The sequence below is a fragment of the Pseudorca crassidens genome, chromosome 5 (assembly GCF_039906515.1).
Source record: "Pseudorca crassidens isolate mPseCra1 chromosome 5, mPseCra1.hap1, whole genome shotgun sequence".
Lineage (NCBI taxonomy): Eukaryota > Metazoa > Chordata > Mammalia > Artiodactyla > Delphinidae > Pseudorca > Pseudorca crassidens.
The window spans coordinates 131,853,678-131,997,856 of record NC_090300.1 but is presented as its reverse complement, the minus strand read 5'-3'; positions in this window follow the sequence as shown (position 1 = coordinate 131,997,856).

The window sequence follows — 144,179 nt, the reverse complement described above, 5'->3', positions numbered from 1 at the left end:
TGCACATGGTTAATAATTCCCCACAAAACAGCCCCCACTTAAATGAAAATAATGAAATAGCTAACCTAATAATTAACTAACCTCCTCATTTTTTTTTTTTTTTTGGCATGGTGACTTCTCATGACATTTTTTCACTGACTTCATCACCTGGTTCACAGCGTCATTCTCTCCCTTCCCCTGTCATCACTCATCCTGTGGCTTCACATGTCTTAAAACTATTGAACTCCAGTGACCTCCATCTCCACTCCAACGCAACATTTATTGGCATGTACACACCCTAGTTGTGTCATCCCTTTAATTGTTTCTCTTCCAGTTTTCAGATTCTGACCACTGCTTTAATCTGAATACCACATGCTCCCCTAATGCACACAGAACCTAATTTATATCTTTATTGTGATCCTCATGCCTTTGATCTCTCCATGCTGTAGTAGTTCATCATGCCCCTCTGATTTCACTTTTCTTTCAACCCAGTTTGCAACTTCTTGTTAAAACAAGTTGAGAAGGTTCTTGCAATGTTATCTGTAATGCTTCCTGCAGGCTCCACATTTATTTTTCCCTGATTCTAGCCCTGGGAAATCCTCATTATCTGTTTTCTTCACTCCTGTGTGTACAAAAGTGTCTGGCTAAGGGGAAAATAAAGTCTTTCAACTTACTGATTTCATTAGAAATGCAAGTGATTCAAACTGCTTTTGACTCTGTATTTCACTCCCTATAGCAACAGATCCAAACCTCTTCAACTTCTTGAAGTCCCCAACCCTCCCTGGAATCATAAATTTTAACAGATGAACAGATGATCTCACTGACAATTCACTGAAATTATCAAGACCACCTGGCATATGACCGCTCAACTTCCTTGCTCTCCTAAGGGTGTCTTTATACTTTTGCATGTCTTTCCTTCCTTCACTCTAACTTCCTCAGAGGAAGACTCTCCCTTTTATAAATGTTGAGGTTAAAATAACTACACATTTCTATTTAACACTTTCCTGCCTAGAGCAATGTGTTGTTTTATCTGTTATATGTTCTGCCAGTCTCCCTGCTAGATTTATATTCTACCTATTAACATGCTCAAATTTTCATATCCTTCTTTTAACTAGCTTTCTCTTAAGCCTTACATCTTTTTCACTTTCACATATAAGCTTGGTGAAATAAACCAGTACTCTCTGCTTCAACTTTAACCAAATCCTCTCTTTGTAAGCCCTTGCAATTTGATTCTCCTTTACCATATTTCTCACTACCATCTCACCCACTGAAAGTAATGAATTGAAAGTCACCTCCCATCAAGTTTAATAACATTTTCTCAGTTATAGTCCTTTCTGCCCTCTCTATAGCATTTTATGTTACTGATTTCCTGTTTTTTCTTAAAACTTTATTTTTTTTCTGAATTACATTATACTGTTTGATTCTGGCCTTTCTATCCCTCTACTCATGAGCCCAATTAATTAAAAAACGTACCACATAGCAGATTTTTTTTTTCCTATCTCTGCTACTTCTTATTTAGGGCTACATTTCCAGCCACCTTATCTCTATGACTGTCTATTAGTGACCTACTACCCAGGTGGTATGATGATGACAACCACATTTATATTTTTAGCCTGTATTTCTCTCTATAATTTCAGAGACATAAAGGAATAAATCCACTACAATAATTGTATGTGAAAATTCTACAGGTACCTCAACATATCCAATTTTTTTTTCTAATAGACTTTCTCCTTGAATCTACCTTTCCTCTTATATTTTCTATCTTGATTGTGAACATCACCATCAATCTAGTACCCTAAGTCATCTTAGATGTGACTTAGATTTGACACATAATCATTGCTATTCTAGTTCCTCACTGTCTTTCAAATCCATTATTCTATTTACTCTCCACTTCTCTTTTCACTGCTTTAGTTCAGGTTTTTTTTATCAGTTCTTGGAAGGTATATCACAATAACCTCTTAACAGACTTCTGACCTTCCATCCTTTGATCCATCTTTAACATTGCTACCACTGTTATCTTCCTGAAATCTACCTCATTCCCAGATAGATTCTACAGCACTGAATGTGGCACACATGATCTTTCCTGGCCTGACACCTACCATTCAAACAGATGCTTATCTAACATTAATTGACTTTCTAAATACTATAGGTTTCAATTCACACTCTTCTCTTTGACTAAAAGTATTCCCTCCTTCATATTTGTTGAAATAGTAAATGTTCTTCATTTAGTACCCATCTCAAATTGCAGCACGTAAAAGACTAATCATTTTCTGATTTCCACTACTGGGAATAATACCAACTTTCTATAAATACTCATGAGGCCTATTTTGGCACTCAGTTATAGTATTTATTATTGCATGTGCTCTTACTTTTTGTCTTCAATTAGACTGTAATCACCCTGAGAATGACGGTACATCTTTCCATCTTGAATACTGCCAACAGCATGACCTTTCATGCTTGCTTGGTAAACTAAATTGTCTTTTAGTGACATTTTATGCCCTGCATGTAAAAGCCTTAATGTAAAAAATATCCAGAAATAAAAAGTATGATTACCATTCCACTAAAAGAAAGACAGAAAGAAGGAAAAAAAGAAGGAAGGAAGTAGAAATAAAGGAAAGTCCAGATTAAGAGTTTTGCTTGTGAAATTTTCTTCTTTGAATCATTCATTGAGAAACTCCAAATATCAGGTATCATACTGATAAATTTTACACCACTAAAATAAGGAAGTTGTAGAATACAGAGTAACTTTAGGTAAGATATAAACAGAGGCCCAAAGTTGACTATTTTTTTAGCTTCTCCTACATAATTTCAAATCAGGCTGCTGTGAATCCCAGAAGACATAAAAGAAGCAGCTCTTTTAAAGTGTGATTGTTTTTCTCCAATGCAACATCATGGGAGTTGAGTCAGTTTTTCAGGTGGCACATGGTAGAAATGGTACTGCTTCTACTTTTCACATTGAAACATAACCCTCTCTGACATTTAGGACAATTTCCATGCTTTTTCTTCTAGTGCTATTAAGAGAATAGCCATAGCTTGTTATTTTCCTGCTTAGATCACTTTCTGTTAGTCTTCTCCATAGGAGGCCTTAAAAATCACACATCTGATGCTGCCCTTATATAGTGGACATGGCAGTTGTCTACTTCTACACACTTCCCCCTATAATATGGTGGACACATATTCTGGTGAGCAGAAGACTGCTTGAATATTCTGAGAATTTTCTACTTTTATCACATTAAGGGATGTGTGTATGTGCATGCATGTTCACATGGTTGAATGCATGTCAGTAGGTAGACAGTAATGGGTGAAGTCTAGCCATTTCTGTGCTCACTAAGGTAGAAATATAGAGCTTTCCTACATGCTGAAGAATGCTTACCCTCCTTCTGAACTATTCACCTCGGTGGGAGCTCAGAAGAAATCAGACAGACTAAGTTATGAATGCTTAATGGACCTTGACCTAGCCCAACCTCCGAAGTGACATCTCACCACTTTTGTTACATCCTAATCATTATAAACGAGTCTCTGGGTCCAGTTCACACTCAAGGGGCATAAACACCAGGAGGCAGGGACCACTGAGAGCCCATCTCAGAAGTTGCCTATCACACACATCATCCACTTCCTCACCAGCTCTGTTTCCACAGATTCTATGAACACCTTTGCATCTTTCCTTTGCAGGCTCCCTAAGAAGTCCAATTCAGTGTCATATTTCCCCCAAGAAAGGAACGGTACTAAGTGACCTGACAGAGCGAACACATTCTGAATCCCATTCTAGTGAGCCCTTTAAAGCTGTGTGTGGACTATTAAGCACTTATTAATTAATAGAACTTTGACAACAAATTCTCTAGAAAGGCCTATCTTCTGCCTGCCCAGACAGAGGCTCAAGGATATAGACACATGCATCCGTCTGCTCAATATTGCAATGAGAAACTATAAGTACATTTGTATTTTGATTGTGTCATCAGTGATGAATTATTCTAGAGTTCTAATGAAATAACTCTTTAAGTCCCAACCTCCTCATTGAGGATATTATTCTCAAATTTATAGGCTGTTATGAAAATATCTTGTGTGTTATGAACTGAAAGTGTGTCCATCCCCAGAATTCATATGTTGAAACCCTACCACCAATGTGATAATATTTGGAGATGAGGTATTTGGGTTGGATGTAATTAGAGTTGGACATAATTAGAGTTGGACGTTGGGCTTCATGGTGTAATGTCCTTATAAAGACAGACCCTAGAGAGCTTGTTCACTCTTTCTCCCTGTGCATGCACACAAAGAAGAGGTCATGGGAGCTTGATAGTGAAATGGAAGCCACCTACAGGTCAAAAGAAGAGGCCTCAGAATGCACTTTGCCTTGCTGGCACCTTTATCTTGGACTTCCCAGCCTCCAGAATGGTGAGAAATAAAATTCTGTTGTTTAAGCCACCCAGATTATGGTATTTTGTTATGGTGGCCCAAGATGACTAATACACAACACGTAAACAGAAATAAAAAACAATGACAGACTTAGTAGGGAAATCTATACCACACCTGTCATCTTGATCTAAACAATCAAGGTAACTGTCAAAAGATTAAAGTTAATTTTTCATAAATATTCCACTAGGTACATGTTCAGTTTCACTTATTCAACTTCATTCACATAGCCATTGATATTATTTCAAATGTATGCATTTTTATTTAAAATGGCTTTTTTTATTCAAATTATGAGCTATTGAAAATATGTTTATAGTACATATGTTTGACATCTTCTATATATATCTTAATATAATAAATCCCCCTAAACTAAAAAAGATACAAAAGAGAATTGATTAAAAAGAGTAATTATGAATGTTTACATTTTTCACCTAGGGGTGTGTATGTGTGTGTATGTGTGTGTGTGTGTGTGTGTGTAATTTTAATCATGAAAGCATGTAATTAAAAGCTATGGCATGTAAATATGATAGCCATTCATTACTTCAAAATATTAGAAGTGTAATTATCCTACCCAAACTAACCCAGCACTCACTGCCCGTGACACCTTCCTGAATAAAAACACAAGGGTGAGCTGCACACAGTAACTTGAGTTTAGTGAGAACTGCAGGAAGAAGGATGAAGACAGGAAAGCCCTAAAAGCCCAACACCTCCAGAAGTTAAAATAAACTCCAGAGGGCAGCAATTCCAGTCTGGTTTGTTCACCACTATTTGCCCAGTGCCTAGAATAGTGCCTGGTATGCAGTCGGGGCTCAGTAAATATTTAAGTTGAATTGAAAGGATCCCTCAGCACTTATACTCAATAATTAGTCTGGGAGTTAAACCTGAAAGGGAAGCATAACAGTAAACTAACATTTAAGCACACATTATGTTTTAAATACTGATATGCAGAACCAAACTAGATAGAAGTCTAGTCTTAGAAATATGTTTTAACCATAAAACTGTCCAAACATTAGTCTATATAGTTATTTATATTTTAACTATCAATATATCTTGGTGAAACCATTGTTTTTAATGTGGCTCATACCAGGATTCATAAAGTGTACTCTTTATAACAGAATGCTTCAGTGAGTGAACATGTTAAGAAAAAAAGAAAGAGAGAGAGAAGGAGGGAGGGAGGGAGGAAGGGAGAGAGAGAGGGAGGAAAGAAGGAAGGAAAGAAAGAAAAAAGAAGGAAAGGAAGAATTTTGAATGACTAGAGTTTAATTAACAATCTTTAAGGACTCTTAGATCTACAGATGACACACAAACCTAATCTGTTTATGACTTCTTTTTAAACTTACCTTAATTAAAAATGAGTTTTCTATCCCTTTCTCATTTCCGCATATCAGGTTCATCTCTGCCTGCTGTGGTTAGTTTTTCCCCTAGAAAAATTTGATTTTCTAACAAATTGAGGTTTAGATGCTTTCCATAACATAATCTCGAATTCACATGGAATAGCCAAAGCTTCTTTAATAAACCAAGAGTCAACTCACAGCTTCAAAGTACCCCTTAGAAGGGGATTTGGAAGGCATTCATTCTGACTGGCCAGTTAGCACAGTTTCTGTAGCATGAGGCTATTTAAACACAAAGAGCCAATGACAGGGCAGGAGAGAGAAATGGTAAGCTTTCATCAGACATGATGGAAAAATGGAATTACATAATTTCAAATTATGTAACCTTTACTCTGCAGAGACAGTAAATGTAAGAAACAAATCCTGGTCAAAGATTGGTGGTATGTGGTCTTCCTCAATTTCCTCCCTTTTAACATTTATTCCCCATCAATACTTAGAATCAAGATAATTATTTTGCTGTGGTGCTGACACTAGATACAATGGGACAATTCAATGAAAATAAAATTGCAAAACATGGCAGCTTATGATTAGACTTCAGGGTCTTGCCACTGGTCTCTCCACACATTTATTATAAGTTCTCAACGTGTGTAACCCTGACCCAGAGGCCCTGCTCCAAGGAGCCCGGCTACTTTTCCTGCCCCACCCACTGCTATGTTTCCTTGCCTCATGGCCATCCAAACACACTTCCTGGCACTTTATCTGTCATTGGACTCATGATTATTTGCTTACGCTTTTTTTGTGTGATCACATCCACTACAGTGGAAACTCCTTGAAAAAATCATATCTGTTTTCCTCACTACTGTAATTAATAGACTCTACAGTGGTGTCTAGTATACAGCAAATGTTCAAAAACTGTATGCATGTAAACAAATAAATTGATTCATGTATCTTTCTGTCAATCAATAATCAAAATAATCAAATAATCAAAATAATTCTCTGGAAACATTTATATTATGTTACATTATGTTCTATTACATTTCAGTAAAGTAATATTTGACATTCTAAAAGTATATTTTAAGAATAGGCAACTAAAATTAATTTTATTCTTAAGTAACCAGTATGTCATATTTTGTTTTAGAGGTTTCACATCTTTTCCAGATAGAAACAGAACTTAGTGAATGGGACCTACACATAGAATTCTCTATTCCCTGGTCTCTTGAATTATCTAAATACCTTTTAACAGGCTTTTTTCTTACTTTTTTTTTTTCATATCACATATCAAAAACTTTTAAAAACATTTTGGCTAGAAGTCAACGAATTAAACTATTGGCTTAGCACTTAAGAACTTAAAATTGTAATACTTTAAAATTGAAATTTTTATTGGCAGAGAAAGCAATTTTTGCTCAAATTGTTTTTATTCAATGTAAAAAATAGTCTTCTCTCTAAATAAAATACTTGCCAATGAGTTCATGTCAATCCTACATACTGTTGATCAGGCAAACGTTTTTAATAATTCAATAAAATACCACTGATAAGTCAACTTTCTAAAAACTGTCTAGTTCACAGAAAGACTTATCCAAAAGTGGAAACATGATATGCATAATTTTGTTGCTATCAAATGTATGAAAGTAGCCGCACTGTATTGTAAAACTCAAAAATTGCCACTTAAAACAGCCCTCTGAATTTTCTTATTTTCAAATATACACTTTAAGTACAGAGATTTTTGCCTGGAAAAATAAAAGTATTTGCAATAAAATTCCTTGAATCTAAACTTGAATTGTTGAAGTAAAATGTACAAAATAGGTTAATTATTTACAGCCAAAAGAGTCTTTCTTTTTCCCCCTGAAGAACTGCTAAAGATCAGAACTGTTCTATTTTCTACATATGCACTTCCCTTAAACACCACCAGCATTGGTCCCTCACCCATTTTCAGCCACCCTCTTTAATATAACTTAAGTCTCTATCTTCTAAAATGGGTATATTTCTAAAACACACAGGTAAAATCCTCACTTTTTATTAAATATAGCTTTTGGAAAAGAATTTAAGAATCAGAGGTTGAGATCATACCATTTCAGGCCTTTTATTAGTTTCCTGAGGCTGCTGTAGCAAATTACCCCAAACTAAGTGGCTTAAAACCACAGAAATTTAAATTTAGCAGTTCTGGAGGACATAAGTCTAAAATCAAGGTGTTGACAGGGACATAAGCCCTCTGGGGGGCTATAGGGAAGCCTGTTTCAAATTCCAGCTGCTGACTTTCCTGGACTCATGACCACATCACTCCAAATTATACTCTTTTCTTCACATCTACTCCTCTGTGTGTGTGTCTTCTCTATATGTCTCTTATAAGGATTCTTGTCAGTGAATTTAGGGTCTAACCAGATAATGCAGGATAATCTCATATCAAAATCCTTAACTTAATTACATCCGCCAAACCCCCTTTTCCAAATGAGGTAACTGTCACAAGTTCCAGGGATTGAGATGTGTATATGTAAGCAGCTTCTGGCAGGAAAGACCTCTTTGTAGGAAAGAGTTCTCTGCAGGAGACCTCTTTTCTCTTGACATTGACCTTAAACCAGGCAACAACCCCAGACTCTACTCATCCCTTGCCCTAGCACACTTTTCAAATCTTTTGATCACACAATACTTGGCCTAACTTATTGGTCCTTTCCATAGATTAAAGAAGTAGAAATGAAGCATAAGTAATTAACAGATGACCAGATCTCTTCCCTAGCTTCCCCTTTAGTAATCTCATGAACAAAGTGTGTGAACAAGAGAGCATCTAAAAAAACCACAAGAAGTTGACAAGCCTACACACAAGCCTGCACACAGTGGGGGATGGCAATGACTCTGACCCCTTATCTTAATCATTAACTGAGATTACTTCCCTGTTTCCCTTTAAAAGCTTTCATAGCCAAGCAGAATCTTGAATTCAGCGTCAGCATTTACTCATAGGGGGCCCTTGGACAAGTCAGTCAAACCCTCAAATCCTCATTTCCTAATCTGAAAATTGGGAGGAACTAAATCAAGAGAAAATGATGCTTACAGCCTTTAAAAGAGGATGTGGATCTTAGGGTGCCCTCCACCTAGGTTTTATGTTCTTTTGGACAGAAAACACTTTATTTAATATGATTTTCTCATTCAGAACTAGATGTCTTCCCCCATTTCTAACATAAGAGGGTGTATTTTAAATATATACATAATGATATTTATAATAAATACTTGCTCATACTCTGAACATTTTCCTCCCCCCAACCCCAACTTCACCCTTCCCCATAAGACTCCTTTTCAAACAAGAACACACAAGAGGGACTTCCCTGGTAGTGCAGTGGTTAGGAATCCTCCTGCCAGTACAGAGGACACGGGTTTGAGCCCTGGTCTGGGAAGATCCCACTTGCCACGGAAAAACTAAGCCAGTGCACCACAACTACTGAGCATGTGCTCTAGAGCCCGTGAGCCATAGCTACTGAGCCCATGTGCCTAGATCCGGTGCTCCGCAACAAGAGAAGCCACTGCAATGAGAAGCCCATGCACCGCAGTGAAGGGAAGTCCCCACTCGCTGCAACTAGAGAAAGCCCATGCGCAGCAACGAAGACCCAGTGCAGCCAAAATATAAATAAAAATAAATAAATAAATTTAAACAAACAAACAAAAAGAATCTATAGCATCAGGAGCAAAAAGGTTGACTTCACCTGTGAGTTTTAAAAAAAAAAGAACACATAAGAAAAGTAATTTTGGACAATGTTCTTTGGAACCAAGGAATGGCTAACAATACTGTCCTTAGGACACAGCAAAGGTGCTCTTCACCCTAGAATAAATGCCCCTTCCAAATCAAGATTAACTAGACCTATGCAAAAACACTTCCATAAAAATCTCCTGCCTCAACACATCACAACGCCCCATGCACTGGGGAAAGCCAAGTCTTTGCAAACAATTCTCTACCATTAACAAGGACTGCCAAGACTTGTTCTCAAAGGTTCTGTTGAGTGTGCATGTTGTCCTGCAGTTATTGTCCATTGGGAAAGAACCCTTAAGAACTAAGACTTTTCATATCCAAGTGCCACCTCCCAGAAAAAGCAAAAAAAAAAAAAAGAACAAAGATTTTATGATGTCTAAATAGAGAACCCACTTAACTAGCTCTCTTTTGTTGATTACTTCAGGAACAAATGTTTAAAATTTTTCAGTTGGTTTGCTGTTAACATATTTTGCAAATGAAAAGAAAGGGGAAAAGTAACTCATGATAATGGCAGAGTGCAGAACTGTGAGGAAGTCTCCCAGAAGAACCAGAAAAGGTCAGCAGCAGAGTTTTATTTCACATAATGTCACATAATGCCCATGACCATGAAAGGGGAACAAACAGCTCACTAATTACCCTCATCAGGGGCATGATGCAAACACCACTAGGCAGACGATAATATAAAGGGGAATATAAGTGCTCAAATCCCAGATGAAAAATAGAGTGAAATGGACCTAAGTATATATGAGCTAATAAATCTAGAGAAAAAATTCAAGCCAAATATGTGTGAAAAATTAGAGTCTGGAAAGTAGGAAAAAAATGATCTTAACATTAAGTGATTTTGTGACCGAAAGGAAAGAGTATTCATGGTTTTAAGTCAGAGCTAAAAGTAGTGCGATAAAATTGTACAAGGAAACTTCGGTCAGACTATCAGAAAAACATTTCCTAGCAGCAAAATTTATTAAGGCCTGAAATAATTTCCCCAGAGAATAGAAGTCCCTTCATCTGATTATTTTTAAATTAGACTAGACAAACCACTGGGAAACAACTGGTTCGACGTTTACTCCATCCTGAGATGGCCGGGAAAAGCAGGCGAGATGATCTAATACTTTGATTCACTACATAGCCCTAAACTGGTATTAAACATGACTAACCACTTGATTTGTTCATATCCCTGTTTGCCTCCCAGAAACTGAAACTGGAAAATGTAAATTTGTAAAACTATTTAACACATGGAATGCGTTAAGTACGTGCTCCTGGAAGAGCACTTTATCAGACACTGAGGCACAGACATCCTCCCCCTGTCATGGCAAAGACAACCAAATAATAAAAGATGTAACAAAGGAAAGCCAGAATTCCCTCCTACAACCACTGTCATAGCTCTTTGAGTCAGGTCCAAACAACTTAACGCAGTTAACAGAGGTGCTACATTGGCTAAAGTTCACATACTTCAAAAGCTCCCACCTCCACTTTTCTTTGACATTTACCATTGACATTCTCGTCTTTTTTTTTTAGCCCCTCAAGTATTCAGTGCCCGCTAATCGCTCATCCTGTTAATTTTGCTTGGAGTACATTTCACTTCTCCATACACTTTTTGCAAAACAAACTTCTACTGTTTACATAGTCAGCACTTCCTATAGAGAGTTTACACCAAATCCTCAAGTATCAATGAGGCACCAGTCTCATGTGTTTCCACAGCACCAATCTCTTATCAAAACACTTCCCATTTTATATTGCGATTATCCATTTACTTGTCTCACTCTGTAGATTGTAGTTTATAAGATCATGTATCACTGTTCTCTTGTCTACTATTTTATCACCTTCTAGCTCAGGATCTGACATATGAGTCCTAAATGCATTTCCTGAATGCATGTAGATAAGCTATCTATTGCCACAATAATGCTATGTAACAAACTATCCTAAAAATTAGTGACTTGTAACAATCATGTACCCACACTGTTGTGCCTGCTGGTCAGCTGGAAGTTGGCTGACTAAACAGCTGGATGTGGTTAAACTTGGAACCAAGCTGCAGATTGGAACTCTGTCCCATGTGTTTCTAATTCTCCTTGGATCAATGGGTCAGCCAGGGTATGTTCTTCTAATTGCAATGGCAGAAATGAAAGAGGAGGCATAAATGTGTAATGCTGCTAAAGCCTAGATTTGGAACAGCTGCAGTCATTTTTACTCATATTCTTATAACCAAAGCAAATCACAGGGCAGAATCCAACATAAGGGGGCAGAAAAATATATGCCACCATTCTTGAGAGGAAGTGTGAGGTCACATGGCAAAGAGAATTATAGTGGGAAGACTGAAGGATTGGAAACAACAGTCAGATCTTCTACAGTATGAATACATAGCTGTCGTACAATGAAAATTCTAATTATAATCTTGGTTGAATAGCAGCTTCTTATTCTTGACTTTAATAAACAAGACAGTTTACCCAATAAAAATATAAATATTGTCTGATATATTTTATGAATATCAATAGATTTATTATCTATATGTAGTAAATGGCTAATAATTGTTACCTACAGTGCAAGATAGTTTTAAGTGCTAATAACGTGATAAAAATCAATTAATAATCATTGCATGGTTTTAGTTCTTTTGTGGCATAAAACTCATGTATCATTTGAATTATACTTTTGCAGAGGCCACGTTATATCTAAGGATTTGTTTTTATATCATCCAGAGGAATAGAAAAAGAAATAAATTTAACTAATCAGTTTACTTTTTTTAGAAAGTTGAACCACTAATTACCAAATTGAATATTTATAATGTATTTGTTAATAGGATGATTCTGGGGCTTTATAAGGTAACATTAAAAAAAATCTGGAGATTATGTTTATGATTGCTCTGTAGAAGAGACTAGATGGGAATATGGTTCAATGGAAAGACCACTGGTCCTCACTGGATTCATTCTAGAATAAAGTTATATCTTGAATTAGAGTTGCCAGAGTAGCATAGAGGTTAAAGGCATGGTTTCTGAAGATACACGCTTAAGATCATCTTCTACTTACTAAGTGTGTAGCCAAGGTCAAATTATTCAACCTCTCTAAGTCTCATAAGATAATATCACAATCAACCTCTTATCATAGTGAGGGTTTAATGATAATGAGAGCAAAGAGGAAGGCTCATGTCCTCCGCATCATTTCTCTTCCTGCACTTAGTAGAGTACTTGGATAACAGTATACCCTTAGCTAATAGTATAAGGATGGATGACTACAGAGTCAGCAATTTTCCAGATTTATGGAGAGCATAGACTTGACTATTTTCCTCAGATTTATGTTAAAGATCCATTGAAGTTTCCAATTAGGTTGATCTCATAATTTATCTTCTAAATAAGGACATTTTTTAGACCAAAAGAGGACATGATTAATAATTATGATGGGACAATAGTCATAAAGCAGACCATTCCAGGCAATCAAACCACTTTGGAAACCCTAGTTCTAGGAAATATAGAGTATTTTCTGTAAGCTGTAGTTATTTCATGCTCAGGTGTCAACTCTCGAATTCAAATTTTGCTTGTTCTGCTCTCTTAAAATATTTTATAATAAACTTGTATCTTTATCATTCACATATTAATTTTATTATTCCAAGGCTTAAATCCTAGAAACTTCTACAGAAACATTATAATTTTCTGTATAACATGATTGTTATGGACTGAATCATGTCCTCTCAACATTCATATGTGAAGTCCTAATTCCCAGTACCTCAGAATGTATCTATATTTGGAAATGGAACCTTTAAAGACGTAACTGATGTACAGCAAAGTCTTATGTGTGGGCCCTAATGCAACATGACTGGTCTCCTTGTAAGAGGAAATTAGGACACAGACACACAGAGGGAAGACCATGTGAAGACAGAGGGAGAAGACAGCCATCTACAAACCAAGGTAAGAGACCTGAGATGAAACCAAACCTGCAGACACCTTGATCTTGGACTTCTAGCCTCCAGAACTATGACAAAATAAATTTTGTTTAAGCCACTCAGTCTATAGTACTTCATTATGGCAGCACTGACAAATTAATATAATGATACATATTCATTTTTTGTCTATATTTCTTTCCCAGACACAAAATGATGGCTACAACAGATCATTCTTCATTACTGCAAACTTTTTCAATAGTTTTAATTTATTGTTTTCTTTTCTATGATATATGCCTTATAATACCCCACTTTATTCTTTCCAAAAACACTCCACACCACCACCTCTGAAATAACTTCCCCAAGATCAACTTTGAACTCTTCAGGCAAAACTTCAAAGATTCTGGTAGACAATCCAATTTTACATACTCAACAGCATTCTTTTTTATGCTTTATGAGACAATATTTATGTCATTTAGCACAACAAGCATATCATGCTTGGACCGCTTGTATTTTCTGGCTCTGCCACTTACTTCTGGTACACCTACTTAGCATTTCATTTTACCCATTTTCTTAGAATATTTTGGTATTCTGTACCATATACTGTAAAAGTATGAAAAAAAGGGGTTTGATTGGGGAAAAAATAGTACTCATATTTTCATTGCCTCAAAAAGATGAAGAAATATGCCCATATAACTTTTGTTACCTATAGTTACCTAGAGTAACTTTCAGAATGTTTAGTAAGAGGAACATTATATGAGAGTCAGAAATTAAGGGCTGAGAATTCTTCTAGAAATGTTTGCTAAATGGTGTTCAGAGGACTATAAGATGTCAGTTTAAAATTTCTTCTGGAAGCCCAAAGTAATTTGGATTGTATGCAAAAGGATATGAAAGTTCTCATAAAATCAGAGCAATATTGAGACAGACATATTTAGCCCATAGTTTTTCTAACCTGGTATAAGCAGGGTTTAATGGCCCGTGATAAAGATGCAAAACATTAGTTGAAAAATAAAGAGATAACTTGTTACTCTTCTTAGATATTATTGTATGTAGAAAACCCATAAAGCTACCATAAATTGTTAGAATTATTGAGTTTATTAAATTTTGTAGATACAAAGTTAATATACCAAAGTTGAATGCATCCCTATACAACAATACTAATGTATTACCAGAATTTTAAAGTTCCATTAATAATAACATGAATACAAAGTGCTTAGAAATGAATCAAATAAAAGGTGTACAATACATTTATGGAGGAAATGAAATAATTAATTAGACTATAATAAAATAAACCTAAATAAATGGAGAGTTAGACTGTTCATGAAAGAAAAATCCACTATTGCAATCAATGGATTCAATGGCATGCCAAAGTGCAAGAGTTAGAAGGGGCTATTCTTAGAAATTAACTTGAAATTTATATTGAAGGAAAAAGGGTCAAGAATAGCCAAGGCTTTTGAAGAAGTGTGAATTGAGAAAGCTTAATACACCAGATAGATAAATGAACAGATATAGAAAAATGGAAAGTAGAGATTCCAGAAATAAACTCATGTATATAGAATATTTTAATTTGTGACAGAGGAAGCAGTTTATATCACAGGGGGAAGGGTAAACTTTTCTACAAATGATGTTTGGACAACTGTCTGTCTATGTGGAAAAAATGTCTATCTATATCTGTCTATAAATATTCATATCTAAATCTATACTTATGTTTGATCCTTCCCCAATGACATACAGTAAAATCAATTCCAAGTTTATGAAAGGCATATATATATATATATATAAAACAAGAAAGAAAGTCTTAAAGGAAATTTTAGCAAAGTCATTTTTTGACCTAAGAACAGAGGCATTTCTAAACAAGGCACAGAAAGCATACCATAAAATAAAAGACTAATTAATTCAACTACATACATTTTATCAAGTTACCATAAAATGTGAAATACAAGTTAAAAGGGAAAGGAGTTATTTGCAAAACATAACAATTGAGAGCACATAAAAAATATATAAAGAATAAAACATATATAGTGTCCCTAAGAGAACAAGAGGAATATTTAAAATGACTGAAAGGAAAGCTAACAAAAGACTTGAACAGATAGTTAACAGAAGAAGAAATGGAATTGGCCCAGAAACATATGAAAAGACAATCAAATTCACTTGTCATGAGGTGAATACAAATTAATATCACAATGAGTAGGATTTCACCTTACCAGACACTAAATATTTTGCCAAAGTAAGTATATATGGCAATGTGGCAAGACCAGGATAATTATAAACTTCTGATGGGAAAGTAAATCAGTATAATCATCTGGAAAACAATTTAGTACTGTTAGTAGTGTTGAGGAAACACATACCTTCTGTGGCAAAGATAGTGGCAGTCACCAAATATTCTTCGACACCACCAAATTTCTTGCTAGTTTTTTCTAGTGAACTGTGGGCAAAAGAAACATAACTCATAGAAAATGCATAACCCATTATCTCTCTCTTCTTTAGGAAGAGGTCTTGGCAAGTCTAGGTCTTTGACTAAGTGGACCTGAGCACTATTACTTTCCTACAGCAGAGTTTACATGAGTGAGATGTAAAACTTACTAGTGTTGACTCTGGTATGTTGGGGTAATAGTTTTACCACAGTATAAATCCATTTGGCCTTGCCTAAAATATCCTAAGCTTACTAATTTCACACCTTAATATACCTTAGAGCTTGAAACTGAAAGTTTCAATTTGGTATATGGTCAAAGATCTATTGGGTCAAAATGAGCATTTTTTTAAATTAAAGAGAATAGAAGTAGAAGATATAGAATGGATTTTTTTAGCATTACATTTTATAATTTTTTGTTTTAGTTTTACAAACAATCATAAATGCAAGCTTATATACACTACAAGATATGTTTATATAGTATTGCTGAATCAAACACAATTTCTAGAGTCAAAAATATGAAAACCAATATCCTGGAGACTCTCTACCCCTGTGCACTGAAAAACATGTATGAAATCTTTATAACATTGTTTGTAAAAGTAAAATCTTGAGGAAGAAATCCACAAATACATCCACAATACAATGGATAAATATCTTGATGCATATGGATGGAATGGAATATAATTTAAGCTGGAAAAATTAATGAAGTATATGCAAAATTACATCAGTGAATCACAGGATCATAACACTAAAATAATATCCCCACAGAATAATACATATAAAGTTCTACCTATATAAAATACAAGTCTTTGAAAACCTAAATAATATGTAGTTTGAGGAATCTAAGATATGTGATCAAAGCAAATACAAAGGGAAAGAAATGACAAACACAGTATTTAGAATTATGTTTACCTCTGAAATTTTCTGAATAAAATGGAAAGAGAATGGGATAAGGCAGGGACCTCCAGAGGGTTTCAAGATTAACGGTAATCAATTATAGTATACTCAATGTGTCCTTTGTAAACACTCAATATGCAATAACTATAATTTTTAAAAGAATACAAATGGTTTGAATCCCAGTTTTAAAACTTATAACCATAGAACTTTAATTATCTTTGCCTTAATCTCTTCAACTGTATAATGGAATTAATATTATCAACATTACATTGAGTTTTATAAAATAACTAGCATACAGTACCTTTTAAGTATATGAAAGAACAGATGTTATATTCATTGTTTGATAGTAAACTAAACCCACATTTTATTAAAGAATTTTCAAGAAGTTTGTGTCTTCCCATCAGTTAAGCATTTTGGGGGTGTTTGCATGGTGTTGTTTCTCTGATGGTGCCTGAGAAGTGGTCAGAAGAAATGAATAAGAAGGAAAGAAGAAATCTCAATCCTAAACATTCCTTGAAGGGCAAAACACACAATATCACAGATTAAATGGAACTACAAATTAGGTCTTCTGGTTTATAAAAGTTTTTAAACTAAAGAGCAAAAATCAAAAGACTATGCAGATAAACTTGCCACATTATACAACACTAAGTTAAAAAAGAAATATTAAACTGCAATAAATACTATTTCTTTTAAATAAAGAATTAATGAATGTGAAGAACACTATCTTCTGATTTGAAACTTACATAAATTTCTATAGTCCACAAGGATTTATTATTTTTTTTTTATTTATTTGGCTGTGCCACGTCTTAGCTGTGGCACACGGGATCTTTGTTGCAGCACCTGGGATCTTCGTTGCAGCATGGGAGATCTTTTTACTTGCGGCATATAAACTCTTAGTTGTGGCCTGTGGGATCTAGTTTCCTGACCAGGGATTGAACCCGGGCCCCCCTGCATTGGGACCGCAGGGTCTTAGCCACAGGACCACCAGGGAAGTCCCCACAAGGATTTTTCTAATAACTTTCAGAACTCAGGATTTTTCTAACAATCTTCAGAACTCAGTTTTATTTCAGTCAGGCAGGATCTCTTTTCTTTGACAACTGAAGTTTATTTTCTGCAACTCTCTTATCAGACTGGCTCATGAAGCAGAGAACAATATTTGAACCACAAACATAACTATATTTATCCATTCTAAAATGCAAGGTTACATTTTCATGGTGGAGGTAGGGGTAGACATCATTATGTCTTAACATTCTTATTTGCTACATGAAATTCAAACCCTAAAGTGAGCACTAGATTTTGGCATATTATTAAAATGTTGTGAAACTACTCAGTAACACATTTAATATTTTATTGCCAACTCTATAAGCAATGCTTCCACACTCAGTATTCATGTACAGATTGATATATAAACAAACAACCTGCTCAGCTATCGCAAATGATTGCTCATTTGTTTTCAAAAAGCGACTGTCTCCACTATTGAAAATCACTTTTTCCAGCACTTTTTTTTCTTTGGGATGAGGAGAGATTCCCCAAAACACAATGTTTTCAAATTTTACATGCCAAATACTATCCTAAATATGATAGATATTTAGATATGGTATCTTTGCCCATGATTCTTGTCCATGTTTAAAGAATACGTAGGGTGCCATCTTTTAATTATTTTATCTTTTAGATCAGTTTAACAGTTTAGAGAAGTTTTAGAACAGTTTAAGATTTACTTTAAGCAGCTTAAGATTTTACAGCAAAATTGAGCAGAAGGTACAGAGATTTCCTATGTACCTCTATCCCCAACACAGGTACTGCCTCATCAGTATCCCCCACCAGAGTGATACATTTGTTACAATTGATGAACCTACATTGATACATTGTAATCACTAGAAGTCCATAGTTTACATTAGGGTTCACTCTTGGTGTTGTGCAGTCTATGGGTTTGGACAAATGTATAATATAATAACATGTATCCATCATTGTGATATCTGTATGATTTATTGCAGTAGGTAGGGATGGAAAAGAAGAACACATAAATACAATTAGTGAAGTAAAATTTCAATATTACTTCATCAATGTATGTTTCTCATTTCCCTAAAAGTCTTTCAGTTTCTGGTCCTGCAATGACCTTTTATATCTTACAAAAAGGCAATGAATTCTCCAATGAGATCCTCTGACTACTAGTATTTCTTGTTTCAATATTCCTTACATAGCTCCTCCTCTCAGCAGGAGTGACATTTCAATTTGTGTTCTGGAAATAAAGGAATTCCAATTTCCTTTCTTTTTTCAAGGTACTGTATTAAAGTAGCCAATTAGTGTAAGGAGAATAATATTACCTCTTTTAAAATAAAAATGGAAAATATAGCAATAAAAAAATAACTCATATTGTTTAGTCTTGAGATTAAAAAGTCCTCCTTCCCCAGTTTTAGATTGAGTGTAAATATATCCAACTTGGCTGAGATAAGAATGGTCTTGGAATACAATTGTCCATACAGTTTCTTTCCTACTAATAATAAATAAACAAAATTAACAAAAAGACTAACTAGGGATGGATGAAGAGAAACCCACTTAAGAGTCGAAAACAGAATGTGATACTCTGACAGAAAATATATGAATTTGTAGGAAAAGGAAACAGTAATGAGAGTTGGAGGTTAAGAAGTCATATGATGAGGAAGCTGGGTGAGAGTCCCAGCCACAGTGTGGTGCATGTTTTGATATGAATTCCTTCCTCCAAATGTCAGTGCCCCTTAAGGTTAAGTCTCTGTTTACTTGCTCTTCTCTGAATCTACCTGGGAAATTCAAATCACTTTCAAGCTTTTTGAGAATAAGGTTTATTAGTTTTATTTTAGAGACTCATTCATCAACATTCTCCAAGGCTAATCAGACCACAATTATGTTTCCTCTACCTTTTTGTTGGATTTTGCAATTTTAATATTCTTCTACTAAGTGCATCTCAACTAATTATTTACTGATTCGTTCTTCTTATCTGGCCTTTCCTCTGAAGATTTTGATTTAGACAAACTAGGAGGGTAAGGCACAGGGAGCTTTTTATTTTTAAAAGCTCTCCATTTAAGACATCTCTTTTATATAATCTGTAATACACACCACCACATATGGATACACATTCTTTGTCCTATTATATTTCTATTGTTCATAAATATTTAGTAGTCTCTCTTTCTGTAGGATAGGACAGAATCAGGGTTTCATCCACAGCACTCTGTCCTTTACCTCCTTTTTCATCTTACATTTTATTACACTGTAGAACATTTTTTATTTCAGTCTTCCTGATCATAAACATTCCTTACACACTCTAGCATCCACACTTTATTCACATTTATCACCAGCCCTGAAATGTCCTTCTCCTACTTCTCCAATTACCTAAATTTTATCCAGGCTTTGGATTTTAGATAAAACCTGTCCTCTCTGATAAATCATTCTCAGACAGTCATAGACCTCACTGATTCATTCCTCCCTTCTCTGAACTATTAATGTTCCTGTATATTCTACTTCTTATTTGTCACTTTCCATACATTGAGATGGACTGTATGTTTTTTATTCCCCAAAACATGTTTTTGATCTACTGAAATGACCTGTAAGAAAATGCTTTTGTATTTCTCCAAATGCCTTGTATAGTACTTTGCACATAATACATTTCTAATAAGAAGATTTCCACCTGTATATCTAGTCCTAAATACGAAACAATTGATGTCCCAGAAAACTATAAATAAGAGAATCACCAAGCTGTCCTGGGTGTCAGAAAATGTCCTTTTTGCCTTTAAGTTGCCAGTGAGTTGATCCTACCAACTTTTACGGGAGTTAGTTTCTGCCTTTACAGAACTGCAATATTCCCCACCAAAAGCTTAGACTGCCCATGCTCCTTAATTTAATTCTCTTGTCCACCTCTCATGGTCATAGACTCCTTGTTCTGGATTCTTTTTTGAATTTCTAGCTCCTTGTTAATTCTTTGATACTGTGCTCTTCTGATTCTCATATGCCAATATGATTTTGACCAGTGGCTTAGAACTGCCATCTTATGAGGGCAAGAGGTAGTGTTTGAGGTGGGGAAAGATTTTATATTAAAAAAAAATTTGGAAATTTCTGGTATAAACAAATTAAAGGAGTGTCCATTAACTCACTGTCTTTAATAGAGGAATTGCATATCTTATAGAAGACAATAAAGATGGTAACATTTCTCAGAATTCTGCACAGTCTCTTGTAAACACTTGCTGATTATCATCTTAGAAAAATCCCAATCCTGGCCACTTCTTACCTTCCCAACAGAGTGACTGATGATAAAGTGAAAATTCATGTCTCGTCTAAACTACATCAAATGTAATTCTATAATCTGCTGATTCCCTCCCTACATATAATTGAACCCTTAAATCACATGGAAGTTTTTTTCCATCTAAACAGCCTATTAAGTGTTATAATTGATTCAATGACTCACCATGGAAAATTAGGTCAACATCACATTTTGAGGATCTGCTATGTGAAAAACACTATGAGATGTGCCAGTAATATAAGAGTAAATTGGAATCAATTCTTGCTCTTGAGATGTTCACAAATTGCTTGGAGTAACAATCTGATAAAAAGATGAAAGCATAATACATGTGATTAATGCTGTGACCAAAGCAGTAACAAAAACATGTTACTGTGGGAACCTAACAGTCAAAATCTGGCCTATTGAGTATCTCATTGATGGTCAGTAGATAGAAAACGTGATATATGATGGATTTCTTTTGGGGTTCCTACTCAAACTATGCTTACCTCTAAAAATTGTCCCCGGCCCTGAGGGCTTCATTCCTTCAGCCACATGTACCATGAGATCAAACCTTGTGATGGTTAATGGGTTAAGCATGTGATCTAACTGAGGAAATCAGCTTTGAACAGAGAGCCTGTAGTACTTTATTTGTGAGTAGTAGGTCCTTTTAGTTCAGTCATGCTAAATCATCTGTAGATGAACCCAAAATCTGGGTCAAGGAGAACATAATTAAATGTTACTGAGCCATAGAGGGAAGCAGCACCAAGAGACTAAATAGTCTCAAAGAGTTAAAGACAAACAGGTTGCTGCTATGGACTAACTGCTCATGCCCTCCCAAAGTTCATGAGTTGAAATCCTAATTCTGACTGTGATGGTATCTGAAGGTGAGCCCTTTGGGAGGTAATTAGGTTATAAAGATGTAGTCCTCATAAATGAGATTAGTGCTCTTATAAAAAGAGACACAAAAAGATAATTGCTTTCTCCACCATGTGAGAATACAGAAAGAAGGGAGTCATCTGCAAAAATCTGCAAACCAGGAAGAGGGCTCTCAGGAAACGAGGAATTTGATGGCACCTTGATCTTGGACTTGCCAGACTTCAGAACTGTGAGAAATAAAAGTTTGTTGTTTAAGTCACCAGTTGATGGCAATGTGTTATTTACCAAACTGACCAATACAGCTGCACTGAATTGTGATGGCTTTTAAGTTCTCAGTACCATTTCTCACGAGCCCTGACAATACATTCACCACTTAGATTCTATGAAATGACCCAGAATGGAACTCCCTTTCCTTGAGTATTTCTATTCTTTGTAATTGAAGAATCATTAACAAAGAAAGGCTATATTGACTAAAATGCTACAGAAAAAAAAGTTGAGATGAATTTGGGTTGCAATGGGGAGAAGAAACAGGAGGGTGGTTCAGGCCAAGAAAGAGTCTAGGCTGACACCAATTTGTTAGCTGTTGGATGGACATGAATTATCATTCTCTTGTCCTTCCCCAATTTCTCCAAGTATCTCCTCCGAAAGGACCTGCCCTATAACAATGTGGTACTGAGATAGAATAATTAAAGAACTCTCATCCCCTATCTGCACTCCCACCCTAAACTAGTAGAGTTCAATATAGTATCATTTGATTCAAAACTATGTATAGGACTAGATGACAATATTGTTCTCTCTTCTGAAGACTGTTTTGGTTTTCCCCTTTGCAAACCCAACCATAGTTATAGGATTGAATACCTCTTTTGTTTTCTCTCTTCTTGGACCTAAACACCTGTCTAGCTCCTTTGGAATATGTGGATTCGAAGTTTTCATTAATTTACCATCTTTTTTTCCAGGGATTGGAACCTATTTAACCAGAATTGTGTGCATTCAACCCTATTTCATGTGATAGAGTATTAAGATACAGTCTCAAACTTCAAAGTAGACCTCAACTCCAACTCCTTATTCTCCTTATAGTTCCAACATTTTTATTCCTCAGTACATCTTAAAACCCAAGCATTTATTATATTAGGCTCTTTTGATAAAAAGTGAGTTTCTTCTTTTAGCTTTGTGATTAAATAGGTATTTAATAATAGAAAATGATGTAAGGTTTTTTGTAACTCAGTTCCCAAATTGATAAAATCTGTGGGTAACTCATATCATCCAAAGATTGCCTTGACAGTAGATTTTTCTATCCTTATCAAAATCAATTATAACAGACTATTCTTTTTCCTTCCTCTCCCAATATTTTTTTTCATTCTACAGAGTATTTCTAATACCATATTTAAAAGCTAACATTAATTGATCACTTACTGAGAATTAACACTGTTCTAAGCACTAAATATTAAATTATTTAGCTTTGTAATAACCCCTTTATCATCATTATCCACATTTTATCCTAGAGGAAGCAGAGGGACAGGGAGATTATATGACTTTCATGGTTGTCACGTAGTTAGGAACTAGACAGTCAGAATTCAGATCTTAACTGTTGGGCAGTAGGGTGTATGTTTATAGCCATTATATCACACTGCCTCTCACATCAGCTGTTATGTTTCTATCTGATCTGTCTTGTTGCAAAGACATAACTTGTTAAATTGAAGACTCCTGAGAGAGCAAAGGAAAGTTATGGAAGATTATAGAGGTAGAAAATAAATGCTTGGTTGTGTTACAATTGTGTGTGTGTGTGTGTGTGTGTGTAGAGTTTCTCTAATTATTAACAAAACAGTAACAAGTATCTGAAGGTATTCATCACCTTTTCATAAGTTCATTATTTTGATGTACTCACAAGTGTAAAAGTGCACTTTAATGCAACTTCTCACTTACATAGAAAATGTATTGTTGTAATTTTATTCTTTAAATTCTAATTTCATTCTTTTACTCACAAAGTATAAATAGAAATGAGATAATAATTCCCCTCCCCACCTTGTAAGCAAAAATATATTTTTGCAAGCAAAATATTCAGACACTCAAGCTCCACACGTTGTATGCATAATGGGCTTGGAAATGGCATCATCTTCTGGTTGATGTAACTGTACATTTCTGCCTGTATTTGTACATTTCTCTATGTTTACTCAAATAAAAATCAGCTGTTGCAGATTTAAGAAGTCTCTAGCTCTGAAAGCTTAGGTTTCTTAAATTGCTTTGAATGGTACCATATACAGATTTACATACATATATGGTATCATATATATACATGATATACATATATATACTAAGTAAATATTATTGGGTTATAATGTCGGTTTAAAACATTTATGTGAAATTGTCAGAAATGAAATTCATATGTAGAAGAGACTTTACAATTTAACTATGGGAAATAAGAGAGTTGCTCTTCAAGGTGTATAAATTTGCTTTTATGCAAGATGAAAAAATTTTAGAGATTTACTCTGCTTATAGTTGTACTTACAGTACAGTACTGTACTGTATACTTAAAAATTCTTTAAGAGAGTAAATCTCATGTTATTTTTTAAACATAATTAAAAATATAATGAACTGTGTTACCATTACATTTTGTAAATTTGGGAACTAAGACCCAGAAAAGTTAAGTGACTTTTCCAATATATTTAATGGATCATGAACGCAAGATAACAACAGCACACAATACATTATTAACCTTGCATGATGTAAAGCCTGGGGCATAGTAAGAAAGCAATACATTATAAGTGCATTATTATTTCCTTGTCCAGTAAATTTCTTTCTGCACTTTTTTCTTAACTAGAAACTAACTCAAGCTTTCAAAATAAGGCCAGAAACTGTCTGCTGCCTGCATAGAAGCAGGCTAAAAGTCATGTCAAGAACAGATGTGCAGAGGGTGATAAGAATGCAGACAATGTGCTTGACTGATGACATCTTTACTGCAGCAAACATCTGGATAAAACCTGGATCAAGGGAAAAAACAACTGAGTCAAATGTCCAGATGTTTGTTACAGATGCCCAAAAGATTATTGTCTACACAGCCAAAACAATTGAAAAATAATTTGTCAAGTTGTAATCAATTTAGATATTCAAAGAAAATGCTAATTAAGAAATGATATTTTGTTGATATTATATCATTTTCTTCTCAAAAAAATACTATATAACCTTACATAGAAATATGGCAATATATGTGTACATGAATCAGCTTCTGTATTTACTGGGAAAAAAATGTGATTTAGAAGAACCAAATGTCCCAGAGTCCCAATTTTGAAATATGTTGTTTCATTCAGTGAGAGAAAAAGGCATGGAGAACCACCATTTCACATAATTTTGATTACTAATAACCAGGAGAAAATTAGTCATTACCCAAGAGATGGGACCTTTGAAAACAAAATAATTTGAGAGTAGAGTCATCTTAAGAAAACTTAAATTTATACTTTATACCAAATACTTACATACACCACTCCATAAAATATCTTGATGAAGGGATTTCTCTAATAAACTAAAGACGTTTTCTTGAATCCCTGTGAAAATCAGTATATATAAAAATCAAAATATTATATTTGATTTTTAAAAACTAAATTTTATTGTTAACATCCAGCAACTGAAAGCAGTCACTCCTTAATCACTAGAGGTAATGATAGTATTTCTTTCCTTCAGTAGAATGATCTGGTCTTTAGGAACAGCAGTGACTTATACTCTTGATGGTAAGTCCAGTGGGAAACTTTGTGCAGCCAGTTAAAGTCTGGCCTTTGGGTGATTTTGGTTAAAACAGCCCTAAATCCAGTAGCAGTCATTTGATAATTCCACCAATTAAATTAGCAGCCTCTGTAAGCTACAGCTTGCCGTTACTGTCCATGTGTCATAGCCTCTGTAAAGAATTAGATGTTTACATTGGAAAGTTACTTGGGATGCTAAAAATAAAAATTAACTTAGTTGAGTCAAGAAGCACTGGTGCTAAAACAACTTATTTAAACCAGGTTTTGCTTACTTGCTTTCTTTCGTTTTGTAAGATAAAATAAATGTAATAACTTTAAGAGTCTTTGAAATATAGGTAGCCTATTCTCTTAGGCCTTTATTATTATCATTATCTTTATTATAGATCAGAAACAATCAACTCTTTATTCTTTCTCAGGAAACAAGGTAAAGGTTTAAATATTATTAAATAAAATTTTACAAGTTAATATGATAAAAGAGAGCTAATGAAAATATGCAACATAACAGCAAACTCATCTTTCTTAAATGCATATATGAACATGTGTAAACATTCAGTTTTAAAGCTAAACAATAACAAGAACAAAAATTAAAATATATTAGGGACAAGGAAGTACAGTCATTTATAAGATAGTTACTTTAATAAGCTGGACAATTGATGTAAGCAGCCAAATTGATAAGACGATGCATTTTCAATTTTATTTAAAGATAAATCACATCTTGTCTTGGAAGTAAAAGTAGTAGGATACCCTAACAACAGCTGTAGACTTAATAGTTTACTTGGTTGTTTTTCTTTTGTCCAATATTTTTCAGGGTTAGTATATTTTAGCATCAACTGTTATTTTAGTAAAATGTAACTAAAAGCCCAAAATTCACTTGTGAGTCTACAGCAAGATGGAGTTCAATTCTTTTGAACCAAACATTTTACTAAGCATTATATATATATATATATAATATATATATATTATATATATATATTATATATATATTTTTTTAATGGTGTTTTCATCAGATTTATTTATTTCTTCAGAGATCTCCCAAATGCCTAAAGTCCATCAGTTTCATCACAAATTATCCAATGAATACTGACTGGGAGAAGCAGGGATTCTGGCAACATATATATTGAAAAAGAAAATAATCATATCGACTGGATTTTTAAAATTTTTTTTTTATCCTCATATAAAACAGTTCTTGAGTGCATTGAAACAAATTAGCTCTCTTAATATTGATCAGTTATTCTGGAAATAACATTGTTTTCTGAAGTCTAAATGTACCTTGAATTTTCCAAGGATGAAGACTTGCCCAGCTTTCCAATCTTTGTTTTGAGATTTACCAATCACATCTGAATAATGGTAATAAGGGTAAGCTGCATTTTGGCCCTGCTTCTAGATCTTTCAAACTTGTTGAAAGTTCACCTTATCTCTGTGAACAAATGTATTTATGTCTTCAGCAACCATTTCTTAAAGAACCACTAGGCTACAGGATAGGAAGAGAGAACATTAAATAAAAAGTAGAAGTGATTTGAGTCTCATTGGCCTAAATAACTTCCTCCATACACCAAAAATCATGTCTGAAAAAATATATAACCACATTGTCTTTTCTTTTTTCTTTTCTTTCTCTTTCTTTCTTTCCCTTTCTTTCTTTCTTTTCTTTTTTCTTTCTTTCTTTCTTTCTTTCTTTCTTTCTTTCTTTCTTTCTTTCTTTCTTTCTTTCTTTCTTTCTTTCTTTCCTGTTTTTTGTCTTTTTTAAGGTTAAGTGTTTGGTTTTTCTAGGACCTTCTCTGTTGAATAGTTGAAGATACTACCAGATATATCACTGCAAGTCAGTATCCAGAATGCATTCCTTTATTTTATTAAATTGTTTTACAAAGACCAATAGAAGAACTTGAGAGAAAAGCTTCAGGAGACAGGTGATTTTTATCAGGAAGAAAGATTTTTTATCAGGAAGAGGAAGTGTCTCCAGAGTCTGTTGTAGTTGTTGTTTAGAATTTTAAAAAGGGGGGGGAGAAAAAAAGGTAAAAGAAAGATGTTCCATGAGCTTTGTTGGATAAGACATAATAGAGCACAGGGGGGTAGTAGGTACGGGGAGTTGGGTTGTGGACAAGGAGAAGGCTGTTGCCTTTCATTGCATCTCCTCTTGCTGGTGGACTAGTGGACTAGTAGCTGAGCCCACAGTCCCCTCTTCCAGAGAGCAAGAAGGTGACTTTGGCAAGGGGCCAGGGCACAACTGGGGTTACTTCACCTGGGCTTTGTAATTGGCTCCCCCATTCTCTTTAGCTTACTCTTGGAGAAATCTTCCTCCAGCTCCTTCCAATCACTGATCACAAGCTGTTTAGCAAAATTCTTGGCAAAACTCATCCCTACAAGCCTCAGTTTCCTCATCTGTATATTGGGTGTTATAACAGCATCTGGTTCATGATGAATAAGCCTGGCCCTCCTCACATGATCCCTAACACCACCGTTCACAGGCTGCTTGTGAATCTGGAGAAAATAGGTCCTAGCACACTGAAAGATTAGCTCACACCCTGAATTTGAAGACTTTTGTTACTTCATAAGGATTGGATGCAGACATATTGTTCTGAGCATTTATGAAGAACATTCTGTCCAATTTATTTACTGATAAATACACACACACACACACACATAACACCCACATCTATTAAATTTTATAAAACTTAGATAAAATAAATGAGAGCTATATAAACTCTATTTTCCAGGAATTCACGATTCCAGTTTGGGGAAAGATATGCAAACAATTTAAAGATAATTGGTAACAGAAACTCAAACAATGGAAACATATACGAAGAATAATTAATTTTGATTTGTGGAAAAAAGAAATATTTTATAGACAAAGTAGCATTTGAATTAGATTTTAGAACAAGGATGTAATCACGGCTGCAAGAAAAAAAGAACAATATTTGAAAACAGAACAAAGTATTTTGTAACTATGAATGATTCAGAGACTGAGTGAAAGACATGTGAGAAGAGTGGGCAGAGATGCAATCCAAGGTTGGGCTTGGATTCTGAAAGGGATAGTCCACTGTGTTGAACCTGGACTTTATTGAATAGAATGAGCAAGACAAAAATTATCATAGACTTTATGATCTGATAAGAGTAGGATATAACATAATGAGCTGCTGAGTCCAAAACAATTATTCTGTGGGAAATGGATACATATCTGGGGAGAAGTGGATGAGGATTGGAAAGAACAGAAGACATTGAAAACATGGAGATGAGTCAAAAGATTTCTATAATAGTCCAGGTGAGGAAAGACAGCCCCCGAACTGGGCAATGAATCAGGAGGAAGACATAAAAAGAAATAGTTCAAAAGAAGATCAATCAGAAGCATGGAATCAAGGGAAAGGCTATTAACACTTTCTTACTGTTTACTTGTTTACTGAACTAACTTAGGTAAACATTTTGTTAAAATATACGCGGTTTTCCTTTCATTCCTAACAATAAGTTGTAAAGTTTTTGCTTGTGATTCTGACAAGCATCAACAATTATAAACCCAGAAAACTACCTAAGGAAATGAGCACTTCTCTTTCTTGGTTTACCGTTATTCAGATATGTGACAATTGTGTTTAACAAACCTAATTTTGGATCAGCTGTGCTTTTGCAAGGAAAACATAAATAATGAGCTTGGAATATAGAATATATTTTCTCATGCATGGAATTATTTCACAACTGATAATCCAGTATAAAGTTCTCAGGGACAACATACAAGAACAAAAATATTTTCATGCCAAATCGACAGAGGACATAGTAATGGAACTAACAGAAGCATCTAATCCTAATAATACAAACACAAAAGTGTGATTTTCAAAGTAACATTCTTTAATCTTCCTTTTATTGGTGGTTCCCTTTTCAAATTCAATTAACCTCCATACTGAACTTAAGCTATATTTACTTGTTCATTCAGTCAGCAAGAACTTATCGAATGCCTACAGTATTTATTGCAGGTATGCCAGGTACTCTGTTCCATCAGAGACACCAACAAGAAGACAGACACATTCTGATGAGTCAGTCAGACAATGTAAACTAATATTTGCAATGACCAGTGAGATGTGCAGTGTATAACGGAGAGCATATAAGAATATTGGTAGGTAAGAGACAGAAGTGTCCAGGGCTGGGCAGAAAGATTATTGTTTTATAGAGGAAGAAATGCATTCATCCTTGAGCTGAGCTTTAAATGATATTTAGGAGTAATTCAAGAAGAAAGCAGAAGGAGAACTACTTTCCTAGGTAGAGAGTGATGAGAAGGTCTGATGAGTTCAGAGTAAGAGCAGGGAGTTCTCTCTAGGTGGAATTAAGGGAATCAGGGAGGGAGAAGTGGAGAGAGATAAGCCTGGAGGTAAGAGCAAGGATTTTATTTTGAAAGTAATGACTTTATGGGAGAATTGTAGGGAAAGAGTAGGAGAAATGAATTATGATGTGATGTGTGTGTCTGTACGTGTGAGATAGATATATATATATATATATATATATATATATATATCACTTCCTATATATAATCCCATACAATCCTCATAATGTGTGATCAGCATGATGTGCTCCTTTTGCAGAGGAGAAACCATAGCTCAGAATGATCAGCAAATTGGCCAATGCCATACAGATCATAATTACCAGCGGTAGGATTTGAACCTAGATATGTATGCTCTGAAGTAAGATGAAAAGACAGGGAAAAGCCAAAGGACAAAAGGGAATGGAGCCAATGTCAGAATTGTCAGAGTACATAGGGTAAGGGGGTGACAGATGAGAATGATAGGCTGAAGTCCCAGCCCTTTCCTTCGCAATTTTTCCCAGTATTCCACCATTTTGGAGTAAAATGGTTTTCTGAGATCATGGGTATTGAGGTCTTCTCTTGGTATTAAACATTTTTAATCAGAATGTTTGAAAACTTCAGGAGACATTTTTATTCATGATATATTGTCAAAGCATAGAACTGTTATGTCAACATTACCACTTACACTACTATTACTGATATTACTATAGCCACTATTACTATTTCCATTACTACTACTAATACCGCAATTATGATTACAAGTAGGATTACAATTATAATTACTATTGCATGGTGTCTAGCTTCATACCAGATACTTAGAGAATACACCTGACTTCATAGTAATTTGTCATCATTGAAGAGATTACATTGTAAAAAACAAACTTTAAAAAATGTGTCTTAAAACAAAAATGCAGGAGTGATGGAAAATTGTATAATCTTTATCTGTAGCCACTCTGAAGTGAACAATGTTTACATTCACATACCTATTTTGGTGAGTTATTTTTAAAACAATCCATTTCTTAAGAGTTAACAAAGAGAGATTAATTTGATATTAGACATCATTGTAGTAACATCAGCCTTTGGATTCTGCTTCTCTAGATATTTGTTTAATTATTTTGAATACTTTCTTTGTATGGTTGTTTTAAAGAAACTAGGTTTTCTAAAGATTAGTTCAATAACATGTATTTTAAATAGTTCAATAATGTCTGTCATTTTAAAGTAAGAATAATACAAAATAAAGTCTGTAAAAGAGAATCCCCTAAAGATTGTTAATATCCAAATAATGCATATGCATTTTTAATTAAGTTTGGGTGATATTATAAATAAGACTTTATTTCACTTGAAATGAATATTTTCTTAGGTTTCTTAAGTTTGCATAAGTTTTTCTTCAAAAGCTTATTTTTTTATTGGTGTATAGTTGATTTACAATGTTGTGTCAAATTCAGATGTATAGCAAAGTGATTCAGTTATACATGTATATACATTCATTCTTTTTTAGCCTCTTTTCTCATATAGGTTATCACAGAATATTGAGTAGAATTCCCTGTGCTATACAGTAGGTCCTTGTTGGTTATCTTTTATATAGTAATGTGTGTATGCTCATCCTAGGCTTCTGATTTACCCCTCCCCCCTCCACTTTTCCCCTTTGGTAACCATAAGTTTGTTTTCAATACCTGTAAGTCCATTTCTGTATTGTAAATAAGTTCATTTGTTTATTTCCTTTTTTTAAAAATTAGATTCCATATATGAGTGATATCATACGATATTTGTATTTCTCTGTCTGACTAACCTCACTTAGTATAATAATCTTCAGGTCTATCCATGTTGCTGCAAATGGCATTGTTTCATTCTTTTTATGGCTGAGTAATTTTCCATTGTATATATGTACCACCTCTTCTTTATCCATTCCTCTGCCAATGGACATTTAGGTTGATTCCATAGATTGGCTGTTACAAATAGTGCTGCAATGAATACCGGGGCACATGTATTCTTTTGGATTATGGTTTTCTCCGGATATATGTCCAGGAGTGGGGTTGTTGGATCATGTGGTAGCTCTATTTTTACCTTTTTAAGGAACCTCCATACTGTTCTCCATAGTGGTTGTACAAATTTACATTCCCACCAACAGTGTAGGAGGGTTCCTTTTTCTCCACACCCTCTCCAGCTTTATCGTTTGTAGATTTTTTGATAATGGCCATTCTGACCAGTGTGAGGTGATACCTCATTGTAGTTTTGATTTGCATTTCTCTGATAATTAGTGATATTTCATGTGCTTTTTGAACATCATGTCTTCTTTGGAAAAATGTCTGTTTAGATCTTCTGCCTACTTTGTGATTGGGTTGTTTGCTTTTTTTGACATAGAGCTGCATGAGCTGTTCATATATTTTGGAGTCAGTCTTGTCAGTCTCATCATTTGCAAATATTTTCTCATCATTTGCAAATATTTTCTCCCACTTGGAGGGTTGTCTTTTTGTTTTGTTTATAGTTTCCTTTGCTGTGCAGAAGCCAAAAGCTTAACTTGTAAAGATGGCATAATTTGCTATATTGAAGCTTATTTAATCATCTTCCTATTTTTGGACATTTAGGTTGTTTACAGATTATTTCTAAATGTTATGAAAATCTTGGTATATAAATATCTGTCCCTATCTGACAATTTCCTCATTCTTGTTTCTTAAAAGTAGAGCAATTAGATGATAGAATATGAACAATTTAATGGATTTTACTAGCCATTACATATTACTATGTTTAGTGTACTAAGGAAAAAAATCTCAATTTGATAAATATAAATTAGCATTGTCTTGTTTAAATTTGCATTGATAAAGGCTAAACTTTTGTTGTTGTTGATCATTAACCCTAGTTCATCTTCTTTGTAAACTGCCCAAAGGCAAATTGCAGAGACACAGTATAGCATATTCATTACAGACCTTGACTGGGGAGCCAGATGTCATAGACCACATCCTTGCTCTACCTGTAACTGGTTCTCTGACTTTTAGCAAATTAGTCTCTTTGCATCTGAGGTTTGTTTTGTTGTTGTTGTTGTTTTTCTTATAATACAAGGAGAAAAAATTAAACCTACTTTGTGAGATTACTGAGATGATCAAAATCTTTGATTAACATAAAATAGAACATGAAAGGGAACTTACTAAATGATCAATAAAGGTTAGTTGTTATTATTAGATATCTTTAAGAGACTTCATCTATTTTTCCTTTAATGAAGTCATTTTTCCAATTTGATTGAAGGAGTTCTTTATGCATTATAAATAATAAACTTCATACCACATATCTGTTGCAAAGATTTTTTTGTGTTTGCCTTTTAAATAATGTTATTTGAGATACCTGACTTTTTAAATTTTAGGTAGCTATATTTAGTTATAAAAAGACTTTATTTTTATTTTTTGTATCTTTTCTAGATCATTAATCATCTGTATAGATGCCTCTAAACTATCTTCAAATCATTTCCTATTTTTCCAAAAGATTGCTCTACAAATATACATACAACTAACAGGTACTGCAATGTGTTGACTTTATGGTGAAGTTATTTCTTTTGTGGGAGAGAGAGAGAATTATTTATTTTTGTGGGACAGAGTTATTTTTCTTAAGATCAAAGATTCAGGGCCTTTTAAATTTAGACATAATTATTAGACTTTTACGAAGGGGAGATTTTTACAAAAACTAAACAAATGGGTTTGATTTGCTTCAGCTAAGACAGTGATATGCCATGTAGTGCTTTACTGACCATATCAGTGACCTCACTGTACACCTAGACCCACTCAGCCTCCTCTGACTTTTACCAGAAGTTTCCTCTAAGGAAACTTAGGTTTCCTCTAAGCCTCTACAGTGGAGACCAAATCTGAGGTGCTTTTCCAGCTCTTGCCACAGGTACAGACTAATGACTTGACTCTTATGCCCCTTACCCTGTGGGCACTTCAACTCTTCCCATCCCCCTTCTGCCTGAAGTGCTGGGGAAGTAATGCCCAGAAGGGGACTCTGACCAACCAAATGTGGGAACCCATAGGCTATATTTTTATTTCCTCTTTTTGCTCATTTGGGCTGCCATAATAGAAATACCATAAACTGAGTGACTGATAATCAACAAAAATTTATTTCTCAAAATTCTGGAGGCTGGCAGTCTAAGATCAGGGTGTCAACATGGCTGGGTTCTGGTGAGAGCCCTCTTCCTGGTTACAGACTGCTGACTTCTCCTGTGTCCTCACATGACAGAGTGCATAAATGGGGGAGCAAACTCTCCTGTGACTCCTATAAAGACACTAATCCCATCATGGAGACTTCACCCTCGTGACCTCTTCTAATCCTAATTACCTCCCAAAGTCCCACCTCTGATGCTATTGCATTGGGGGATACAGTTTTACTGTATAAATTTTGGGAGAATATATTCACTCCATAACATCCTCCATCCCACCACAGACTGTCCTGAGAGACCAAACTTCATATGGTTTCTTGGCATATAGATCAAGAAACCATCCCTAATCCAAGCAGTGACCAGCTGGTAGCATACTCTTGTTTGTTCTCCCTACTTCAATGCCTTTCTTTCCTTTCCTCTCACTTCCGATTCCCTTGGGTTGCAGTCTCTAATAAAATAGTAGCACATAAATTTATGCCTCAGGCTCTGATTTCTTAGAAAATGATAACAGTGAGCTATAAAAAATATTTTAGTGGAACAGGAAATAGCATTCTCAGTGATATCTTATTTCAATTAAATTACATCTTAATGATTTTGCTGTCCAAGTCACTGCCATACTTTGATGACTTCAGTATCTTTTGTCATAATAGAGAACTAAGTAATATAATTAAAATTAGTTGGGAGTGTGACAACCTGAAATCCTCATTATAAAAGACATGAGGAGGCTAAATTATTAAAATAATTTTTTATGAGCTGGGTTGTCAAATACATACGCTTATGGACTGTTATATAACAAATATGTACTGTTACATTTTGGAGCTCAGAAATGTTTCCAGTTTTTTTTTCTGTTTGTCTTTTTTAGCAAAAAACTAAAATATCAGTTTCTGATATTTCTTAGGTGACCTAAACAGCTGAAAATTAATGAGTTTATAAAAACTTGGGAGCTTAAATTATTAAGTAATTTTAAAACAGAATTGCCCTTTGTTTTTAACAAAAGCAAGGTGATTGATTATTTTTACAATGATTATAAAATGTATATTATTCTTAATTTAAGGTTTAAATAAAATAGTCACCTGGAAAAATAGAGAATACATCTTTTATAAAAAGTTGTATAAAGAAGAAAACATTTGGCTGAAAGGTAATTAAATATAATCATATTTTATTTAGAGGCTTTAATAGAATCATAAAAAAGGCTTTCCCCTGAAATTTAGATTTTTTAATTATATTCTATGTGACGAGTATTTGAAAAAGTTTGCTTTCCTTATAGCTAATGATATTTCATAAGTAAAAGATATGAAGAGACTGGATATTTAAAAGAACTGAAGTAAAACCATAATATTTAAATCTAAGAGATTTGGACATTTCTCCATCGATAGGAACAGATTGGTAGAGCTGAAGCTCTTAAGAAACTATTGTACAGGACAAAAGGAACAAAATTCAAAGAACTGCTCATGAACATTACAATACTTTTATTATAATCTGTGGTATTTTTTTCCTGTGGGAGATATTGTAACATAACCTTCTCCATCTCAAACAGTGCTGTGTAGGAGGTGATTTTGGTATGACAACACCCAAAAAAGGGGGGGGTGTACTCTGTGACTATGAGCAAAGTAACAAAGGGACTTTGTAAAGTTATTTGAATTCACTGAATCTCAGGTTTCTTTTTAAGAAAGGGATAAACGATAACTACCCCAGAGAAATTTTTGTGAAGACTTTAAAATATAGTAAAACAACATATTTATTAAGCTCTCATCTTATGAAGGAAGAGTCAATAAATGTGAATCTTCCAGTCTCTTGTAGATGAACCTCTCAAGTATGAAAATGGTCTACACAACATAGCTGGGGTTTCAGTCATCATGTTTAGTAAGCAAATTTGATCAGCATAAAACCGAAATGAAATGACTTGAGCATTATGATATATTTACTGCTTTCTTTCTGTTGAGCAGGCTGTGCTAGACATCTCTTGTGCTCCACCCATATCCATATGGGTCACCTTTTTCTCCAGTCTTTGCTGCAGACACCTGTTTTGCACAAATGTAATCTGGCAGCTGTTCATCTCCCTTCATTACGTGCCGTTCACCTTTGGTCTTTGTGCGATGTAGGCTTATGGGAGAGCTAATGTCCTGCAGGGCAACCTTTGATAAATAGTATCAGATGGATGCCCATGGGTTAATATTCCTTACTCCATGGTACATATAAGAAGGCAGTTCCTTGAGTGGACAATTCTGAGGCATATCCTAAAGAGCACCTCAGAAATATCTGGCAGGATCCAAGCCCAGTTGCACACAGTGGTATCAATTCAATTCAAGAATGTCTCTTGGCTTGGCTTTCACTCCTCCTTTCCTTTCACTTTCCCCAGTCACAGGCCAAAAATAACTACCTGCATTCAAGTCTTTATTTCAGGCTCTTTGGGGCTGGTAGAATGGAGGAAATCCAGGGTAAAGAGAAGCCACTAGGGGATTAATTAAAACATGTTAATAGGATGATGACTTGTAGTATCCAAAAGGGAAAGAAACATAATTAGTTGGCCAACATTATAATAATAATAGTAAAAAATTAATAAATGTAAAACTTGATAGTTTAAATAATTTAAATGAAAATTCAAAAGGAACATTTAAGCTCCCTAAAGCTACTACTATTCTAAACAATCAAGGCAACTTATGTCCAAGTGACTGTCTTCTATGAGTGAAGGCTATCTCTTATTTTTCAATATATTCAAATGGAATGAAGCCAGAACATTGAAGGGTTATGGAATTTCCTTGCTGCTTGGCTTGGCAGAAATTCCTACTGCAATTTGAATCTACCTAACTTCAGTTTATGCTTTATTTTTTACATAAATCATACACAGAGTTTCAGAAAGATATAAGCTATTGAAAAACACTGACACCTTTTCTCACAAAGCTTTCAACATTACAGCTGCTCTATGAGTTTTTTTTTTTTTCTTTAATTCTCCGAGGACAAGTGGATTTTAACAACCAACAATGTGGATTATATTGATAATAGTCCCTTTTGAGTTTTTTCACAACAACAAATATATTCTTTTACCATTTTTACCATGTCTCATTTAATTTTTTTTCCCTTTGTGCCACCCTGAACATATGTACATAGTAACCCAAGACACTTTTGAAAGCAACTTCTGAGTATGAAGTCCATAAACTTCAGGACACCAAAGTTGTGTATGTTCTGCTCCCAAATGTCATTCATCTTGGTCTAAGATAGTGAAGTCTTCTTGGAGATGGGCAAAGGACAACCTTCATAGCCACCCTCTCCATCCTCTCTGTATGCTTCTCCCACCTACTCCATTCTACACTTCTTATAATAGAATAATAATCACAAATCCTCATATAACACATATTATGGCAGTCAGTACCTAAGGACTTTACAAAAATCAGCCCATGAATCTTCTTTAATACCTTAGAAGGGTTGTAAACCTAAGGTAGAGTAGTCAAATAACTCCCCAAGATTACACACTTAATAAGTTCTTAATAAGTTTAGGAGATTTTTAGGACTCACACCCAAGCTGTTCAGCCTGGTGTCTATGTTCTTAATGACTAAAATATGTTTTTTTCTTTATGTAACTAAAATCCTTGCCAGAGTAAGAGAAATTTAAATGCAGAGGTAAAATCCAACAACCATGTAGCAGATACACAGAGAAAAAGAACCTCTAAAGAGAAGCAATAGCCATGTAATCACTATTTTAAAGGAACAACTGCTCTTTGACTCTTCCACAAGATCTATACACATAAAAAGAGTGAGAGATAATAGAAAGGATTCCCATATTGTGAAAACAGCATGAGAGGAGGTTGAGATGCCAAGAAGTTTGTTGACAGTTTGATCACTATCACAACCTACACATCTGTTTACATGTTCCACATATCAGCACTTGGTTTAACTATGAAATGCTGGCCACCCAAATTTGTTGAGATTCTTAGAAAATTTGGTAAGAATTTGAAGCAATTTTACCACTTATATCATGGGAATTTATAACATATCACTTCCCTTATCTTAAAGTAAACTCTTATTTAGTACAAGGGTATCACATATAATGGTGGTTGGTCCTACTGTTGTATTCTGACGTTCTATATATACATAATGTGTTTAGGGTTTAACTGTGCTACCACAGTTGAACTTTAAGAGGACCACCCGACGTAAGTTGCAGCTATAAGCGAAAGTATAGAGGGGGAGTTAAGAGGGAGGAGAAGTAGGAGATCGTGGAGTTCATCTCTTTCCACATATGCAGCAGGAATACATCTATAGATGCAACAGTTCTCACAGAACACCAGCTGAACACTAGCAGAAGACCTTGGGCACTGGAAAGGACTATAAAGATCCCAGCATAACTGGGTAGGACAGATAAAAGAAGGGAGAAGGATGAGAGGAAGTGGGATGGGACCTGCACCCTGGGGCTGGGGAGCTGAAGCAGAGGAGAGATTCCAGAATTCGGGGAAACCCCCTCTCTGACAGGGAAATCTATTGGGACAGAAGCAAAACATTTGAGGCTGTTGGAAGAGGGTGAAGCAGCCAATCTGTGGCAGATGGGGCAGGGTGAGAAATACACAGACCATCCATACTGCAACCCTACATTCCCTGGACTGGGACATGTGTTCACAGGTGTGCAAGGTGGCTGGGAGCTGGAGCACAGGGATTGGAGAACAGACCCAGAGTGAGAACAGCTGTTAGCTGTGGGGAGATGGACTGAGGGAATGGGAGAGAGGAAATCCACAGCAGGGAATGCCTATGGAGGAAGACCGGACTGCCATGGAAGCAGGCGCTACTGCTGAGTCACAGGTAGGTGGAGAAGCCACAATTGTAGCCTTTCTCTCCCCACACACTGACACCTGCTGATGAACAATTAAAAAGCCCCCTTTGGGCTGGCCCTTGTGTTCCAGCAGCCAGGAGCCAGAAAAGGCCCGACCAGGGCTGGCCCTCATGTGCCTTACACTGGGCACCAGAAAAGTCCCTCACTAGGGGCATATCTCTTGTGCCCATGGCCACTGGCCTCCCTGTGCATTTGGCACCACAGGGGCTCCTGAAATCCAAACAGTCATACCACCTCTGTGCCTGGTCCTCACAGGGGCAGACCCAAGAGCTCCAAGGCTCCCTCAGGACCAGTCTCCTGTGGGTAGACCACACACAGAGGAGAGGATAAAACCAAAGCTGAACCCCAGAGATGGGGTGACTAAGGAAGAAGATTGAAAGTTTTTCGATCAGCTGTTCCAGCTTCAGATTAGATTCCTGCAATCAGCTAGGTAGACTCTGCATCTATGGAATATCTGAGGAGACAATGAGTGTCCCCACAAATGAAAATGTCTAGCCCTGCCAGCTGTGGAATTTGGGGGCAAGCACACATAGGAATTGGACCAGATCAGAGTCTGAGTGGTCCTCACAGGGCCCTCAGCAGGTCCAGAGACCAGCCCAGAGACAGAGGAGAGCCTCTTGGGGAGGTGGAGGTGGGCTGTGGCTCACAGCATGTGCAAGGACACTTACAGCTGAGACCCCAGGGAAAATAATTATTAATATTAATTTTAATATGTTTTGATTCATTCTGTTGTTGGTTCTGCCTTCTTTTTGGTTTTTGTTTGTTTCTGTTGTTTTAGTATTTTTTTTTAATTTAGTCTTTGGGATCTTTGTGTTTTATAATGTATTTTTTATTTTTTATATATATTTCTATTTTTACTTTGCTTTTCTATTTTTCTGTGTTCTTTTCCCATATTTCTTTTCTTATTATTTTTCTTTAATATATATATTTTTATATTTCCATTTCTACCTTGCCTTTCTGTTGTTCCATTTTTTCCCCTTTTGATTTTATGTTATTTTAATCATTTTTATTAGTTTGTCCTCTTTCCTTGCTTTATTCTTCAGTTGACACACTGCTTCAGTTTTCTTTTTAAGTTTTGTGTTTCTCTTAGTTCTGATTCTAATTGTTTAATTTCATTTTTGGGTTCTGTTTGTCTGGTTGTTACCTTGCTTTATGTTTTATTTGCTTCTGTTTTTGTTTCTTTTGAGTGTGCATGTGTTTCCATGTTTCTGTTTTTGTTTGTTTGATTTTGTTTTTACCATTTCTGGGGTTTTTACCATTGGGGTTTTCTTCATCTTTATTTTTTCTTATATATATATATATATATATATATATATATATATATATATATATATATATTCCTACATTGCTATTCTATTCTTACATTGCTACATTGCTATTCCTACATTGCTTTTCTGTTCTTCTGTCTTCTTTTTCCTCTCTCTTTTTTTTTTTTAATATCATTTTTGTCAGTTTGTTTTGTTTCTTTAATTCACTCCAGTTGGCACTCTGCTTTGGTTTTGATTTCTGGTTTTGCACTTTTTGTAGTTTTCTTTTTAATTATTTGATCTCATTCTTAGGTTCTTTTGTTTGTCTGGTTGTTCTCTTGCTTTTTGTTTTATTTGGTTCTGTTTCTGTTTCTTTTGTGTTTGTGTGTGTGTTTATTTCTATTTTTGTTTGTTTGATTTTACTTTTTACCATTTTTCTAAGGTATTGTTAGTCTTTTTTTTTTTTTTCCTTTATTGCCAGCATGAGTGACTTTCAGGGTCTTGATTCTTCGACTGGAATTCGGGCCTGAGGCTCTGGTGTGGAAGCACTGAGTCCAGGATGTTGGACCACTAGAGAATTCCCAGCCCCAGGGAAGCTTAATCACTGAGAGCTCTCAGAGAGGGCTCTATCTCAACCCAAGACCCAGCTCCACCCAACTGCCTACAGCTCCGACCACTGGACTCCTCACACCAAACAACAACCGAGACAGGAACACAACCCACCCATCAGCACACAGACTACCTAAAGTTACATTAAGCTCACAGACACCACAAAACACACCAACTGACATGGTCTTGCTCATCAGAGGGAAAAGACTCAGCTCCACTCACCAGAATGCAGGAACCAGTCCCTCCTACCAGGAAGCTTACACACAACATTGGAAAAACCGGGGACAGAGAACAGAAACAAAAGGAATTATGATCCTGCAGCCTAGGGAAAGTAGACCTCAAATACTGTAAATTATACAAAATGAAAAGACACAAATATCTTGCAGGCAAAGGAGCAAGGTAAAAACCCAGAAGACCAAATCAATGAAAAGGAAATAGACAAACTACCTGAAAAATAATTCAGAGTAATTATGATCCAAAATCCTGGAAATAGAATATAAAAAATACAGGAAACATTCAACAAAGACCTAGAAAAACTAAAGAACAAACAAACAATAATGGACAAGACAATAACTTACATTAAAAATAGTCTAGAAGGAATCAACAGCAGAATAATTGAGGCAGAAGAACAGATAAGTGAGCTGGAAGATGGAATGGTGGAAATAACTGTTGCAGAGCAGAATAAAGAAAAAAGGATGAAAAGATGGAGAACAGTCTCAGATACCTCTGGGACAACATTAAGCACACCGACATTGAAATTATAGGTTTCCCAGAAGAAGAAGAAACATAGAAAGGGTCTGGGAAAATATTTGAAGAGATTATAGTTGAAACTTCCCAAACACAGGAAAGGAAAGAGTTAATCAAGTCCAAGAAGCATAGAGAGTCCCATAGAGGATACACCCAAGGAGAAAGAAACTGACACACATATTAATCAAACTAACAAAAAATAAACACAAAGAAAAAATATTAAAAGCAACAAGGGAAAAGCAGCAAAAAAAAATAAAGGGAATCTCCATAAGGTTAACAACTGATCTTTCAGCAGAAGCTCTGCAGGCCAGAAGGGAGTGTCAGGATATATTTAAAGTGATGAAAGGGAAAAATCCTACAACCAAGATTACTCTACCCAGCAAGGATCTCCATCAGATTTTTTGGAGAAATCAAAAGCTTTATAGACAGGCAAAAGTTAAGAGAATTCAGCACCACAAAACCAGCTTCACAGCAAATGCTAAAGGAACTTCTCTAGGCAGGAAACAGAAGAGAAGTTCCACAAAAACAAACTCAAAACAATTAAGAAAATGGTGATAGGAACAAACATATAAACAATTACTTTAAATGTAAATAGATTAAATATTGTCCTTTGCTAATGTGCAGAAGACACAGACTGGCTGAATGGATACAAAAACAACACCCATATAGAAGCTATCTACAAGTGACCCACTTTAGACCTATGGACACATACAGACTGAAAGTGAGAGGACGGAAAAATATATTCCATGCAAATGGAAATCAAAAGGAAGCTGAAGTAGCAATGCTCATATCAGACAAAATAGACTTTAAAATAAAGACTATTACAAGAGACAAAGAAGCACACTACGTAATGATCAAGGGATCAATCCAAGAAGATATAACATTTATAAATATATATGCACCCAACATAGGACCACCTCAATACATAAGGCCAATGCTAACAGCCATAAAAAGGGAAATTGACAGTAACACAATAATACTAGGGGACTTTAACACCCCACTTACACCAATGGAGGTATCATCCAAACAGAAAAAAATATATAAGGAAACACAAGCTTTAAATGACATATTAGATGAGATGGACTTAATCGATATCTATAGGACATTCCATCAAAAAACAAAAGAATACACTTTCTTCTCAAGTTAACATGGAACATTCTCCAGGATAACTCATGTCTTGGGTCACAAATCAAGCCTTGGTAAATTTAAGAAAATTGAAATCATATCAAGCATCTTTTCTGACCACAACGCTGTGAAACTAGATATAAATTACAGAAAAAAGAACTGTAAAAAAATAGAAACACATGGAGGCTAAACAATGTGCTACTAAACACCCAAGAGATCACTGAAGAAATAAAAGAGGAAATAAAAAAATACCTAGAAACAAATGGCAAGGAAAACATGATGACCAAAACCTATGGGATGCAACAAAAACAGTTATGAGGGAAGTTTATAGCAATACAATCCTACCTCAAGAAACAAGAAACATCTCAAGTAAACAACCTAAACATACACTTAAAGCAATTAGAGAAAGAAGAAACAAAACCCCCCACAAAGTTAGCAGAAGGAAAGCAATCTCAAAGATCAGATGAGAAATAAATGAAAAAGATATGAAAGAAAAAATAGTAAAGATCAATAAAACTAAAAGCTTGTTCTTTGAGAAGATAAACAAAGTTGATAAACCATTAGCCAGACTCATCAAGAAAAAAAGGAAGAAGACTCAGATCAACAGAATTAGAAATAAAAAAGAAGTAACAACTGACACTGCAGAAATACAAAGGATTATGAGGGACTACTACAAGCAGCTATAAGCCAATAAAATGGACAACCTGGAAGAAATGGACAAATTCTTAGAAAAGTTCAACCTTGCAAGACTGAACCAGGAAAAACAGAAAATATGAACAGACCAATCACAAGAAATGAAATTGAAACTGTGATTAAAAATCTTCCAACAAACAAAAGCCCAGGACCAGATGCCTTCACAGATGAATTATATCAAAATTTTGAGAAGAGCTAACACCTATCCTTTTCAAACTCTTCCAAAATATAGCAGAGGGAGGAATACTCCCAAACTCATTCTACGAGGTCACCATCACCTTGATACCAAAACCAGACTAAGATTTCACTAAAAAAGAAAACTACAGGCCAATATCACTGATAAACATAGATGCAAAAATCCTCAACAAAATACTAGCAAACAGAATCAAAGAGCACATTAAAAGGTTCATACAACATGATCAAGTGGGGTTTATCTCAGGAATGCAAGGATTCTTTGATATATGCAAATCAATGTGATACACCATATTAACAAATTGAAGGATAAAAACCATATGATAATCTCAATAGATTCCAGAAAAACTTCTGACAAAATTCCATACATATTAATTATTAAAACTTTCCAGAAAGTGGGCATAGATGGAATGTACCTCAACATAATAGAGGCCATATATGACAAACCAACAGCCAACATCATTCTCAGTGGTGAAAAGCTGAAAGCATTTCCTCTAATAACAGGAAAAAGACAGGATTGCCCACTCTTACCACTATTATGCAACATAGTTTTGGAAGCTTTAGTCACTGCAGTCAGAGAAGAAAAAGAAATAAAAGGAATCCAAATCAGAAAAGAAGTAAAACTGTCACTTTTGGCAGATGGCATGATACGATACATAGAAAATCCTAAAGATGCCATCAGAAAGCTACTAGAGCTAATGAATGAATTTTGTAAAGTAGCAGGATACAAAATGAATGCACAGAAATCTCTTTCATTCCTATACACTAGCAATGAAAAATCAGAAAGAGAAATTAAGGAAACACTCACATTTACCATTGCAACAAAAATAAAAAAATACTTAGGAATAAACCTACCTACAGAGACAAAAATCCTGTATGCACAAGACTATAAGACACTGATGAAAGAAATCAATGATGATACAAACAGATGGAGAGATATACCATGTTCTTGGATTGGAAGAATCAACATTGTGAATATGACTATACTACCCAAAGCAATCTACAGATTCAAAGCAATCTCCATCAAATTACCAATGGCATTTTTCACAGAACTAGAACAAGAAATTTTACAATTTGTATGTATGGAAACACACACACACACACACACACACACACACACACACAAAACCCAAAAAGCCAAAGCAATCTTGAGAAAGAAAAACAGAGCTGGATGAATCAGGCTCCCGGACTTTAGACTATACTACAAAGCTACAGTAGTCAAGACAATATGGTACTGGCACAAAAATAGAAGTATAGATCAATGGAACAGGATAGAAAGCCCAGAGATAAACTCACACACATATGGTCACCTTATTTTGATAAAGGAGGCAAGAATATACAATGGAGAAAAGACAGCCTCTTCAATTAGTGGTGCTGGGAAAACTGTATAGTTACATGTAAAAGAATGAAATTAGAACACTCCCTAACACTATACATAAAAATAAACTCAAAATGGATTAAAGACCTAAATGTAAGGCCAGACACTATAAAACTCTTAGAGGAAGGCAGAACACTCTATGACATAAATCACAGCAAGATCCTTTTTGACCAACCTCCAAGAGAAATGGAAATAAAAACAAAAATAAACAAATGGGACCTAATGAAACTTAAAAGCTTTTGCACAGCAAAGGAGACCATAAACAAGACAAAAAGACAACCCTCAGAATGGAAGAAAATATTTGCAAATTAAGCAACTGACAAAGGATTAATCTCCAAAATATACAGGCAACTCATGCAGCTCAATATTTGAAAAAACAAACAATCCAGTTCAAAAATGGGTGGAAGACCTAAATAGACATTTCTCCAAAGAAGACATGCAAATGGCCAAAAAACACATGAAAAGATGTTCAACATCACTAATAATTAGAGAAATTCAAATCAAAATCACAATGAGGTGAGCCTCATACCAGTCAGAATGGCCATCATCAAAAAATCTAGAAACAGTAAATGCTGTAGAGTGTGTGGAGAAAAGGGAACCCCCCCTTCTACACTGTTGGTGGGAATGTAAATTGATATAGGTACTATGGAGAACAGTAGGGAGGTTCCTTAAAGAACTAAAAATAGAACTACCATATGACCCAGCAATCCCACTACCGGGTACATACCCTGAGAAAACCATAATTCAAGAAGAGTCATGTACCACAACATTCATTGCAGCACTATTTACAATAACCAGGACATGGAAGCAACCTAAATGTCCATCAACAGATGAACGGATAAAGAAGATATGGCACATATATACAATGGAATATTATTCAGCCATAAAAAGAAACAAAATTATTTGTAGTGAGGTGGATGGACCTAGAGTGTGTCATACAGAGTGACATAAGTCAGAAAGAGAAAAACAAATACCATATGCTAACGCATATACATGGAATCTAAAAAAACGGTACTGATGAACCTAGTGGTAGGACAGGAATAAAGATGCAGACACAGAGAACGGACGTGAAGTCCTGGGGGAAAGGGGAAGCTGGGATGAAGTGAGAGAGTAGCATTGACATATATAAAGTGCTAAGTATAAAATGGATGGCTATTGGGAAGCTGCTGCATAGGACAGAGAGATCAACGCAATGCTTTATGATGAACTAAAGGGGTGGAATAGGGAGGGTGAGACGGAGGCTTAAGAAGAAGGGGATACGGGGATATATGTATACATGTAACTGATTCATTTTCTAGAATGGTATTTTATAAGCACATTCATTCTATTAATTTAACAAGTATTTATTGGACACCAAGTTATGAACAAGATACAGTTTTGGGAAGGTTTGAGATTCCAAGGAACATTTAGACACAGAACCACAGCTCAGGATCCAAAAGAAAAGAAAATACATGTGTCCAAATAACTACAAAACCAATTTATAAACAATATATTTACCCATCTATATATTACTGAACACCTACTCTGATTGGCAAAGCTATAGACATTGTGTTTACAATAATGGAGAAGCAGACAAAGTCCCTGCTGTAATGGAGATCAGGTTCCTGTTGAAAACAACAGGAAATACACAAAATATGTAAAGAAAATATATATTAAATTATATGATAGTGAGTGTTATGGATAACAAAAAGTCAAGGAAGTAAAGGAGAAGGGGGGTGGAATTCTCAGTGGAATGTTAAAGGAAGCCCCTTATCTTTGAGGTACTTTATTGCTCTGGTCAGAATAGAATGCACTCTACTGGGACAGGAGAGGAAGCAGGAGGTCAGTTAAGAGACTTTTTCAATAATTCAGGATATAGCTGATAATGGCTTAGATCAGGATGATAACTGAGAATAGGTTGAATTCTGGAAAAGTTTTGCAGATGGATCCAACAGAGCATATTGATGGATTCGATGGGAAGTATGAGAGAAGCAGGAGTCAAGAGTGACTCATAGATTTTTTGCCTAAACAATTGAAAAAACAGTAGTCATTTTTTAGTAAAGCATCTTTTAATGCTAAAAAAAAAGAATGGTCAAACTGTAGAGAAGTGTGGGCTTGAGGATATAACATTATAATACTAATCAGTGGCATTTGTTCAGAGCCAGGACAGTCAACCTACTGATTGCTAAAATGAAGAGCTGACTTAATTTGGTAGGCACAAGGATGGGGAATTAAAAGATAAGCAGATTTTTTTTAAGAGAGTGGAAAGACAAGTCACAAACTGGGAGGAAATATTTGCAAAACACATATCTGATAAAAGATTTGTAGCCAATATATACAAAAACTATTTACTTTCAACGATAACCTAGAAAACAACCTTGGTAAAAGATTCAGACATCTCACAAAGGAGATATACAGATGACAAATAAGCATACAAAAAGATGCTAAACAACAACAAAGTGTCAGTAAGGAATTGCAACTTAAAGCAACATGCCATTCAACGAAATTCAAAACAGAATTTAGATCCTATCATTGGTAGTGTGGTATCTTGGATATTGCTCTATACTAAGTCAACATCATATGTCATTAGAAAATTGTAAATTAAAACAACAGTGAGATATCATTACACATCTATTAAAATGACTAAAACTTTGAAAAACGGACAGCATAAAATGCTGGCAAGGTTGACGAGCAACAAGAACTTTCAATCATTTCTGGTGAGAATGTAAAAATGGTACACTCACTTTGGAAGACAATTCTTAACAAGCCAAATATAGTCTCATAATACTATTCAGTGTTTGTGCTCTTATGTATTTACTCAATTGAGTTGTAAACTTATGTTCACCCAAAAGCCTGCACATAAATGTTTTTAGCAACTTTATTCATCATTGCCAAAAACTGTAAACAATCAAGATGTCTTTCATAGGTTAAGTGAATAAACTAACTTTGGTAGATTCATACAATAGAATATTATTCAGTGATAAAAAAGAGCTATCAAGACATGAAAAGACATGGAGGAAACTTAAGTGTACACTGCTATGTGAAAGAAGCCAGTCTGAAAAGTCTACGTACTCTATGATTCCAGTAGTATGATCTTCCAGAAAAGGCAAAAAAAAAAAAAAAAAAAAAATGGAGACAGTAAAAAGAACAACATTTCTAGGGCTTCAGGGGAAAGGAGGAAGAAATGGATAATTAAAGCACAGAAGATTTTTAGGGCAGTAAAACTATTCTGTATGATGCTGCAATGGTGGACAAAGGACATTATACATTTGTCAACACCCATAGAACTTCGCAACATAAAGAGTGAACCTTAATATAAATACAGACATTGGACTTCAGTTAATAATGTCAATGTTGGCTGCTTAATTATAACAAATATACCATACAATGCAAAATGTTATAGGAAAACTGTAATAGGGGAAACTGTTAGGGGTTGAGTTCTTTGAGAAACCTCTGTACCAACTGTCCAGTTTTTCTGCAAATCTTCAACCATTCTAAAAAATAAAGTTCATTAATTTAAAGAAAAGATCAGCAAATTTTTGATGAGGAAAGTCAACCAAAGATTTCTAACAGTAACTGAATTTCCAAAGAAAAATAATAGATTTAAAAATAAATTTTTGAAGACCATTTGTGTTGAATTATCAAATGAAGCAAAGAAATTTGAAAAAAAAATTCAACACAGAAGCAAAAAACAAACAAAGAATAAGTATAAATGTAGATCCTCTGCATCAGTTATTTTACCCCAAATTGACCCAAGAATTACTTGCCTAAGCTGGAGGAGAACTTGTTAAAAATATCTGTTTCCAAGTCTTGTTCTTGACCCATTGTATCTATACATCTAGAGACTGGCCTACTAAATTGTATTTTCAATAGGGGCTGGAAGTAATTTTTATCTTCAGGGAAGGTGAAACATCATTCTACCTGTGACTTGAAGAAAAAGCAAGATGGACTGGAAAGGAAAGTTGATAATATATATGATAAGAGAAAAACCTCAGAAAAAAAATAGTATTCCCATTAAATGGACTTATAGAAAACTAGTTGGAACAGAGTCTCTAGGCTTGGACTTCATCGAGAGAGAGAAAGTGAAGAAGCATAGGCGCTCCAAATGACTGATGCAAGTAGAAGTAGGTGGGTTGGGAGGAGAAGTAAAGAGAAGAGTCTCTACCTCCTGAGACATAGAGGAGAAGATATGGAGAAATTTTGAAGTGGGGTGAAGGAAGTCCTCATTTTGTTGTTGATCTTATTTGTAGAAGGTCACAAGTTGCTGAGTGGGGCTGGGTAGTAGAGAGGGCTTGACGAGAGTAGAGAAAATTTGAATTTTTTTCTGAGGGCAGTCTCTCAGCACTGAGGGGCACGGTTGACTCTGAACAACAAACCCAAGTGGAATGGGATTATTTGACCATCTCAGTAATTATACTACTGTCTCAGCTTCTGTGTGCAAGAAACTGGAATGAGGACATCTAAGAAAGTTATGGTAGTAGGACAAGCCATTAAAATAGTTTAAAGGGCTTGAAAAAGCTTTATAAGTATAGTGGTTTTTCATCAAGAGGCTGGTCAGGGCAGACTGAAGAGAGGGCAGGAGTAGTTGAAGTTCAGAAGGCTTTGACAGAGGCAAAAGTAGGTTCACCAAGAGTGGGGAAGTGGGAGGCTGAAAAGATGAGAGGTTGTCATTAGAGAATGGGGTTTACCTCTTCCGTTTTGATTAAGACCCACCCAACTGCCAGATATACTAACATACATCAAGTAGATGCAACCTCATCCAGGTTCTGAATCAAGGTAAGCCAAATCCAGCAATATACTAGGACCTCTTTCCCATTAGATGATAGGATGGTGTTCCCAAATATTGTGTCCTCTGTCTGTAGAAGTGAACTGGATCTTCCGTGTATCTAAGGGAGCATCAACTTGGAGCCTCCCTATTGAACCTCAACTATCTGCTACCTCTTTTGCCTAACTGGCTTTCAACCTATGCCCCTTTTTTCCCATCACAGTTACTCTCTGGATGAGTTGAGCCCTGAACCACCACCTAATTTCCTCCCACTTACCTTCCAAGGGAAAACCTGCTTCAATTCCCTTTCTATCTCAGTGTATGTAACTTCCCTTATTACCAACTAAACTGTAGATTTTGCTGTGTCCATCTTCGATATCCACCACCTAGTTTTACTGGAAAACTTTACATCAGATGCCTCAGATATTAACCACAACCAAATAAAAAAAGAGTTGATCCAATTCTTCTAGACTTAATCCTTTACATAGAAAGCTATTCCCTGGGGAAAATTTAAGGATTTTTGGCTCCTCTCTTTGGTTGATTTTTTCTAAGTTTTATTTTTTGTATTAGCTACCTCTTTCCCCCTAATTCCCTGGATATCTGAGTGTGCTGTGTGGGCCAAAGTAATACCATTCATTATTGAAAATGTTTATTGAGCACCTACTATGTGCTTGGCACTGGGCACTTGGGGGATACACCACTTTAAAAAACAAACAGGAAGTCTCTTTCTTCAATGAGCTTATATTTGAGTGAGGAGAAGCACAAAACAAACAAGATATATGATGACACAGGGCAATAAGTGTTTTAGAGAAAAGGAAGGCAGCTAGGAGGGATAGGGAGCCTTGTGGGCGAGGAGCTATTACTTCATGTAGCATGGTCAAGGAATGTTGAAGTGGCATTTGAGCAAAAATCTAAAGAAAGTAAGTGAGTTAGCATTTTTATTTAAATCCATAACAGAATTCATATTCAAATAATTGAATGGAGGAGTTCTAAGACATGACAAAATATAGTCTGTAGCCATGCCTGCAGGGGAATGCAAATGATGGCAGGAGGTTAAGAAGTTTTGAAATAAAGAGAAATCATGAGTTTTGAAGTGTCTCAAATTTATAGCATAATAAGCCATGAGAAGAAGATGAAGAAGTGATGCTAATATCACTCAATTTAGAAAAAGCTCTGGAGGTCAATGTGTGATTTTAGTTCTTTGTATAATGAAATTCTTTGTCTTTATCATCAACTTTTATTAGTGTAAATGCACATTTTGGATGAAGATATGGATTCGAAATCAATACAATTTACTTCTAATCACCTGAAACAATTGGACCATTAACCAGTCCTTCTACTTCAAAACAGCAACACTAGATTTTCAAGTAAATAATGAGACTCTAGTCAGCAATACCACATCCAGATGTTTGAATTATTTTCTGCACAAAAGTGCCACATCTAAGGGGTTGTCAGTCACATGAAAGATTTATTCTTATTCTGAAAATGTGAGGTCAGAGGCAGAGATTCCAAGTTGTCTGGCTAAACCTCAGGTTAGCAAGGCATAGCCCTCCTTCAAAAATCCCCACAGGCACAGACCCAGCCATGCACACATTGAGGGAGCCAACAGGCACACAGTGGGTACAAAGTTGCTTGCTGACCTTGCTCCCAGCATCCACCAAAATCCCTTCTCTAGTATCCCTGCTGCCTTAGCCTGAATATAAAATTGACAGGGTCACTCCTCATGGAGGGCAGGGTGTTGATGTGTCAAGATGCGTGCACACTGCTGGTTATGTGTACCAGAGCATGTGGGAGGGGGCTAGAGTGTGTAAGGTGCACCCAGGTGCACCAGGTCTACTGCCCATTAGGAAAGTTACCCTGAGCAGAAGCAACATTTTAGAAGGCAGCTTCATATCTTATTTAAAACCTCACATATTTTAGTATGATATATCCAGTATTTTTCAGCATTATCATTTGAGTCAATTTATATATGAGCAGAATTATTCCTTTTTTTTTCTTGCCTTTGGAATCAACTAACATTACAGAATTAGTTTATTTGAGAGAATTTGCAGTAATATCATGAATCATTCCATTTGATTCTTATATCAATGGCATGAAGTAGATACGATTATAATCCTTCTTTTAAAGAAAAAAAAAATGAAGCTGAAAGTTCAATGATATGCCCCAAATCATAGAGGCTGTATTTGATGGAGTCAGGATTTGAATCTAGATATTGGGGCTGCAGAGCTCATGTGTTTAACCACAAAGGCTAAGCCAACTGTGCTGTGCTCTATACTGACCCCATCCCATAACAAGGTGCCCAGTGCACAATGTATTTGCAGATTATGTGTAAATTGTAATTAACTGGGCATTAACAGTTTAAAAACATCAAATCTATCTATGTCAAAATGTCTTGACTCCATTGGTAACATTAAATGAGTTGAGTGATGATGTTAGTTCAATGCAGACTAAATCAAATGCAACTCACCACTTTTGTTGAAAACCACAATATTTTAATGTACTACTGGATCTTAAATCCAAAAGCTTCTTAACCTTGCAAGAAGTAATTTCTAGATATATTCTCCTCCTCCTCATAAACCCATAGTTGGCTTACAAGATAGAAGATCATACTGAAATCATTTTGCTGCCAAAGTCTTGAAAAGAATATTGTGATACACATACATAGTATTCACTATTTTTCAGTAGACATGTGGAAATCCACAAAGAAGCTTTTTATATGCAGCCCCTTTCCCTCAACATATTAGATTCTTGCTTTATTGCCTAAAGTAGTAAACTATAAAAGAATATAAAAAGCAGAGAGAAAATAAGCTCATTGTTACATAGAATTAAAGATATATGTGTAATGCTATTCTTACCAGGCATAAAAAATGTTCATAAAATACATTCTGTCACCCACACTTCTCAAAGTCCTAGAAAAGTGCAACGCAGACATATTTTTATATTTCTCAAATATAAATTCTTGTGGAGTTTTATTATCAAACAGAAGAAATTACATCACCTAATCCTTCCTCTCAGATTTGTATTTCTTTACCTAGTAAAATTGAAATTATTTCCAACTTTGAAATCTGAACTATTTTCAAGTCCAGCTGTTAAAGATTATATGTAAACTCCTGTAAAACCAGCTTATATTGGCTTTATGGTGGCAACTGGAGCTGACAGAAATAATATAACACATTTTAGGATTTACAGTGCCAAACAAAAACTGGATTATAGTCATATGCACAGGTATAATAAATACTAATGAATAGCCTCTCATTTTCTAGGTTTTTGCTATTTAATAATGCTATCTACCTGTTTATAATTGTTTTTCAAATCACAAAGCCAAAGAACTGAGTGCAAAAGCAGTTCATTTGAATTATTTGGGGCTTAGTGGTAAACAACGAGGCTATTTGTTTTACGTAGCAAAGTGAATTTTGTGCTTGGAAATCATTGGAAGGGCTGGAGCATCCCGTCCTGATCAGGGCTCCCAGGAACAAGTTTCATTGCTCAGAAGAACTGACCCTCCATGGAGCAACCACTTGGCCACACCACCAAACAGCGTGTTTGCAATAACGTACTATTACAGTGACAATCCAAGGATCTGGGATCTGGAATCAGGGAAATGTCCCAAATCTAGGCAGAGAATGTAATACTTTTAGAATGCTAGCTGCTCGGGTACCTGGGAAATGTAAATGCTAACTTTCCAGCCCTTGGAAATAGATGCTCAGTGGGAGTTCAACAAATCTAGTAAAACTTTAAATCATATTTCTGAACTGAATTCTGAATCTAAATATAATTTTATTATTTTAACATAAGTTAAACAGAATCAAAGTTGTAGGTTCCCACCAATAAACAACAAAACTCATGCAACTGATGCCTTAACATTATCTAGAACTAAGGGAAAAATTGGGAGTTTGGGATTGACATGTACACACTGCTATATTTTAAAAGATAACCAACAAAATATATATGTATTATAATAAATAAATAAACTCAGTTTTACGATTCTATTAAATTGATAACTCTGTCTCTCAAAAAAGACATAATTGATATTTCAGCCATTTCTAGTACCCCTAAGTATAGATTTAAAAGCTAATAAGGAGCAGTAAGTTCAGTTGCTAGCAAAGATAAAAAGTTTTTGGCAATCTGTAAGTAATTCCAGTGGCTGTTGAGACTGGGAATGAAAGAGACAGGTAGGCACCTGTCAGTGTCTGCATAAGAAGTCACAGTCAACGCAGACTTTGGTAGGGGATTCATAAAGGGACCCCTAACCAAACAAATAGCCCAAATGAATTATTTAAAATGACCATTCCACTCTGGGAAACTGCATTCAATCTATCAATGAGTTACTGTTGAAACTGTACTGAGACCCAACACAGCACATGCTAGATAACTTGTCAGAAAAGTAAAGGATAAAACACAGCCAATGTGCTGAAGGAGTTTAATGTCTAATGGCATTTAGGCAGTTGCACATTTCTGAGAAAGAATGTAAAATAATGTTCCATTATAGTATATTATTATATATAATAATAATCTGACTTATTTTTTTATTATTAAAATGTCAAGTGCAATATTTTTAACTGAGTTATTTCCAGGAAACTCAATAAAGTTACACTAGTTACATAGACTATCATGGGATTATTTTAGTGACCATTCACAAAGTTGTATAAAGACAGGAGGCAAAATGACCATTTTCCATGCTTCTTTTTCATTTATCTTCTTCAGAGATTCTCAAAAGTATTTTATAACTGCTCATCTGTGCTCTTATGGTGGATTTTCTGTTTATTCCCTGGAGTTTAATAATTTAAAAAAATACAACATATACTTCGGATAGAATTTCCCACTGTATATTTTTTATCAACAAACAAGTCAATATTTTCAAATACTGAGAGGGGTTTTTCTAATGCCTTATTGAGTTAACAAGTATGGCCAAATATTCTAAAACTTTGTGATGTCCACAATGGACTACTCAGCAAGCATATTTAATATCTCAAATGAAAACATTTTCTTTTTTCCAAGTTCAACAATCTTACATATACACAGTACATCTGATGAGGAGTGAAAATTGGAGAGTAGCATTGTTGAATGCTGGAGTTTGGCTAGAAATCTGCCTCTTGAAATGACATTTATTTTAATTTCAGTGACCAAATTAGCAGTCATAAAAATTTAAGTTGTATAAAATAACTTGTCTCCTCACTGAAAAGCAAAAGAGAATAAATCGGTATACATGGTATTTTAAAGCTGAAACCACAGTAAGCATATTTGGTATCACTAAAGTCTTTATCGTCCAAGACAATAGAGTGTCACAATAGCTGAGTGGGTCCATTAGTGACCATCTTGCCTATTAATCCCATAGCAGGGAAAACCACTGTCAAAAAGCCCATTTTCTTATCTCTGTGGAAAATAAAATCAAGACTTGGCTTTAAGCATATTAATAAAAATAACTACCATTTATCAAGTGCCCACCATTCATATCATGCTAGAAATATATTTTAGTAAGCCTTTAAAACAACGTTGCAAGAATGGCCTTATCACGTTCACTTTGCAGATGAAGGAGCCATAGTGGAGTCAAGCCAAACAGCTGAATCTAGAGCACATACCAATGACGTCATGGCCAGGAGTTGACCTACCTACATTTGTGTGGCTCAAAAGCCTATTCACCATATCCAGATGCTCCTGTTAATTTGTACTCTAATGAAATTCTAAAATGGGGGGCTTTCCATTTACCTTTTCAGGATGCTGCTAATCCATCCTCAGAGATAGCGCAAGTCAAAGTTGCATCAGTACTTCCAGCTAACTTCAAGTCAGAAAGTATCCCCTCAAGCTTTAAAATAAACTAAATAATAAAATAAAATAAATTTACACCAGATAGGCCATTAAAACACTATTTTAGAAAAATCAGGCAGAAAACCAAGAAAACCCTAAAATTGGAAAGAATCTAAGCGTTTGAGCTGCATAGAAAAAAAAATTGCTTCTAAGTCTAGGAGTAATAGTCAAAATTTTTCAGCATTGATTTGACAAAGGTATCTATAAATGAGAATGATAAATGGATTTAAGACATTACTAGAAGTAGAATAACAGAACATAGTAGAAAAGAGAGCTCTTGGGTTCTACCTTGGCTCCTTCCCTTACTAGCTGTGTAACGTTAAACATTTTACTGAACCCACAGACCTTCAGTTTACTCACATCTGAAACAAGGTAAATAAAAGCACACAAAATATGTCCCATAGATATGTCTTGACAGTTTCATAAACAGATCAAGTGCTTGTAAAGAATCTCTCATATAATGTTACCTTCTATTATTATTATTACAGGAGATTAAAAAATACTTAGGAAACAAAATTAGAGATAAAACTGTGAGATCTTAGGAAACAAAGTTAGAGGTAAAACTGTGAGACCTCTAATAAATACATGCAGTAGAATAATGACCAGAGCATAGCAAATACAAGTAGCATCAATTCTATTAGTATGCAGATCTAAAATTAGTAATATCATTCCTATTAGCATAAATTCTCTATCTCCCTTCCTTACTAAATATATTTCAGGTTCTCCATCACTACAAGCTTCCATGCAATATTTGAAAATTTGTTTTGCTTGGTAGTGGATAATACACTGATATAAGGAGGCATTTCTCCCCTTGTTTTTTTTTTTTTTGTTTTCTTTTAATTGATGATTCAATGTCTTTTCAAATAAATGATTCAAAATAATCTCCCTAGCCTCTCAGTTTCATAATCCCAGATCCTCTTTTCTGACTCCTGTCATGATCCCAGAGATTCAAAGAAACTTAAAGCCTTAATAAGGAAAATAAATATTTGTGATAAGTGTGTATTATTTATGTTATGTTATAAATATGTTTTAGCAAGCCTTTACAACATTGCAAGACTTGCTTTATCGTGCACATTTGGCATATTAAGAATTTTGCAGATGAGCAACTGTCTGGTTTGTGGCAAGGCTTTCCCAGAGGATGGAGCATTTAGAGTGATGGGTGGCGGCTCAGGGAGACTTTGGATACAAACAAACTGTGGTCACCAAGAGTAGTTTTAGCTGTACCATTTGCTAGTTTAGGCAAATTCCTCAATCTCTGTGTGTCTCTTTATCTATAACATCCATGCAGATTTGGGGCCCACCCAAGGAATGCAATGACTTCCTCTAAAAATGCACAGTAACTAACTCTTTCTCACTTCACAGCTAATAAAATTAGAGCTCTAATCCAAATTACAAGTATACTTCCCAAACTTCATTGATAAATACCTCAATTTCTTCTCTGTACCATCTACTTTATCTCCCTTCTAGTGTTAATACATTTAGCTAATAGAAATACAGGACGCTCAGTTAAATTTGAACATCATACAAAAAATATTTCAGTATAATATCTCAAATATTGCATGGGACATACTTATACTGAAAAATAATGTTTATTTGAAATTCAATTTAACTGGGCAGCCTGATTTTATTTGAGTGCTTTACTCCTTTATTTTACTAATTATTCCAAACAAGAATGATTTGAAATTTGGTAAATATTATTTTTAAAAATTGGGATAAAAAAATAGAAAATTCTACTGCTATAAAGTCAAATGTTACATGAAAAACACTAAATTGGGTAAAAATAACTCTAAATTGTGTATAGTGAAACTCTAATTTCTTTGTTTTTTTGGGAGATGGGAGACTTTGCTTTTTATTATGTAAGTGGCAAAGGACATGAACAGACCATTTACAAAAGAAGAAAAAGCTAAAACGTGTATAAAAATTTCTCAGCTTCCCTAGTAATCAAAGAAATATAATGATGAATTATTTTTCACTTATCAATTAGAAAATCTTTAAACACTTGGTAACCAAGTTTACACAGGTAACAAGGGTGAAGTGAAAGGAACACATTTTTTATACAAGGTGAAGTGAAACAAACACAAGGTAACAGGGATGAAGTGAAACAAGCACTTTTCATACACTGACAGAGAGATTTTAAACTTACATAATCTTCCTGAAAAAGCAACTGAGTGATTTTGTTAACAGCTTTAATATTTTTCATATCCTCTAACTCTGTAATTTCATTTCTTGGGAACAATTCCAGAAGATGCATCAAAAATACAAACATTCATGCCTAAAGATGAATTGTCATTTACAGTACTGAAAACTAAAGTTACCTAAATACTCAAAAGTTAGGAGAATTATAAGTAAATTATCATATATTTATACAGTAAATTACTATGAAGACATTAAATATGTTTTTCTTAATTTAATTTAATTTTTTTATACAACAGGTCCTTATTAGTCATCAATTTTATACACATTGGTGTGTACATGTTAATCCCAATCAACCAATTTATCACAACACCATCCCCAACCCCCCCGTAGCTTTCCCCTTTGCTAGCCATACGTTTGTTCTCTACATCTGTGTCTCAATTTCTGCCCTGCAAACCAGTTCATCTGTCCCATTTTTCTAGGTTCCACATATATGTGCTAACATATGATATTTGTTTTTCTTTTTCTGACTTACTTCACTCTGTATGACAGCCTCTAGATCCATCCACATCTCTACAAATGACCCAATTTTGTTCCTTTTTATGGCTGAGTAATATTCCATTGTATATATGTACCACAACTTCTTTATCCATTCGTCTGTCGATGGGCATGTAGGTTGCTTCCATGACCTGGCTATTGTAAATAGTGCTGCAATGAACATTGGGGTGCATGTGTGTTTTTGAATTATGGTTTTCTCAGGGTATATGCCCAGTAGTGGGATTGCTAGATCATATGGTAATTCTATTTTTAGTTTTTTAAGGAACCTCCATACTGTTCTCCATAACGGAGAACAATTTACATTCCCACCAACACTGCAAGAGGGTTCCCTTTTCTCCACACCCTCTCTGGCATTTGTTCTTTATAGATTTTCTGATGATGCCCATTCTAACTAGTGTGAGGTGATACCTCATTGTAGTTTTTATTTGCATTTCTCTAATAATTAGTGATGTTGAGCAGCTTTTCATGTGCTTCTTGGTCATCTGTATGTCTTCTTTGGAGCAATGTTTGTTTAGGTCTTCTGCCCATTTTTGGATTGGGTTGTTTGTTTTTTTAATATTGAGCTGCATGAGCTGTTTATATATTTTGGAGATTAATCCTTTGTCTGTTGATTCGTTTGCAAATATTTTCCCCCATTCTGAGGGTTGTCTTTACGTCTGGTTTATGGCTTCCTTTGTTATGCAAAGCTTTTAAGTTTCATTAGGTCTCATTTGTTTATTTTTGTTTTTATTTCCATTCCTCGTGGAGGTAGATCAAAAAGGATCTTGCTGTGCTTTATGTCATAGAGTGTTCTGCCTTCCTCTAAGAGTTTTATAGTGTCTGGCCTTACATTTAGATCTTTAATCCATTTTGAGTTGAGTTTTGTGTATAGTGTTAGGGAGTGTTCTAACTTCATTCTTTTACATGTAGCTGTCCAGTTTCCCCAGCATCACTTATTGAAGAGACTGTCTTTTCTCCATTGTATACCCTTGCCTCCTTTGTCATAGATTAGTTGACCATAGGTGCGTGGTTTATCTCTGGACTTTGTATCATGTTCCATTGATCTATGTTTCTGTTTTTGTGCCAGTACCATATTGCCTTGATTACTGTAGCTTTGTAGTATAGTCTGAAGTCAGGGAGCCTGATTCCTCTAGCTCCGTTTTCTTCCCTCAAGGCTGATTTGGCTATTTGGTGTCTTTTGTGTCTCTAAACAAATTTTAAGATATTTTGTTCTAGTTCCAAAAAAAAAAAAATGCCATTAGTAATTTGATAGGGATTGCATTGAATCTGTAGTTTGCTTTGGGTAGTATAGTCATTTTCACAATATTGATTCTTCCAATCCAAGAACATGGTATATCTCTCCATCTGTTGGTATCATCTTTAATTTCTTTCATCAGTGTCTTATAGTTTTCTGAGTACAGGTCTTTTGTCTCCCTAGGTAGGTTTATTCCTAGGTATTTTATTCTTTTTGTTGCAATGGTAAATGGGAGTCTTTCCTTAATTTCTCTTTCAGATTTTTCATCATTAGTGTATAGAAATGCAAGAGATTTCTGTGCATTAATTTTGTATCCTGCAACTTTACCAAATTCATTGATTAGCTCTAGTAGTTTTCTGATAGCATGTTTAGGATTCTCTACATATAGTATTATGTCATCTGCAAACAGTGACAGTTTTACTTCTTCTTTTCCAATTTGTATTACTTTTATTTCTTTTCTTCTCTGATTGCTGTGGTTAGGACTTCCAAAACTATGTTGAATAATAGTGGTGAGAGTGGACATCCTTGTCTTGCTCCTGATCTTAGAGTAAATGCTTTCAGTTTTTCACCAATGAGAATGATGTTTGCTGTGGGTTTGTCATATATGGCCTTTATTATGTTGAGGTAGGTTCCTTCTATGCCCACTTTCTGGAGAGTTTTTATCATAAATCGGTGTTGAATTTTGTCAAAAGCTTTTTCTGCATCTATTGAGATGATCATATGGTTTTTATTCTTCAATTTGTTAATATGGTGTATCACATTGATTCATTTGCATAAATTGAAGAATCCTTGCATCCCTGGGATAAATCCCTCTTGATCATGGTGTATGATCTTTTTAATGTGTTGTTGGATTCTGTTTGCTACTATATTGTTGAGGATTTTTGCAACTATATTCATCAGTGATATTGGTATCAGAGTGATGGTGGTCTCATAGTATGAGTTTGGGAGTGTTCCTTCCTCTGCAATTTTTTGGAAGAGTTTGAGAAGGAGGGGTGTTAGCTCTTCTCTAAATGTTTGATAGAAATCACTTGTGAAGCCATCTGGTCTTGGACTTTTGTTTGTTGGATGATTTTTAATCACAGTTTCAATTTCATTATTTGTGATTGTTCTGTTCGTATTTTCTATTTCTTCCTGGTTCAGTCTTGGAAGGTTATACCTTTCTAAGAATTTGTCCATTTTGTTGAGGTTGTCCATTTTATTGTCATAGAGTTGCTTGTAGTAGTCTCTTAGGGTGCTTTTCATTTCTGCGGTGTCAGTTGTAACTTCTCTTTTTTCATTTCTAATTTTATTGATTTGAGTCCTCGCCCTTTTTTTCTTGATGATTCTGGCTAACAATTTATCAATTTTGTTTATCTTCTCAAAGAACCAGCTTTTAGTTTTATGGTTCCTTGCTATTGGTTTGTTTCTATTTCATTTATTTCTGCTCTGATTTTTATGATTTATTTCCTTCTGCTAACTTTGGGTTTTGTTTGTTCTTCTTTCTCTAGTTCCTTTAGGTGTAAGGTTAGATTGTTTATTTGAGATTTTTCTTTTTTCTTGAGGTAGGCTTGTATAGCTTTAAACTTCCCTCTTAGAACTGCTTTTGCTGCATCCCACAGGTTTTGGGTTGTCGTGTTTTCATTGTCATTTGTCTCTCGGTATTTTTTGATTTCCTCTTTGATTTCTTCAGTGATCTCTTGGTTATTTAGTAACGTATTGTTTAGCCTCCACGTGTTTGTGTGTTTTACTTTTTTTCCCCTGTAATTCATTTCTTATCTCATAGTGTTGTGGTCAGAAAAGATGCTTGATATGATATCAGTTTTCTTAAATTTACTCTGGCTTGATTTGTGACCCGAGATGTGATCTATTTTGGAGAATGTTCCATGCACACTTGAGAAGAAAGTGTAATTTGCTGTTTCCAGATGGAATGTCCTATAAATATCAATTATATCTATCTGGTCTATTGTGTCATTTAAAGCTTCTGTTTCCTTATTTATTTTCATTTTGGATGATCTGTCCATTGGTGTAAGTGAGATGTTAAAGTCCCCCACTATTATTGTGTTACTGTTGATTTCCTCTTTTATAGCTGTAAGCAGCTGTCTTATCTATTGAGGTGCTCCTATGTTGGGTGCATATCTATTTATAATTGTTATATCTTCTTCTTGGATTGATTCCATGATCATTATGTAGTGTCCTTCCTTGTCTCTTGTAACATTCTTTATTTTAAAGTCTATTTTATCTGATATGAGTATTGCTACTCCAGCTTTCTTTTGATTTCCATTGGTGTGGAATATCTTTTTCCATCCCCTCACATTCAATCTGTATGTGTCCCTAGGTCTGAAGTGGGTCTCTTGTAGACAGCATATAGATGGGTCTTGTTTTTGTATCCATTCAGCAAGCCTGTGTTTTTTAGTTGGAACACTTAATCCACTCACGTTTAAGGTAATTATCAATATGTATGTTCCTATGACCATTTTCTTAATTGTTTTGGGTTTGTTTTTGTAGGTCCTTTTCTTCTCTTGTGTTTCCCACTAGAGAAGTTCCTTTAGCATTTGTTGTAGAGCTGGTTTTGGTGGTGCTGAATTCTCTTAGCTTTTGCTTGTCTGTAAAACTTTTGATTTCTCCATCGAATCTGAATGAGATCCTTGCCAGGTAGAGTAATCTTGTTTGTAGGTTCTTCCCTTTCATCACTTTAAGTATATCATGCCACTCCTGGCTTGTAGAGAAACTCTACTTTCTTAAGCATACAAAGGATGCCATTCATCCTTCCTTCTCCCTAGCAAAAAAGGAAATAGTTTAAAATGTTAATAAAAACAAAACTTTTTTAATATAAATTTATTTATTTTTGGTTGCTTTGATTCTTCATTGTTGTGCACGGCTTTCTCTTGTTACAGCAAGGAGGGGTTACTCCTCATTGCAGCACATGGGCTTCTCATTGTGGTGGCTTCTCTTGTTGCAGAGCATGGACTCTAAGCATGTGAGCTTCAGTTGTTGTGGCACACAGGCTCAGTAGTTGTGGTTTGTGAGCTCTACAGCATAGGCTCAGTAGTTGTGACGCATGGGTTTAGTTGTTCTGCAATGAAAACAACATTTTAAAATGAAGTTTCAAATAATTAATCATGGAAACTGATTTTATTTTCACAGAATACATAAGTTCAGTTTGCCAAATTATTTAGGATTTGATAGCACAATGCATGTGCCAAATATTCAACAACAGGGAAGCATTCCTGCCAAAGAATTAAAATTTCTCATAGTACTTGAATGCTTGATCTGTTTTTCTAAAAAGTAGCTCCATTTTGGAAGCCTATGCATCTTAAGTAACAACACACAGAATTACCTCCATGGATCTTAAGTCACAGAAGTAAATTATTCAAAGTTTTATTACTATTTAATGTTATAAACAGAATACATGTTTATTGCCAGATAACTACCTTGGAAGGTAGAGTGGAGTTAATGAGTCTTGAAGGACATTACCCTCCTAAGAAAAGGGGAAAATCAGATAAATGCTATATATCTTGATGTGTCCTAACAGCAGCACTCAATCAAATGCTTTACTCAAGGATTTTTTTCTTCAATTTGTTTTTTTTTAATTAAAATATAGTTGATTTACAATATTGTGTTAGTTTCAGATGTACAACAAAGTGATTCATATATATATATATATATACATACATATATATTTCAGATTATTTTTCATTATAGGTTATTATAAGATATTGAATATGGTTTCCTGTACTATATAGTAAATCCTTGTTGCTTATCTATTTTTTATACAGTAGTGTGTATCTGTTAATTTTTGTTTTGTTTTGTTTTTTGGTTTTGGGTTTTTTTTTTTTTTTTTTTACAACATCTACACTAGAGTAAAACACTTTTCTAGACTCAATGAATGGTTAAGTTTGGAACAAAAGCTGACTGACTCTTGGATTCCAAAAGCACATCATGTGAGAACCTTAGAAATGGTTCAGTAGATTTTACACAGTCTTTGATACCAGTTAGCTCCATGAAAACACTAACGTGTCAGAAAGGAAAAAAAATTCAAACTAATTGGACAAAGCAAAATTTGGAGAAATGATTTGGAAAGATATTTTTAAGCATCAGAGAGAAGAGACAGGGTCCCCTCTTTTTAAAACTACTGAGGATTTCAAATGAAATGAAAACAGTCTAGATTAAGAGAGAGTACGCATATACCCATCCAGAAACAGACACAAATAAAACTACCATAAAACTGAACATCAAAAATTAAGGCCAGGTCATACCAAACTCTGAGATTAAGGGCTAGGGGACTGACCACACAACATGCCCAATTTCAATTAAATATGAGGTTTAAGTATGGGTAAGAAACATAAAAGGGCAGAGGCAGGTTGGAGAACTCCAATCTGAAATATTTGAAATTTGAATCAGGAGAGATACCATTGTCCAGGCTGACACATTGACATAGGAAGACATCCAGAGAGAAAAGGGACAAAAACTGAGTATTCTGCCCTTTTTTTGTTGGTATCTCTTCTATCATATGTCTATGATTTACAGATTCTTCCCATTATATTTCCATGGAATGAAACCATGTAAAACATAACCTACAAGACAACATGAGACATATGTATTTCTTTATAGTTGTATCAGAATTTCTGTTTTCTTAATGTCTTTTCCTTTGTTATCTCACCTAATTCTCACAGCCACCATGAAAGGCAAAGCTTATAGTTTGAGCTGAACCAATATATGGATGTCAGTTTGGGTTGCTATAACAAATTCCATAGATTGAGTGTCTTAAACGACAAACATTTATTTCTCACAGTTCTGAAGGCTGGACAGTCCAAAATCAAGGTGCTGGATGATTCAATATCTAGTGAAACTCCAAGATCAGGTTCAGTGATGGACACTTCACCGTGTCCTCCATTGGATAAAGAGCAGGGAATCATTTTTATAATGGAACCAGTCTCATTCATGAGGACTCCCTCTTCATGGCTAATCACCTCCCAAAGGTCTCACCTCCAAATGCTATCACAATGGGCATTAAGATTTAACATACGAATTTTGGGAAGACATAAACATTTAGTTTACAGCAACAGAGAAAAGGAGATGCAGAAGGATTAAGTAATCATCCTCATGTCCAAAGCCTATAAATGGAGTGAGAGCCAAAATCAGGGTTTCTGATGCTAACTATTCAAGAAAAGCATAAGTTATATATTTTAAATGTACTTAAAAATTCTTGATAAGTTACAGATCTAAGGATAAAAAGGAGGGACATGTGAAATTAGAGGACTGGACTCTGGGGAGAACCCTCACATTGTTAAGGAAATCTGGCACGTGAAACTAGGCTTAGCAAATAAAAATTTACAGACATCAGTTTAATTGAAATTTCAGATAAACAGCACATTTCTTTTTCTGTTTAGTTTAAGTGTGCCCTAGTGTTAAGTATAATTATGTCCAAGTTTTAGTATAAGTGCATCCTGATATTTTGGTCAATTTTACACTAAAATATATTTTGTTATTTTCTGAAATTCAAATTGAATTGGGCATCCTGTGGTTTACCTGGCAACCCTCCTCAAAATGTAGAGATGGCCTCTAGCTATCTAGAGGGGGATTTAGGGTATGCTCAACAACCAATTAAAATTCTCACTCTTTCAATAAAGATTTATTGAGTATTATGGCCTGATCTTTGCTTTAATTGTGAGAAATTGAAGGGCTGTATCCACAATGCGGATAGATTAGTACAGTAGAAGGAGCAGCACACCCTAAGAATTCTAATCTCCAGACCAAAAATAGCGAACTAGAGAAGAGAAGGTGCTGGTCAAGAGGGCAGAGAGACGGGTAGCATGTGGAAGCCCTTCCTGGTATTTCCACAGACAAACATGGGGAGGAAGACAACGTGAAAGCCTGGACTTCCTTTAGCAAGGCAGAAAATGAGGCCGAATTATTGGTCTCTGAAGGTTAAACAGATATGGAACCTTATGACTGGATAAAGCTCCCCTTGCACATTAATCTAGAAAGCTCTGTTTGCTAAAACATCATAGTTACAGTGCTTGTCTGACAACTAATAAATATAGTACCATCAAGATGGGTGGTGTAGGCAATCAGCTCTTGACACTAAAGTTTATTGTCTACCTTCCCATGGGTTCTTAAACTTATTTACAGTTTTTACATGGGGAAAACAATATATATTTTTCATAGTCATGTTACTCTATCCAAGATCTAGCTTCCTCACCTAAAAAATGGGAAGAATCTATCTTAAAGGAACATTAGGAGATTTAAAGAGGTAATACTTTTAAGGCACTAGCAGAAGACCCAACACCTGGAAGTCGTTCTATTTTGCATTTTCTTCTTCCTCTTTCTATTCCTACCACTCATTTGATCTGTAAATTTGATCAAGTTACATTAGTTTTATAGCTCTCAGTTTTAGCTGAAGTACTGGAAGTAAATTATCTCTTAGCCTCTTTCACATCCAAATATTTTATTATTAAGGCAAAGGGAAACTTGAGGAGGTATGTACTCTACCATGAAATCAATGTCATATGTAAAATTCCATCAGGAATTAAAATTTTTCCCAAGAGCAGGGAATGATTGCAAAACAAAAGATTATCACTATGTGAGGTTTAATGATTTTTATTGAAACAAGTTTTAAAATACGACAATATGAAACATTTGGATTTAGAAATACAAAGAAAAAGACATATGACAAAAAGTGATATTTATTTTGCTCACACATTCTCTAATATAAGCAAAAGAAAAAAAATCCTATAATTACTTAATTTTCCTCTGGTTGGAGACTTAAAGAGAGACATTTCAGTGAAAAGAACGTGAAAGGGGGAAAACTTGTTGAATTACTCATCTTAGCTATGAGCCCTATAAACTCAAAGCAGAACTTAGAAAAGCAAGTTGCTTCATTTAATGTTAGAAAATTAAAACAACAAAAGTTAAACCAAATACCAGTAAAATATACCACAATCTAAGTATCACAAAACTGATCATTTGTAGAGTCTAAAATGTAAAAGAAAAGTAATTTCAATATTTTATTGCATGTATTTTTAGTAAAAGTGACTAAAAAGAACAAATAAAAAAAAAACTCATCAAGTAATAACTTACTACAACTGAAATGGATACTGTGTGTCAAAAGTGAATTATAATGTAAGCTATGCATTTACCTAATTTACTTTACAAAGGTGAAGCAAATACTTGCCCTTTTACATTAATTTAGTCAGCCATATATACATATATACATACCCTTTCTTGCCTAATGTGATTCTACCATTTTGGAACTTAACAAATTTACTCTTTAGAGCTGTTTAAAATGGAAAATCGCTATATAATTTCAAAAACCATGCAATAATGTCATAAAACAACTATACACTGCTTTTCAAATGATTTTCAATGTAAGTGTTTTTCAAAGCCCATTTCAAAAGTCATTAAAATAAATAAGGCCTGAGCAAATTTATTCCATACATAGAACTATTAAACCTTACTCAAAACCTTCCAAATGAAATACTGAGCACTTCATACACTGTAAAGAACTTTCCTGGTGGTCCAGTGGTAAAGAATCCACCTTCCAATGCAGGGGACGCAGGTTCCATCCCTGGTTGGAGAACTAAGACGAGAGAAAACCTGCACGCCACAACTAGAGAGAAGCCTGCGTGCCACAATGAAGAGCCCGCACCACAATGAAAAAAGATCCTACATGTCTCAATGAAGACCACATGTGCCAAAACTAAGACCTGATGCAGGCCAAAATAAACTAAGACCCGATGCAGCCAAAAATAAAAATAAAATAAATTAATATAAAAAATAAATAAATAAAATAAAGTTGCAAGCACTTAATTGTTTGCTTATGTTATTTTAGTTCATTTTATGTTACACTACTTTTCATTATTTGAAATAACATCTAAATTGATAGAAATGAAATTATTTCTTAAGAATCATACTTTTCTTCAAGAATATACTACCATAAAACTTTTAGGTAAGTACCAAATTCTGTGTGTTATTAGATTCTTAGGATTTAGTAGTCATAATTCAAGGTAAAATGTTTTGATAAACAGTAATGCCTTTGAAAGAGGTATGTAGGAATGTTGAATCATCCTACCATATGTTTTCTAATACTATTATATTCCAGGAATATGTTGAAGTTCAAAATTTATTTTTTCAATCTTGCAAAATATAGTTATCAACAGAAGTCAAATGATCTTCCAATCTCTGCATTTGACTTCTTCTACTTGAGAATAATTGCATTATTTAAAATGTGTCATTTTAAACTATGTGTGTGATAATATATTTGTATTTAGAGTCTTAATTTTTAATGTAATGCTTAGATTTCAACTTGAAGACATTTATTATACTATGTTTAATGGTGTTAACTTCATTATTTTATTGTGCAATATATACAAATTTCATAAATGTCAAAAAAACTAATTGATCTGGGAAATTTTATGGATTTTCTCTTTAACAGTGATAGCTGTTCTGTTGTTTTGTTTTCACATATGGTGGGAAATGCACAAAACATTAATGTCTACAAAGCACTTTGTAAGTGCAATCCCAGTGTACTCTTTACTCAAAGTGCCCCACATGCACTGCCTAATCTTCACAACAACACTGTAAGCTAAATAGCATTATCCTCATTTTATAGATAAGAAAGTGAATTCCTAATGAAATTAATTTTTCAAGTACCCATATACAGTAAGAGTGGACACAGATTAAAACCCAAGTTTGTCCAAGTATTTAATACTCTAAATTCCAACACTTTCATCTGCACTCAATGCTTTCCCCAGCTCTGCTTTCTCACCTGAAGAGACACATATTACCTCTACTAATAAAAATACTAATATTGGGAGAAATATTCCTAGTACACTATATTTCTGCATGTAAAAAGTGAAAATCTGAAACTATGCCATAGATATGTTTACCTGAAAGAAGCAAATACCTTTGCATTTTATTCTAAATAAAGCGCTAAGAGATACTAACAAAAACTAAACTTTATACCATTTATTAAAATTCTCACTCACAAATTAATACAAATACAAACATAAAACTTGAGTGGATATTTTCTAATTCTCATTTGCCAGGTATATATTGATGACTATTATTATGAAATTTTTCATCAACCCAAGAAACTTTTTGAAAAATACACAACTTATCACTTAAAAATTTGAAACTATGAAACTGTACAAATTGGGTTACAATGTCTTATTACATTTTCACACTATTGAAATGGTAGAGAACATCCAAATCCATCACATTTACACATCTTTCAAAGCCAAAAATCAACAATGTTTTCGTATATTCCTACAACAGAAAACTTTTGCCATTCAAATTATGACTATTGATATTCCTCAAAAGTAATTCTTGGAAATGTATATTTATAGTCAACTCTTCTACCTTTATAGGCCTATGCTTACTTAAGGGAAAATATGATATATATTTATGTCATATCTACATATATATGTTATATATGTATATATATACCCTACAGAGTTGCTGAGGCAACCACAACTTGCCAGGTCAGGATTTTCAAGAAATTCTCAAGTAAGCCAATATTTGATTTGCCTACATTTGCAATCTGCTTCTTCCCCCAGGGCCTTGGTGACTTTTTTCCCAGAAGAAAGGTGGGGAAATCTTCCAAAGTCCAAGTCTAAGAAACCAGAAGAACTTTAAATAATGCACAGGTCTGGAAAGACAACATTGGAGTCTGGAGCTGGCAAGGCCATCAAGAACTGATGTGCCTAGCCCATACAGAGAAAAAAAAGGTAGCAAGAAATGAGTGTGACAGTTGGAGGTTTGTCATTTTGAGAAATTTGAAAAATTGTTAAGTTTTATGGAGCAATAAGTTCAAAAGCTAAGCCAAAAGATACTGAAATTCAGAGTGAAGTTTTGGTAGACTTACTGTATTAAGAAGCCATAATTGGAGTTCAGATCTGACCAAGTAATAAGAGTTTTAATAAACAGTCCAAGATCTCAGTTGGGGCACATGGAGATCTAAATCTTTAGAACACAGTTGAAGCAGAAGTAGAATGAGCTTTATCAAAACTTCAAGCAAGTCTGGACTTAGCTAAATCCCCACCTGGATTAAGGAGACTCTCTCCCAATAAGGCTGCTGGCCAGAATTTAGGGTCAGCCTTCTGTGGAAGAAGACAACACTATCCAGAGACACTATAATTTTTTATATGCCTGGTATTTTATTGTACCAGGCAAAAGAAGAATAGAAACATGACTAAAAATATTGCAGTCAACACAAATGGAAGATCCAGTTATTGGAATAATAAAATATTGATTTTGCTTAATGACCATGAAGATAATAGGGATAATAGCTATGAAAATAATGTGAACAAGAAAATTTAGAAAAACAGTGGGAAAAATATATAAAAGGATGGATAATTTTGGCCAAAATTTGGAATCAATTAAAAATGATTCAAACAGACATTCTAAAGCAAAGAATGGAATATCTAAGATTAAAAACTCAATGAATAGTTTTAATAAAAGACTGGATACAGCAGGATACAGGAGTTTTGAACTAAAATGCATGTCAGTATAAAATAAACAGAATCAGAGGCATAAAATAAACTAGGGAGAAATGAAAGAAAACAACATAAAATAAGTCCAAGATGTTTAATACACATATAACTGGGGTGACAGAGGATGTGGCAGAAGCAATATTCAAATGAATAGTAGCTAATAGTTTCCTAAATTCCAAATTCCAGAAATTCAGGGAAACTAAAGCAAGAAAAATGGTGAAGGGGAAGGATGGGGAATGGAGATGATAAATAAAAAACAGGAGACATAGGGGAAAATGCACATTTTCTTCAAAGAGCAATGGTAAGACAGGTGAATGATCAACAGAAATGATGGATACTGTTGACAATGGTAAATTCAATGGTGAATCTTTAATCTATAAGCTAACTTGAGTTTAAATCCTACTCTGAAACTATCACTCTAATTTAGAACAGATTAATCTTCCTTCTGAGCCTAAGTTTCTTCAACTCACCAGAGCCCAATTATTGTGATAGTCACATATCAAAGTTATTACAATACTTATCAAAATTTCTGACACACCAAAGACATTCAAGAAATTCTAATATCCTTTCCTCTATTTAAAGCAAAAAAAAAAAAAAAAGAAAGAAAGTCTGAATGTTTTCTAAACTGACTGTGGCATTTAGTCAACTAAGTGCATGGATCTTTGCTTTTGAGCCCTCAGATAAGAGTGAAGGGGAAGAGAATTACTTTATGAGCACCTGGCACACAAACACACAATAATGTTGTCTCCTCCTTGACTCTGCCCATCTCCTTCCTCAACTTCAAATGTCACCTACAGTTCTTTCTGAAGTTTTTAGAGAAACCTCACAACAAAGCCAGTGGAATAATTTTAAACTGAAAATGCTGCTTGCTAACCTGTAAAATGCCTATTGGTTCCTTCCAGAGAGTCTCATTATTTTTAAGTTTGAAATAACACATATAGCACTTCTCATGGAAACTAAAAGTGACTTGTATTTTTTTTTAAAGGGAGGAGCTCCAAATTGATATGAATTAATTATTTAGTCTAAATGATAAATAAAAAATGTTGATAAATGGCTTTAACAGACATGCTAAGTACTGTTACATAAAGTCCAAAAGTACACTCAGTGCTTTTAATGGCAAGGAAGGATTTTAGCCAAGTTATTCTTTAAGCATAATGGACAGTTTAACGCTTCACTACTTCTTTTCCAGCTGTGAACTGCATGTTATTTTTCAAAGAGTGCTTCCTTTATCTAAAACACTTAGTCCAAACCATTCAAGTACACTCTGCTGCTTAAGGGAAAATGATGTTTTGAGTGACCCATTTTTTAAAGAACCTTATCTCAATTCACCATCCGAAAAAGGAAAATTTTTGTAAGCTTATACGCAGTCTAGTGTAGAATTTTCTTTTTTCCTAAAATTCTAAGCATAAAACGGATAGGCAAAAATTAATAAGGGCAGTGTTTTATAAATACATAACAGCTAGATAATAACATAGATCACAGGAAATTCAGTGATTCTTTGATGGAAAAATCTATTCATGATGAGCTCTGAAGGAAATCACTTTCAAGTTGATATTACCAAAATTCAGAAAAATGTTACATTAAGAAGGCTAATGATAAAAAGTCCATCATCTGGGCATCTGGATTCTTTGGTTTGTAAATGAATAGATGTTGCACCTTTAAGGCTACCAAATATAAATGGAAGACTTTAACACGAATTAATTATGGATGATGCTTTACTGGAGCAAAGTGATCATTATTACGAGATGGACAAAGAGAGTTCTGAAATCAACAAGATGCATCATCATAAGACATGGAGATACAACTTGGCTGCCAATGGAAGCAAAATAATTTGCTTTCACTGCTTCTTGGGAAAAACCTATAGTGAGCTAAGTCCTGCACAGGAGCCATGGGCAGGACGATCCTAAGATGACATGTCCCTGACAATTTAGGGAGGGGCAAAATACTTGTGTATAAATAACTATGATACAAGTAAACTGACACATGGAAACTTGTAAACATAGTAGAAGTAAGCTTTATTTATTTTGCTGGACTGGAGAGACCGGAAAAGCCCAGAAAGATTTCTTGGATGAGGTGAGATTTGAGCTGGGACTTAAATAGCACTTGTCAAATGCTAGTGTGTTTATGAGTCCCCTGAGGATCTTGTTAATATACAGATTCTAGTTCACTAGGTCTTGATGGGATCTAAGATTCTGCATTTCCAGCAAACTCCCAGGTGAAGCCACTGCTGTTGGTTCTGAGGCCACACTTTGGGGAGCAAGTCTTTAAAGGACAAATAACAAGTTGTATGTATTACCTTCCTTGGGTAATAAATAAAGATAAATGTGGTCCAGTCATAGAGAGTAGTTTGGGAAACTACACAGAGGCAATAAAATGCAGTATTTATTTAGGAAGGACAAACACCTATTATGGCTGTTGTGCTAAGGGGATAGGATGTAGAATTGTTAACTGTACTCCTAATTATCTAATTATCTTTTAAATACACTTCCACCTACCCTGTGCTGTTTATTCAATGTATAACTTAAGCATCTTCCACCCAATTTATTGTAATAACTACTTAACTAGAGTTCCTTCTCCTATCTTCTTTCCCCTAGAATTCATTTGTCACAGTGTTACTCAAATTATTTTTCTGAAACGCAGATCTTTGGCTCTCTAACTTATAGCAAGTAATGTACACACGCTGAGACATATCATGACCCATGATCGAATTCTACTGCAGAATTCATAATCTACAGTTATGCCTGTGGACCACAATGCAGCAATGCTAAGAGACCTAGAGTCCTCTTAATGAGTCACATGATTTCACACAACTGTACATTTGCACATGCTGCTTTTAAGCCTGAAATATACTTGCTGACTGGGATAATCCTATTCATTCTTAAAGATCTAGCTATGTTTAATATTCTGATTTCTCTTTCTCTCCCTCACTCTCTCTTTTCCCCTGCCCTTGGTAGGAAGAATGGTTCACTTTCTCCTCTGCTCTTCTTCTGTTTTCATTCATGCATGCATTTATTCAAAAACATTTTCTGAGCACCTGCTAGGTGTCGGGCAATAAAGAAGTTAGCTAAGGCCCCAGCCTTCATGATGCTTAGAGTCCATTGAGGAATGTAGTGTTAAACAAATGACTGAATATGTGTTATTTATAGAAAAAGGTAAATAAGTATAGTTTTCCTAAAAAAAAATTGGATGGTCAAGAAACACCAACCCTGTATTCTGTTGTGAAATGATCAGCCAAATCTGATGGTGGCTTCTCCCTTTAGAGAGGGTAGCATGTGTTCTCTAGTCTGCAACACATTCCTGTGTCAGTCTGGGTCATGCCACACTTGGGTTCATGACTTCTTTTTAAAGCAAGAGGGTGATACAAGCTACTTTCATGTTTGTTAGATCATTGCCAAAAGTATAGGGAATAAGTTGAAATGTGACAAGAATTGCTATAAGGTAGCTACTTATGAAAATATTATTGCAATTGTCCTAGAAATGAATGAAGTTGGTCTAGACTGAGGATGGTGTGAGTGAGGATAGAGACAAATGGGTGAATTGCAAAGATATTTATACTCTAGGTTAGCAGTATTTGTCATTTTTTTATGGAGCATTATATGAATAGAGAAGTAAAGAATGACTCCCAGAAATCTGGCTTGAACAACTGGTACCTGTTGGCCATATAATGAGAAACAAACTATAAAATACTAACAGTTATGAAGCAGGGAAGAGATTATGAGTCTAGTTTTGCACATATTAAGTTTCAAGTGTCTGTGAGATATTTGTGTAGGGCTGGAGCTAATAAAATAGGCCTTAAGCTAAGAAAAGAGGTTAGGCTGATAGATGTACATTTGGGACTTGTTAGAATGTACGTGATAGTTATATGCGTGTAAAAGGATGAAACCACATAGAAATAGGGTTTAAATTAGAACAAGAAAAAACTTAAGAAGATATTGAACATTGAATAATTGTGTGACAGGGAAGCAGTTTAGCCTAAGAGACTCAGAAAGAATGACTCTTCCTCTGAAAGAGACAGGAGCAAAACCATTTTCTAAAAATACCAAGGAAAGGGCTTCCTTGGTGGTGCAGTGGTTGAGAGTCCGCCTGCCGATGCAGGGGACACGGGTTCATGCCCCGGTCCGGGAAGATCCCACATGCCGCGGAGCGACTGGGCCCGTGAGCCATGGCCATTGAGCCTGCGTGCCCGGAGCCTGTGCTCCGCAACAGGAGAGGCCATAACAGTGAGAGGCCCATGTACCGCAAAAAAAAAAAAAAAAAAAACCAAGGAAAGCAAGTATTACAAGAAAAAGGAAGAGATAAATAAGAGATCCAATAAGCTGGACCCAAAAACTTTCCAAAGGAGTATTCACATGGAACTAACAGGTCCTGTTAGTGACAGGAGTTTCAGAGGAGATAAATTGGCACAAGCCAGATAGAGAAGGATGAGGAATCCGTAATGGCAAAGAAGTAGATGCAATGAGCATAAATAAATGTTCTTTAAATGGACAAATAAAAAGAAAGATAGGGGAAGAGATAGTCAAAGTATACATAAAATTCATATTTCATGACAAGAAAAAAGATGAAAAAAATTTTAAACATGAAAAAAATGTTCTCTGCCCTTTAGCCTCCTCTCTCCCCACTGTATCCCCCATTGAATATCTGCATTATGCATCCACCAAACCTCTCCATCTTCTCCAATGGCAGAAATACCTGGTCAACCATAAAGAGCAACATTCTCCTAGTACCAACAAGACAACTCCTTAAAAGATAACATTCTTTCTTCATCTTGTAAGGGTCCATGATGACCCATGACCCACTACTCACTAGGTTGTATAAACTGCTAATAATTCATCATGTAATGTACAACCCTCTGTCTCAAAAAATTATATAACTGTGCTTTGACTTCTAATGGATGGAACAGTTCTCAGAACTTTCTGAGAGACTGTTCCCAGGTTATATTTCTCAATTGGCTTGAATAAAATTTTCCATTTCTTTTTTAGATTGATTCATTTGTTTTTTGTTTTTTTTTTTGACAAAAGGATAGAAGAAGAAGCAAGGGATGAAATGTTAAAATGGAGGATGTTGGATGTTTAAAGACTGGAAAACCAGGAGGTGCTAGAGAGAAATGGAGCAGACATAAAACATGTCATAATGACCCCATGAAAATGAGAGGGCATGGGAGAAAGGGGAGGGGATCAGCCTTAGATAACCAAAGGGTACAATGCTTCCTTTAAGACCAAAAATCAGGAAGAATGGATGGCTGCATATGCAGACATTTTTATAGAGTGAGAAGTTTAGGCAACTTAACTCTGATGGCTACAGTTTTCCCTATGGTTATGCATGAAATGATATTCTTAAAAGGAGGGAGGGTAGCGAGAGACAGCATCGCTTCTCAAATTGTGGTTCATCCACACTTAGAGTCAGTTAGGGTGCAAGTATGAGAGCTCTGCAGGACTCAATAAATATGAGCATCTGCATTTTAATAAGCTACTTCAAATGATATTTAAACACATTGAAGCTTGGCAATCACTAAAGAGAAGGAAATAAATGAGTCATTTTATTCAGAGATTGCCTAATTTTCCTTAGGGAACAGTCCAAAGATATTGCTTTGAACTTTAGGCCTCAGATCACTTACCTCTCTTTGTTTCCTTATAAGTAACGACCTTTGTTTCCTTTCCAGTGTTAAGTCCTCACTTGTTTCTCAGCCAGTCCCTGATGGCTGCATGTCCTACTGTGAGCCTGTAATTGATGAGGATCTACCCAGGGATGCACCCTTCCTTAGCTTCTCCATGACTGACTACTAAAAGAAAGTCTCAATGTCCTTTCCTTGCTTTTTTTTTTTTTTTTGGTTCCTTTATAGTTTAGAAAGTTTAAACTTTCAAAAATGATGGCTAGAAGGGATATACTGTGTTTTGATTGCTCACCATCAGGTAGAAATGGTTGGAGTGGATTTTTGTGTACAGTGTGAGGTAGGGGTGCAATTTCATTGCATTTTTTACATGTGAATATCCAGTTTTCCCAAGGTCATTTCTTGAAGATATTATCTTTTCCCTATTGTGCATTCTTGATGCCTTTATCAAAGTAAGTTGCCCATCTCTGTGTGGGCTCTCCATTCTGTTCCATTGGACTATATATCTGTTCTATGCCAGTATCATACTGTATTAATTACTGTGGCTTTGTAAAATATCTTGAAATCAGGAAGTGTAACGTCTTTGGCTTTATTCTTATTTCTCAAGATAATTTTGGCTATGCTGTGTCCTTTGTGGTTCCACATAAATTATTTTTTTTTCTATTTCTGTAAAAAATGCCATTGGGATTTCAATAAGCATAGCATTGAATCTGTACATAGCTTGGGGTAGTATGGAGATTTCAACTATATTAAGTTTTCCAATTTATGAACCCAAGATGTCTTTGCATGTATTTGTGTCTTCTTTAATTTCTTTCATCAATGTTTTGTAGTTTCCAGTGTACAAGTCTTTTACCTCTTTGGTTAAGTTTATCTCTAAATATTGCATTTTTTTCGAAGCTATGTAAGTGGAATTATTAATTTTTACTTTGGATTATTAGTTGTTACTGTATAGAAATGCAACTGCTTTTACATTAATTTTGTATCCTGTAATTTACTGAACTAATTTATGAGTTATAAGAGGTATTACGTATGTGAGTGTGTGTCTTTAGGATTTTCTATATATACTGTCATGTCATCTGCAAAAGAGATCATTTAATTCTTCCTTTCTGATTTAGATTTCTTTCTTTTTCTTACCTATGCTCTAAATGTATGTTTTTGGAGATTTTTGCTTTTAAATGTATCATAATAATGGTAACAAATGGGTTTTAGTAATTTTTATATAATTCATTTGCATGCTAATTTTAAAATATGAACATACATGCCTGCACACACATACATTCATATAGAGATATTCATATCTCTATAAAATAGATAGTAATTATTTTTCTTGAAAAATCACCTGGTAGATACAAAATTATGATAATACTTTTAATAATAGGTTTCGTAAAGGAAGAGCTATGGCTTGCTTTAAATAGCAAAAAAAAAAAAAAAAAAAAAAATCAACCAATAGAATGTTCTAATTATGGAGGAATAGATGGATCCAAATACATTTGACAGGTGGGAGTTACTCTTAGATATGACTGAATTAGCCACAGCTGCTTCCATAGAATAATGCCCATATGCTCAGTAAAATGGGAGATTTAGTTTTTATCATAGGGTAACATTGAGTAATAATCTTTAAGGAGCCATGTTAATGCAAGCTAACTCCATTTGTATCTGTGCACTAAAAATTCAGCACAGAAAAATCTGCACCATATGTGAAGGGAATTATGTGTATGACCTCCCAGAATTATTCAAGGGAGTGACGTTTCATGGAATTTGGACACATTCTATAAATCCTGATATTTCTCCTGATTGCTTCATACCCTGTAGATACTTGTATCTGGGGATCTGGTCCTTGACTAATAATTGACTTAAATGTAGCTCAGTTTCAATAAAAGAAACAGAGATTTGCCTTTTCCTTTTGGAACTAGCAAATTTAGTACAAACCCATTTTCACAGTGAAAAATGGATATATTTATTTTGGGCATGTGGCTTCATTTTTCTCCCCATTGTCTTCCAAATACTCATAATTATTTCAACTGTTAGTCATGTTTAATCACTAGATGTTTAGTGGCATTATCATTTACAGACTTGTTATTTTGTAATGAAAGCATTAGCAATTACATAAGAAAGGATAGGCCAAATATATTCAATTAAAACAATGTTTGCATATCTTTATATAACTAGGCAATTAAAATTTAACACAACAGTTTAAACATTATACAACTTGAATCACCATGAAACATTCTCTCAAAGCTTAAATGGCATTAAAAGAGAGCTTTTCTTTGATCCCATGCAGATCCAAATGTTCTCAAAATCTGGAAAAGCTGAGGATGGGAAAATTCTTCCAATCAATGATGCCAAGTATGTTTTCTATGTAAAATAATATTATGTTGTTAATCAAATGAGTAATAGTGTAGGGTAAGTGTGAACTGAACATATTTTATGGGGAAAAAAATTCTGTCTTCTCTCCATGTAAGAAGCATTTACGCAGATGACAGTCATTGTATGACTTCTATGGAATCCATAGCTCTGTCTAGCACCCTTAGTGCTCACAAGAGGGTTATAGTAGGCTCCAGTGGCCTGAAGTAACAATAAACTAAAGAAGCAGCCTCTTTCCAAAGCATTTTTGGGAACTTGGAACCCTGGAGTCAATGTTTCTCATTATTAAAGCATGAATCTGGTGATAATAATAGATAGAAGCGATATCTGCTTTTTGTTGATACATGAGGAGTAACTAAATATGACTTATCTTTGGTGGATCTGATCAGTTCTGAACTTTCTTACACAAATATGCTTATTATGTCAGCAATGCAGGAAATGTTATCCAAATCCTAATAATAATTTCCAAGTTTATATTTTAACTTTGATACTATTCACTCATTTATAGATTATGGTGAAAATTTTACAATTCTAATTAATGAAACATGAATCTTGATTCACAGCAAAGTATTTTAAATTATGATTTTTTTACCATATAGATCCATTAAAATATAGAGAAATAAACATTTACAAACTCATTCTACCTGTTTTGCCCTATTTCAGGGATTATTTTACAGGGATTTTCTAAAACTTTTAGGCAAAAATCATTTAGAAATAGTTCAAGAATAAAGCATCCACTAAGATTTCTATTTTGTAATAGTCTCCAACCTTATTAAGTCATTTAAGCCTCTTTAGCCATAAAATTACTTTACAATAAAGCACATATATTTATATACATACACACACACGCATACACATACTCCTTTTCCAACATAAATTGCTAATTCTATCCTGTTGTAAAGAGAATTACAAGGAAGAAAAGAGATTCTAACTTCTAAGTTTTGTTCCAAACCAAAAAAAAAAAAAAAAAAAAAATTAAAGCCAATGCCACAGATAGGAAATCTGCTAACAGTTTCTGCTCCAAGACTCTACCAACCCTCCCTACCACACCCAAGGAAATGCTGTTTTCTTCATACTTGACATAAAGAGGCCCATTCATAGTTCGGGATTTAATGGAACTGGTGGTGATCTTATTTATAGGGCTGGTAAAAGTTCCCTGATGCATGAAACAGATCTACTGCTCTTCAATATCTACATTCGCATCCAAAATGGTCGCAAAAGGAGATCTTCTCTCTCTTCCTCAGGGAGAAAGAGGTGGAGAATAAGAAAGTTCCAGACATATTATGATATACTTCATCAGTGATATACTTATCAATAGTAACACACAGCATGGGCACGTCAGGGCATTTTGTTACGAAAATCTTTAGCTTGTTTTTTAAACTACACCTTTTAAAGAGTGGAGTCAAAGTTACAGATGTTTTAATAATCTTATTCCTGCCCCCTCCCCCCAAAAGTATTAAAATATTCTTAATACATTTTCCCTAACTTTTGTTTAAAAATATCCAGGAGAGGGCTTCCCTGGTGGCACAGTGGTTAAGAGTCCGCCTGCCGATGCAGGGGACACGGGTTCGTTCCCCAGTCTGGGAAGATCCCACATGCCACGGAGTGACTAGGCCTGTGAGCCATGGCCGCTGAGCCTGTGCGTCCGGAGCCTGTGCTCCTCAACAGGAGAGGCCACAACAGTGAGAGGCCCGCGTACCCCCCCCCACACACACACAAATCCAGGAGAAAAAAGGAAAGTGTAAAAGCAAAGCTGCTTTATACAATATAATCCAGGAATAACTGCAAGGCTAGGATTCAATGAACAGCTGAGTATTTGAGGGACAGACATTAGCATCTTAAATGTCTGTTTGATCTGTTCAACAAACACATTTGAATATGAGAAAATCACTCCAGTTATGGGCTATCATAATATATCTGAGTGTAATGAATATGCTATTTGAAGGTAGGTATGGGGAGAAAGACCTGTTTTCACTGGCAGAGTAACACTATCTTTGGCAGCACTGAAGGTCTACTTCTACACTGAATACAGTAATTGTGTATGGAAGACTCTAGGTTGAATACATTTAATGAGGCAAGGTGCTAGGAGAGCCCTTGGCTCACTGTTGGGCACAGTTGGGTTTGCATTCTGGCCCCATCAACCATTATTGTTGGTTTTTAGTCAAGTTATTACAACTTTCTTAGTCAAACGTTTCTCAACTCTAAAAAATGTATTAATCATACCTATTTTGCAGAGATGTTGGGAAGATTATACAGGGTGATATAGATAAAGCATTTAGTGCCCTCTCATTAGTATAAGTGGTGACCACTCTATAAACTTCCATCTTTGATACATGCACTACAATGTTCATAGCAGCACTGTTTACAATAGCCAAGACATGGAAGCAACCTAAATGTCCACCGACAGATAATGGATAAAGAAGATGTGGTACATATATACAATGGAATATTACTCAGTCATAAAAAAAAATAAATAATGCCATTTGCAGCAACATGGAAGGACCTAGAGATTATCATACTAAATGAAGTAAGTCAGAAAGAGAAAGACAAAGACCATGTGATATCACTTATATATGGAATCTAAAATATGATACAAATGAACTTATTTACAAAACAGAAACAGACTCAGAGACATAGAAAACAAATGTATGGGTACCAAAGGGGAAAGGGGTAGGGGAAGGATAAATTAAGAGTTTGGGATTAGCAGGTAGAGACTACTACATATAAAATAGATAAACAACAATGTCCTACTGTATAGCACAGGGAACTATATTCAAAATCCTATAATAAGCCATAATGGAAAAAAAATATGAATCTCTTTGCTGTACACCAGAAGCTAACACAATATTGTAAGTCAATCATACTTCAATTAAAAAATTTTAAAAAATAAACTTCCAACTTTGATACTTTTTTCTTCTTAACACTTTTCTTCTTTCTCTCTTATTCTTTATTATTTGTGCGCCCTACTTATCAATACTTTAACTGATTTTATAACAGTTAGAAAAAATTTAATTTTCTAAATGAAAGAGTATGCCCCCCCCCAAAAAAAGAGTATGCCTGTAGTTTTGGTAAATTCCATAGCAAAAATGTGCTAAAGTAAAATATTAGCAGAGATCACAACAAGAATTTTCTAAATTCTGACACATAGAAGAAATAGTAAAAATCTTTACTGAGTGATTGCCATGATCCATGCAACTTTCTAAGCCCTAAATGTCATGTCATTTAATCTCCATGTAATATTTATGAGGTAGTAGTTACTGTAGTCCTCATTGTAGAGCTGAGGACCATAAAGTCTCATGGAAATAGTATAATAATGTACCAAAAGCATAGACTGCCATTTCTGAGCCAGACAGGACTTGGACCTTGATCATCTAACTGTGCTATTTTCACAGCTACTATTTTCAGTGGAACTTTTGATAAGGAAGGTTCAGCTCATTGGTAAGCACTTCAAAAAAGAACTGTTCCTTTTAACAGTGGAGAATGGTGTCCAAAAAGGAGCGTCAAAGGAGATGATCATTAATGGCAATAGGGTTTCTGATATACTTTCTTGTATCAAAAACAGAAAACCAACAGCATTGGCATAAACTTTAATCATAAGAGAGAAAACTTAAATGCAAAAAAGCATTTTATAATAAACTCAATCTATGTCATAATTTTTTTAATGAAAAACTGATTAGAGAAAGCTAGGATAGGATATAATAGGAAAATGATTGTTTATTTCAAGATCACCATGTTAACAATTTGAAGCAATTTTGTTTGACCTCAGGCTTTTTACTATGTATAAGGTAAATGTGTAATTAACTTAATTCACTATTTGTACAGAATCAATGGTGTGTAAGTAATGTTGCATTAAAAAATACCATCAAATTCAGTTGTTTAAAACATACCTATGGTTGTTTATGAGACTCTGAATCTGGTGGGAGTTCTGGTGTCACCTCCCCTCAGTAGTCACTCAGTCACCTGCACTGAGCTGCAAGTCAGCCAGATGGCTTGGCTGATCTTGGCTGGGCTCTCACATGCCTGGGGCTTTGGCTGAACAACTGAGCTGACCCAGCTCTGCTACTCATGCTCTCATCCTCTACCACACTGAAGACAAGGGTCTAAGAGAGAAAGAATGGAAGCACACAGGACTATCTAGACCTAGACTATAAACAGGCACTCCATTGCTTCTGTCATATTCTATTGTCTAAAGCAAGTCACAAAGTCAATGCAGCTACAAGAATTGGAGAAAAATATTCCTCATGATGAGAAGACCTATAAAGATACATTGCAAAGTACACAGACACAGATGGGGTCAAGAATTTGGGATATTTTTGCAATCTATCTACCACAAATGGCATTTGCCACTTATATATCTCAAGGTGACTCTGGTTATGAGGCATTTTTTAATAACCTTTTTATTTTCAAATAGTTTTAAATTTACCAAAAAATTACAAAGATAGTACAGAGAATTCCCATATACCTCACACCCAGCTTCCATCATTATTAACATCTTACATTAGTGTGGCACATTTGTGACAACTAATCAACAAATATTGATACATTATTATTAACATTTAATTATAATAAACATTTATTATAATAAAATCATGCTTTATTCAGATTTCCTTAGTTTTTATCTAGTGTCTATTTTTCTGTTCTTGAATTCTATCCAGGAAATCAGATTAATTTTAGTTGTCATGTCTCTTTAGGCCTGTCTTTATTGTGACAGTTTGTTGTTGGCATTTTTAGAAATCTGATCACATATTCATATAGAAGTGTATTGTAAGTGATTCTTCAGATGTAAAATTGCTTAAGTCAAGTATATAGCAAAGTGCAGCTGTGAATTGCTCATAGGAACAAAGAACTGCATACAGTCAAAAAATAAAATCTATTTTATTAATGCACCTTACTTTTTTAAACACTATTCCCCAAACATATAGTTACATGTGAAAGAAATTTATATCATACATGCCTTTAGACAGAATAAGGGACAGCTTAACCAAGGGCCTTGGCACAATAATTTAAAATAAAGATGATAATCCAGGGAGCTTTAAAAACTACTCAGAAAACTTTACAAAGCCTCATCTAATCAGCTGCATTAATGGAACTCCTGAGTATGTGTTTGGGAATATCCTGGGGCTGTTCTAGAAATCACTTTAAATCATCCACAAAATCTATAATTGAATTCAACTAAAGAATGCAGCTAAGCTAAAGCAACTGTCTTTAGCATGGCTAACACATAATGAACCTTACACACACACACACACACACACACACACACACACACATATATATTTTAAATTAAAAGTGTTCTGGGTTGTTAGCAATTGACAAAAATGTATTGTTTTCTCTTTAAGCGACAAACAGAAAATCAATTGCTTTCAATCTGAATTTTGTTTTGTCTCCCACACTCCTCCTACTTCTATATAACAGCCTCCCAACAGGCAAAAATATAAAGGGTCATTTAATGAACTTGACATCTGTGCCCTCAGCTACTGCCACTGGCTTTTCAAGATGGGTCATTCCACTATGTTTGCCTGTGTCTAAGAGGTAAGTTTCTATAGGACCCCAGCTCAGTGCCCCACAATTCAAGAATTTTGAAGAATGCTATGGAATAAATTCTAGACAAAAGATAGTCTTAAGGAGTAGGTTCTTATTCAGTAATAGAGATCAAAATTAAAATCTCCTTGGTCTAGAAGAAGTAATTTAGAAAGTATCTGTCAGGAGAATGTTGACACACCTATGAGGTAACACATCCCCCCTTTTCTCCTAAAAAATGTCTCTGATTACAGGGTGTCATGGGAGAGTCCCTGATATTTGGACAGAAGAAACCCATGATGTTATGAGGATACATCACTTAATTAATTTATTTTTTTTCACAAAGTATATCTATAGAGAGTTAACTCTACCTGAATATTGGAAAGGTAACACTCAAGGTTATCCTAAAAACATGTGAACAATTGAGTGAGGTAAGAAGGATGAGAGAGGAATGTAGAACCAGCATCAGAAACCTTTGATTTCTCCTCATGTCACCACCTAGGTGTGCAAAACAGGTGCCAGGTAGAAGATGTGGCCTTGCATAGGAAGTTTGTACAGGAAAGTTGATGTGTCAGTGGCCCAGGGGGAGGTGGTCCTCCAGAATATGCTGGGAGGAGATCAGAGCAGTGGCCAGGAGCAACTCGGGGACATCAGCTCAAAGTTTTAGGAGAAGAACTTTAATTAACGAATGAAGACATCCTCTTTGAACAATGTAGTCACTTTAAGAATGAAAAAAGAGGGCTTCCCTGGTGGCGCAGTGGTTGAGCGTCCGCTCGGTGATGTGAGGACACGGGTTCGTGCCCCGGTCCACGAAGATCCCACATTCCGTGGAGCAGCTGGGCCCGTGAGCCATGGCCGCTAAGCCTACGCGTCCGGAGCCAGTGCTCCGCAACGGGAGAAAGAATTTAAAAAAAAGAATTATAGCCGTCTGGCTAAACATGGTCAAGTTATTGTCAAATTTATGACACTATTTTATTCATCAGAAGATTTTAGGTAATTTATGTTATTGTACATAAAATACCAAAAGGTACTTGAGACAGAGTAAAGGGGAAAGGACCTTTCCTAATTGAAAAATGCTAATAGATATTTCTAACAAAATAGCCATTAATAAATAATGCTAATGTAATTAATGTAGGAAGACAGAAAGAAGGAAAGTCCAATGACATGAAATGAAACTCTGGCCAATACTCCACTAGGTCTTTTATATACACAAATACACTTAGCATAATTACCCAAAATTAAATATATATTGAATATATGTCATATTTTATACCTGCAACTTGGCATCATCTTTTTAAAAATTGCATGCTTAACTCTAAACCTCTGAACAAAATACTAGATGGTAAAATAGAAATTATGTTTATTTATTACACATTGACATTTGATCATACTTGCCTAGTTTTTGAAAAAAGTCTTCCTTCTACTACTTTTAGAGACCTTAAAATGCCTGTGCCGAAATAAGTTTTATTCCTTCTGTAAGACATCACAGAAATCCCATGTTGCAAATGTGCTAAATTATTTGAGCTAATAATGAACACATATAAAAAAAAAAATCTGAGCTAATTCATATTATTTTAAAATTACCTCTCAAAACATCTTTTTCACATGTGAAATGGATAGCTTTGTGTACTCTTATTTTAGCAACTCTTTCATGTTTGGAATTTTCTCACACAATTCTATGAACATAAAATCTGTGGGTGGGGGAAATACAGTTTTGCTAAATACAGAGAGAATACACTTAATCTTAGGGGTTGACTTCAGAAAGTGGACACAAGCTATTTGGTGATCTAATTTATTTGCCCAGGACCAAAGTTATTTCTTGCAATTTAAGAAGTATGCTTTAGACTGGTCAGTCTGAAAATACATGTAGCCTCTCTTTCAGGATTTATCCCTGAATTGGACGGTTGGCATTCCCCTAGGATACTTAGGCTAGTCTTTGCATGCTTTGCCTCTAACAGCTGGCTTCTGTGACATTCTTTAGACTTTCCCTGGGGTAAAGGACCTCTTAGGGCCAGAAGTGCCTGGAATTTTACCTTCCCTGAGCTGAGTCCCCTCTAGGCAGCCCCAGAACCCATAACTGATTGATCCTGGAAGAAAAGGAGACTCCCTTCCCCTGAGCAAAGGCAAATACTGCTGTCATTTACACTGGGAGCTCCTGGTAGGATTGGACTAAAGCTGGGACTTTGACAAGAAACTTTACCTTTGCTTAATTTCTTCTTCTTCCCTGACCACCTACTGGATTCTCCTGGGAGTGTTTGCATATAAATGTGCATCTCCTGGTTAGTTTCTGGGAACCCCAATTTAATACCCCCATTGATTTAACTGCTCTTCAAAAGAAAGAAGACCAATCTCACATAGAGAATCAGTGTAAAAATCCTAGGTAGATTGAAAACAATAAAATCTAACAATAAAATTTTTAAAAGATTACATAGCAGTAATTTCAGAAAAGCAAAAATGTTCTCTAAGAGAAGGTTTTCAAACTAATTCACAGTATTAATTTTTCAAAAGAAAAAAAAATATCATGATTGCTACATAATAAATAAGAAGAGTAAATAAAATAATAAAGATACTGCCTTTAAATTATAAAAATGTATCAACCTTATACTAATTTAAAAGTATCCAATAACATTCAATTTATAGGAGACTCCCTGGATTAGAATTCACATTTCTCTCCAGATTTCTAATTCCATGGTAGCCTCTCCTCACGTATATTGTAAAAATCAGACAATACGAAAATAAAATCTGTATTATAAAATTGAAAATGACATCATTATAATGATATGAAATAGAAAATAAATTGGATGAAATTATTAGAAACGCTGTAAATGGCCATCTCTACAACGATTATATTTTAAAAGTAATCCATGACACGATAGTATTTCTTGTATTTATCAGAGTAAACCTACAAAAATATTTTTTCTCTCATTATTAATATTTTTATGTGTACAGCAAATTTGTTTGGTTTTCTGACTATAAGGAATCCTCTGCCTTAAAGCAGATAACCTAATTATTGATGGGGCTGGCTTAAAACCATACCACAGACATCAGTAAAAGTTTATTCAAGATTTAAAATAAAGAACATCTCAGAAAAGGTATTATATGTGCCTGTCCTTTTAACATAGTCCCAAAAGATATGACTGAAAAAAGTATTCATGACCTAGCTCTTCATATCTCCTCAGGCACTTAAAAGCAACAAAAAATGAGATTTTTAGCCCTGGAAGATTAAACTTGTTTTAGAAGTGCTTGGGAGTAAGGCAATTTTGTGAAAAGTGCTGTTCTTAACTTTAAAATGATAGGTTTTACACAAACTCACTTTCCGAATAAGGATATACAGAAATCAGAAGGGGAGAGGAAGTTTTCTTCCCAAACTAGTGAATTGTTAGAATCAGACTACATTACAACAAATCACTGAGCAGCGTGAATGAATACCAAGCTTTAGTTATGGGACATAACTAAAGAAAAGCAGGTACATTTCTACTATAGTCATTAAAATAATAAACAAAACAAAAATACATAAACTTAATCAATAAATATTGCAATTCCCACTTTTCCCATCAGGAAACAGATCCAGACATGAGTAAACAAATAGGCTTTATATAGGCATTAACTTAAGCTTTACCTTCTCCTAAGGATCTTTTTTATTTTTATTTTTTTAAATTTTATTGGAGTATAGCTGACTTACAATGTTATGTTACTTTCAGGTGTACAGCAAAGTGAATCAGTTATACGCATATATATGTCATGTATATCCATTATTTTCATATTCTTTTCCCATGTAAGTTATTACAGTATAGTTCCCTGTGCTATACAGTAGGTCCTTATTAGCTATCTATTTTATATATAGTAGCGTGCATATGTTAATCCCAATCTCCCAATTTGTCTCTTCTCCCAACGTTTCCCCTTTGGTAACCATAAATTTGATTTTGAGATCTGTGAGTTTGTTTCTGTTTTGTAAATAAGTTCATTTGTATCATTTTTTATTAGATTCCACATATAAGTGATGCCACATGATATTTGTCTTTCTCTGCCTGGCTTACTTCACTTAGTATGATAATCTCTAGGTCCATCCATGTTGCCGCAAATGGCATTAGTTCATTCTTTTCTATGGCTAATTACCTATAATCTTGACATTGTCTCAGGGATGAAGGGCCAACCCCTGGAAAACAACCACATCTTTCTCTTTACTTCTCTCAGACACAGAAAGGTAGAGAAACCATCAGAAGTGCAAGCTTTGTTAAAGGAGCAAATAAAATGAGCTCTTGGAAATTACGTTAGACATTTTTAGATTTAATGGGAGGGAGAACTCTCATGACCTCAATGTATATGCACTTCTTGTAAGGCCATGTAAGGAAGGAAAGAACAGGCAACCTCACAGAGACTGATACAGGAGAAAATTCATGCAAGATTGTTACCCTCGGGAACCAACAATTCAACCCTTTTTAAAACCACATTTTTTAAATAATTTATTATTGTATATTGGCTGTATTGGGCTGGATAACTTGTCTTTTAGTCCAAAGTCTAAACAGAGGGTGGAAAAAATTTTCAGAAAAGACTACATAGTAAATAGTTTAGGCTTCTGGACCAAGAGGAAAAACAGAGTATATATATCCAATAAAATCTTAAATACTAAAAATTATTTTAAAACACAATTAGCCCAAGAGCCACACAAAAACTGGCAGCAGGCCAGATTTGGCCCAAGGGCAATATTTTGCTAACCCTTGATATAGAATATGAAAAATTAAGCAGGGGCTTTATGGGATACACATCACCCAAAATACTAAATTTGAACATAGATGATACTTTGAGTTTTTTTTCTATTTGAGAAAGGGTATCTTTTATTTTTATATCAGCATTTTTGACATAATGCATAAAACGGATGAATTGTGGTAGATATTTTTGGTGGACTCCTCCTAAACATCCATGTCACACCAGATGATTGTTCTATTCCAGCAATGATAACTCCCACTTCCTTGACAGTGATCTGGTAAAGAATGTAATGTGACATAACTCTAGCCAATAGGATACATAGGGAAGTCCACTTGGAGGCCTCTAAGGAAAATATTATTTCTCTAAGAAGGATACCTAAGAAAGAGATGGTCCTTTTCTTCCTCTAAAGGTAGTCCAAGTGAATATGAGATGTGATGTCAGGAACCACTACAGCCATCCTGGTAACAACTGAATGTGAAGCCAAAGTAAAGGATGGCAAGTCAGAAAGATAATGTAATTACTTAGCTGGATCTGCCTGCTTCCCCACCCAGATCCCAATAAGTCTATAGATTCAAATATTTTCTGAATCATTTTTTCTACCACTTCTGGTCTCCAAAGACACTTAAGGGTTTTTGGTTGTTGTTCTTTTTACGGCTATACTTTTCACATTTTATCATTGCTCTATCATCACTGTGATCTTGTGTTCTGGTGCTCATAGATGTTTAAGTCTTTAAAAATATATACCTAGGTATTTAAAACTTTTTGTTTCTATCTATTCTATTAAGCATTTGCAGAAGAGCATCAAAGCATGATCTGTATTGATATCTTGACCCTAAATGTCCAGATTTTCTATAGATCTAGTATTTCATGCAGGGTAATTGACTTGTTCCACTAATAGACGTCCTCCTTTGGGTTGGCTTCTTGCCCCAGGCTATGCGTATACTGGTCAATCTGTGAATGGCTGCCTCATTGCCAATCTGGCCACGGTAGTAGAAGGGCATAATACAATTAGATGTGGTCAAAGCAGACAATACAAAGCAAGGAGAAGAAAGAACAATCTGTGATTACTTTTGTCAGAAATGAACCGTAGGTGTGTAAATGTCTCTAACTTGGAGGTCCAGGGGCTCCTAAGACAGAAATATAACTCAGTGCAGGAGGGATGTGGGTAGGTCTTCTCCCTCCATGTCTAGAGAACACCTCTGATGTGATACAGAGAAGTTATATAATTAGAGCTCTATGGGCCTGAAATATGAATGTAAGCTTCACAGCACCAAAAGAGTAGCCAATGCTGGAGTTATAATCTTGTATCTGGCTTACAAAAAAGTTCAAATATAAGTGGAGAGTCCCCAGGAAGTAGCTGAAAAGTTGGAGAAATATATCCTTCAGATATACAGGATAATGAAACTCCACCTCAGATGCTGGGGTGAAGCTATTTTTAACCCCACTCTATAGGTTCTGTATATAATCCTTCTTACTTATGCTCTGTAGTTTTTTTCCTTCAGACTGAATTAAGCACAACTTAAAATGAAAGAAAGTCCCCCACCCTCTCTTCTGCTGCCAGGTAAGGGTATAGCACTTCCTGCCAAAAGTCTCCCAAGTAAATAAATTGCACTGAACCCAAGCTCTTGGATCTGGACAAATGTTTCCAAAACGCAACTATCAACCTGTCACTGAAGTGAGGGCAAGGAGTCCTTCTTATCTGGCAAGTATTAAAGAACGTTGGATGAATTACGTTTACTACTGCTGTATCTCATGGGAGTGGGGTAGGCTAATAAATGTGTGGGATGATTAATTCTTTGTGTTTATTGGCAGGGCATTTCGAAGATATTCCATCACATACTCCCTGGGTTTATATTATGTTGGAGATGTCTAATACGTTTTTTAAATCCGTTATTCAGAAATAGAAAGGGAAAAGTCTCCATCTTTTATGTGCCAGGCCATGAAAGAAAGTGATCATTGAAAAAATACAAGCAGCCTTTGTCCTAGGTAAGTTTCACATAAAATTCTGCATGTTAGAATTTGGAATTGCTTTGGGATCCCTCCAGGCATCAGCCCATGGGGTGACAGGACAAAATAAAGGAGGAAATGTGCTATCTACTTTTAATATGTACATTTCTTAAAATGAGGTCCTATCTAAAGTAATTCTGAATGCTTACCCATTGGGTCACCTCCAGACAATTTCTAAAAACAGTATTTTTATTTGGTGAATAAAGCATACTAGGTTACAGACCTGATTTAGATTGCATTTAGAGAGCAGGGAATTGGTAGCTGGAAAACTAAATTGAACTGAATGTTTCTGCTATTATATTATCATAAAGAAATTTCACTTCTAAATAATTCCCAACAGATTGAACAACTGATTGGCATTTTGAAACAATGAGTTTGTTATTGTATAATCCTTTTGTTCATTCATTTGTTCACTCATTCAATCAAAAAGATTGAGTTTTTATGTGAAGCCCTGTGCTTAATGCTGGAATATAGTCCTCAAATTCATGCAAATTATATTTGAGGGTAATGTCTATCTACTCATCCCAAAGTTAAAGTTTCTAATATGTATAGTACTACTATATAAAGTGAATCAGAAAAAAATAGTATTTGGGAATTTAGATAAAGAATGACTCCAGCTTAGGACAAGATAATGAACATAATAGGATACTGTTATATGTAGAGACCAATTTGCTTGCAATTTTAATGTGACTATTTTTGAAACCTTTATATATTTCTTCTGCTTTAGATTTTCAATCAATGAATTGAACAGCTTGGTATAAAGAGTGAGTTAAGAAAAAGCAAGAATTATTCAATAAATTCTTCAATAAAAAGATAAACCAAATGAATCTTCATATCATATATTTCATTTACACCTATTTTTCATAAATCAGGAATCTAGGAGTCATCCTTGACTCCCTTCTATTCCTCAACAGTTTCTCAATCCCCTACTGCCCAACCAATCCAACCTACTGATTCTACATTCTTAAAATAAAATACCTCAGATCCAACGCCTACTCTCCATTCTCATGGCCACTATTTTAATTTTCCTTAGATTAATAAAATAGTCATTATGTAGGTTTTTCTGTATTCTTTTTTCAGGACTCAGTTCAACCACATACTTCTCCTCAAACCTTTCTAAGCAACACCCACTCTTCTAACCCATACTTCAATATAGAATTAGCCACTTCCTCTTCTGCACTCCATAACAGGTACTCCAGACCTTTGTTATGGGTACCTATCTAAGGATTTGTCCAAACTATTAGCTAGCAAACTCCTTAGGAACATAGGCTGTTGAATTCACAATTCTTTTCCAAGTGCCTTGTGCAAAAAGCCTGATATATACGAAATTTAGCTCCTGTTTATTTAAAAAGTAAATCAGTGAACACATAAATATAAAATCCACTTCTTTTTAGCATAGTTCACCCAAAACAGAGCAGAGATGCAATAAATGTACCAGTGACTAGAAGAACTCAGATATTTTCAAATGATGGATCAGAGATTTTTTTCTGGTTTTATTGGGAAATAATTGACTGTACACATTTAAGGCATACTGCATGACAGTTTGATTTGCATATACTGTGAAATGATTGCAGTAGGTCAGCTAACATCCATCTTCTCACACAGATACAATAAAAAGAAAAGAGAAGGAAAGAAAAAAGGAAGAAAATTCTTGTGATGAGAATTTTTAGGATTTACTCTCTTAACTTTTCTGTCTATCCTGCAGCATTGTTAGCTATAGTCATGATGCTGTACATTACATCCTTGATACTTATTTATCTTATAACTAGAAGTTCATACCTTTTGACCACCTTCCTCCAATTTTCCTTCAATTACTCACCACCTCTAGTAACCACAAGTCTAATTTCTTTTGCAGTGAATTTGGTTTTTTGTTTGTTTTAAGTTTTTATTTAGATTCCAGATATGTGAGACCATATGGTATTTGTCTTTGTATGACTTATTTCACTTAACATAATGCCTTCAAGGTCCAACAATGTTGTTGCAAATGACAGGATTTCTTCATTTTTATGGCTGAATAATATTCCATTATGTATATAATCTCAACTTCTTTACCCATTCATCCATCAACGGACACTTACATTGTTTCCATGTCTTGGCTATTGTAAATAATGCTGCTATGAACATCAGGGTGCAGATATCTTTTGGAATTAATGTTTTCAATTATTTTGCATATATTCCAAAAATTGGAGTTGCTGCATCATATGGTAATTTTTAATTGTTTGAGGCACCTTCCTACTATTTTGCATAACAGCTGTACCAATTTATAGTCCCACCAACAGTGCATAAGTCTTCTCTTTCCTCCACATCCACCCCAGCATTTGTTATCTCTTGTCTTTTTGATAATGGTCATTCTAACAAGAATTAGATGATATCTCATTGTCATTTTAATTTTCATTAGCTAGTAATGTTGAGCACCTTTTCATGTACCTGTTGGCCTTTTGTATATCTATTTTTGAGAAATGTCTTCTCATATCCAAAGAATGTCTTAAGTGTTGAATAAGAAAACAAAATTCTGTTTTGGAAGAGGTCCAATCCCCTATGTTTCTCTGAGATACTGCAGATTGTGTTATTTTTCTTTAAATAATATACATTTCATTCAGGGAAAATAAGACAAATAAAATTCATAGCAATTTAAACCACAAACTCAACACAAAAGAGAAAATAGGAAAGAAGGGGGAAGGAAGGAAGGGAGGGAGGGAGGAGGGGAGGGAGGGAGGGAGGGAAAGAGGGAGGAAAGGAGGGAAAGAAGGAAGGAAGTAGGAAGGGAGGGAGGAAGGAAGGAAGGGAGGAAGGGAGGGAGGAAGGAAAGAAGGAAGGAAGTAAGGAAGGGAAAGAGGGAGGAAGGGAGGGAAAGAAGGAAGGATGGAGGGAAAGAAGGAAGGAAGTAAGGAAGGAAGGGAGGGAGGAAGGAAGGGGGAGGGAGGGAGGAAGGAAGGAAGGAAGGAAGGAAAGAAAGAAGGAAGGAAGGAAGGAAGGAAGGGAGGGAGGAAGGAAGGGGGGAGGGAGGGAGGAAGGGAGGAAGGAAGGAAAGAAGGAAGGAAGGAAGGAATGAAGGAAGGAAGGAAGGGAGGGAGGGAGGAAGGGAGGGAGAGAGGGAAAGAGAGAGGAAGGGAGGGAAAGAAAAGACCTAGAAACTCCCACCAGTTCTTCCTTAGGCTACATCTTTTTGATGACACCTAAGTTACTGAGCACATGGAAGCTCATGAATTTTTGCTCCATGTCTGTTTCAGTCATCTGTACTTGCTAAATCTGTTCTGATACCCCATAAAATTCCTTCTCACTGGACTTGAGAAAAAATCTTTTCACAACTCCATAAGTCCTTAGAGTCTCTAGCCCTGACTGATGCTAACTTCTCCAAACTTGTACAATAAATGAATAATCCTTCATTTAATCTTTCATTCAGTTCTTCAAAAAAGAGTAGTTACTGAATATCAAGGCCTTAGGGTAGTAATTACATATTTCCCCAAAATCTTAGAGGTAGCAAAGGATAGTAGAAAAGGCACAAGTAAGAAAAACTCAAGCAAAAATATTAACAATCTAGAATGAAGTACAACTGAAATGCCTAGGTATTCTAAAAGAGCAAAGTAACATTGCCTTATTTTACTCAATTGTTTAATATCTTTTAAAATACAGTTGTTTATAATGTGTCCTAACTTTTACATTTGTAAATTAGTCTTTGCTGCTGGTCTCTGACACAACACTCTGTTTCCTTAGAGTGTGAATTCAATCTAAGCTACATTTAATTGTGATTCATTTTTCTCTGTCTTCCTGTGTTCCCTGCTAGAATCCAAACTTCATACAGGACCTGCTCATCATATTCTCCCTGTAGTCCTCTTTCTTCACACTCAATTCATTCATGACTTTAAAATCAATGAATATATTATTTTATTGGATTCTGGTAAAGACCTAGCAAAGAAAGAGGTATTAACCTCATATGACTGGTGACAAGGAGATTGAGCCAGAGGAGCAAAGTAGTTTAAACTCAGTCAATTGTAGGAGAGTAAGAGTTCAAGCCCTAACTCTCAAGAACCTTGCCTGACTGTACTCACACTGCCTGCCTTGTGGTGAATAGCATCACTTAGAGCTATTGACAGATAGTCCTAGAATCCACAAAGATTTAGAACTGCATTGGTTGGGGCATAAAAAGGAAAACTAATTTTCTTCTATTTCACTTGACATAGAGGTATTAAATGTAAAGAAAAAATGTAGAACAGCAAAATATTACATTATTTTGAAAATTATTAGTGAATGTCATTTTTATCCAGTTTATTGTTTAGATATTATACAATTGAATTCTTACATTCATATATAAAATTAAGTAAATAACTATGTGGATTGATACTTAACCCCAAATCACAGAATCAGTCATTTTAAAAAAAGGAAATCCATACAGCTTATTGAAATGTTAATGAAGGACTAGTAGAATATCAAATAGAAATTAGGTGAAAAATTGTGAGTTTGAAAACAACAAATAATCAATATGCATGCTTTTGAACGGTCCATGTGAGTAAATGCCTTTTTATATTATTTATTTATTTGTTTGTTTGTTTATTTATTTTGTCTGCACCACACAGCATGTGGGATCTTAGTTCCCTGACCAGGGATCGAACCTGTGCCCCCTGCATCCCTGCATTGGAACCAGGGAGCCTTAACCACTGGACCACCAGGGAAGTCCCAGTAAATGCCTTTTTTAAAATAGCATTCAATTAGAAACTCATTTCTCTAACATTCTAATAGATTATTATTTTAGGAGGTATTTAAGAAGAGAATAAAAATATTTAGTATCATTATATGCTATATTATTTGGGTTTAAATAAAGTATGGAAGATATGGGTATTTGGTACCATGAGGTGGTAGCGGTAGCTGGTGGAAACAACCATTAGAAAGGATTTTCAATCATATGGTTAAAAAACCTCAGAGGACTGCTCTAAGGCTTAGGTAAGTTTGCATTTTACATGTATTTAGTATGGCCACTGGCATAGACTGAGTGCAATGTAAGTTTCTGTGTAATAATAGAAAGAAAAAGCTGAAATGGATACTTTGTTTAGGTTTATGTTTGAGTGTTTTTGTTACATAATACATTGTTCATCTAAGTAAAGATGGCAACAGATGTCCTACTTATGTTTTTTTTTCATATCTCACATCTAGATTTTTAATTGTATGACTTTTAACAGATGTAATAGAATATAACTGACATGAAATAAACTTCATTTGTTTAAAGTGTATAATATCAGACATTTAGCATATTATATACTCATAAAACCAACAGTGATGGTTAATTTTATGTGTCAGCTGGACAAAGGGATGCCCAAATAGCTGGTAAAACATTATTTCTGGGTGTGTCTAAGAGGATGTTTCTGGAAGAGATTAATAGTTGAATTGGTAGACTGAGGAAAGATCTAATCTCACAGAAGCAGGTGGGCATCAGCCAATCCTGAGGACCTGAATGGAACAAAAAGGCAGAGGAAGCATGCTTTGCTCTATTTGAACTGGGACATTCTTCTTCTCCTGCCTTTGGACACAAACACTCCCAGGTCTCAAGCCTTCCGACTTGGGTTAAATTACACCATCCTCTTACCTGGGTCTCCAGTTTACAGACTGCAAATTGTGGAACTTCTCAGCTTCCATATTTGTCTGAGCCAATTCCTATAATAAATTTCCTCTTATACACACATACACACACACACACACACACACACACACACATATTCTATTGGTTCTGTTTCTGTGGAGAACGCTGCCTAATACACCATCCTATATTAAAATAGTCACCATATTCATCACCTATAGGTTACCTTATCATTCTTGACTTCACTCCCCCAACTCAGGAATTCTCTTACCTACTTTCTGTCACTTGATTAGACTGAGTTTTCTAGAAGTTTATAAACATAGTATGGCTATGTATACAGTATGTATGGCTTTTTGTTGTTGTTGCTGTTATTTATGTGGCTCCTTTCACTCAGCATAATTATTTTGAGATCCATCTATGTTGTTAAATGTATCAATAGATGATTTCTTTTTCTTTCTGGGTGATGTTCTATTGTTAGGGTATATAACCATTTGTTAATCCATGTGATGGGTTGTTTCCAGTTTTTAGCTATTACAAATAAATCTATTCAAACATTTGCATACAATTTTTGTACGGACATGCGTTTTCATGTCCTTGAGACCTGGGAGTGGGACGGCTGGATCTTGTAATAGCCGTATGTCTATTTTTTTAAGGAAACCGCCAAACTGTTTTTCAAAGAAATTGTACCATTTTCTGTTTCCACCAGCAGTGTATGAGTGTTCTAATTCCTCCACATCCTTGCCAATGCTTGGTATGGCCAGTCATTCTAAATTTAGCCATTTTAATAGGTGTGTAGTGATATCTCATTAAGGTTTAATTTTCATTTTCCTATGAGTAATACACTTTGTTATTATATATCCATCATCAATATATCTTTTTAGGAACATTATCAAGTGATGCAGTTATCACCATAAATCAGTTTTAGAACATTTTTACAATCCCTTCTAACAATATCTCTCATACCCATGTACAGTTAATCCCTGTTCCCACCCTCAGCCTCAGGCAACCAATCATCTAGTTTCTGTTCTATAAATTTGCTTTTTATAGACATTTAGTATAAATGGAATCATAAAATATGTGATCTCTTGTGCCTGGTTTCTTTCACTTGGCATACTGACTTTGAGGGTCAGCCATGACATAACATGTATCAGTAGTTCATTTATTTTATTGCTGAATAGTAATCCATTGTATGAATATAACAAAAATTTTTATCCATTTATCTATTGAAGAGGATTTAGGTTGTTTCCAGTTTTGGACAGTTATGAATAATGCTGCTATAAACATTCACCTGCACATCTTTCTGTAGACATAAATTGAGGTATGGATTGAAGTTCGTTTGTTTACATATGGATATTGTTAGGGACTGAATTTTATTCCCCCAAAATCCATATGTTGAAGTCCTAACCTACAGTATCTCAGAATGTGACTACTTGAAAATAGCGTCTTTAAAGAGGTAATTAAGGTGAAATAGGGTCATAAGTGTGTGCCCTACTCACTATGACTAGTGTCCCTTTAAGAAGAGATTAGGACAAACAAACATAGAGGGAAGTTCATGTGAAGGCAACAGAAGAAGATAGTCATCTGCAAGCCAAGGAGAGAGGTCTCAGAAGAAATCAACCCTGTTGACAACTTGACCTTGGATTTGTATGCTCCAGATTGTAAGTAAATAAATTGCTGTTGTTTAAGACACTCCATTTCTGAAATTTTATTTTGGCAGCCATAGCAAACCAACACTGATATCAATTTTTTCCAGTAATACTTGTTGAAAAAAGTAAAACTTTCTCCACTGAATTATCTATGTATGTGTGTCTTTGTCCATATTTGTGTGGGTTTGTTTCTGAATTTTCTATACTGCTCAATTGATCTGTATGTCTGTCTTTAAGTATAAATTGTCTTGATTAATGTAGATTTATATTGGCTTTAAATCAGATAATGTTAGTCCTCCATTTTTGTTCTTTCCAAAGTTGTTTTGCTTATTATAGATCATTTACATTTCCATATACATTTAAGAATCAACTTGTCCAAAAATTCCTTCTAGGACTTTAATTGGGAATAAATTGCATCTATAGATCATTTTCAGAAGAAATGACATCTTAACAATATTGAGTCTTGTGAGACAAGAAAAGCAGGTATATCTTCCAATTCATTTAGATCTTCTGTGGTTAATCTCAGCAATGTTTTGTAGCATTTGTGTGTACAGATCTTTCAAATTTTAGTTATATTTCTCCCTAAGTATTTTATACTTTTCTTATATTTAATGGTATTTGTAAATTTCTTTTTAATTGTCACTAATATATAGAAAAACATTTAAATTTGTATATTAATCTTGTATTCTGAAATCTTTCTAAAATCATTTAGTTAGCAGCCTTTTCAAAGATTTCTTTTATTTTTTTTATAGATAATCTTGTCCTCTGAAAATAAAGGTGGTTTTATTTATTCATTCCCATCCAGATTCTTTTCATTTTCTTTTTCATCTTTTCACGTTGGATAGAATCTCCATTATAATATTATATAGATGTGGTAAGACCACCTAGTTTAATCATTAAGCATGGTGCTTGCTGCAGGTTTTGTGCATACGTCTGTTATGAGCTTGAGAAAGTTCCCTTTTATTCCTAGTTTGCAAAGATTTCTTTGTTTTTTTTTTTTGAATTTTATTTTATTTATTTTTTTATGCAGCAGTTTCTTATTAGTTATCCATTTTATACATATGTCAATCCCAATCTCCAATTCATCACACCACACCAAAGATTTCTTTACAGGAATGGATGTATTTTGTAAAATGCTTTTCCAGCATTTATTAAGATAATTATATGATTTTATCATTTTTAGTTTGCTAATATGATAATTAAAAAGCATAGGTTAAATTATTTTTATTTCTTTTTTAAACATTTGGTAGAATTCACCAGTGAAACTATTAGTACATGCAGCTTTCTTTGTGAGACGGTTTTAACTACAAATTCAATTTTTAAAATAGATATAGGTTATTTAGTTTAGCTATTTAATCTTGAATGAGTTTTGGTAATCTGTGTCTTTAAATAAATTTGTCCATTTTATCTAACTTCAAATTTATTGGCATAAAATTGTTAGTAGTAGTAATTTTTTATCCTTCTGTTATCTCTAGAATCTGTAGAAATTTATCTTTTCTCATTTCTGATAACTGCATTTTGTGTCTTCTCTCATGTTCTCCTGATCTATTTGGCTATGAATTTTGATCTTCTCAAAGACATAGTTGTGGGTGTCATTAATTTTCTCTATTACTTTTATGTTTTCTATTTCACTGATTTTTGCTCTGACCTGTATTATTTTTCTTTGCTTACTTTAGATTAAAGTTTCCTTCTTTCTACAGTTTCTCAATATGGATGCTGAAGTCATTGATTTGAGCCTTTTTTTCTAATATGTGTTTAACATGTTACATAATAATATAAATATTTATATTAGGAATTTTTTTTCTAAATATTACTTTAATGGTTTTCTCCAAATTCTGATATGCTGAGTTTTCATTTTCATTCAATTTGAAATATTTTGTTTCCAATTTCTCTTTTGATTTCTTATCTAATTCATGGGTTATTTAGAAGTGGGAAACTAAATTACGGTTTCTAAATATTTGAGGGTTTTCCACTTGTCTTTCTTCTGTCAATTTCTATCGTAATTTTATCGTGTTTAGATAATATGATGTTTTCTTTCAACTTTATGTGTCCATATTATATTCCTTGAATACTTGTAAGTTTATTGAGATTTGTTTTATGGCTTATAATATAGGCTATTTCAGTGAGTGTTAAGAGCCCACTTAAAAACAACAGGTGATCTACTGTTGCTAGGTGAAGTGTTCTATAAATATCAATTAGGTCACATTGGTTGAAAGTGGTGTTCAAGTTACTATATTTTTGATGGTTGTCTACTTATTGTTCCATCAGATATTGAGAGAGTGTACTGAATCCTCTGACTATAAATATAGATTTGGCTATTTCTCTTTGCATTTCTATCAATTTAGGTTTTATGTGTGTTGAAGCTTTACTCTTAGATGTGTTAATATTCAGAATTGTTTTCTTGATGACTTGCTTCTTTTCGTTATGAAATTTCTTTCTAAACTCTAATAATATTTGTTCTGAAATCTAATTTATCTGATATTAATAAAGCTTTAACAGCTTTCTTTAGTGTTAGTACAGTGTATTTCTTCAAGTTTTTACTTTTATTCTATTCATTTCTTTACAATTAATGTATATTTCATTTAGGCAGTATATAGCTGGATCTTGCTTTCTTATACAAACTGACAAATTCTATCTTTTAACTGAGTTATTGAGAAAATTTGGATTTAATGTGATTATCGATATGTTTATGATTAAATCTTTTGTCTTGCTCTATATTTTCTCTTAGCCCATCTGTCCATTTTCCTCTTTTTTTCTACTTTCTTTTAGGTTAATTATATATTTTCATGATTCTATTTTGTTGGCTTATTGGCTATAAATCTTTGTTTTTTTATTTTTAGTGGTTGCTTGAGGGTTTATAGTGTAGGTTTTTAACTTAGAGCTATCTGCTTCAAGTAGTATTACAATACTTTATATATATTGTGCAAACCTTATAACAGTATACTTACATTTCTCTCCTGCTAAACTTTGTGATATTTTTCTTATACATTTCACTTTTACTTATTTCATAAACTCCACAGAATGTTGATCTTTTTTTTGTTTGTTTAAACACTCAATTATCTTTCAAATATATTTAAATAATAAGAAACAATTCTTATATAATTATCTAGGTAGTACCATTTCAGTTGTTTTTCATTCCTTTGTGTAGATACAGATTTGTAACTAGTATTACTTTCTTTCTGTCTCAAGAGACTCAACATTCTTGTAGGGCAGGTACGTGGGTGATTAAATTGTTCAGCTTTTATAGATATGAAGACCTTCTTATTTTGCTTTTATTTTTGAAAAAAAATAGTTTTTGCTAGGTATAGGATTCTAAATTGAAAAGATTTTCTCTCAATACTTTAAAATATTGATCCATTCTTTTTGATTTGTCTCTTTCTAATGAGAAACACTGGTGTCATTCTTATCTTTCTTCCTATGTACATACCACATGTTCTTGGGTTTTGTTATTTGGTTTTCCCCAATCTAACTGTTTTCAAGATTTCCTCTTTATCACTAATTTTTAAAAATTTAATTATAGTATTCCTTGGTATAGTCTTCTTCATTTTCTATTCCTGATGACTTATTAATATTTTTAGAGCTGATGATTTACAGTTTTTATCAAATATAGAAATATTTGTGCATTATTTCTTGAAATATCTCTCTCCCTTTCTTCAGTTACTCCAATTACATATATATTACACTGCTTGAAATTGTCCCAGGCTTACTGATATCTTGTTCATTTTTTAAAAATTATTATTCTCTTTTTTCTGTTTTATTGGGAACATTTTCTGTGTCTTCAAGTTCACTATTTTTTTTTTCCACAAGGTCTAATTTGATATTATCAGATCCAATGTAATTTTCAATTTAGACTTTGTTTAATCTACAAAAGCTTGATATGGGTTTCTAAAAATATTTTCCAGGTCTCTTCATAAATATTTGTACATATGTAATACAGTTAAAAAAATTATTTGAGGGGGGGACAGGAGAAGATGGCGGAAGGGTAGGACACAGAGATCACCTTCCTCCCCACAGATACATCAGAAATACATCTACAAATGGAACTGCTCTTATAGAACACCCACTGAACACTGACAGAAGACCTCAGACCTCCCAAAAGGCAAGAAACATCCCACGTACCTGGGTAGGGCAAAAACAAAAAAAAACAAAGAAAAAACAGAGGCAAAAGAATAGAGATGGGACCTGCACCAGTGGGAGGGAGCTGTGAAGGAGGAAAGGTTTCCACACACTAGAAGCCCCTTCACAGGTGGAGACTGTGGGAGGCAGAAGGGGGAAGCTACAGAGCCACGGAGGAGAGTGCAGGAACAGGGGTGCGGAGGGCAAAGTGGAGAGACTCCCACACAGAGGATCGGTGCTGACAAGCACTCACCAGCCCGAGGCTTATCTGCTCACCTACCGGGGTGGGCTGGGGCTGGGAGCTGAGCCTCGGGCTTCGATCTAACAGCTGATCTTCAGCAGAAACTCTGCAAGCCAGAAGGGAGTGGCAGAACATACTTAAAGTGATGAAGGAGAAAAAACCTACAACAAAGATTACTCTACCCAGCAAGGATCTCATTCAGATTTGATGGAGAAATTAAAACCTTTACAGACAAGCAAAAGCTGAGACAGTTCAGCACCACCAAACCAGCTTTACAACAAATTCTAAAGGAACTTCTCTAGGCAAGAAACACAAGAGAAGGAAAAGAACTACAATAACAAACTGAAAACAATTAAGAAAAGGGGAATAGGAACATACATATTGATAATTACCTTAAATGTAAATGGATTAAATACTCCCACCAAAAGACACAGACTGGCTGAATGGATACAAAAACAAGACCTGTATATATGCTGTCTACAAGAGACCCACTTCAGACCTAGGGACAATTACAGACTGAAAGTGAGGGGATGGAAAAAGATATTCCATGCAAATGGAAATCAGAAGAAAGCTGGAGTAGCAATTCTCATATCAGACAAAATAGACTTTAAAATAAAGACTATTACAAAAGACAAAGAAGGACACTACATAATGATCAAGAGATCGATCCAAGAAGAAGATACAACAATTGTAAATATTTATGCACCCAACATAGGATCACCTCAATACATAAGGCAAATATTAAGAGCCATAAAAGGGGAAATCGACAATCATAGTAAGGGATGTTAACACCCCACTTTCACCACTGGACAGATCATCCAAAATGAAAATAAATAAGGAAACACAAGCTTTAAATGGTACATTAAACAAGATGGACTTAATTGATATTTATAGGACATTCCATCCAAAAGCAACAGAATACACATTTTTCTCAAGTACTCATGGAACATTCTCCAGGATAGATCATATCTTGGGTCACAAATCTAACCTTGGTAAATTTAAGAAATTTGAAATCTTATCAAGTATCTTTTCTGACCACAATGCTATGAGACAAGATATCAATTACAGGAAAAGTTCTGTAAAAAATATAAACACGTGGAAGCTAAACAATACACTACTTAATAACCAAGTGATCACTGAAGAAATCAAAAAGGAAATAAAAAACTACTTAGAAACAAATGACAATGGAGACACGATGACCCAAACCTATCGGATGCAGCAAAAGCAATTCTAAGAGGGAAGTTTATAGCAATATGATCCTACCTTAAGAAACAGAAAAATCCTGGAATAAATAACCTAACCTTGCACCTAAATCAATTAGAGAAAGAAGAACAAAAAAACACCAAAGTTACCAGAAGGAAAGAAATCATAAACATCAGATTAGAAATAAATGAAAAAGAAATGAAGGAAACAATAACAAAGATCAATAAAACTAAAAGCTGGTTCTTTGAGAAGATAAACAAAATTGATAAACCATTAGCCAGGTTCATCAAGAAAAAAAGGGAGAAGACTCAAATCAATAGAATTAGAAATGAAAAAGGAGAAGTAACAATGGACACTGTAGAAATGCAAAGGATTATGAGAGATTACTACAAGCAACTCTGTGCCAATAAAATGGACAACCTAGAAGAAATGGACAAATTCTTAGAAATGCACAACCTGCCGAGACTGAACCAGGAAGATAGAGAAAATATGAACAGACCAATCACAAGCACTGAAATTGAAACTGTGATTAAAAATCTTCCAACAAACAGGGTTTCCCTAGTTGCACAGTAGTTGAGAGTCTGCCTGCCAATGCAGGGGACATGGGTTCATGCCCCGGTCTGGGAAGATCCCACATGCCATGGAGCTGCTGGGCCCATGAGCCATGGCTGCTGAGCCTGTGCATCCGGAGCCTGTGCTCCACAATGGGAGAGGCCACAACAGTGAGAGGTCCGCATATCAAAAAAAAAAAACAAAAAACAAAAAACTTCCAACAAACAAAAGCCCTGGACCAGATGGCTTTACAGGCGAATCTATCAAACGTTTAGAGAAGAGCCAACACCTATCCTTCTCAAACTCTTCCAAAATATAACAGAGGGAGGAACACTCCCAAACTCATTCTACGAGGCCACCATCACCTTGATACCAAAACCAGACAAAGATGTCACAAAGAAAGAAAACTACAGGCCAATATCACTGATGAAAATAGATGCAAAAATCCTCAACAAAATACTAGCAAACAGAATCCAATAGCAAATTAAAAGGATCGTACACTATGATCAAATAGGCTTTATCTCAGGAATGCAAGGATTCTTCAAAATACACAAATCAATCAACGTGATACAGCATATTAACAAACTGAAGGAGAAAAGCCATATGATCATCTCAATAGATGCAGGGAAAGCTTTCAACAAGATTCAACACCCATTTATGATAAAAACCCTGCAGAAAGTAGGCATAGAGGGAAGTTTCCTCAACATAATAAAGGCCATATATGACAAACTCACAGCCAACATTGTCCTCAATGGTGAAAAACTGAAACCATTTCCACTAAGATCAGGAGCAAGACAAGGTTGCCCACTCTCACCACTCTTATTCAAAACAGTTTTGGAAGTATTAGCCACAGCAATCAGAGAAGAAAAAGAAATAAACGGAATCCAAATCATAAAAGAAGAAGTAAAGCTGTCACTGTTTGCAAATGACATGATAATCCACAAAGAGAATCCTAAAGATGCTACCAGAAAACTTTACAGCTAATCAATGGTTTGGTAACATAGCAGGATACAAAATTAATGCACAGAAATCTCTGGCATTCTTATACACTAGTGATGAAAAATCTGAAAGTGAAATTAAGAAAACACTCCCATTTACCATTGCAACAAAAAGAATAAAATATCTAGGGGTAAACCTAGCTAAGGAGACAAACGACCTGTATGCAGAAAATTATAAGACACTGATGAAAGAAATTAAAGATTATACACATAGATGGAGAGATATACCATGTTCTTGGATTGGAAGAATCAACATTGTGAAAATGACTCTACTACCCAAAGCAATCTACAGATTCAATTCAATCCCTATCAAACTACCACTGGCATTTTTCACAGAACTAGAACAAAAAAAATTCACAATTTGTATGGAAACACAAAGGACCCCGAATAGCCAAAGCAATCTTGAGAATGAAAAATAGAGCTGGAGGAATCAGGTTCCCTGACTTCAGATTATACTACAAAGCTACAGTAATCAAGACAGTATGGTACTGGCACAAAAACAGAAATATAGATCAATGGAACAGGATAGAAATCCCAGAGATAAACCCACGCACATATGGTCACCTTATCTTTGGTAAAGGAGGCAAGAATATACAGTGGAGAAAAGACAGCCTCTTCAGTAAGTGGTGCTGGGAAAACTGGACAGGTACATGTAAAAGTATGAAATTAGAACACTCCCTAACACCATACACAAAAATAAACTCAAAATGGATTAAAGACCTAAATGTAAGTCCAGACACTATCAAACTGTTAGAGGAAAACATATGCGTAACGCTCTATGACATAAATCACAGCACCCACCATCTAGAGAAATTGAAATAAAAACAAAAATAAACAAGTGGGACCTAATGAAACTTCAAAGCTTTTGTACAGCAAAGGAAACCATAAACAAGACCAAAAGACAGCCCTCAGAATGGGGGAAAATATTTGCAAATGAAGCAATTAACAAAAGATTAATCTCCAAAATTTACAAGCAGCTCATGCAGCTCAATAACAAACAAACAAATAAACCAATCAAAAAATGAGCAGAAGAATTAAATAGACATTTCTCCAAAGAAGATATACAGATTGCCAACAAACACATGAAAGAATGCTCAACATCACTAATCATTAGAGAAATGCAAATCAAAACTACAGTGAGATATCATCTCACACCTGTCAGAATGGCCATAATGAAAAAGTCAGGAAACAATAATTGCTGGAGAGGGTGTGGAGAAAAGGGAACCTTCTTGCACTGTTAGTGGGAATGTAAATTGATACAGCCGCTATGGAGAACAGTATGGAGCTTCCTTAAAAAACTACAAATAGTACTACCATATAACTCAGCAATCCCACTACTGGGCATATACCCTGAGAAAACCATAATTCAAAAGAGTCATGTACCAAAATGTTCATTGCAGCTCTATTTACAATAGCCAGGACATGGAAGCAACCTAAGTGTCCATCCACAGATGAATCGATATAGAAGATGTGGCACATATATACAATGGAATATTACTCAGTCATAAAGAGAAATGAAATTGAGTTATTTGTAGTGAGGTGGATGGACCTAGAGTCTATCATACAGAGTGGAGTAAGTCAGAAAGAGAAAAACAAATACTGTATGCTAACACACATATATGGGATCTAAGAAAAAAAAAAAAAAGGAAAAGGGTCATGAAGAACCTAGGGGTAAGATGGGAATAAAGACACAGACCTACTAGACCATGGACTTGAGGATATGGGGAGGGGAAGCGTAAAGTGTGACAAAGTGAGAGAGTGGCATGGACATATATACACTATCAAACGTGAAACAGATAGCTAGTGGGAAGTAGCCGCATAGCACAGGGAGATCAGCTAGGTGGTTTGTGACCACCTAGAGGGGTGAGATAGGGAGGGTGGGAGGGAGGGAGACGCAAGAGGGAAGAGATATGGGAACATACGTATATGTATAACTGATTCACTTTGTTATAAAGCAGAAACTAACATACCATTGTAAAGCAATTATACTCCAATAAAGATGTTAATAATTAATTAATTAATTAATTAATTATTTGAATGTCTTTGTCTGATAATTCTATCCTATCATCTATGCCATTTCCGGTAAGTTTTAATTCTACTTTCCTCCTCATCATTGTATTTTCTTACTCTTTGTTTTTCTTTTTGTTTTTGTTTTTGCGGTACGCAGGCCTCTCACTGTTGTGGCCTCTCCCGTTGCGGAGCGCAGGCTCCGGATGCACAGGCTCAGTGGCCATGGCTCATGGACCCAGCCGCTCCGGGGCATGTGGGATCTTCCCGGACCAGGGCCCGAACCCGTGTCCCCTGCATCGGCAGGCGGACTCTCAACACTGAGCCACCAGGGAAGCCCTTTTCTTATTCTTTGCATGACAAAAAATCTTTGAGAGAATTCCAGATATTGTGCATTTTGCCTTATGCTGAGCATTTTTATATTCTGATAAATCAACTCAGCTTTATTGTAGATGTAATTAAGTTGTTTGGAAACAGTTCAATCTTTTCAAATTTTGCTTTTAAACTTTTTTTTAGGCTCAACTAGAAAAGTGCTTAGACTAGGAATAAGTACCTTCCACTACTGAGGTAACTGCCTTTGGAGTCCTCTACCAAATAACCCCTGATTCATGAGTTTCTCTAATGTATCTAGCAGGGACAGGCACTATTACTTGTCATTTTTTTAAAAAGAAAATTAATTAAAAGAAGATTTTTTAAATTCTATAGTGCTTTACAATTTTTGAAAGTTTCACACACATGATTTCATATAATCCCAAAATGACCCTTTCTTCCCCTACTCATATTGCTCGCCACCCCCCTTCTTTCCCTGCTGGTAGCCACTAGTTTGATCTCTATATCTGTGAGTCTGCTTCTCTTCTGTTTTATTCACTAGTCTGTTATATTTTTAGATCACATAAACATGATATCATACAGTTTTTTTCTTTCTTTATCTGACTTATTTCACTTAGCATAATGCCTTCCAAGTCCATCCATGTTGCTGCAAGTGACAAAATTTAATTCTTCTTTACAGCTGAGTAGTATCCCATTGTGTGTGTTTATATACATATATCACATTTTCTTTATCCATTCATCTGTTAATGGCCTCCATCCATCTCTTAATGGACACAGGTTGCTTCTATGGCTTGGCAATTGTAAATAACATTGCTATGAACATTGGGATCATGTATCTTTATGAATTAGTGTTTCTGGTTTTTGGGGGTCCTTTGTGAGTACCTAGCACTATTAACTCTAATCTGTTCCTATAGTTGTTTCCTTGGTCTCAGGGAGTTTCCTCACATACATGCACTGATCCATATTCAGATGGGTAATTGGGGCAAAACCTTCAGAGTTCCCTTTCTGTCCAGCAATCTCCTCTCTAATACTCGGTCCTGCAAACTCTATTCCCTTTGGGATCCCTGTACTCTCATTCCTCTCTCCTGAACTCAGGGAGTCCACCAAACCTGCCTGTATTCCTTCTCCCTACCTTGTGGCATGAAACCCCCTCAAGTCAGTATGCTGGGGCAATTATAGCGTTCTCCTCATTTTTTCCTCTAAATGGTTACTGTCTTGAATTATATTATGTCTAGGTCCAGTGCCTTGAAAACCATCATTTCACATATTTTATCTATGTTCTGATGGTTTCACGCAGGAGTGTAAGTCTGGTTCAAGTTACTCCATCTTGTTTGAGAGTGTAAGTCCCATTTCTTTTTAATGTGATACCATAATATAATCACAGAGAATATTATTTTCATATCACAATGCTGTGGTAACATTAGTATCTGCAATATCACTTTATTCCAGTTCTCAATAAGTTAATCAACGTAAGCCTCTGCTCTACTAAGTATCTTAACCCTCCAAAGTAATTAACACTTCCATCCCATGACATTCAGGAGCAAACCTTGAAATTAAAATAAATTAATATCTTTCATGCTATTTTGCTTAATGGTAACAATTTAAGGAAAAATGCAGTTTATCACACTGTTTCTAATTTTTAGCAGAAATTATATATATATACACAAATATAGATATGTGTATAGATGTATATATATATATATATATATATAAAAGAGAGAGGGCACAGAATGAAAGAGAATAAAGAAACAAATAAGGAAAAGATATGTGCACTTGACAGTTTTCCCTAACTGCTATTTTTCTAGCTAGGATTTCAGTGCATGAAAAGTTTATGGGCATAGAGCTCTTAAGAATTTTACATTCCTACTATGAAATGGAATGCATGTCTTCTCTTTTAGATCACTTATAAAGATTACCCAAATCAAAAGGGTGTACAAAGACAAACAATCATACATTTAATCATAATAAAAGAAAACACTCTGCAGCAGAAACCATACCGATATTTTCAAGTTTCTAATAATGAGTTCAAGATGGATTAACCACGTGTCACTGAATCTTTGCAAATTTTGTATTGTCTTTAGGACAAGAGACTTGCACTTTCACAGTATGTTTTTCTTCAAGAGGCCTCAGAACACTGAGACTTTCTCCACCCTTTATGAGTCTCACTATGAAATGATTCACCATGGGTGGGGAGTGAAGATATCACCCTTCATAAGCCCACCAATGTGGTCTTGGCAGTCACTGGAATCTACTGGCAAAATAGGACAGAACACAAGGAATCCATCACTTTATATTTTTTGCTGCACAGGAACTGGTCCTGTAAAAACATGTTAACACCAATGTGAAAAGTCTTACAAGCATATAAAGCATATTTTTTTTGATGTTTTCTCTTTTATATAGATGTTTATCTATATTTGGAGTTTATTAGAAAATATCAGTAATAAAACTCATGGGAAATTAGAGCCATTCTCTAAGACCACCAAACCAAACTCATTCAGATTTTAAGATTTTTAATCCTATCTTAAATTTTTCCAAGCCTATTTATTATATATTAGGGGAAGAGTCATTTTCCTGATAATGCAAGAAAAAAAATCACCAAAAATACTGCACTAACCAACCCTCACTCTCTGGCTTTAGCTTGAAATAACTTCAATGACTAGTTGTGATGATCAACAACTCATAAAACTGTGACAGGAACAAAAATTTTATACTCCTTTAGCTCACATTCAAAAGTAAATTGAAACCGAACTGACTATAGCCAAGTATCTTTTATGTTAGTGAAAAAATGAGCAAATATAAAGTTTCAGACTGTTCTTTTGGATATTTTTTATAAATTTCTGTAAAAGTTGGTATAAGATATTCATAGAATGTGTTATTAATGACTTTTGAAATCTTGAACAGAAAAAGAGGAGAATTTAAAACAGAGTATCTGTTTTGATTTTAAGTGCCTGATCAATAGCCATGTTTTTCTTCTCAAATGTAGAAACAGCCAAAAGGACGCAAGAATCAACATGCATATGGGGGTGTGTGTGAGCATCACAGTTATTACTGATAAAAAAGTGGATCAGAAGAGGTGGCTTAGATGCATGGCCATAATTGAATTCCTAATACCATCATCAATAATTTAATTTATCCCCCAAATTCCTGACTTCCCACCCAGAGGGAAGTACCTGTCCTACTGTAAGGCTCCTATGAAAGTAGAAAGTAAGAGGTTTCAGAAAAGACAGAGCTAAGCTTACTGAGTTTGCTTTGTTATATTTCAACAAATTATGAAGCACATATTAATCTTCATCCCCATTATACCAGTGTATTTAATCACATTGCTTAAAAGCTACAAGACATCTGTTATTTTAACTTTGAAATGATACTTTTTCCACAGTACACAGTGGAGAATAACAGTAGTTTGGGTTTCCTTTATAAGTGAATGCATTTAGCAGATAGATTTCACATTATAAAAAATAAAATTTCATAGCCAGCAAGATCTTAGTGATATCAAATATAAATATCTCCCCTAAAAAAGGAAGAAACTGTAACTCAAAAATGTTAAGTGACATGCCCAACCAACATCCCCCAAGCTTTTATTTGCAGAAGTGGCACTGAAACTCATGTCTCTTTGCTTACTCTTTGCTTGGACTGTGAACATCACAAGAATTTCTCAGGGTTTCCCTCCACCCCCATATGTGGAACATGATGGCTAGAGTGGGCTGGCCTTTCCCCAGGTCAGTTAGACTCTGATAACACACCAGAAGGTTAAGCTCTGCTAATTCATTGTCCCTGAAGGCAGGCCTTGTTAGGAAGAATAACTCTATTCTCAGGAAAGAATTTTTCTCCAGTATTTACTGTCAGAACCTGGTTGAGCTACTGGGTGTGATTCCCACAATTTTCCTAGAATTTTTAACTCTCCAAGTTATCTACACTGAGTCTCCAACAATTTGCTGATGAAAGTTCAGATTTTTCTTCCCTGGCACCAATTCCGAGGTATTTTCTGCTCAAGAATCCCTGCTCTGGGAAGCCATGACTCCTATTCACCTGTCTGTCTCTCCAATCTTGGGGGCAGTGATTTGCCCTGCATCCTCCCCTCTCTTAAGGATCCAAGAAGGGTTGTTGATTTTTCAGTCTATCCAGGTTTTCACTCGTTATTAGAACGGAGTGGGGACTTCCAAGCTCTTGACATGAAGAACCAGAAACTGGAAGTTCTAGACTTTTTCATATTTTATCTTTTCAGTAATGCCAGATGTTTACAAACATCACTAAACTTAGAAAATCCTAGTGTACATCTGTTCAATTTTTCATAACCCCAAGGGAATTATATTAAGTTCAGTCTCCATTTTTACCAAAACTTGCATACATCTGACGCGTTGTTTTTGAACGGTTTTCTCTTTTTATGTTTAGAAATGTTCTTCAGTCTTTTAAAGATCAATATGATTTTCTGGTTGGAGAAGTGGCTTACACTGTGTTCTTCACAGATATGTGAGTCAATTTCCCTGAGAATGCCATCAAAATACAAGTCCATCTTCTAAGTGTTTTCCTAAGTCATCATAAATGTCATGGGGGTATTTTGTACAGCATTTGAATTTTTTTACTGATTGAATGATATAAAGATTTTCAGGTTCTTTACAATATGAAAATGCTCCTTATCATATAATGGAAAAGTTGTCTTTTCACTGCTTTGAAAAGTTTTCCTTCAAAGTCAGGGGGATACGCCTTTGCTCTCCATTACATTTCTTTTCTACCACAAGGCCACCCTCCCCCCAGAGGAGTCTGGGGGTGGGAATGTTGTGCCCCTCCTGCTCAGTGGGGCCCAAATTAAGCCTGAGGTATTGGTCCTTCAGATCTCCTGTCAATGTTTTAATCATGGTTTAAACTAAGTTAACTAAAACCCAAGCCATTTGCTACTTTATTCACTGTCTCTGAGCATTGCAGTTAATAGTCAGGAAAATTAGTCCCATTCATAATAGAGATATTGTGTTTAAACAATTTGAAAGTGAAACCTTCAAATTTCTAATTATTTTCTATCCACATTAGAGAATGCCATGGAAATGTCTGTAATATTTGTTACATCCTTTGACACGGTGCTCCTTTAGTCAGAAGAAAACAAATTCTCTTCCAGGGGAAAAAAAATGAGGCTGTATGTTAGTATCAAAGAGAAAAAATAAAAATAAAAGACCTTATTAATGCCTTGCCACTGTTTCAATAAATTTATATTTCAAATACATTTGAATGAAATATGTCCTTCCTTTTATTCAAGATGAAGAAACTACTCTTGATGACCTGAAAACTATATAAAATGTACCTAGCTCAACTCAAAACAATTTACTACTAACTGGGACTTCCTTGGTGGTCCAGTGGTTAAGGCTCCACGCTTCCACTGCGGGGGGCAAGATCCTGCATGCTGCGTAGTGTGGCCAAAAAAAAAAATTTACTACTACCTGTTTTTCATTGCATATACTCATAAAAATTACTTACAATGCAATTCATATTTTCTATGTGAAAATTAAGGACAATTATTGTGATAAATAAGGAAACAGGCTATACTGAATTTTACCCTCATTAGTTTGCAAAGGTAAGCTACTTGTATTTAGTATTCATTTTTTCTAGTATCTTACATTAGCTAAGGATACATTTTTAACATACCATCTATGGCATTCTTGAGTTTTAAGTTTTTAATAAAAGATCACCTTCAATGTAAAATATAATAATGAGAATGTTGCATTCAGCAGGAAAATGGACTTTCTGTATCACATTTAACATTTTATTTTTTAATAGACTACAGCTTTGGCAAATCTTGATTGAAAAATAAACAGTAAGCCATATAATGATCAAAGGAATTGGTAGGTTTATAATTAACCTATGCACTTCATATTTCATTTAAGAAGAAAGGAAAGAAGTAGAAATAGAAACACAATAATAATAATAATAATAACTGCTATAATTTAGTGCTCACTTACCCTAGGTCAGGCAGTTCAGTGAGTGACCTGTGTTATCACTAAACAACTTGTTATCAACTGTCTCTATTTATAGTAAATATAATCAAAGAGATTATGTCAGTTATCCCAGGTCACATCGTGAGTAAATCTTAGAGCCAGAAAATAGATTTTTTAATATAAACTCTCCTCTTAACATTGGTAGGAGAGACCAATCTACTATAACAAAGAGATTCCAAATTCAGCAACCTAAAGAAAAAAATGAGACAATTTATTTCTTTCTTATACAAAAAGTTCAAGAAAAGCATGGCAGATGGTCAAATGGTTCCTCAGTCATGAATACCTATCCCTTTCATTTTGTGGTTCTGCCATCCTTAAGGCCTTGATGCATGGTCTAAGTGGAGCCATCAGCAAGAACTCTCAGCAGGGGGGGAAGAAGAGAGAACACGGAGGAGCCATATTCATACATTTGTGCGTACAGAATGGTAAACTGAAAGCAGGCTGAAAAATGGAGTCCAGCTAGGCAACCACATGCACAGTTCCCATTCTATTATCAATGAAGAAAGGAGGCAACTTCCGTGGATAGTTGCCACCACAACACAAACTCATGTGATTTCATTGAAATCTCTATGCCCTTGGCTATCAGTCATGAGCTTTTCTCATCACCTCACCACACCTCGAGAAGCCATCCACATACTTCAGTCTGGATTTCTCATGGCCCAAGATCAATAAGCTCCAAATCAATTTCATCTTAGGTCTTCTCTCCTAAGCCAAAGTTATCTTCTAAATGTATCATCTTGACCAAAGACCAATGGCTAGTTTTCTAATCAAGAATCTGTAAACTGGGCTTCCCTGGTGGGGCAGTGGATGAGAGTCCGCCTGCCGATACAGGGGACACGGGTTCGTGCCCCAGTCCGGAAACATCCCACATGCCGCGGAGCGGCTGGGCCCGTGAGCCATGGCCGCTGAGCCTGCACATCTGGAGCCTGTGCTCCGCAACGCGAGAGGCCACAACAGTGAGAGGCCCGCGTACTGCAAAAAAAAGAAAAAAAAAATTCTTGAGGAAGTGAGGGAGAATGAGCAGGATATAAACCTTTCAAGCAGAGAACACAATGTGAGCAAGGAGCCACAAGAAGCAGGAAGGGCAGAACACCTTGGGAACTGAAAGACCAAGTGACTAGAGCTGAGAAATGGAGAGTGTGCAGATAAGCCTGGAGAGATATCAAGAGGCCAGAAGTTGAATCTCTTTTTAAACTGTTTTAAACTTTTTGTAATTATCACTTTCTTGCAAAGGACAATGAAAAATGTCTTATGTGAAGGTATGACATGATCTGATTCAAATTTTAAGATCTTCCTAAGGCTGCTATGCATAGCATAGATGAAAAAGTGTACCGTGGATGTGGGTAAACCTTCTACGGAAACCGAAGAAGCAGTAACAGATGAGAGTAGTTAGGGCTAAAATGATGCTGATGGCAAAGATGGAGAAAAGTACATGAATTAAAGATACACTTGGAAGGTAAAATCAGTAGGATTGGTGATTGACTGGATATGGGGGTGAGTGAGAGAAGGTGATGTCAGGGATAACATCTGACTTTTAGCCCCACATCATAAGGAAACCCTGCTCTGCAGGGGGCCCAGGTTTAGGAATGATGAAGACAGGAAATGCTGCCCTGGAGGGGGCCCAGGTTTAGGAATGATGACCAAAAGTTCAATTTTGGACTTATTGGGTTTGTGGTGACTTTTAGATACCCAACTGGACAAGTCTAGTAGAAAGTTGGATTCTGTGAACGGGATATAAAAATTTGGGAATCATTTGAATGTTTAAGTTGTAAATTAATGAGCACAGAAAAGATAATAATAATAGAAAAAAAAGACTGGCTAAAAGAAGACGGTCTGGCAAAGGGACTGGAAAAGGATAGCTGATAACCTATGATTAGTTTATTCCCCAAACCTCCATACTTATTTATCTCACTTTACCCAACTCCCATTACTATTTATTCTACATAATGTTGTTGGTGTAATTTCCTTTAAATATATCTATCAAAATGTCACCAATCCTGTTTGTTGCTGTTTATTTTCTCTTACTATATGCACACATGTTTTAATAAAACAGCATATTAAATTTTACTGCAAGAATCATATTTAGATAAAAAGAACAATCCAATTTAAGAATAGTTAAATAAATGCTCCATTACTTTTCCTTCCCCTTTTAACTGCTATTCTGGCAACTGTAGCAATAACTTTTTCAGTGGTAAAAGGGTTAACAGATAAAAAAAACACATTATCTTGTCTCTGTTGTTAAGGTTTATCGTTAAAGCTTACACATAGAAATTCAATAACAATTTTGGTATAAAAGAAAACCTCATTCAAATTATTTTTCACTTTTTTCCAGCCATGATTATATTAAAACAGAGAAACTATTGGGAGAGACAAAGAGCAGACACTACAAAGAGCAAGAAAAATCATCATGGTAAAAGGAAACTGATGATGCAGAAATTCAGCACTAAGATCAGCGTGGAATTTTTGAAAGTACCTATTGACTCAACAGTGCAAGTTGTTTTTGTCTTTAAAACATTATCTATTGTAAATCTATCCCACTTCAAACCCACATTACCTGGTTGACTAACTTACCTAGACTTAATAGAGTTCATCTCTTACATAAAAATGAACCCATGAAATAGATTCAAAATTTATTTTCTCCAAAACAAGACAAATAAAAGGGGATGGGGGGGTAATGTCAATTATTTCTTTTTCTTTTGCTCAGTGGCCTCACAGGGAAGAGCCACAAAAAAACTCAGGTTTTTTTCCTGAAGATACATTGTGGAGAATATTCAGGCACATTAATTCAAAAAGTATTTACTGAACAGATGTCCACTTTATTATACTTTTCCACCTCACTGTATTCCTGGTTACAAATAGCATATTAAAATAGTGATCATTTTGAGAAAGTTTTGACGCACAATGTGTAATGATAAAGGCTGAAACTGATCGCAATTAAAATTATCGATCTTAAACATAGTAATCAATTTAAAATGAACATAATTTGGCAGTTTTAACATATGTGTTCAAGGTTTCTTTTCTATACCATTCTACTTTTAAGTAAATGTTCCAAGTGAGAACATTAAAGAGACAAAAATCAGAAATTGTTTTATTTATTATTGTTGTTGTTGTTATGGTTGAAATTGTCATCATTACTTTAATTCTATTATGCTAAATACCAGGGCAGTTAAAACACATTTCTCAATACTATATAGGATGAAAAATAAAATCACTTACTATAATCACATCTGTTGGAGACACTCCATCTAAAAGGTCTATATTGTTGCAATTATATACAATTTGAAGCAACTTTGGGTATCTAAAAGATTATAAAAAGATAATTTACTTTTTAACTTCAATGCAACAAGAATGACTACAGAAATTATTGGTTGGGAAAAAAGAAAAAAGAAAGTCAAGAAAAAGTATCTCACCTGGAAGATTATTTTGCAGATAACTTGAATAAGCTGTTTGTTAAAAGCTTAGCTAACAGGTGTCCTGTCTAATTGACTCAAAGTAGCATTCAATTATGCTTAAAAAGGATATGAAAGTGCTTTTCTCTCTTATCCAAAATGTGGCATAATGATAAAAATAAAGAAAGATCTAATTTCATACTCAAAAATAGCTTATATTAGGAACTAGAGTTTATTTTTTAAATTGGTGAAGAGAAAAATATTAACCAAGCCGAAATAAAGACTCATCTTTGTGCATTTTTGATGCCATACAAATAGAAGAGGTCCTAGCACACTGAGAGTAGCCTTGAACATTGAAGAAGGAGCCCATGGGTTTGGCCTCTGTGCAAGTGACTTTTAATGTTATTATTTGAATACCATATATTGAGGGATTTCTGTGCTAAGACTTTTAAATATTACTTTAATCCTCACAATAACTATATGATGCTGGCCAAATAATCTTTAATTGTTATATATTATGTATTTTATAAGTGAGTATACATGTGTAGGATGGGAGAAATAATTGAAAGAATAGACAAATTAGGTATTAGTAATAATCAAGAGTCAAGTCCATTGTAGTTGTTTCCCAGAAGCCTTACAAAATTTTTCAGTCATTTTTGTTTAAAGGCTTAATTCCATGTTATCGATATTTCAAATGTTTAACTTCTTTATATTACTGAATTTTATATTACTGCCCCTGAACTTTATTTTTTTAAATTTTTTTATTGAAATGTAGTTGATTTACTATGTTATATTAGTTTCGGGTGTACAGCAAAATGATCCAGTTTTATATATATATATATATGTATATATATATTCTTTTTTAGATTCTTTTCCATTTTAGGTTATTACAAGATATTGAGAATAGTTCTCAGTAAGGTCCTGTTGGTTATCTATTTTATATAAGGTAGTGTGTATATATTAATCCCAAACTCCTAATTTATCCCTCCCCCCACCCTTTCCCCTTTGGTAACCATAAGTTTGTTTTCTATGTCTGTGAGTCTATTTCTGTTTTGTAAATAAGTTCATTTGTATTATTTTTTTCTCAGGACTTGTTTTTATCCAGACTGAACAGTGATCCGACCAGCCACCTCCTCATGTACAACTCCCATAAATTCATCAGGGCAGCTGAGAGGTCATCATTTGCAGCTACAGAGGGAGACTGTGAATACTGGAATCTAAGAAATAATGTTTGAACTTAGTACAGAATTATGAAATATGTCTGTGGCAAAATCACCCAGAAGAATATTCAAAATTGTTTGCATTTTTGAAACAAGTTTTAAGCAATCTGTGAACATGAAGAGTTCTGGAATTTTTAAAATAATTTTGGATTTATTTTTCCATTCAGGAGACCACAATCATAGAATTTGGGGGTCGGGGAGTCTTTTATTACTGGAATTATAATAAAAATAAGTAATAAAATATATAATAAAAATAGCAAGAAGAATGTGTAGACTACAACTTGACCAAAGTTTATGTCCAAGAATAAATACAGAATTATTAATTTCAAAGACCCCCACTCTAAGTGCTTGTTGGAATATTTTAACTTAATTATATTTGAGATTGCAAAAACACAATGTGATTGAAAAAATACTGCTTTCAAAAGCTACAGTTCTGTATTGAGTTCTTTGCACATCTGGAAATGTTAAATATATCACGATTCAACTGTAAAATGTATATACTGCTTGACCCAGCACTTTCATCTTGGCCATTTATCTTAAACAATAATTGAACATGTACATTAAAGATTGGTTAAATATAGTCGTCATAGCATTATTATATTATAAAAATCCTGGAAATTCAATGAATATCAACACAAAATTGTTGAAATAAGATATTATGAAGACATAATATTTCATATGGAAATGTCTTAATTGATATTTATAGCAGAGTTGAATGAAGAAGCAGTTTAAAAGATACAAGGAATCAACCATTTATATAAATTATGTATATCTGTTTATTTCTCTTTATGTATGCAAAAAATGATGTCAGGAATTTCTTTGTCAAAATACCAAGAGCTGGGCTTCCCTGGTGGCGCAGTGGTTGAGAGTCCGCCTGCCGATGCAGGGGACGTGGGTTCATGCCCCGTCCGGGAAGATCCCACATGCCACGGAGCGGCTGGGCCCATGAGCCATGGCCGCTGAGCCTGCGCGTCCGGAGCCTGTGCTCCGCAACGGGAGAGACCACAACGGTGAGAGGCCCACGTACCGCAAAAAAAAAAAAAAAAAATACCAAGAGTGTTTAACTATGAGTATAGAGATTTTAGGTAATTTATTTTCTATCATTTTGTATTTCTTTATATTACTGATTGTTGTTTATAATTATATACTGTTTTATAATAATATAATAAAGATATTTTAATTTTTAGATATTTAACAATTTGAATGAGTGTGTGGAAGAGTTGAAAAAATAACTTGACACTGGCACATGGACACAAAGACAATTATACCAAACTTCAACATGTCGAAGTTTCTGTCAGGGAATGTTGTGCACATCACCTGAGTTCTCATCTATGTGAATTATATATGCTTGGCACTTAACTATCTCGAAACTTGTTCTTCTCTTGACTTCAAGAACACCTTGATTTTCTTATTTTTCCATTTCTGTAATAGATAAATTGGTTTATCTCCTCTTTCTGACCTCTATATTTTGGAGCCCTTAGGATCCTGTCCTATTCTGTCCTGCTAAATATTTATTAACACCTATATAAATATTATATCACCATCCCTAACATCAACTTGAACTCCACTTTCAAGTAGTTAAATGCCCATTCTACTTCACTTGCATGCTGTTAGGCTGCTCAAACTTAACATATTCAATGTCAAATAGAATTCTTTACTTACCTCAAAAAACCTATTCCCCACTTCCCTAGACTTTAGTCCAAACTACCATTATCTCTTGCCTGCTTCACTGCAACATCTTCTTAACTGAACTTCCCATTAACCCTTCCCCCCACCAACTCCCAGCCAATTTTCCACATAACACCTCTGTTCAAATCCTTGTAAAGTTTTCCATTTTGTTTAAATTTCGTACTCTTTAATCTGACCCACAAAACCCTACATAATCTAGACATTTTCTACTTAGTTGAGTTCACATCCCATCACTCTTACGCTCACCAACTATTCCTCCACTCACACCCAGCTTCTGTTGTTCCTGAACACTTGTTTAAAACGGGATCCTATATTTGTGCATTCTCTTCCTAGTAAACTACTACTGCAGCTCTTCATATGGATAGATTGGTCTAACGTTCTGGTCTCGGTACAATTATCACCTTCTTGATAAGACTCCTTTGACCACCATTTGTAAAATATCCTTCCTCCCCTTTCCTATCCATCCCCTCATCAAGTTTTAATTTCTTCACAGCTTATCACTACCTGAAATTACATTATTTATTTATTGGTTTGACTGTCTATTTTTACTTTCTTCTACTATAAAAAGTAAGTTCTATGTGCTCAGGGCCTTTGTTGCCCTTGTCCACCATTGTATCCCCCAAATTTAGAAAAATGGCTGACATACAAGAGATGATCAATGAATATCTTTTGAATAAACAAATGATTGTGCATTTCTGACTAAAGTCTATACTGATCAATTTTAATTTGCTTTAATCTGCTGAAGACCTAGTCCCAAATATAAAATAAAGTCAACTCTATCTGCTCAGAGACAGCCTTAGACTTCCTTTTCTTTGCTTACAAAATTAAATTTATTGTTTTAATTGAAATATAGTTGATTAACCATGTTGTGCCAGTCTCTGCTATACAGCAAAGTGACTCAATTATACACATATAGACACTCTTCTTTTATATATTCTTTTCTATTATGGTTTATCACAGGATATTGATTAAATTTAAACTTCTTGCCTTAGGCATTTTACTCTCTCCATTGCCAAACTATGTTTGCTTGTCCCTAGGTCAAACAGCCCTCCCACACACATACAGCACATACTACCACTCTTTCCTTCCCTCTTACTGCACAGGAAAGCAGTGTAGACATGGTAGAGAAGATTGGCTCTGGAGACAGGTTACTCACTTCATTCTCCCACTTCACCCTCACCAACTGCTCAATCATGGGCAAGTTGCTCAACTCTTCCAAGCTTTAGTTTATGCATCTGTAAATATGATAGTAAAACTGCCCATCTCCTAGGGTTGTCCTGAGAACTAAATGACATAATGTATGTAAAGCACTGAGGAGAGCTATTTCACCATGTCTCAATTATGTTTTCTGAAAAACAGTAATTTGTACACATAAAGAAACCAAAACCTTTTCAATTCCCTTCCCTACCTAAAATTCTGTAAATGTCAAGTATTTACTAAGAATGTTAAACTGAGGATTTGTAACCTCTCTGATCATGCTTTCTAAAACTATACCATTTAAAAGAAAGACGTTGCTTTATAAGGTTAGGGTAGCTCACAATGCCTATCTCCTTACCTCATTATGATCCTGATAAAATGCTTGTTAATGTAAAATCATGACAAAGCTATTTCATGGGTGTGAATTATGAGAAAACTCCTTCAACATCAAATTTTTTGGCTTGGTTATTTTCACAGGTCATTTTTCTGTTGGTTTCAAAATCCAGTGATATTTCCACTGAATAATCTGGCCTCCTGGGCAATCGTATTTTGGGAAGACAATCAAACTATTGACATTTTTACCAAAAAGAGAACTATATGATCAACTTAAAATTTCCTTTGATTTTGAGGTCCTCTAGCACACGGTATTTCTTTTAATTTCCTTTATTAGTTCCATTATATTTTACCTAGTAGATACCAAGAAAGATTTTAAAAGAAATTGCACCAATTATAGATAAATAATAGAACTCTTTTTCCAAATACTTTTAACTTAAAAATGCTATTTTGCTTTAATGATGAGAAAAAGAGTTTTAAACAATAATAAAAACTAAGGTTTTTAAGGTTAAAACTAAGGTTTTAATAAGGGTATTTTTAATGTGAATTCCATCCAATACTAACAGGGTACTGATTAAAATTTATATAGTGTTAGCAAAATGAACAACTTTCCACTCTTTGGGGGTAGGGAGGAAGCAGAAGTCAGATCTTCCATTTATGTTATGGGAAACTCCTTTTCTGCAACGTTAATACCCATTTAATGCCAATACTCTTAAATTTTCAAACTTCCCATATAAAGCAAGACTGTCACATATATGCTAGCAATTCATCTGCAATTTTAAATAAGAGCGCCTCATGGAGTTAAGTGTTTTCAAGGAAAATCATAACACATAACTTTTTCCAAAGACTAATTAAATACAGAATATTTGAACTGGAAGATTCAGCATCATACTGGATCCAATATGTTCCTCTAAGACGTAAAAATCTTCTTATTTAGTTAATTAAAGGTTTAAAATAAAGGTTTTTTTATTCTAGCTGTAAATTAAAATAAAATAAACTGCATTTATATAATAAGATTTCATTTTACAGCTGATGTTTATTTAAAAACCAGATCAACTCAGGGTTTCTGTCATATATCTTAGGGCTGAGCATAATACGTATGGGAAAACCCACTGCTTCCTAACTCAGTGCTTCTAACACAAAGAATCAGATACAACAAGAAATGTTCTGCCCTGTCCTGCCCTTGTCAGTTCAAGTGAGACGATTAACATTGTTCTAACATGGTGTTTCTTTGAGGTTTAATTTCAATTCAGTTCCACTTTTTAGAATAGCAATGGTGCAAGCAACTTGGTATTACAACACAGAAAATCCCAGCCACATGGTAAAAGCTGATCCAGAAACAAATGAGTAACATCAAAAACAGGCCAAAAATCATATCCAAAGAACTGAAAAAAAAAAAAAAAACTAACGATTTCAGTGGAAACTTCTACACTGGTTGGGTTCATAAACACAACTTAAAGGTGGGGAAAGTCTTTATTTTATTAACTCTGCTTAAGTACTGAAATTTAGAGACCAAAGTAAGCTTTCTTTCCTGATAGGAATGGCAGAGAATTTTTAAATTATAGGTCTACATTTTGCTACTCAGTGATCTTTAAAACTAAGTTCTCTTGAAAGTATAATCTTGCTAACAGTCAAGTAGTTTCCTGTTTACTTAAATCTTTTTTGTTTGAATATTTGAATTTTATTTAATTTATTTTTTTTACAGCAGGTTCTTATTAGTTATCTATTTTATACATATTAGTGTATATATGTCAATCCCAATCTCCCAATTCATCCCACCACAACCACCCCTGAGTTTACTTAAATCTTTTCCAACATTTTTTGCCCTATTCCTAGTAGAACCTAAGGAATATCCTCTTTTAATCTTGACATCATCTCCCTCCTCAAGCCATATAAAGATGGGATTGAAGTGAACCTTTGTAGATGAAAAAACACTGACAACTTTTTTTTTTCTAATGGAATATGCTTAAACCAGTTCTTTAAATAATCATTGTTCTTAGGCTCTATCTATAAGGTAAATTCAGATAAGAGATTTTTTTTTTCTAGTATGACAGTATTTTGACCAGAGTAGACTTCCAATAAACACTGATTGACTTATATATACTTTAGGAAATGGGGAATAAGTCCAACATACATCCATGTTGCTGTATTAAACATTTTCAAGGAAAAAACCAATGTATTTTCTTTCTTTCTTTTTTTTTTTTTAATGTTGAGCTTTCTTTTAATTTATTTATTTTTATTTTATTTTTGGCTGTGTTGGGTCTTCGTTTCTGTGCGAGGGCTTTCTCTAGTTGTGGCAAGCGGGGGTCACTCTTCATCATGGTGGGTGGGCCTCTCACTGTCATGGCCTCTCCCGTTGCAGAGCATAGGCTCCAGACGGGCAGGCTCAGTAGTTGTGGCTCACGGGCTTAGCCGCTCCACGGCATGTGGGATCTTCCCAGACCAGGGCCCGAACCCGTGTCCCCTGCATTAGCAGGCAGATTCTCAACCACTGTGCCACCAGGGAAGCCCAGCAATGTATTTTCTTAGTCTTAAAATGGTCAGCAACTTATTATTTCTGGTTCAGACATGTTTATACCTCTGGCTAAATTTTCTAATCTCTCAATATTTTATTTTTCTTATCCATTCCAAAATAAATATGGATTCTTAAAATCACATGGGTTCTTAGCAGTATATTATGAATATCAATAAAATATGAGTATTACATGACATTATAGATATAAAAACAATCAGTACCATGACTAGCCAATAATGATATCTTTGCAAACTATAAAACATTGTGCAAATGCAGAGCATGTACCTTGGCAAAAAGAGATATTAGGCTAAGAATGAGTTTTTCAAGAATAGTTCTGGAATTCTATTAGAAAACATATATATTCAGGAGCTTTCAGGGATATCACTAGATTCTTTAAAGAAAAGCTGCAATTTTATATTTAATTAAAATTTCTATTTCAAAGTAACTTATGCCTTTAATTCTGCTTTTAAGTCATATTGTGAGCAAATTCTACAATCCCTTTCCTTTGATCAGATCATAAAAATATTGGAAAATATATTTTAAAATAGAGTGAATGCATGGATTCTCTCAGAAACACAAAAGAGAAGTTTCTTTCAAGAATATCTGCAAAACATAAAGCAGATGAGATTCAAACTAAGAGGAAAATGACATCTTAGGACACTTGTGAGACTCTGTGGAAGAGAATACCAAATAAAGTGGGAACTGTCACAAGGATTTGTATGCCTAAAGATGGTAGATGCTCAGGGTGAGGGAGAGGCAACTGACAGGGACCACCCAGTGAAAGGTCCAAACCAATCAAAACGGAGAAAAGGTAAGGAATATCAGATGTAAAGCCACTGTCTCATCATTTTCTCATCTTATGGACAAAGTAAGGAACATGAACTCTGGAAGTTCCTACCTCTCACTCTGCTGCAAGAAGAGGCAGCAGGCAATTGTTAAGGATTTGTGAATCTGAAGCAGTCAAAAAGACTCCAAGTTATCTGAAAAGCATGGAGACCATAAAATCAGATAACAAACCAAAATACTCAGACACAAGAAATAGTAGTACTAAAGCAATCAGAAAAAGACTTGAAAACAAGTGTAATTAAAAAAGGTAAAAGTTGCATCTGTGAAACAAAAACAGAAGGTAACTTGCCATAAAAATAATCCTTTAGAGATATTGGAGGTAAATATAGCTGTTGGGAGAAAAACTTAATTAATATATGGGCTGAATAAAATGATGGTTATAGATGAAGCAAGAATTGGTGGTCTGGAAATACTATGGATAGTAGATATCAAAAGTTGATCTTAGCTTATTAGGAATGTCAAAAGAGGGAATAGAGAAAAATGAAGCTGAGAATCATAATTATGGAAATAACATTTGGGAGTGACCAAAAAGCTAAGGACCATGCCCAAGATGCTAACAAAAGACGGTGAAGAGAAGTACTACAGAGAATATTTTTAGGCAGAAATGGGAGAAAACAAAAACTTCTCCTGATAGTACTGCACCAAGTATATCACACTCGATACTCTGGTTCAAATATACTTGTAGGTATTGGTAAGTGTTATGCACAGAAAATGATGGGACAGAACATAATCAGGCAGGAGTCATGGAAGATGAAGGGACTTGAGTGGAAACGAAAATATTGTGCCGAATGAAAATAAGCCAGCAATAAATGGAAAGATGCCCTCAGTGAAAAGATCCTCAGTATGAAATGAGCTGGACACATTCAAGAATCATTAGAAAAAAACATTAGGTCTTCTGCAGAGTAAGCATGGAAAAGGACAGAAGAAGGGTTCAGAGAAAGTCAAGAACCAGATCATACAGTACCTTGTAGGCCATAAGAAGATTGGCTTTATTGTACATGCAATGTGAAGCCTTTGGAGGATTTTAATAGAAAGTCACATGAACTACCTTGAACGATCGCTCTAGATTCTATGTGGAGAATAGAAAAGAGTGTGGAACATGAAAACAGGAAAACATGTTGGGAATTTATCAGTTGTTGGAAAATCAGGTTATCTTGCTGGTGTCTATTTTGAACAAGAGATAAGATATGAAAATTTATATAAATCCCATTATTTTAAAACTAATTATTTCTAGTCAGCATATTTATATAATGCCACTTACAATGTATGATTTGATTTTTCTCCTCAGAATATTTGGATTAGCTTTATACTAATTTCTCAACACACACTCAACTACCTCCTTTGATGTCAAATAGGAAGACCTTGAAATATGACTTCTAGGGTTTGGAAATACAGGGATTACAAAGTTAAACAGTAGGAAAACAGATGACTCTCAGACAAAAACACCTTAAGTACATTCATTGGCCAACTATTATACCAAAATGAGCACTTACTATTTGTGATATATTAAATCTAATGTAAATATAGTAATTTATTTTGACTTCCTGAATTCTAAGTTATCTTTAAATCTGCATTCTCAGATAACAGAAGCCTCTCTAATTAAGAGGCATAGAATAGCTCTATATATTGAGTGATTACAAAGTGCTTAGCACAGTGTATAGTGTTTTATGTTCTTTATCTCATCAAATCCTCATGACTATTCTATTTGACCTGGGCTTTACTATTTCCATTTTACATATGAGGAAGTTCTGTCTCAGAAAGACTAAATCATTTCTGATGGCTAAATGGCTAACATCAAATCTGAAATTCCAACTTAGGGATCTCTGATTTGATAGTGGTCATAGCCATCATTTTGTACTGCATCACATGAAGTCAGAATAGCAGACCTACTCCAATTCCAGGGCAGTCACTAATTAATGGTGTGATTTGGAGTGAGTTACTGAAACAGTTCAGGGTAAGTTTTTTAGTTTGTAAAAGTATGAACAATAATGCATACTTTATTACCATGTATATGTTGTCAACTACAAATTGGCTCTTGCCATTGGCACTTGCCATCTACCTCTACAAGGATTAAATTATGAGCCTCTGCAGCTGCTGACTTTCAACACTCCCTAAAAGGAGTTCAGAGTGGAGATCAGGAATGAGGCACTCTGTGCTCTGGGAAAAACTGCCAGAACATGTCTTCAGATAGTGAGCTATTTTCAGGAGACCATTTTACGAGCCCAATTCTTGTATCTCCTCATATCTAGAAAAACACTAACATCCTTCTTGGTGATGTCTGCTCCTTGTGACTAGCAGTAGCCTTCACGAGATTAGCAGAAACCTTCTGCAAAAAAATATGTGCTTTATTGTATGTACTCCCCTTTCACCAAAATCACAAATATACTGACCTTCCCCCCTATCTCTTTGAAGCAGTTTCTCAGAGCTTTCTGAGATGCTGTCTCCCAGGCTGTAGTCCTCATTTTTGCCCCAAATAAAACTTAACTCTCAAGGCTCATGTTGTGCATTTTTTTTTGTCAGCAGTATCAAAGTAAATGAAATAATATTTGTGAAAAATCCATCACAGTGTCTGGCAGTAGAGTTGAATCTGATATATGTATATCTCCTTTCTTTCTAAAACTTAACTCATTTTCAGAAAAAAAAAATTCTAAAACAAAAATCAAGTGTATCTGTCTTTTAACCAAAGATACTTAGTGTAAATTTACCTTTTCTTCAAGGCTAAGGGTATACACCATTATGCCAAATGAAGAAGGGACATACGACCATTTGCCATCATGCTAAATGCAGAGTTTTACTTTGCTGTGCTCTTTTGTGTTCTGAATTTCTGACTCCCAGGTCACCCTTCATGCTATAATTCTAATGTCAGTTGTCTTTCTTTAGTGGTTATCACTGTTTTACAACTTTATGCTTCTAATTTCTGCTTCTGATCTGTAGTGGGCTGAACAAGTAAATTTTATTTCTTCTGTTTTCTCTAAACTCTAAGATCCAGCTAACATCTAATGACAATGATCACTTAGCACAGAGCTGTATATGTGAAAGCTCTTTGACAGAAGACAATGGACCAATAAGGGTAAATATAGTAACACAAATGACAGCCCTCAGTCTTCATTTATTTCTATACTCCTAGAGCCTCAGTCAGTGTCTGGCAAATGGTAGGTGATAAATAGAATATTTCCTGCCATATTAGTAAACAAAGGATGTCACAGTCATCAGCTATTGCAGCCACCAACAGACAGTGAGCTGGTGAGCCCTGAGGGAACTCAGGAAGGAAAAGGATACCTGCCATATAGCAGCCTTCAGACTGCAGCCACTCCCTGCAGTGAGCCCTGAGGAAATTAGGATGTGAAAACACAGAATACTGGCCCCAGATAGCTGAGGTGCATATCAAAGAAATGGTTTCAGTGAGCCCAGACTCTGGCATCTTCCCATGCATAGAAAAGCACTAAATTCCTTAACTTGAGATATCTAGTTTTCTTTTATTAACAGTAATCTTTTGTTTCTACTACCTGCCCTTCATTGCAAAACTCCTATATATCCTGGCACCTCCCTCACCTCCTCACAGCAGTTCTCTCAGGGTTACTTGAGATGCTGCCTCTGGGCTTGAAGTCCTAAAAATTCCCACCGAATAAAACATTTTCAACTTTTAGGTTGCTCACTTTTTTTGTTGTTGTTGTTTTGTTTTCCCAGTTGACATAGGCATTCAATAAATGTTTCTGTAGTGAAGGTTTAATACATGAATCTAACTGATACTTTTCTATGAGTCTTTTTATTAAGACATTGTGGTTTTGAGTTTAATTTTAATATTTTTGGTATTTCTATTTCATAAAACGTCAAAGATGCTACATGAATCATGTTCAGTTCCTTTTAAATCCCCTGAAATTTACTTCCTACTAATTTTTTTAAAGGAAAAAGAAAAAAAAAAGCTATAAATCTACAATGAAATCATGAGAAAGGCTATCAGATAATGGATTTCAACTAATTTATGATTAGATGAAAAGCATTGGGTGGGGGGCATCACAAGCCACTGGGAAAAAGATGCATTATTTTTAAATGATATTGGAAAGATCAGCTCATTATAAGAACAAAAAAATAGATTTAAGTCCTTTCACACGACATCCCAAAATAAACTTTAGATGGAATAAATATCTACATGTGAAAAATAAAATTATATAGCTAATAGGAGAAAATATATGAGAAGATCTCTGTGGGCTCAGAGTGGGGGAAGAATTTTTTGGCTTAATCTAGTCCAAAAACTGTTCTCATTTTACAATTTAAATGATGTTTATTTCTCCCTAATCAGGAGAAAAGCCAGAACCATGGGTTGACTCCCAGTTCTGTTCTATTTCCAAGGAATCATTTCTCATTTATTTATCAGTCTCAAATGAAACATATGCTATCTTGAATCCTTCTGATCCTTGGAGATTAGTTAAACCTGGCCTGAAACACTATTTCACAGTGTGTGAATGTCCAGAACCCTCCTCACAATTTCTGGAAGCTGCCGAGACTAAGATCTTCAGGGTTTCCTCTAAGTATGTGCTGGTCTGTGTGGGCTTGTCCTGTGTCAGTACAATACCAGACCCATCACTGGTTTATGTACACACCCACAGTCTCACAGCACATATACACACTCACACATACAAACAACAAGCATTTCTGAGTTTGGCAACTTCAGTCAACATCTGGGAAATAATGGGTGGAGGGACTTTAAATTCCATACAGCTTTCTACCACAGCTCCACTCCCTTGTTTGTCTCTCTTTCTCTTAGATCAACAGGTACCTTATTATTTTTTTTAAATCTCACTTAAAACATTTTCATCAACTTCAAGGTCCCTGAAGATCTCGCCTTCTCTCAATCACTTGTCAAGAGCTTTTTTGTCGTTGTTTTGTTTTTTTCTTTTTCTCTGAATAAATACATTAGCTTTTCTAAAAAGGATATGCCTGTCCCATGACAAATATGCATCTAGCATAACTAACATTATACAATGTGCAAAAAAATAATCAGTGACTCTGGAAATGGTCTGGGAAAGAAAGCTGAAAAATAGAAGCTAGACTAGAATTAGTCTAGAAACTGAAATCTGGTTAGAGGTACCAGACCTTGACCCACTGAGCACGGTCTACTAAGTAGTAGTAATTAAGTCATTGGGACTATGTGGTGAACCTGCAAGTACTGATTTCAGTACAATTTGAAAGTTCATTTCCTTCACCACCTATAGAAAAGCACTCTGAACAACCAACAACCAAACTACAACAATAGCAAACAGATGCTGGCTTGATTGGTATAATAATAAAAAAAGATATTACATAGATCTCTTCAATATATTCATAGTAAAAGTCTGTAGCCATACTGACTCCATGTCCTGTGGAAAGCTACTTAGGTCAAGAGGGAGATGTGCATGTAGAAGGTTGAGGAGGCCTGGAGATGACTTCAGGGAAGTGTAGGAAATGTGGATGATGTTATCCATCCCCTCTACAGTCAACTAAGCTGTATTCCATGAAGGTACTGACAAAAAAAGAGCATGTCAAAAAGAAGAAAAAAAATAAGGAAAAACACTAGGAAAAGCTAGTTTCCAGAAATATCTAATATCTCATTTTAGAGACTCTTCAGTGAACATATATATGTTGAAAGGTTAAATTTAACCAGCTGATAAATAAGTACCAACTCTTTCAAATTTATTTCATTTTAAAAATTAACTTTTCTCTTTGAAATATTGTGTTTTAGAAATCAATGAGAATTTTGAGTTAAAAATTAAATCATCCCAAATGAATGTTAGAAAGGCATTTTCAGTGCAAATTATAGAAGTGATTTGTTTGAATTGTGAGATTTCAGTGAGTTGATAATTAACATGAAATCCAATCTCTGTATTGTCTCCAGATCTACCTTTGAAAGATAGTAAGACTGTTTCTTAAAATCTACCATGATTTAGCTACTTTAGCATCAATTTAAATTTCTATAAACCAAAAGAATGGCTAGAAAACATTATTTAAAATAAAACTCTACTCTCAGAATGTCAGCCTATAAATGATTACTATTGTTATCTACCTTATAAAATGTCACAAGGTCCTATTACACTAGCAACTTGACCTTAATGTATATGATTCAAGGGGTAAAGTACCCAATCAAGTATGTGGTCCACATGCTTGGGCATTCTACTGGGGCTACTGGCATTAGTGTCCTGGCTCCTGCAGTAGTTGGTCATAAAAGAGATACTATCTGATTCTCTTTGCCAATTCCATTATTTTATACCTTAAAAGTTCTCATACTACTGAATATCTTAGACTATGCTACTGAATACATATTTTCCACATATACCTTTGGACCATGCAGGAAAAGAATGAGACAGACACTTTGTTAAAGTGGCTAGTCCCAAATTTACTTGAACTGGCAAACTTCCAGAAGTCAAATTCTTTCTTTATCTATTTCTCATTTAGGAATAAATGAACTCTTCTACTGATCTTTATGATAAACCTGTAAAGCTTTAGAAAATAGCACAGGTATTATTCAGATATGGCAAGGTGCAATTTTCCCTGAAAGCAAAAAAAAAAAAATTTTCAAATAAATTCTACTAACAAAAAAGTTTCAATCTTAAACATGAAATTATTAATTAAATAAAAGCTTCAACAATATTATATCATACTATGAGGGCACATAATTTTCTATAATATACTTTTTAATAAAAAACAAATTAATCAATTATCTTTTTTCTATTATGAGAAGTTATTTCTAAATTTGTACCATGACAGGTGATGTCAGCAAGCTGGAGGAGTAGGAGGTCCAACACTCCTCTCTCTCACACATGCACACATACACAAACAATACATGACTACAAAGAAACAAAAATAGCTCTGGGAAAGCTCTGTTCTACAAAACCCTGTGAAGCACAGAAAAAGGGTGGCCACATAGAAAAGCACAGGGAGAATTTTACCTGTGTTGCCCCATACTCCAGTCCAGAGCAGCTCAACACCAAGACAGATGATATTGGAGAGATTTCAAATAGACACAAAAGGAGAACAGGTGGGGCCCAGCAATCCTGGACATCGGTGGACATCTGCAGCCTTTGTAGAGAACCTGCACAGTTTCCACCACTGCTATACTCAACTGTAGTGCTGCCAGCAGTTTTTCTATGTGTCCTCTCTCCAGGACTGGAGCTATCACTGTGGTGAGACCTGCTCCCAGAGGTTGTAGTGACTGCCACACCTGGCTATCCAGTACTGGGGCACCATAAAACTTTACCATCTACAAGACTGAAGCTGCCACTATGTTCAACCTGCCCACCCCCCCCCCACCCCCAGTTTGTCCTAAGTTGAAGCCTTAACCACCCTCTGGGTCCTAAATCTGGGCTTTGACCTGATAAAGTTATTAGTGAATATCTCAGTATAAACTTTGCAGGCTAGGACAGTGGGATGATATATTCAAAGTGTTTATAGAAAAATAATGTTAACCAATAATGCTTTACATGGTAAATGAAGGAGAGATAAAGACTTCCCAGACAAACAAAAGCTGAGGGAACTCATCAGTACTAGACTTGCCTTCTAAAGTAAAGGGAGTTCTTCAGGCTGAAATGAAAGGATGCTTAGTAACATGTAAACATATGAAAGCATAAAATTCACTGGTAAAGGTAAATGTATAGTCAAATTCACAAAACTCTAATAGTGTAATGGTGATGTTAAATTGCTTTAAATTCTAGTATAAAAGTTAAAAGACAGGGCTTCCCTGGTGGCTCAGTGGTTGGGAGTCTGCCTGCCAATGCAGCAGACACAGGTTCATGCCCCGGTCTGGGAGAATCCCACATGCCATGGAGCAGCTGGGCCTGTGAGCCATGGCCACTGAGCCTGCATGTCTGGAGCCTGCTGCTCCACAATGGGAGAGGCCACAAGAGTGAGAGGCCCATGTACCACAAAAAAAAAAAAAAAAAAAAAAAGTAAAAATCAGAAATTAAAAGTAGTAGCTACAACATTTTTTTAATGCATACACAATAGAAAAGATTAACTTGTGACATCAGCAACATAAAATGTGGGGAAGCAGCAAGTAAAAGTGTAGAGCTTTTGTATACAACTGAAGTTAAGGTGTTATTAGCTTAAAATAGACTGTTATAAGTTGTTTTATGGTAACCAGCAATCAAAACCTAGAGTAGATACACAGAAGATAAAGATAAAAGAATCAAATTATACCACTATGGAAAATCATCAATTAACAAAGGAAGACAGCAAGTAAAGATAAAAGGAACAAAAGAACTACAAAGCAGTCAGGAAACAATCAGCAAAATGGCATTAGTAATTTGTTATATATCAATAATTACTTTAAATGTAAATGGATTAAATTCTTAAACCAAAAGGCATAGAATGGCTATATGTTGCCTACAAAAGACTCACTTTAGCTTAAGGACACATCTAGGCTGAAGGTGAAGAAATGGAAAAAGATATTCCATGCACATGGTAACCAAAAGAAAGTAGGGGTGGCTATACTTATATCAGACAAAATAGACTTTAACTCAAAATCTGTAACAAGAGACAAAGAAGGTCATTATATAATGATAAATAGGTCAATTTATCAAGAGGATACAATAATTGTAAATACATATGTACCCGACATCAGAGCACCTAAATGTATTAAGCAATTATTAACATGTGAAGGTAGAAATAGTCAACAGTGCAATACTAGTAGGGGATTTCAATATCCCACTTTCAACAATGGATAGATCATCCAGACAGAAAATCAACAAGGAAATAATAGACCTGAACTACACTTTAGAGCAAATGAACCTAATGGACATATACAGAACATTTCATCCAACAAGAGAATGCACATTCTTCTCAAGAGCTCGTGGAACATTCCCTAGGATAAATCATGTTAGACCACAAAGAAAGTCTTAACATATCTAAGAAGACTGAAGTCATATCAAATATTTTCTGACCACAGTAGCATGAAATTAGAGCTCAGTAATAGGAGAAAAACTGAAAAATCCACAAGTACATGGAAATTAACACATATCTGAACAAACAATGGATCAAAGAAGAAATTAAAAGAAAATATCTTGAGACAAATGAAAGTGGAAACACAACATATTAAAATTTATGGGATGTAACAAAATCAGTTCTAAAAAGGAAGTTTATAGTGATAAATACCTACACATAAAAAAAAGTCTCAAATAAACCTAATATTACACCTCAAGGAACTAACTAAGAAGAACAGCCTAAGCCCAAAATTAACAGAAGGGAGAAAATAATAAAGATGCAATCAGAAAAAAATTGAAATAGAGGCTAGAAAGATTATAGAAGAGATTAACAAAACTGAGTTGGTTTTTTGGAAAGATAAACAAAATTGGTAAATCTTAGCTAGACTGAGAAAAAGAAGAGATGACTCAAGTAAAATTATAAGTAAAAGAGGAGACATTAGGGCTTCCCTGGTGGCGCAGTGGTTGAGAGTCCACCTACCGATGCAGGGGACACGGGTTCGTGCCCCGGTCCAGGAAGATTCCACATGCCGCAGAGCGGCTGGGCCCATGAGTCATGGCCGCTGAGCCTGCGCATCCGGAGCCTGTGCTCCGCAACGGGAGAGGCCACAACAGTGAGGCCCGCGTACCTCAATTAAAAACAAAAAAAACAGGTAAAGGACCTGAACAGGCATATTTTTCCAAAGAAGATATAGAAAAGGCCAACAGGTACATGAAAAGGTGCTAACATTACTAATCATCATGGAAATGCAAATCCAAAACCACAATAAAATATCACCTTACGCCTGTTAGAATAGTTGTTATAAAAAAGAAAAGAGGTAAGAAATGTTGATGAAGGTGGAGAAAGGGAACCCTTGTACTCTGTTGGTGTAAATATAAATTGGTTCAGCCATTTTTTAAAACAGTGTGGAGATTCCTCAAAAATTAAAAACAAAACTTTCATATGATCCAACAATCTCACTTCTGGGTATATATCCAAAGGAAATGACATCTGTATTCCCATGTTTATTGTAGCATTATTTACAATAGCCAAGACATTAAAAACAACCTAAGTGTCTGACAAGGGATGAATGGATAATGAAAATGTGCTATATATTATGAAATATTATTCAGTCATGAGAAAGAAGGACATTCTTCCATTCAGGGCAATGTAGGTGAAACTGGAGGGCATTATGCTAATTGAAATAAGCCAGACAGAGAAAGACCGATACTGCATGGTATCACTTTTATGTGGAATCTTGAAAAACAACACCAAAAATAATGATATCATGGAGAAAAATGTGAAATGATAAAATGGTGATTGCCAGGGGTAAGGGTGGGGGAGATGGGGAGATGCAGGTCAATCAAAAGGTACAAAGTTAGTTATAAGATGAGTAAGTTCTAAGGATCTAATGTACAGCATAGTGACTGTAGTGAATAATACGATATTGTGTACTTAAAATTTGCTGAGAGTAAATCGTGTGTTCTCATCCCCCCAAAAAGAAAATTGAGTTAAGTATATGAGATGATGGATGTCTTAATTAACTTGATTGTGCAAATCATTTTACAGTGTTTATGTACATCAAATCTTCTCATTGTACAATTTAAATATATACAATATTTTCGTAATGATAAATATATACAATATACAATCCAGTGGAGTGGATTTTGATGACATCACAAGCTTTACAGCAGAAGTGAGAGCTTTTAATTTGATACTGTTGTTTTATTTTTCTTTTTTTATGAAAAGAAGCAAAGTTATGTTAAATGACATAAAGTGGCCATAAAATGTTCAGGAGAGCTAGAAGCCAACGATCAGGAATTAGTTTTAATCAATACTTCAAACTTAGTTTATTCACAAATAGTTTTTTTCTTTTGTAGACTTACCTTAAGAAGTTGCTTCAAAGCCTAGGAGAAAGGGCCAGGCTGGGGGGCAGTGGAATGAGGAGGGACCGGGAGGAACGTGATGGAGAAAGAATTCAGACAACATAAGTTCTCTAACTTTTTAAAAAAGAAAAATTGAAGGTAATCAGTTTGTGGTTATTTGTGCTCTGCACCCAAACTTCAATGTGCGTAGTGTGTGGTGGATAGGGGCGGGCTTCCCCCATACTCCCAGGTAATTCTCCCGACTCCGCTAGGTGTCCTGCTGTTCAACTCAATTCTGACACTATTTAGCCAAAGCTAGCATCAGATTCTGCAGGTTGAGGGCTCAGACCCACAAGACTGCTGTCTTCTCCCCACACTGCATGCACCAGTCGCCAGTTGCAAGCCGAGGTTATTGCTTGTACTTCTGAACAACTGGGTATAAACCAGAGGTTCCCACAACCTTCTCCACGGGGTTGATTCTTTTGCTATAGCAGCTCACAGAACGCAGAGAAACATTTTATTTACTAGATCACCAGTTTCTTATAAAAGGATAGAACTCAGGAACAGCCTGATCTAAGAAACGCACAGGGCAAGGCATGGGGAAAGAGCCAGGAGTTTCTATGCCTCTCTGAGAATCACTCTTTCAGCACCTTTATATGTTCACCAACCCAGAAGCTCTCCAAACTGTCCTTTAAGGCTTTTATGGAGGTTCATTACTTAGAAATAATTGATTAAATCATTGGCAGCTGGAGATTTCCCCCTTTTTCCTCCCCCAAAGGTGGGCTGGGTAAAGAAGTGGGGTGAGACTGAAAGTTTCAACCCCTCTAATTTCTCCCTTGGTTGTCATGGCAAACACCCTCCCCATCATTTCATTAACATAAAAAAAGACACCTTTAAGGCTCTCAGCAGTTAGGAAATTCCAAGAGTTTTTGGAGCTCTGTGACAGAAATAGGGTCAAAGAGCAAATAAATATTTCTTATTATAAATCACAAAATCACAGTGCTATTTTTATACTTCAGTCTGTGACCATGTTGCAATAAATAAATAAATCCTGTTACAACCAAGTATGTTTTCTAATTTTCCTCTCAAACCAAGTATGTTTTCTAATTTTCCTCTCACTGCCTAAAGGATGATTCTGTTTTCCCAGCTAATGGTGTGCTGTTGTAGTTAAGATTCAGGTGTATAAATAAACTGAGAAATTACCCAAGCTATAAAAGCAGTATACTTTGCTTCCTTCCATTTGTTAATTTAGGTTTGCAGAAGATGTATTCCTAGGAAAAATGAAAAATATATGTATAATGCCAGATGTACACTAGAATTAAATTGATGGGTTTCTAAAGAGACTGTTTAGCCAAAGAAAAATTAGAAATTCTGAGAATAAAGGAAATAAACTTTTCTGAAAAACAGTTGTTGTTCCCAATGACCACTAAATACGCTTTATTCCATGGGTTGCAATTCTGTTTCTTTTTTCTGGGAGACTCTTGGGAAGCATTGGTTCCTAGTTTCATGGGCGGGGAGGTCTTCAAAGTCCAAGCACATAGAGAAAGAAGCAAGTTCAATGGTAAAACCAAATGAAGCCTCCTGTAGTCTCTAGTTCAGTCCCCCTTTAAGATGTTTGGAGGAGATTGACTCTGATCTAATACCTTTTGGCGCTGCTCTGTCTACAGACACTCAAACCTGAAACCCAGACAATCATAACAGTTCCTGCCCATACGAATAATCACAGGCATTTCAGAGTTTAGTGTTACACTTTGGCCGTGAGTTTATAATGAAAATATGCTATTCAGTGTTTGCAGAATGAGGAAAGCTAACTGGCCAGGTGTATTTTTCCAAGCTGTCAATTATTTCTAGAATCTAGGAGTATTTTCCTTTTTTTTTCTTTTTAACAGTGATACTTTGCTTTCATATAGTTCAGTTTGCACCCCCTCTTTTTTATCATCTGACATTCCTACAAGAGTAGAAACTTACAACTTTTATGAAAACTTTGTAGTCGCCAATCAAAATGATAAATCAAATTAAGTGCAATTTTCTCTTGAAGAATCTCATGAGTGCTGCTTTCTTAGAACAACCTCATATTGCAAAACATCTACTTTCAGGCATAATTGATGCAAATCAGAATCAATGACAGGCCAGTGGTTTACTGCTTTCTTCCTGTATCATTCCTACATCATTTATTCAATGCATATTTATTGAAATTGTAGAAAGTAAGGGGCAAGTCAACCATGATTGTGTCCTGGGCCTCAAAGAATTTATAATATTTTAGGAAGGCAAATTTGGAGAAAAAATAGATAGCCATGCATACATATGCAGTAAATTTCTGTAGCTACAATGGATGAATGGTATTTTTTTTCCTGATTGTGGCCATATGAATGGAGTCACCTTTCTCCATGCATGTGTTCCGTTCTCCCTAATCCAGTACCTTCAAGATCCATCCCCAGGCAGGTGCACCCATTTCTTGTTGGTACATATTAGCCAGACCTGCAGTTATATGTTGAATAGTCCCTTTCTTCCTTTAGCAGGAACATGATTTTTGTGGTCATGCCAGGTTAAGACTTAATCTGTATGATTGGTTTAGAAGCAATGAAGAGAAGTAGGAGTTGATAATGAGAACCACGTTATCTTGAGAGGCATCTATCTTGGGTGAATCCTTTGCATAGTTTCAGTCAATTTGGGGCTATCATGATGGAGGGAGGGGATATATCCTTGCTGGCTCATAGGGTCCAAGAGCGTTCTCCCAAATGTCTCCATCTAGGCTCAGTATTCTAGTATTCCTTTATCAGGACCCAGAATTCAACATAGAAGGATTTGCCAGGAAATACAAATTTAGCCTCCTTTCAACTGTAACTCTCTTACTATTAAATCTCAAGCCTGGTTTTCCGTGTATTCTGCTCTTCAGCTAAAGGAGATGTGAGCCTGTTTAAATGCTGCAAAGAATAGCTTCTGGCTTACACTCTGCGACTTTATTTGATAACCTCTATTTTCTTCCTTCAGAGTCTATATGGTCACTAACAACAGCTAACCAATCTGATAATCTTGATAATTATTATTTTTTCCATGCATTTCCTGTGAAGAGCTATTACAAAACCAATCATTATCTCTTCACTTATACTTCAATCCATCACAGGTGGTGAAAAGTACGGTGCTGAAAATTTCAACTAGCCTATTTAGATTTTGGAAACAATGCATACCACACTTGAGAATACCATTTTACCCATGTATTGAAGGACTCAGAAGGCTGACAGTCTTGAATGTGCCCCAGAGATGATTCTGCAGTAGTTTCAGGCTGTAGTACAAGTAACCCTTCCACTTGACTCAAATGATTTAGCCAATTCCACAGTGCAGGAGGGTTTTTGGTAGATAGGACATTATATCTCATCTCTGGCAAGCCACAGAGAAAATGACCTTGCTCTAGATATTAGAGTAAGCCCATACCATCTTTAGCAAAGAACAACTCACCATTTGAAAAAACAGCTTCTTATATGCTACAGGGCCCTACTAGAGACTGAGCAACAGAACACATGATATCAAGTGGCAGTGTTGTAAAAGACACCCATCAAGAGCTGGATATTGTCTGATCCATCAAATCATAAGTTAGATTGAGCACAGTAACATCTATCAAATGATACAAATAGCAAATTTGGGCCCAACCAATTCTAAAGGTCATGAACAAATTATGCGAAATAGATGACTGAGGTCTCAAGTCACCTATGTCTCTTTCCCTGACTCCTATCTTTAGCTCAAATCTATGACCTTGTGGAGGACTCTCTACAACCAGATGATAGAGAGGGTAGAAAATCTGGTCCTAGTTTATGGATGGATCGATTTAATATGTTGCTGTGAGTCAAAATGGACTGTTGTCATACTAATACAGCTCCATTTAGGAATGACTATAAAAGTCACTGATGAGAGAGAAATATATCAGTGGGCAGAGCTTTGAGAAGTTTTTGTGGTCATAAACTTTGTGTGAAAGAGAAGTGGCCTAAGTTAATGTAATCCTGAGCAGTGCCTAATGGCTTGGCTGCATAGTCAAGTGTCTGGAAACAGCAAAATTCATAAGGCACTAAACGAACCTATACACAGGATGACCCATCCAGTGGAAGTAAAAAAAACTTTGTCATCTGCCACCCCACTGTTTGCACAGCGGGCCTATCCATAAGTAACTCTGATAGAAGGGGTACACATGGGCTCAAGAATAGAATCCTTTAATCCACTTCACCAACACTCATCAAGCTTCAATGCTGCTAAATGTTTAACCTATCAAGAGCTGACTAAAACAAACCTTTGAGACCAACCATCCCTCTTTTATGGGCATTAACATGAGACACAAAAGATTTGCATACATCAACACTGGGGTTGGGGAAGCAGCAATTTTCCCTTACAGGGATTGGTATGTTTTCTGAATATGGGCTTGCCTGTCATGTTCACAGTGTCTTGGCCAGCACCAAAATGCAAACTCATTAAAAATTCTGCATAACAGCAAATATTACCTTGAACCAAACGACCAAATTGATAGGAAAGATCTGTGACCCTGGGCACACGGCCACAGGACTGATAATTTGTAGCATGTACTTCATCACCATGAAGTTGCTTGCCTGATAGAGCATTGAAACAGCTTTTGAAAAGCACAGCTAAATTGTTGATTACATGGGACAGTCTATGGGGTTGGGGCATTTTCATTCAAGACAACGTGCATACTTAAAGACAACGTGTATACTTAAAGTCAATAGCCATGGCATGGTACAATAACCCAGATAGAGCACATAGGCTTGGGAATCAAGAGGTAGAAAGAAGTGTGGCCCCTCACACCATCATTCTCAGGGATCCACTGAAAAAAATTTATACTCTATACTTCTCTTTCCAACGATTTTAGGCCCTGCTGAACTACTGATAGAAATACAGATGCCAGGTGGAGGATGGGTGGGGTAGAGAGGACTCTTTGACCAAGAGAAATAGTAAGGATTTAACTTAAAATAATAAGGATTGAACTTTAAAATTACTAATTCTACATGATTATTTTGGGCTCTTCATGCCAGTAGACCTGTGGAGGGGGGCAAGTTACTGTACTGGCAGGTATAATCAACCCTGATTATTGTGAGACACTTAGATTGCTGTTAAAAAAAATATAGAGGCATAAGCATCAGGGTATGCACTGGGGCATGTTTAGATATATCTTAATCCATTGACAACCACAAGTGGGCAAGGTAGAAAACACAATTACATAAGAAATCAGTAAACAGAAATTTACTCAAAGGTGAAGATCTGCCCGTGGAAAGATTTCACCACACTACTGTTTAGGAGGTCCATGTTCAATGGGCCTAAAGTGTGTGTCTTAGTCAGCTCAGGCCTCTATAACAAAATACCATAGACTGGGTGGCTTAAACAACAGACATTCATTTCTCATAGTTATGGAGACTGGGAAGACCAAGATCATGGTGCCAGAAGATTTGGTTCTTGGTGAGAGCCCTCTTCCTGGCTTGTAGATGGCCACCTTTTCACTGTGTCCTTACGTGGCAGAGAGAGTAAGTTCTGGTGTTACTTCTCTTTATAAGGGCATGAATACCATCATGGGGGCTCCACCCTCATGACTTCATCTAAACCTAATTACCTCCCAAAGGCCACACATCCTAATACCACCAGCTTGGGGGTTAGAGCTTCAATATATGGACTGAGGGTGGTGGGGATGACATAAACATTCATTCCAAAACAGTGTGACAGCCATCCATTTGCCACCCTCATCAACACACTCGGCTGGCTCATGAAGCAGGCCAAAGTCTTTTCCTTCTCTGTTGGGTCATTGTAAAGTGCCTCTCTGCAACTCAAAGAAAAGATATAAAAGAAAAGGAAAGAAGAAAGTTCAACATAGGTAGGTAGCATGGGAGTCAGGCCCTCTGTACCTGCCTGATCTTACCTGGATTCCCTGGTCAGTGCTATGTGCAAGCAAACTGGACAAACAAAAGTGCTGTCGGAGGATAACAAAATCTAGAATGGATAGTAAGAAGAGAAAACGTATGAGGTTGGGGTCAACTGCAGTGGTGGGGAGTGTAGTTTATTTTACTTAATCTTTCTTTTGCAAGGCTTTAATTGTGACTGGCCACTAGTATATAGTGTTTGTATTAGTTTTCTATTCCTACATAACAAATCATCATTCACTTAGAGGCTTTAAAAACCTCTCTCACCATTCTGTATGTCAGAAGTCCAGGAAGGCTGCCAAAATTAAAGTGTTGGACAACTGGGTCATTTATTTAGAGGCTCTGGGGAAGAATGTCTTCTGAGCTTATCTAGGTTGTTGGCACAGAATCTAGTTCCATGCAGGTGTAGGACTGACATCCCCATTTTCCTGCTAGACAATTTAGGCATTCTCTACCATGCTTTCAAAATTTTCCTCAAATGCCTTCCAGACTCCACCCACTTGATTCCAAAGCCTCCCTCACATTTTTATGTATTTGTTATGGCAGTACCCACTGCCAAGTACCAAAATTGTCTATACAAGTCAGAATACAACCAGAGATGTGGAACCCGTAGAACATGTGTGTCTGTGCACAAACAAGATAGGAGATGGATGGATAGATAGATGACATGGTTGCAGGAACTGGCCAACAAAGTCTGAAATCCATGGAGTAGGTGTTTAGAAAGAGGAAACTTTGAAACCATGGTTCAGGCTGAAACTGTCAATCATGAGAAGGGAAGATAGCAAGCAGGATGGAACTCCATGGGAAGAGGTCTAAGGTGTTACCTACAAGAGGGATTTCTTCTGTTTGTCTTGATGAAATGTCAGCCCTCTATTTAAGGTTTTACAACTGATTGACTTAGTCCCACTCAGATTATCCAGGATAATTGTTTCCTTAAAGACACATTATTAGGACCTTTAATTACATCTACAAAGTACCTTCACAGCAACACCTGGATTCATGTTTGATTGAGTAACTGAGAACTGGAGCCTAGTCAAGTTGACACATCACAAAAGCCATCACAACGTTAGTGCCCTCTGTGTAAGCCCTTAGAATGGTACTTGCTCTTGCCATATGGGCAGTAAATGTCCCATTGTAAGCATTTGTGGCTCTAAGACCAAGAGTCTCTTCTCAGTCTGTGAGCTGGATGGTATGGAAATGTTGGAGAATTATCATCCCCAGGAAGTGCCCTCGGTCAATGACAAATGGAACTTCAACACCTTTCCTCAGTGTTCTTTTCTCACCAAATCCTAACCAAATTAATCAGCATTCTTGGTTGCAAACAACACAAACCACTTCTAGTGAACTTGACGGTGTTGATGAAATTCAGTTAACTATCAAGTTCAGAAGTAAAAGGGAATTTTATTTGAACCAAACTGAGGACTGTAACCCAGGAAGCAAATTCTCAGAAAGCTCTGAGAACTATTTCGCCTGTTAGAAGTCAAAGGCATAGTCATATACATGTTTGAGACAAAGGATTGTACATCAAAATGACAAACTGATACTTTACATAAAGGTCACCAAGGATCCATAGTCCAGGTAAGCATGTACAAAGCAAGCAGAGTCACCATGACCTCCTGCTGAGTTGGGAAAAAACACTATCCTTTCAAGAAGTTACGTTGCTAGCCGTCAGAATTAAGAAAAAAAGAATTGCTCTTTATGGTTGAGCAGACACTCCCATCTTTGAGGAGCTCTGGTTAATGTGTAATGCAGATGCACACCTCATATTAGGGAGGAAAGGAGGAGGCCCAAACAAACACACAGAGAGAATTTTATGTTTAATTTTGTTCCTGTCCTGCCTTAAAATATAAATTTGATTTCATCAGCAGGTAGAGGCTATTTGCAACAAGGCTGCCAGATGCCTCCAGAAATGAATGAAAGCCTAGAGAACTAGGCTTAGAAAATGATAGAAGCAAAGAGACATGAGTGGTGAGAACATAGTCATGGTTCTTCCTTAAAAACTGTCTACTTAGAAAGCCCCAATCACTAGAAACTAACTATAGCACCTTGGGTTCTCAATTGCCAGCTTCTCATTGGATATGTCTGCTTTTGTATCTTTGTGCCGTTTTCTCAGTGGGGACATCGGCTTGACAAACACAAGGTCAAATGGCCACACTTTGGCAGCTAGGGATCAAGACAGTGCATACCTCCTTCCCAGGATAGAAAGCTTAATATAGTGTGTAGCTAAGGAAAGACCAATGTCCTCAAGATAGCCATTTCCAGTGAAGAACTTGCCATATGGTACATCTCACTTTAGTGTATGCAGTGGTATTAAATACTGGATTCCTACGAAAGGAATTCCAACTTCCTCTTATCCTACCCATATTGTCAGACCTTTCTGCATGAGTTATGGGTAAAACAAGATCATGCACATACCTATGTACAAACATGTAAACACAAACAGCCAAGAGAGCTGGAGATAAAGATTCTTATACAAAATTTCAGCTAGGGACCAATCTCTTGTTCTTTCCTCTCTACATGAACTAATGTAGAAGAAAAGTCAATGCCAGGAATAATTGCTTCAGGAATTGTATGTAACTGGGTAAAGCCGATAGGATATCTCAGACCTTTCAAAATGAACTAGCAGCATTTGAGTCTTATATGCCAAACTAACACTTAAAAACAACAAAAAAGACATGTGAGAGATGGAGGTACAGCTGACGTTGAGAGCGTCTCAGGTCATGGTTAGGTTAAAACAGGGGTGAGGCTGCAGGAAGGGAGAGAAAGACTGTAAGACGATCTTTTAAAAATAGATTCCTATGCCTGAAACCACCCAAAACAAGCTGTTGATGAGAACAGTGACTTATGGTAAACTTCAAGCATATTATTTTAAAAGAAAAAGAAAGAAAGAGTGATATTAAAAGAGAGAGAGAGAGAGAGAGAGAAGGAAGCAGGGAGAAGAAAGGGAGAAAGAAAAAAGAGAAAGAAGGAAAAAAGAGAAAAGAACACAGCCTGCATTTCAAACACATGGAAATTCTGGACAAGCATATTTTACAGAAAATATGTTTATATATTTCTTTCACCAAAAGTTCACATGCTTTCCAGGTAGTCAGTATAATTTCCTGCTTTATTATAAAACCTAATACTTCTCTTTAATTTTCCTACATCCCCCAAGCAATGCATTAGGCCAAAGTTCTCATGAATTACCAAATCTCCCGGAACACTAAAACTAATCCTGTTTTATAATTTGAAAGAGTTTAAAAAGCCTCTTGCTCATGAATTTACTAAACCAAAATAACAGGCTTTATTATTCAAAATGCACTTTGTGCTAAGGACTTAGTTAAGTGCTGGAGACATAAAATCAAATAAGAAATGTCTTCAAGAAACTTACAGTTTAGAAAAACACATACACAGATGATAACTACACAGTGCAATAGATGTTGATTCAAAGCCAGAGCTAGCCAGGGTTATGTTAGGAGAATCAACGAAGCTCAAGGAATGTGAATGAGAACAAATGAACCACAAACCAGGAACCAAGTCCTGTGATGTGTAATGGGAAGTTGTAAAATATACCGCTGAAGAAATAATCAGAGACAAGATCACATGCAATGCGAAAGAATGTGTGACCATAAGCAGTGGGGAGACATTAAAAGGTTTAACTGTAGGAACCATATTTTGCATTTTAGAATGAACCCTGGGGAATACATTTGGGGGAGCAGGAAGAAGGCAGAGAACACAGGCTATTGTGGAAGTTCAAATGAGAATAAACAATACATGAACCGGGAAAGAGGTAG